Source organism: Aulostomus chinensis, chromosome 13 (genome assembly GCF_037954235.1).
Source record: "Aulostomus chinensis isolate RoL2024-O1b breed Wild chromosome 13, RoL_Achi_v1.0, whole genome shotgun sequence".
In the NCBI taxonomy this organism is placed as follows: domain Eukaryota; kingdom Metazoa; phylum Chordata; class Actinopteri; order Syngnathiformes; family Aulostomidae; genus Aulostomus; species Aulostomus chinensis.
The window spans coordinates 11835323-11978678 of NC_141332.1; the positions used below are offsets into that span (position 1 = coordinate 11835323).

The 143356-nt window shown below is 42.2% G+C and overlaps 8 protein-coding genes across 15 annotated transcripts; 3 read left to right on the plus strand and 5 right to left on the minus strand.

Annotated features, from left to right (window-relative positions):
• Positions 1 to 75600: 75600 nt before the first annotated feature.
• On the plus strand, positions 75601 to 76355 carry atoh1b (atonal bHLH transcription factor 1b). Its single transcript, XM_086222461.1, has one exon. The coding sequence runs from the start codon at positions 75601 to 75603 to the stop codon at positions 76324 to 76326; it is 726 nt and encodes a 241-aa protein (XP_086078587.1). The 3' UTR covers positions 76327 to 76355.
• A 479-nt stretch (positions 76356 to 76834) lies between these two features.
• dok3 (docking protein 3) lies at positions 76835 to 81721 on the minus strand. The gene is made up of 5 exons (XM_086221339.1): positions 81528 to 81721; positions 79962 to 80249; positions 79624 to 79714; positions 78682 to 78869; positions 76835 to 77747 (listed from the first exon to the last, which is right to left on the minus strand). Exons 1-5 carry the CDS (start codon positions 81582 to 81584, stop codon positions 76965 to 76967), a joined length of 1407 nt encoding a protein of 468 aa, XP_086077465.1. The 5' UTR covers positions 81585 to 81721; the 3' UTR covers positions 76835 to 76964.
• Positions 81722 to 81832: 111 nt separating this feature from the next.
• ddx41 (DEAD (Asp-Glu-Ala-Asp) box polypeptide 41) lies at positions 81833 to 88255 on the minus strand. Of its 4 annotated transcripts, none has more exons than XM_086221336.1 (17): positions 88065 to 88255; positions 87487 to 87582; positions 87233 to 87383; positions 86268 to 86342; positions 86119 to 86179; positions 85899 to 86035; positions 85701 to 85773; positions 84757 to 84910; positions 84451 to 84587; positions 83924 to 84086; positions 83516 to 83647; positions 83359 to 83430; positions 83179 to 83275; positions 82881 to 83030; positions 82726 to 82797; positions 82520 to 82630; positions 81833 to 82114 (listed from the first exon to the last, which is right to left on the minus strand). In XM_086221336.1, exons 1-17 carry the CDS (start codon positions 88089 to 88091, stop codon positions 81978 to 81980), a joined length of 1845 nt encoding a protein of 614 aa, XP_086077462.1. In that variant the 5' UTR covers positions 88092 to 88255; the 3' UTR covers positions 81833 to 81977. The 4 variants fall into 4 exon arrangements, with proteins under 4 accessions (XP_086077462.1, XP_086077461.1, XP_086077463.1 ...); XM_086221335.1 differs by lacking the exon at positions 88065 to 88255 and adding an exon at positions 87678 to 87779; XM_086221337.1 differs by lacking the exon at positions 88065 to 88255 and adding an exon at positions 87671 to 87758.
• Positions 88256 to 89488: 1233 nt separating this feature from the next.
• Positions 89489 to 102244, minus strand: fam193b (family with sequence similarity 193 member B). 2 transcript variants are annotated; one of them, XM_086221341.1, is made up of 10 exons: positions 101915 to 102244; positions 99813 to 100091; positions 99041 to 99242; positions 95134 to 95298; positions 92759 to 93167; positions 92473 to 92656; positions 92129 to 92362; positions 90176 to 91196; positions 90015 to 90090; positions 89489 to 89920 (listed from the first exon to the last, which is right to left on the minus strand). In XM_086221341.1, exons 1-10 carry the CDS (start codon positions 102071 to 102073, stop codon positions 89824 to 89826), a joined length of 2826 nt encoding a protein of 941 aa, XP_086077467.1. In that variant the 5' UTR covers positions 102074 to 102244; the 3' UTR covers positions 89489 to 89823. The 2 variants fall into 2 exon arrangements, with proteins under 2 accessions (XP_086077467.1, XP_086077466.1); XM_086221340.1 differs by having other exon boundaries at positions 95080 to 95298; positions 101915 to 102241.
• A 956-nt stretch (positions 102245 to 103200) lies between these two features.
• Positions 103201 to 108375, plus strand: mxd3 (MAX dimerization protein 3). Its single transcript, XM_086222577.1, has 6 exons — positions 103201 to 103396; positions 104011 to 104110; positions 104278 to 104307; positions 104432 to 104546; positions 106958 to 107123; positions 107208 to 108375. The coding sequence occupies exons 1-6, from the start codon at positions 103327 to 103329 to the stop codon at positions 107324 to 107326; spliced, it is 600 nt and encodes a 199-aa protein (XP_086078703.1). The 5' UTR covers positions 103201 to 103326; the 3' UTR covers positions 107327 to 108375.
• A 745-nt stretch (positions 108376 to 109120) lies between these two features.
• On the minus strand, positions 109121 to 112701 carry prelid1a (PRELI domain containing 1a). Of its 2 annotated transcripts, none has more exons than XM_086222580.1 (6): positions 112548 to 112697; positions 111826 to 111945; positions 110572 to 110797; positions 110364 to 110477; positions 110179 to 110257; positions 109121 to 109974 (listed from the first exon to the last, which is right to left on the minus strand). In XM_086222580.1, the coding sequence occupies exons 2-6, from the start codon at positions 111915 to 111917 to the stop codon at positions 109853 to 109855; spliced, it is 633 nt and encodes a 210-aa protein (XP_086078706.1). In that variant the 5' UTR covers positions 111918 to 111945; positions 112548 to 112697; the 3' UTR covers positions 109121 to 109852. The 2 variants fall into 2 exon arrangements, with proteins under 2 accessions (XP_086078706.1, XP_086078705.1); XM_086222579.1 differs by having other exon boundaries at positions 109122 to 109974; positions 111826 to 111948; positions 112548 to 112701.
• Positions 112702 to 113571: 870 nt separating this feature from the next.
• Positions 113572 to 118342, minus strand: npy7r (neuropeptide Y receptor Y7). Of its 3 annotated transcripts, none has more exons than XM_086222583.1 (3): positions 118284 to 118342; positions 115878 to 115987; positions 113572 to 115709 (listed from the first exon to the last, which is right to left on the minus strand). In XM_086222583.1, exon 3 carries the CDS (start codon positions 115670 to 115672, stop codon positions 114563 to 114565), a length of 1110 nt encoding a protein of 369 aa, XP_086078709.1. In that variant the 5' UTR covers positions 115673 to 115709; positions 115878 to 115987; positions 118284 to 118342; the 3' UTR covers positions 113572 to 114562. The 3 variants fall into 3 exon arrangements, with proteins under 3 accessions (XP_086078709.1, XP_086078707.1, XP_086078708.1); XM_086222581.1 differs by having other exon boundaries at positions 113572 to 115726; XM_086222582.1 differs by lacking the exon at positions 118284 to 118342 and having other exon boundaries at positions 113572 to 115726; positions 115878 to 116041.
• A 4069-nt stretch (positions 118343 to 122411) lies between these two features.
• Positions 122412 to 129708, plus strand: trim105 (tripartite motif containing 105). The gene is made up of 7 exons (XM_086221342.1): positions 122412 to 122514; positions 122963 to 123292; positions 125272 to 125367; positions 125998 to 126231; positions 127246 to 127259; positions 127451 to 127566; positions 127835 to 129708. The coding sequence occupies exons 2-7, from the start codon at positions 122993 to 122995 to the stop codon at positions 128389 to 128391; spliced, it is 1317 nt and encodes a 438-aa protein (XP_086077468.1). The 5' UTR covers positions 122412 to 122514; positions 122963 to 122992; the 3' UTR covers positions 128392 to 129708.
• The last annotated feature ends 13648 nt before the right edge of the window (positions 129709 to 143356 follow it).

The following is a 143356-nucleotide window of genomic DNA, read 5'->3' on the forward strand; positions in this document are numbered from 1 at the left end:
TGTGGGCTGGTGTTGTTATTACCAGTAATAGATGAGTTAACATGGTTGTCATGTTTGGATATTCAAATATCCTCCACAAGTCTGAAGAAAATCGGAGAGCAACCAGTTCCTACCCAGGGATACGGCCATCACGATCAAATCCAGACTTGAGGAGATGTGCACGTCGTGACCTTGAGGACCACAGACCTTATACAGGAGTAGAGTTTAAGAAAAATTCAAATAAATAGTAAATAAATAAGAGTTAGACTCTGACTCTGTATTGTGAGTTCTTTGAAGCCTTTGCAACAGTCTTGACTGTTTTAACCTGTTGATAATTTTGTTATTATGTTGCTCAAGTATCCAAACAAAATTATAGTACAACAAATGTACAAAGAAATAAAAGGATTGAACGATGGCATCAAAATATATTCCTCAGGTTATGACATGTAACGCAAGGAGTCACTGAATAAAACATGAAGAAAATGTACAATCTGTATTTATATGTGACATCGGTGTTCCTTATTGTAAAAAATGTATGTACTTAAACGTGATTGTGGGCTTCGGACACATCCATGTCACAAAAAAGTGTTTCTGACGTGTTGCGATTGCTAGGTGATAACAACATAGTTTTTTGTTTTTTGTTTTTTTTTACCTGTGCTGTTCAGTAGCTGAGGCAAGCAGCATCAGTGTTCCTGGTGCCTTGTTGTACTGAAGCAGTTTTATTCTGCACAGGAGGAATCTGACATAGATTTGAAAACATTGTGAAAAAAAATGTAGACATCAAGTTGATGCAAATCAATTCCACCTTTCACCACAGTGTTGGTTTGAAAAGGCAGAGTGACGCTGCTTTTAAAAGAAAAAGAGGATATTAAGTAATGAACGTCAACTACGTTAAAAAAAAAAATCCTGACGCACACAAAAACAGTAGTACGACAGCAAAATTATTTAGAGAGCAGTTACTCCCAAATGCAAGTGTCCCGCTGCGCAGCTAGCCGATAAGATGAAACGCTTTCTGGGATACTTGACAAAATTCTATCAAGTGAACTTTTGAATGGGAGCAGTCGTTAGGCTGCTAGTGGTGCCAGTTCAAGTCCACACCACAGAAAAGAGAACAGACGAGGATGTACATTGAGCATCAGCTCAGAGTTAGATCGATGACGCTGGCCTCAATCCATGGCCACGGGGACGCGTAAGTGTGATCGGCTGAAGAAGAGGGAGATATCAGATTGGCTAAAAACAACTATCTGTTTTTTTGTTTGTTTGTTTTTTTAAAGAGGCATTTTCAGATCCGTTCACGTCAGGAAAGTCTGAAAAGTCCCAAACACAAATGCAATGAGGTTCATGGACCACAAGCAGTTTGTAAAAGCAGATTCAACAGTTTGTATATAAATGTCACAACATGCATACGTGTGTTTTTGATGAAATTTGCACATTTTTATAAATTCATACATTGGTGTGGCCATTTATTAGTTATGAGACTGACCTGGCTGATCAGGGAGGATGGATGGCCACCGTGCTGCAGTTGTCCCCAGGGTGAACGTCAGGGTGAGCAGGTGATGAAGGATGTCGTGGCAGAGCCTGTGAATTCACTGGTATGGTGAACCAAGTCCACGGGGACTTGGACCTGGTGCTGGAACACAGAATACGTCGTATCCAAACGGCCTCTCAAGTGAATATTGTAAGCATAAGATTTTATGAAACAGACACGGAGATGAATTTTCTGTCCCCCAGAACGTAAATGCTCGAACTGCTGCATGAGTATTTACAGCATTATTTTGACCTTGCCAGACCCTTGAAATCTAAATATCTTTATTCATCTGAGAACTGCTTCACAACGCTTGCACAATTCAGCTCAAATTTAGATGTACATTTAATTCAAAGTCGTGCAAAACGTACTTGTTCACAAGCCACAGACAAAGCTGGAGCACACTTCAAATTAAGACGCCTCTGTGACAAAGAGTAGTAGAACGGAGCTGTAAAAGTCAAATCAGTTTGCTCTCGATGGCTGAAAAGTCCTCCTCGTGGTTTCTTGGTCAGTGCTGCAGGGATGACACATTTGTTTTAGGCCAACTCAGAAGTTAACATCTCTATGGCTTCCTTCCACGAATAAAAGACAGTGTTTTTACATCGGATTTCGGATTATTGCAGGAAATAAACTCCATATCAAGCAAAAGTTTGAGACTTCATGATTTCTTTGGCGAGATCATCTTTACAAATTACCACTCTCATGATTTTTGAAGTGTAAATGCAAACACTAAAAGTTACAGGCTAAACATAAACACATACATCACCGCTACAGCTTCATCTGCTTTCGTGGCTGGCTGTTGAGGAAATAACGTCTTTGTGAGCTCAGGACTTTGTCAAAACAACTTTTCGGGTGAAGTATTTCAACATGTGGCACCTCCATGGTCTTTTTTTTTTTATGTATCACAAGCGAAAAAAATACCTTGTTGATGTTGTGGGGTTTTTTTTTTCCCGGCTTGCAATAAATAAAATAAACTGCCAGTGTAGTCAGCAAAATATATAGTCTTCAAAAGCGCCTTGGGTACTTTAAAAGGCACTATGTGATATAAGTTATTATTATGATTATTTCAAAACAAACCCCTTTATCTTTCAAAGATGTTCAATTTTATATATGACGTGTTTCTTTCTTTTTTGATGTAAATTACACACAATAAACAGGACGAGACTTTTACTGTGTAATATTTTCATTCCTTCTCTGATCACCTGTAAAGATCTGTAACTGATGTTGAACTCGCTGTCCGATCTGTTGCTATTCAGCCTCATTGCTGTGGGAATGTCGGGTTCCTTTGGCCTGATACAGATAAGAGCCCATCACGTATCTGCTATCATCCACATACGTTCTTAAAGGTCCACCGTGTAGGATTTAGCAGCACCTAGCTGTGAGGCATATATGAGCGGCGGCGGTTTCTGGCATATAGGTGATATCGGCGATTGCCTAAGGCAGCAAATGTTTCGTGTTGTGCGTGCTCTCAGTGTTATTGATCACAGCGGCTCTAATGTCGGGGGAGCTGGTGCTAGTAAATGCAAACACACATATCTGTCTCAACCTGCGCGCGCCCACATTTCAGCGCTGCTCTCCCTCCTCCCACTTTGTTAGTGAGGGGGATGAGTGAGGCTGAGAAGCAACACCTCTCTGTATAGATGAGGTGAAAATCACATCAAAATAATAACATGTGACCACACAAGGATAAAGAATAGTAACTCAGCTGCTGTTGAAGAGTTTCAAAGCCTGAAAGTTTGTCTGATTTATTATGAAAACTGTAAATAACTTACCAGCTAATGAAAACTGCATTATGGCTGCAGCAGTGAGGCACTCTTCTAAACCTAAGCTTACCTCAGATGCACCATGACACCGGATCGCCTCAGTGGCCTTGTTGTCAGCAGCGTGTGGTCGTCGGGCAGATCTCAAGGGAATTAATCATGTGCATCCAGGAATTCAAGGGCTGGGCTGTAATGTGATGTTTGCAATACATGTGCAATTTTCAGTAAATTTATGGAAAACAATATTGTGACCAAATATTCTAATTTAGACGTTTATTGCGTCTTGCTGTTCTTGCTGCGATCGTGAGATTCTAGCACTCCAGAACAGATCGTGAAACACTGACAGTTTTAACCGACCAAAACTTTCACCTGTGTTTTTCTGGTGTTCTAAATGTGGCAGTGCAAAGTGCCCTATAGATGTTGAAGTCAATGCATGAGGAGTGTATTGCTGCCTCTGGTTGGATAAAAACACATTCGGTCTTTACTCTCCGAAATGATCAACGTCATCATTTGCATATAGAACGAGGAAGTGAGATCCAATCACAAGTGGTCACTTGAGATGCACATGGAGAAGCATTGTAATGCCAGATGTGAGCTGATGTACTTGGCCTAACTTTCACTCGCACATGCAGCAGAAGAAAGGCTGCTGGCTGGCTCACAAATGAGCAGCAAAACTAGCAAGATGAGGGGAAGGACAGATCCAGTTTTACCAGCTTCAATTTTAGTAAATATCCAGCGATCAATATTTGCCTCAAATTTCTTTGATGCTGCTGAACTATGAGCCCGATTCCAGGATTATCCAAAAAAAAGAGTGTTTGATGTGATCCAATCAATTTTCAAACTTAAAAAAAAGAGTAATATAACATGAAAAGACTCCATGCTACTCGTCTGAAGTTGTTCAATCTGAAGTTGTTCAAGTGTCCTGAAGCCTTGATATGTCAGGTTGAAAGGTTGAAAAATGTCACTGCCAGCCATGATGCCATGTTTTTAGTGAGAGTGCTTTAATAACTTTTTGCTGTGAAACTCAGGCAGGATTTAATGGACCAAAGAACTCCCCCCTCCATAAGCATAAGGCTTAATAGATAATGACTGAATTTTCATTTAAATTTCATCTCAACTATAACTTTCAGCACAAATTTCTTTTACCTAGAACATGTGTGTCGTTACCTGCACTTATAATGAAAGGGAAGCAGCTTAAGAAAGAGATTTTGTTGTTTCTGAAACATGTCATTACATACACAATGTTTAAATAAGGAAATCTTCATAGTATTTCGTAATTTAACAACACAACGGACGTCGTGCAGGTACACGTTCGTATTTTCATCGTTAATCTCATTTCACGTTTAAGAGTCAAACAAAAACCAGCGCTCATATCGCTCTGAAATGAATGGGGAAATCCCACCTCCTCTCAATGGACGAGTGTTCGAGAGCGATGCAAACTAGCATTATTAATGTCCTCAAAATACTGCATAATGTCAACTGTCCATCATATTTGGATCTCCATTTATGAAAATGTCAAGAAAAACAAACAAGAAAAAGTATGTGCACCGAAATTTAATTTCTGCACTCTCGTAAATTGATAACCAGAAACACTTATTATTTTGTTGTGCAAGTAGTGAAATTAAGGTGCGACACAACCGAAGAATGAAAAAAAAAATGACCCGTGCTATGTTGGCTTTTATAGTCTGGTTTTAGTGTAGACACAAGGGGTACCATAATCATAATTTTAAAGGTTTTTAAATGAAATAAAATGCCCCAAAACATCTCCGCAAAGCACAGAGACCTACGACAGCAGCATAAGGGGCCAAGAGAACTCATGAACTGAAGAGAGGCTACTGGGGAGGTCGCTGTCAGCTGCTGTTGCACCGCTGGATAGTAACTTCCCACTTTTTTGGATCCAGGCATTATTTTTCTGCTGCTTTTCCACTGCTCTGGGTTTAGATAACAGCATTTAAATGTGTTCTTTATGTCAGTATTACCACACACACACACACACACACACACACACACACACACACACACACACACACACACATTAATGAAATCCATTATCATGTAGCCTATCCTGCTATATTTAAGTACACTCATCAACACACACTGACCCCGCTGTGCGCTCACATAGGTGACTGTGACACTGAGTGCTCAAGTCTGTGATTATGAATTCCAAAGTGTAATTTATGTGTTCAAAGTCGGCACCAAAGTTTCATAGCTCAAGCGAGCAGCAGGTGGGCTATGCCTTAACCGCCATGACAGGTCTGCACCACTCATAGATTTTCTTTGTCTCTATGACAAAATCCTAAGCACATTAACTACTGGTGAATCTGGCAAATTCTTTTAACCCGTGTGCACAGGGGGTTCTTGCATGAAGCTTGTTTGTTTGTTTGTTTGTTTGTTTGTTTGTTTTTGACCTCTGCCCATCACAAAGTTTTAATTTTGGCCCTCCCAAGGAAAAACTTTGAGCCTCGGTCCAAATGTCACTCGGAATAAAGACTTCAGGTACATGTGAGAAAATGACACTCACAAAATCACTCTGCATGGTAAAACACACCTTTACACAGCTGAACTGATGTCTGTCAGAGCGTATATTGTCATACTCCAATCTCTCTATCCAAAAAAATGGGTTTCTCAAACTATATTCTATCACCATACCAACTCAGAAGTTTTCCATCCTCGCTCAGCTGCACACAGGACTTCATCTCTGTACGCCAGATTACCTGAGTCAGAAAACAATATCGGGTCAGTACACAAGTACTGATGTGGGCACGTTAAAAACTATTCCCAGATCCCAGAGAGAGCTTTACAGAGCAATAGAAATCTGTTTCTTTTTGGCAGCACCAGAAATGAGAAGCCTCTGGTATTCTGGATTATTACCAATAACCTTCAACTGGGTACCATGACACACAGTTGCGGGCAGTGAGCTTTGGGATGATCATCACAGTCTTATAACAAGAATGAAAATACACCGAACAGCCAAGCCAAGAAAACTGATAATCCTACGTCAAATTAATTCTCTAGTGCAACTTTCTCTACCGCCCCCATATCTGTATAAAAAAAAAGAGGTGCTTTTATTTTCATCACAGAGAGTTCTGCTGGATCATCCTCCATGATATAGTCTCATGATGAATCCTTAGCCGCTCTGACACATTTCAGAGGAAATTTTTTTCTCACAAATCAATATTAAGGTCATAAAAATGCAGACTTCAAAAGCCATTACTGTTGATCCAACATGTTCAAGAAAACGTGTGACAGCATGAATGTGTCTTGGCAACATCTTCACATGGTAATCACTTATTTTCTTAGAGCAGAGTGTTCTTAAAATCCTTGTTGTGCCGAGTCGAGAGCCAAAGATTATTTGCAGACAGGAGGTTAACGAGGTTTACATTTAAGCACATACGTCAAACATCACTTCACATGTGCAGCAGAAAGACAGAAACAGCCGAGCTATGCTGATAGTGCAGCCTTTTACTGTCGGTGTACAACAGCCAGGCTGGTTAAGATGCAAATTTTTGTGTATTTTGTGTATTCAGACAACATAACACTGCATACAAACAGTAACCTCAGATAAGACAACGTTAACCCTGTTTGGAATAAATGCAAATACATTCAATGTTACTTCAAAATTACCCCAAAATAACATTTTCAGTCATTTATTTCTAAAAAAAATACCTCATACAAACCACTAAAAACATGACATCACATGTACAATTAGTACGATTATATGATATTATGGATCTGTCCAGGGTGGAACCCGCCTCTTGCTCAATGTCAGCTGGTATAGGCTCCAGCCCCCCTTCCCGCGACCCTTAACAGATAAGCAGTATGGAAAATGGATGGATGGATGGATATAATCTTATATAATCATTAAAGTTATCATGATTGTTTACCAAAAATTCATAATTTACCTGCAGGTTAAATTTTGGCTTCGATTCATCCAAGTGCTGCTGAGGGTCCAGAAAACTGTTTTATCAGCCCAATATGCAGAAGAACTCAGAGACTCAATTTCAACAATGAGCTGAATAAAAATACATCTCTGAGGGGAGGTTTTCATGGCAAAATCTCAGTCAGCAGGATTCAGTTTTGGTGCAGGTCAGTCATAGCACCACTTCCTGTGACGAGACTGTAAGTTTTACTTAAAAAGAGTCACCTTGGTTACGGGGACAATTTTGATATTTAACCAAAGAACAGAAAACTGGGGGAACTGGACTCCACACTGTCAGAATTTTTCAAAACTTGTCACATTCAAGCCTATCCCAGCAGCCTTCAGGCGAGAGGCAGGGTTCATCCTGGACGGGTCGCCAGTCCATCACAGGGCCTGTGTTTCAGATTCTGTAGAGAAAGTGTTATTATTTCCATCCATCCATTCGTCCATTTTCTTCCGCTTATTCCTGTTAAGGGTCACGGGAGGGGGGCGGGGGGCAGGGGGGCTGGAGCCTATCCCAGCGGCTCCTGGCGAGAGGCGGGGTTCACCCTGGACAGGTAGTACTATTTCATTTTGGAATACACATCAATCATTAGTGATTCAACATACAAGTTCTGTTCAAACATTTCTTCGCTCACCAAAAGTGTAATCCAGTCATATATTTTCACGGATGTAGGTGTAAACTTCAAATTGTGATAAATACTTTTAAAAATGTTTGAAATTTTCTTCATGTCTTTTGTTGTATTTAGCTTAGACACCCCTCCAACATGTCATGCTGACCCAAACCTGCTGTAAAAGAAAAAAAAAGGTCTCTCTGTTGAACAGATTTGCCTCAAAATGTAATGGTTTCTTCCACAGCCCATGAAAGCAAGTTGGGTGTGACTGAACGTACAATTGTGGCATTTTCTTTTGTGCCTGCTGACAACAAGATCACCAACTAATTCATAATCAGCCACTTTCATAAAGCATTTCTTTAGTCCTGCTTGAAGGCAATTTCTGTAAATAAGCTGAATACATGTACACACACGTGGAGCACTGAGTTCTACTGCTGTCAGAAAGTAGCTGTGATGGCCCACCGGTGGAAGACGTGCACCCTTGTGAGTCCAAGGTCAATGATGATGATCAATGAGCTTAATGTGAGCATCCTCCTCCTGTTTTTCTGAACTTTTGACTTTTGCAGTTTAAACGTTTATCAAACATGTCAAACATCATACTGAGGTTGTGTTTATTTCCTCCCCAGGCGATATTTATCTTGATTATCTTAAAGCCTGCAGCACTTGTCTCATTGCATGTTATTTACCGTATAGAAGCAGCAGCGCACTCACACACACGCGCACACGCACGCGCACGCGCACACACACGCGCACACACACACTATTTAATCTAATCTCCACTTCCTCACTTTTATCATATCAACATACATCATCAAAACCACTTTATATTTGTCTGTTCCTTCTGCCTACTCTATGTTATTTCTCCTATATCACTCTTTCTCTGTCACACAATTTCACCCATAAAAAAGAAATAACATTTCCTTACAGGTCGCTGTCAAATAATCATTGTATTAGTTTGTGTATCCTGGAGAGTTATTTAAAATTTGATAGACTGGTTGTTTGTGTGAACTGTGAACCACCTTTCCCCTGTGCTAAATATTTTCTAGATATTATGTGGAAAACAACTATTTATTCTTTGTATGACCACCTTGATGGGAAACTATTACCGTACTGATAATACATATATTTTTATGAGCTAACTAAAGGACCCACAACGCAACAACAAGTTCATAGTTTGATTAGTTTACAAAATAAATGTCCTAACTATGTAATCATTTGCAATTAAAAAATATTGCTTGTAAAAATAATCAAAACCAAATGTCAACACGTTAAAACATTAAATTATGCTGCTCCTCGTGGACCAAGAGATTTGAGCTGATGTGCTTTTTCAACTAAATTCAATCATCAGGTTTCCGTTCAAATGTGATGCATATCGTAAATAAAATTTTCTAAAATGTGCCCAAGAAAAGCAAGTAGTTTATCCATTATGTTGTGCTTATATTAGAAGTTGGTCCGTCATGATGAGCAGTAGGTGGAGGTTTCTTCCGCAAGCCACTGTAGAACGCGAGGGCACAGTGAGCGGTCGAAGGAGCATCAGTCAAAGCTCAAATTATAAAAAGGAAAAAAAAACCCAACAACTACAGGAAGAATAAAAAAAAAACATATTAACTGACAAAAGAAATGGAGAATTTAAACATTTAATATTCCAGCAATCTGCATCAGCCCTGATGACTATGAGCCTTGATCGTCACGTGTTGGAAGCATGTCACCATTGATTCGTTGAATCTGTTTCCAGTACAGTGATACGTCAACCTCTTCCATCAGTCAAGCATAGAAACGTTCTTGTGAGGCTCATTTCAAATTTTCTGTGTTTCTTAGTGTTTTTCAATGCAATTTTGTAAATGTGGATACAGGGAGCTAAATAGAAATGCACCTATTGTAAAACGATTGGCCTCAGCAGATGCACTCTGTTTTTGATCAACATGTATAGCAAGACAGCGGATGTAATGACGTGGTGTTGGGGTGAATGCTGGACTGACAGGCAGGAGGCAGGCGTTGAGGAATCAAGGAAAGATCATGGTTAACCCAACACAAAGGAGGAGTTGCTAAGAGCATCTCATAGTGATGTGGAAGTCTTTACATTGGAGTTAATTGACAGCCCACTGCTTCTCTTGCAGACACAAAGGTGACTGGCCCCTTTGGTATCAGACGCTGAGGGCTGCTGACAATTAAAGCATCGCTAATTGACGTCCTGGGATGAGAGCGGGCTGAAAATGTCCTGCTTAAAATAGCAAAGTGCAGGATGAATAAACTACGCTGTCTATTATCCAGCTAAACTGCATGTCAGCCAGGAACTGTTGTGCTGTGTGGGTGGAGAAGCCGGCCGTGTGTCCTGACTTCCCCCTCAGCTCCCCTTGTGGTTGGAGGAAATCCCAGTTGGTTACCTCAATCAAAATATGTGTAGATAAACAACATATCTCACCTTGTTTTAAGATTAGTCTGAGATTGGCCTCGACTCTGTAGTCATGCACACACAGACGGACACACACAGCTTTGTAAACCCAGCAATCAAGGTACTAGGTAACCCTGTGCCAGCCAGTCAGCTAAATCAGCCAGGCGTGCGGAAAGGAAAGTGGTGCAGTGAGCCTGGTGATGTATCTCCTCTATTTTAGGCATCCTCCTAACAAGCATCCCCAGACAGGTCTGTAGGGGAGCATGGTATCTGCTGAGCCTGGCACCACTCAAAGCCCAAAACACAGCAGCCAGCAGGGCTAACAACCATCAGCCGCCCAACCAGCTTCTGCTAAGAATGCCCCAGTCCAGGCACCAACACCCCTGGGAGGACGACGATCAATAAAACCCACAGCCCTGGAAGATACACGGGAAGAAATGTGTTGAGGCAAAACAGGCTCATTTAAAGCTAAACTGTCTTATCAGTGGGGTTGGAGGAGCATGCTGAATATCTCTCCAGAGAGCAAGGGAAGGAGGGGATGTTACACTCACCATAAGAGACTTTTGGATGGTGTCTGCAATTTGGAACGTCAGTGTAATTGGCCAAATGAGGGTTCCGGCTAAAGTGTGTCTGCATGTGTTTGTGTGTGCATACGGGTCTGCATCACAGGAAGAACGACAGAAAGGGAGAGTGATGAAGGATTCAAGTAGGTGCAAACATCTGTTCAGTCACAGGGGCACTTTGGAAGTGAGAATGTTAAGTCTCAATCCCCGATGCCGTTACGCGTCGGGGGGTTTAAATGTTCCAACACGAATTGGACTTTCAGTGAGTACAATTTCATGTTTCAGACAAATTTTTGTTGTTCTTTTTTTGAAATTAAAGAAAACGTGTACATGTATTCAATACCCCAGATTCCCCTTGTCGCATTACAGTATTTTTTTTTTTATTATTCCCGCACAGATTCTGTAAAAAAAAATAAAATCAAACAGTGAAGACAGAAATATTACGAGGGCTTTCAGGGAGCATTTATACAACAGCATAAAATTAGCCCGAGCTTACAGTACAAAGAAATACAAATAATCCACCGTTAAAGAAGGTGATAAATTTTAAATTTACTGACACATACAATGTACAACCTTTGTGACCCAGCAAATATCATGAAAGCTGTTGAGGTCATTTTCAACTCTCACAGTGTTATTGCTCTTTACAAACTAGCGATAAATACAGTACAAAATGAGGAGGGTTCAAGAATCGATCTGTGTGGTGCATCAGTGAACTGTTTGAAGGTATTGAAAGTAGAAGTTCTTGTTAATACATGTTACTCTCTTTCATTTATGTTCTTAAATCATCACTTTGATTATGATGGTGTTTTAATATGGCGTCAAAAATAAACTCGAAAAAAAATGTCATAAATAAGGCAGCATTCTCCCTTAAACTTTAGTAAACAGACCAGTAGTTACATCAAACACGCTGCTTCAAAATGATCCACATTTAAAAAAAAAAAAAAAATAAATATATATATATATATATATATATATATATATATATATATAGTATGATTTGTATTATCTCAAATACAGTGTCTGGTCTAGGAAGAAAATAGAAATCTGAATAAATTAATAAATAGTGTCAAATACTTCAGAGCATTCTGAAACATTTATATTGGAGCTACAAACATTTTGTCACATGAAAGTGCATTTTTTACATATTGAGGCTACTGCAACAAATAATTAAAAGATTCATTGGGGGGGGGGGGAGCCAAATAAAACAGTACATTAATTTTTAAAATCGTTTTTGGCAGTGTTTTTGCTTTATAAGATCTTCAAGAATAACACCAGTTTTCATGTATCAGCATATGAGTCATAGTTACGCGATATTTCTTTCCTGTAGCGGACTAATTTCCTAATTTCTGGTGATTATGCAGCTAATTGAACATAAACAGTGGTGAGGAATCTGGCGTCTGCAATCTTATGATCATACACGTGTTGGTTAATTATGACCCAGGTGAAAAAATAACTGTGGGATTATTTTTTCAAAATTCTGGATTCTATCTGTTTCAGTCTTTTGGATATCTTAATGCTTAATAGGAAACAATTATTGAGTGGGAACTGTATGACAGATAATTGCATACCAGCTGTGAGGGGGCAAGGAAAGACTTTTTTGCCACTGAGAGACTCAGGTTGTTTTTGTATGTGTCTCACAATATTATAGCACAGATCCCTGCAGAGACAGATGCATTTTTTGCATGTAACAGAAGTGTCACAGGAGGTGAGTGGGTGAAAGAGAGAGAGAGAGAGAGTTGAGCGTGGAGGTGCGGTGTATAGTTGGAGAACAGAGCTTAAATTTAAAATGGCAAATTGACTGCAATGATGGTGCTTTTCTGATGTAGAGCACTTTACAACACATGCTGACCCTCCTTGATTGATGGTGAAGACATCAGGGGGAGTGAGGGGTTGACTGTTTTGTTTGAGGACACTTTGGCATTGTTTTGGAAGAGATTGGGATCGAATAAGGAATGCTTTTATCATTAGACACCTCACACTACTTCCTGAGCCACGGCTCTCTGGTACAAGTTAAGTTTGGGGAGAATGGCTCAGGAGGTAGAGTATAGACTAATCTGAAGGTTACTGGTTGGATCTCAGGGCTCTTATACAAACGATGCCAGACTGTCCTTCAGCGCTACTGAGATAGAGAAGGTTCTATAGTTGCAGCCCACGCACCATTTTTCCAGAAGTAGAGAGACCTGCTGCGTTGAGGAAATTCTTTTAAATTCTTGTGTTGACAGGGCACCTAACCAGAAATAATCTGGAAAAAGTGAGACGAAAACAAATGCTCCTATCTCTCCTTAATGTTTCACGCAGTTGTAGTAACAATGTGAGCCTGTCAGCGGCAAAACAAAACAAACGGTGGACGGATCCTGCGCTGCAGCCATTTCACCGTTGCTACAACGTTCAATGTTGGTCTAATACCACTATTTTTAGTCATCATTAAGCTTCAGACACCAAAAGATGGGAAAATAGGGATTAGGATTTTATAAAGTGTCACCATTGTCTTTTCTATAGAAATGCATGTATCATCCAATTTCTATAAATACATACTTTCACACAACCCAGGATTAATCTTACGTGCTCGTTGAATTTATTTCATTTCTGCAATAAAATGGAGATGAACTTAATCCAAATAACATTGCTTACAGTATTGAATAAATACTGAGCAAGATTATACTTTAATTCTGATTGACTAATCTCAGTTTCTTACCATTTGTCCTTGGAATATATCTCTACAAAAGAAATTCCAATGAACACTGTTGGGTATGTCAGAAGCGTATTCAATAACAGTTCAGGGAGTTGTTTGAGTGGTCGTTAGATAATTCTGCAAAATGCACATCTATTTTCAATGTATTTCAGACCAATGTCAAAGTTAAGTATTCACTTTACAACATTTCAAAGCTATTTGGAAAATGATCTAATCACTGTCATTAGACATACCATTCAATCACGCTGTTAAAAAAAAACAAAAAAAAAACGGCAGACAACTCACTGAAATTCACAGCCAGGTAGGACGGTTGCTGCAGTAGTTAAACATAAGATTTGCTGTAATTCATCATATAAGAAGCCAAAACTTAATTGAGTGATCAATCCCCGCTAGTGGGGGCCGCTAGCACTAGCCTACCTTGCTGCTAGCTAGCTTTTCAAGAGTTTACTGCAATTCTGACTGTCAATAACAGAATTAATTCCTTCTACTTTAGTAAAACCTGCATGTCTAAAGTGAAGAGTTTCACCCAGAGAACTGTCACATGGTTCGTTCGAAATGAGACTCATGACCCATGTCTTTATTCAGCCCAGCTCTTCAGTGGCCCATATTTGGCCCTGGGTGTCCTTGATTCAGGGAGTGGGACAAGTCAGACTAAGTCACAGGTCCACCTTACATTGTCCACATCTGGCCCAAGTCAATCCTGGCTCAGGGCCACATCTGGCCCGCACCACATTTGCTCTCTCTAAGACGTGTCCCAGATCAGGTGCAATCTGCTGCCTATCCTGGGAGCACAAGTGTTTTAATCTTTGAGTTTTTATTATTTTGGGTGAGCTAACCTTTTACTTGAATTGATTATTTTGATATTCCTACGACGCCAGAAGGAAAGTCAAGCAATTTGCTGAAACAACACCAAAAGAGTGAAGCATCCAATGCGTTGCGAGTATAATAAGAGGACACATATAGTTCACTCTGACTAAAATCTGTCTCTTCCTTTCCCCCCAAGTGTGAGCAGAGACTGAGCGTGTGTGCGTGCAAGGAATGGATGCGAGATGTGGTGCACTCGCGGCACGTCTGGCAGAACACGGACCTTGTGCTGTCATTCTCTGTAAAGGAGGCGCGACTGAGGTGACATTCACGTCCCCGGTAATTATCAGGACTATGATGTGGAAACATTAATGATGTATGAGGGCCCAGTGAGGGGTGAGAGCCCTGGCTTCACAGGCCCTCATTACTAAGAGATACCACCAGCAAGAGGGAGTGCGCTGCCACACCCTCCACATACTCAACGGAGCGTTCAGGCTTCACACGTTTGCCCAGTATTTTGTCTGTGTTTTTAGTGTTGTTGTCACACAGTAAATTAGCTTCCAAACACTGAATCTAACATGTTTCTGTGAACGCTTCCCACCTCTGCTTCTCCAAGAGTAATCATGTATAGTTTGCGAAAGCTGACTTATCTGCTCTGTGCAGGGAAAAAAATCCTGGATTAACAATGTTGTCAAATAAAAAAAAAAAATGGAGTCAGAATGTCAAATGGAGAACTTTGATCCTCACAGGCCACGGTTTTGCCCTCTTGTAACTAGAATGGGCAAGATGTCTGATTATCTCTAATTAAAAATGATTAAGCACCTACTTGCTGCAGTCAATGACCATTGATTGAGGGGAATGCTGATGTGGAGAGTGTGGCTCTGGTTTGGGCAAATTCCAACAGGACTTCAAATTTCTCATTTCAAATCAGAGAAGGTGCTCATTGACAAGATTTAAATCATTAAAGCCATCCACTTCTCTCCTGTAGGAGGATTATGGATCTCTGGGCTCCCTGTGCTGTCTGCGTCATGCATGCTAAACAGCAGGAATCAAGGAATGCTGCTTGTGAACGTGAAAATTGAAGAAAGGGTTTTAACAGAGGGACAGAGGGAGAAAAGTTGGATATATCTCGAGATATTCACACATTTTATTGTCAACCAAAGCGGAAGATCAACAGGAAAAAGAAGAAGTCAACATCTTTCTGCATCGTGTGCTTGAGAGAATTAAACAGGAGGCGATTACATGTTTTATTCTGTAGAACAGCACTATTCTGTTTGTTTTCTGAGCAGTACAGGCTCCTGGAGACATGTCATCCAGCTTGTCTTGCCGTCACAATCCAGAGGGCATGTGCATGACTTCATGTCTAATCAGGTGTGGTATCCATGGAAACTGAAGTAGCAGAATGTAATGCACAGCATCTCATTTTATGACAGTCTTGGAAGGCAGCGATGTCTATCTGTCCATCTATCTATCTTTTATATTTTAGTAGTTTTAATTGGATGGTTGAAGTTCAAATGAAATTAGACGGTTCAATCTCTCTCTGACGGCATTTTAATTTAGGAAGTGCAACAAATGTATTCTTCTCCTATGGCCAATATTATTGTTAAATGGTGTTCCGGGATGTTGTATTGACAACCTCTTTAAATGTGCACAAAACATTAAAATTATTATGAAATTAATTTTAAATGGATATTGTTCCACTCACCTTTTTGCACTCTCCAAGTTACAGTTTATATTTAGGGCGCACTCACACTTTGCCCGGTTCTCTTAGATCGTTCTGAACCTGAAAGTCACTTTGCTCCAAGTGTGGCCGGGCCACGGCGTGTCTACATCATCATCGCACACGCTGTAATACCCAGTGTACCAAAGTTGGTACATGTTGCACACCTGCGTCATCACTGTCAGTTCAAGGTAGCACAAGCTAACAATATTCAGTACTAAAAGGGGTCTCGGTCCTCATTAACGATCCCAAACAAAATTGTAGGTTTGCTACTTGGTTTAAGGCTGATTACTCTGTCGACAGCATCGTACCTGGAATGTATCCTTTTTCTCTACTGAGCTGATTACAACAGTGCCACGGTACGAAGGCCGGTTGACATGTTACTGAACAACATGACTTCACATTCAGTTGACTCTCATAAGTATGCAGAGTTGTACGGTAACAAGATGTACAATCCCTACAATAACAACAGTGCCTACCATAAATGTTACATCAGTTAAACTCTTTGACACTTAATCATTTTGTAGTCTTTTTCAAGGAGTCATATGCTAATGAGAAGTGCTTTGCATTGTCAAAAGTTAATGACCACGTGGCAAGAAGTAGCAATTGTTCCAAAAAACAGAAAGAAACAATGAAATGAACAATGAAAACAATAATTCTACTCTCAGCCCTCTACCAGTTCTTTTTGCAAAGCATTGCTTTCTGGTTGTTTTCTTGTGCTGAAGTGAGGCAAATTAAGGTGGGGACTGCTGCAGCGTTTCATCCACAAAAAAGGTAATTCATTCTTAAGACACGTAAACACACTCCTCTGGATATGGCAAACACACTAACACTTAGCAACACCAAAACTCTGCAGTACTACCAGAGAAATGACTGAAAGTGAAAGTTTCTGCCCAATTTGTTTGTGGACCAAAAGGCGGAGCAATAAATTAATAATAAAGTAAGCAGCTTCCTGCACTGATCTCCATTCTGCATTTTAGAGGGGTTGAAGAGGATACTTATTTTCATCAATTCTTTCATTTGAATCACAAATTGATGCAAGATTCTTGGAGCTAGCATGCAGAACAAGTCTCCATCCATGACTTTGGAGATTCTGGGGAGTTCATTTAAATGCAGTGCATGCTGGGAAATACGCCAGTGAGCATAATTAAGATGTTCTTTTAACTTATATGTTAAACTCGCTGGAGTGAAGCCGATGACAAGGAAGGTGAAACCGACAAAGCATGAATAAGAACCAAGCCACTGATGGGAGATGAATAATCGCATGATAGTTACTCAGCAGCACATGTTGGATAGTTTAATGGCTAAAAATGCAAGTTTGCCTGTTTGATCCTTGTTGGTCTCTGTAGCTCATGAAGTCCTTGTTCAAGCATGTAAGACATAAAAAGCAGCTTATCCTGCTGTTGACTTTGTCACATTGAGGTTTTCAGTGAGGCGACCCCACACTTTGACCAACAGAAGATTGACCGAGATGCTGTTGATTTATAGTTGGAGCAGGAATTCTGTTACGTTCAGGATTGATGGACTGTTATCTGACCTATCTGCTAAGCAGCAGACAGGCTAGCCAAGGCACATGGAATACAAACAAAGGAGAGAAATCTAGATTACACCGGACTGAGTGAGAATACGGATGCTGTGAATGTGGTGGAAGGGTTCACCAGCTTTATCAGACTGAGGAAAAAACAAGAGGATTAGCATTGGTAGATCCAGCTGTGAGATGAGTACACAGGGACCGTCTACTAAGTGCATGTTACGCCCCCGTATCTGATCGGGGAGGTGAACGTGAGTGATTTATTTAACTCGCAGTGGTAATTCAATATCTAATTTACAGTACCAGGGTGCTGTGCAAAAGCAAACTTCAGGGTAAATCCTGCACAACAAAACAACAAACAAAACCCAGTTCAGCCCCACGGTGAAAAAAGAAACAACCACTAACCTTCACTCCCTAATATAGAGGAAAACAAGAGAAAATAACAGAAAGCAGTTCACCCCTGTGCTAATGTACATACTATATATTAGCAAGAAGTATACAATAAAAGAACAAAATCAAACATACATACCAAGACCTACATTACAACAGAGTGCACTTTAATCTCAGTCAGGTTTTTGGAGGAGCTGGAGAGAGTGGTACGCTGGTGAGAGCTGTAGGATTCCCTTTCTTGATATCCAGCTGGATTTTAAAAGTTAGTCATGTTCAGGCATCAAATCGATGAACCCGTCTGTGGTCACCTGCACACAAAACACAAAGACCCTCCAAGGAGTTCCCTCTCCTGAACAGCAGCACAATCACACAATAAAGCAGACCTGAAGAGTCAGACGCAGAAGAGACTCACTTTCATTGTGTGTGGTGACACAAATGTGCTCCTGTTGGTTACACTGCAACACTTGGCAGAACTTACAGTATTTTGTTGTAATTCTATTTATTCCTCCTAGATCAAATCATGGCTGCATACTTCAGCGTATTTAAACCAGCCAAATGAAGAATGTAGAGGGTGACTCATACACTTGGTGCTCCTCACACAACAATGTACGTCCGCAATATCTGAGCATGATCATCACATAAGTGAAAACCTCTTACTGTAGCACTGCATAAAACTCTCATATATCATATAATATGGAATAATCTCGACTGTGTCTATAAATCATATGATGAAGCTTCATTATTATCATGACTGCTGCTCCTGTTACACCAATATTGTATCATCTAGTATCTAGTGTAGTGATACCGCCATCAGAGACCTCCACCTACTGAAGTATTATATTCTATACGCCAAGTAGTTGCTCAGTCAGAACGTCTCCTCAGTTTTGTCACTGACACGCCTTACTCGACATGTTGTTCATCCCCAGTAGTTCTCCACATGTAGCAGTTCAACAGAGAGAGAGCAGTTGTCCATCTCGCTCTCGTGTCCTAATGAATGATATCAACAAACACTGGAAGAGTCTTCATTGTTGAATGTAGCCAGGTCATCCCCCAGTGCATGTGTTGCCAGGACAACATGACTTAGATATACACATATATATATATGTGTTTGTGTCTGTGTGTGTGTGTGTGTGTGTGTGTTAACAGAAAAACGTGGACTTGTGGACTGTGACTCAAAGAGGCAACTAACTAGTTGTCTACCAGCTAGTTGAGCAGTGACTGACAGTCTTTAGTTTTTGGTTTGTTTGTTTTTTGGGGTTTGTTTGTTTTTTTTGGGGGGGGGGGTTGTTTTGGGGGGTTTTTTGCTTAAGTTTTTTTTCTTCTTCTCATATTTTGGTGTAAAAGTCTTCTTCGAAGTTGTCATGTCTGTTAGATTTTAATATTGTGATTGTCTGCTACTGCTGTCATAGCTTTATCTCGTGGCACTACTAATTGGACAGACTGACATACGCAAACCAAGAGAAAAACACTATCTGATATCAAGGATGAATAAGGATATTCACAGCCCCCCACCCCCACCCCCCGTGGTCATCACTGCTACCTGGCTGCTGCTGCTTCTGCAGGTAGAGATTTTGTGTTAAATATCTTACGCTTGAGCTCTAGGATATCAAATATAAATCAGTGAGACGTAACCATAGAGAGAAAAGATTGAACTAAATGAGTTTCAGCCCACGTTGCTTTTAATTGTGACTGTGTGGACAGTATGTAATGCCTATAGCTGCAAATGTGGCCGGGACTAATATCAATTAGCATGCAATATCAATTAGTTACCAATCACACACCACATTAGTATGGAAAATGGTTTGACCCATCGAGCTGATCTAGAATAGTCTCCATAAACACTGCTTGCTTAAAACGCTCGAACGGTTTCGCAATAACAGTGCATTAAAGGATATGAATTATTGAAATCCTCTTGTCCTGAGGTGAGACTTTTAAAATTTAGGTACATCCAAGCTGGAGAAGCAGCAGCAGCAGCAGCAGCAGCACGATGATGAGGAGTATTGCTATTCTTTTATCCCCTGCTTACTACAGAAGTTGGCCTGTATCGCAACTGAAGGGTCTATAAATGTTCTATGCTCTGCGTCCTGTGAGTTACAAGGCTCTGGGCAGGCAATAACTCACACCATTAAACATAACGAGGGCTTCGACAGGGCTGAGGCATCAGCAACAACGAAAAATAATGTCTAATCCTGCAATGATGTGCTATAATATTCCTTCCTTTAATGTTGACAACCAACGACAAACCCGGTTGAGCCCAGGAAATGTCCTGCGTTGACTGACAGGAGGATCCAGTTTACTGTTAATCTGCTTCAGATTGAAAACACACACGATTATTTAAAAGTGATTTCCTGTCTCATTACCGTGCCTCTTTTATCGAGGAAACTCCTGACATCACAAAGTAACAAAAAAAATTAATAAAAAAATAACGCTAGCAATTGCTTTTTTAAAAATCTCAAAATAAATGTGGCTTTGTTGGAACGTAAAATTGACAGTCTGAAGCACAATCATCCGTCTCGATGGTGAAGACTAGCGTGCAAAATCAAATTTAAGCAGAAAATAACAGGAAAAATTCTTTTGAGTTCCAACAGAAATAGTTCAAAACCTTTTAAAAGTAAAATAAATAAAGTTCGCCGGTAGATCGCCATATAATGCAGGCGTGTCTTCAATATTTTTTGGGCCTCAAAAGTCCTCAAGGTCAAATTCTTTGATGTATTGTAGCATACGGTCTGAATGCATTTTCTTTAAATCTCTGAGTCGTATTTTGGAGTGGGAGCTTTAAACCTCACAAGCTGAGGGACCCGGTTTAAATTTAACATCATGAAATGAGGACGGTGCAGTTCATTGACACACACTGTACATACAGGGTATTTGTTCAGCTGGAAGAAGTTCATCTAATATTGTTACTCATCCATGATATGTAGATTTATGTCATTACATACCTCTGTGATTAAAATTTTTTTTTCACTCTGACACCGCGATGACACACCAGAGTGCTGCGAGCATTAGATGGCAATCTGTTATCTATCTGTTAAAAGCTTTTTTCCACATTCATCTGTTAGCGCACGACAATCAAAATTCAGCAATTAACCTGCTCTGTCACCCCGCACAGAGAGCGACCGCTGGACTGAAGCTGAACTTCAGGGGTGGTAAATGAATTTAAAAGGGACATGGGGGTGGCGGGTATGGTTGGCAAATGAAAGCTGACATTCTGCGCTCAACTGCGACAAATACATATTTCATCAAGATATTTCAAAGGTGCACGCTGATTTCGTTTCCAATGCTAAGTGCCCCCCGTATGTGTCAAAACGGAAGATAATATGAATTTGAAGGGACAAACAAGACTTTTATTGGTTGCTGCATATTTAATTAAATGGCAGCTTCCTATTTTATTCATGCTTTTAATCACACAGACAGTAACTGCAGCAATGGCAACTCCTGCTTTGAACCGAAGCCAGAGAGTCCTGTGATCTCATCAGTATGCTTCTTAGGTGAACAAAACTACATCTAAAAGAATTTAAGAGCCTCATGGTGCTCTGCTGGTGCTTTGCTTTGCTCTAATCAGCTGGCAAATTAATAAGCCATCACACAGCTTTATGCCGACTGTCGTTTACCAACAATCAATAAGCCACTTACAGCTCAGATGCTCTCTTTGCTCATTTAAAGATGCATTTTTTTTCTCACTTGACAGTGGCAAAATAATCTAGAGATTGAACACCATCACCACAGCAAGTGTTTAAGTTGCATATTTACACACCCTGCCGACATGGAACATAACTCATTAGAAGTTGTATATCTATCACATGATCTGCCTCTACTCTAAGTTGACCGTAGGTGTGACTGTGAGTGTGAATGGTTGTCTGTCTCTATGTGTTGGCCCTGTGATGGACTGGTGACCTGTCCAGGGTGAACCCTGCCTCCCGCCCGAAAGCCGCTGTGATAGGCTCCAGCCCCCCCCCCCCGACCCTTAATAGGAAAAGCAGTAGCAAATGAATGGATGGATGGATGCTCTGCCTCTGTCCTTGTATACTTTTTCCACTGCGTATACCTGTGTACACGACTGTCTTAAAATCAGGTCCAAAAAAAAAAAAAAGACTTTTGACCCTTTTCTCGTTCCCTTTTCTGGCACATCAAATTCAATGCCAAAAACACGCTGTTAAACGGTGTAAAAAAAAACAATAAATACCCTTGTCAGTGGAGCCAATGCAGATGGAATCTTTTTCTCAATGCAGAGAAAAGAGTGTAAGACTGTTTTCTAGTCAGTGGAAAAGGGACTTTGGCTTCCATTCAATCTCAAGAACAATAATACATGGTTTACTCCTGAAAACAAGGTCAGTGAGAGAACAAAAAAATAGTATAAGATAAATCAGTCCACAATTATGGATTTTGATGCTTTTACATGTCTTAAAAACAGCGGTTAGACACATTAAACGTCATCAGGCTGACAGCAGAGGAAGCGCAAAGCTACCTGAGGTGCTGTTCAAGTGTCAGTGGTGTAGTTTGATCATAGCGTGACATCAGCTTTGTACCACTAACGCATTTATACTTTAAAATCATAAAAGCACAGTTCATTTGCTAATATCTTGCAAAACAAAATGCGTAACTCTCATAAATGTTTGGTCACAACTGAGTTGATCTTCAGCAATGATCCACTTTACAACACCCAGTAGCTTTTGGACCATCAGGGAAACCATGCCGATGCTGATTAAAAATACGTCATCCCTGTGTTAAAATGTTGGTTAGCGCAGGTTTAATAAGATTTGAACACCTTTTACTAATAAGTATAATTGCTTAACTCTTTTTTCACGCAGCAAGTGGATTTAGTCTATTCAGCCAAAAGCCTTGATGCTGGCAGCACACACCCTCGGTGCTGAAGCAGACTCAGCTTCTGTTTCAGTCGCAGGTTCTGCCGTGGCCTCTTGATAACCCTGCCTGCTGGAGAGGAGCAGGGAGGAACCTGAGACACCAGTTTGTTCTCCAAGCAGTGTTTGAATTACATAATGTGGGTGAAATCCAATTGTCCCCAATCATCTCCAGCTCCCATGTTATCCATCATTTTTATTAGTGCAGTGAGATAAGACTTTGTTATATTTCTCAGGGAATCAATTTCCACATGACAAAGAATATTTACAAGGTTCCATGGGGTTACTTGAAACCCAAAACTGGACTGGATCTCTGTCCAGATCTGCAGAGACAGATGACAAATAAATCCAGATGAGACTGGTTCACCAAAGTTTGTCTTTTCCAGTGAAACGTTTGAATTTGGGGAATTGCAATGAAATTAAGTGCAGAGTGGGTCTGGCAAAGCAGCTCTCATACAGCACAGGGGTTTATGAAATTGAATTTCAATGGCACATTGAGCAGTACATTGAGAGCTTGCCAATAGTGGGGATCCTGACGGATTGAGACAAATCACTGCCCAAATGAGCTGACAACAAGATGCCTGAGGCGTTGCATTACTATTCAATTAGCATTTAAGAGGACTTTTGGGAGAACTGTTTTGTTCTATTTTTGCAGATAAAATATGAGCATCTCCCGCAGACATCACATCAGCACCACTTTGAGGGAAACTCACCCTGAACTGCAAGAAGCGAGGAGAACCACGATTGAAATGTGCTCACTTAGCGGCCGTGTCAAGAGTGGACCTGCTGCTGAATACACGGTGGATAGCAACCTCCTTCCGTGTTCACTTTCTTTTTTCTTTGTTTTCTTCTTATGAGTAATCACTCTTTCCACTGAAAGTCTCTGCGACATCGCAGGCAGCACCTTCAATTTAGAGTACTATCTGATATTTAATAACACTGTTGTCTCACTGCACCATTTGGCCTTGAAACAAGAACACAAAATACCCACTTTTATATTATAAACCCTGTCTTATCTTAGACATCAGCCATGGTACTTTCATTTTGTTTTTCATAAATCTATTATGAAGACTAATAAGCGTGGGAAACCCTCCTTCAGTCTCATGGTGCATTAATCACTGACGCTGTAATATTCTTTTGTTCTGATGATGGCAGTGGTTCGCCCAGAGCTGATAAACACCTCTGACGTCTGGTGTGCGCCCCTGCAGGGCTTCTGTGACCAAGCAGCAGAAAGACAATCAACATAGTTAAAGATCACCACCAAGCTAAAGAGCAATCTACCTGCATGCACCTTTTTTTTCTCCTCCACAATCAATTTGATTTTCTCTTTTTAATTATGGCAGGATGATGATGTATGCTGCACTAATAAGACATGAATGGGAAATGAAAGGTCGGGGAGACCTAGATAAATGACTCCCATTATGTCACCAATTGGATAGAAGCCCCTCTATATGTTCTAATTTGAATGATAATAAAAAAAATTCTGAATTGCTTTGTCTTAGCAGGCCACTTTCTCCACGTTAAGCAGGAGCCCGGCAAGGTAACCTTGTCCTGTGGCCCAGACTCCAACTGGTTCACACAACTGTAATTGCGCTGAATCAAGGTACAGGAAATACAGTGATTTCAAGGCTGCATGCAGGCCACTGATGATTTAACCACAGACCTTTTTGACTTTTTGTGATTTTTCCCTCTCAAAAAGAAAGAAAATCAAGTGTTCTCAATCACACATTTCCAAAGGAATACTTATAAAAAAAAAGAAAAAAGTCCTTTGCATATTTTTACTCTTAAATAGTTGGTTGGGGCTCACAGAGGTTTTTCCGTACTGAATCACTTTTTTGTGACTCCAGAATGCAATTTAAGCTGATGAAAGATGGCTAACAAGAGTTACAGCAACAACAAAAGAAACACACACACACACACAAAAAAACAGCAAAACTGCCCCAAACAAACATTTACAAATTCTCAGGTTCATTATCTGGTGTCATCCATGGCTACTTAATCCAGCTTTATGCTCATGAATCCAGAAACTCTTTAAGTGAAAAAAAACAAACTATAACCCTTCCAGTTAGACGTTAGCCAGTGCACAAAGTTGATCCAGCTCACTTGTGCTCATTCGACTTAGCGATGAACTGGAGGAGTTGCTTATTGTTGTGGGTTACTGAGGATAAGGCTGGATAAAGAAAAGGAGTGGATTTTACCTAACGAGGCACTTGAGAAATTGTAAAAGGATATTTTTGATCAGTTTTGCTGTTGTTAGTAATCGGTGGCTATGGGGAGCAATTAGCTACAGGCTATATATATTTGTAGTCGGTACTTTATACATTCTGGGGTCATAAAAGAAGTGATGCAGGAGGGAAAGAAGTTTTAAGCACTCAAGACACCCATTTTTGAGTACTTGAAAGTCAAAAAAATTTTTTGGGTTGAAGTATCACTTTAATATAGTACACTTGATTTGGTTTATGTAATTTTATTAACTTTAAATACATTATCAAGGATGTCAGTGTCAGACTGAATAAAGCACCAAGCATCCATTATCTGAGCTTAGAAATCCTTAAATGAATTGTTTATTTTTAGCTCGTCCATTGGCAGAGAAGGATAAGGTGGCTTTGGGAGTATAAATAATAAATCACAATGTCCTTGTCTTGGAATGCGTTTGAAAAGCAATGAAATGTGATAAAGTGTCTCATCCGGGTTGTCTGATATTTGTGGCAGTCACTTGTGAGTTGACATGCACTGCTGTATAGGTTACTGATGGCACAGCAGAGCAAGTCTCAGAGGGTCTATATAGCACAGGAAAGACCAAGGCAAAACAAGTCGATCCTGCTGTGTAACTGTGGCGCAGCGTTGCTGATGCTGCGACTGTCTGGCTTTAATACATCACATAACATTTTCTATCAGATAGGAATGAAGTTATAAACAATAAAAAAAAAAATTCAATAAGCGTATGTTATTTCTGGAACTGGTCAAATCGCCTCAAGTGATCAAAAATATTCTATTTGTTTGCCTGATTTACATCTTCTGAATTTTGTTTTTCCCGAGGTGATTCAAATTGAGGACAAATAAAGCCGCTTTTAAAACAAAACTTTTACCTCTTCTACAACATGAAAAAAGAATTTCATCGCTGACTGAATTTCAGTTTTCTATTCTTAAAAGGAAAGGAACTACGCGTGCATATAAGAAGATAATATTCCATTTGTATATTGAAACAACAGAAAACTCAAAGAAAACATGAAAGAAACATTGTTTTGCCATCAATGTAATGTGTTGATAAAGTAAAGAAATGTATTTGCTGGTAGTATCTTACCTACTGATTATGTAAAGATAAATATTGCAAAATTGGAATAATTTAAAAAAAATTGTATGCCAGTTAATGCTGTACCCCTGACATGTCAGGCTTTGTAAATGGATCACACTGATGAAAGAAAAAGTCCCCAAAACAGGCAGAAACCTCCATCTGATGTTCTCTATTTATAAACCCTCACTTGTCCAATTTTACATTTTCCTATTCTGCCCTGGCTGGACTGTACCATTAGCGCCTCAGAGGAGTAGCATACTGTTAGCCGCTTACCCACTCACGCAGCCGTGTAAAATGAGCCATGATGTGACACTTAAATCATTCACCATCTGATGAATAAATCATGAACAAATGGAACTAATTATGCAACCACAGAGAAATCAAAATACAAATGAAACATATACTGAAATCACTGCATGACCTCGAAGTTTTGTGAACTGTTTTATTTTGTATTACTCAGTATTTTAATTATTAAAATGCAACGTATCAGCTAACATCTTGCTACTTCCACAATTTTTATGTCCTCTGCTGAGGTTTTCTTGTATAATGAGATCAAGGAACTTTACATTTTTCTTCTTCCTGGTTTGTTCATAAGCATTTTTTTTCTTTCCAAAGTCATTAGAGAGTAGCTCTCTGGAGGTGCTATAACTCAGTGAACAGGGCCAGCATTAGTGTGCAGGTGGCAGACGTCACCCCTGGTTAACCAGCTTTACCGGCTCAGAGTTGTGCATAACTGGGAATGTCTTTAATTAACTGGGAATAACAGGTAAGCTTATGGTTATCAGAAAGCATCATAGCAATTTGGAGAATGTGTTTTTATATTAAATAGCAATGATGTGGTATTGTGGATTCATTTATTTTGATTAGACTCAGTATTGTTCCACTTCATGAAATTAATTGAATTCCTTATGGCATGAGTAAACGAACAAACAAATTAATCAAGACTAGGCAAATAGGTTTCTATTGTGTGTGTGTGTGTGTGTGTGTGTGTGTGTGTGTGTGTGTGTGTGTGTGTGTGTCAAGTGTGCGTGTGTGAGTGTGAGTGTGCGTGTGTGTCCAGAACATGGATAGTTTTTGTAATGATGTTCATGGGTGGATGAGTCTGTCTGAGAGCATGAAATACTAAAATGAGTTTACTGACAAAACATTACTTAAAATATCACACATCAGGAAGTTTTTGGCTCACGTGTTTGTGTGTGTGTATGTGTGTGTGTGCGTGTGTGTGCGTGTGTGTGTGTGTGTGTATAAAATGTAAAATAAATGCTCACAAGTACCAAACATTGTTTGTTACTTCTGGGCTTTCATTCTGGTCTAAACTAAATTTATATATATATATATATATATATATATATATATATATATATATATATATATATATATATATATATATATATATATATATATATATATATACATATATCCATCCATCCATCGTCATCTTCCGCTTATTCCTACACATTAAGGGTCGCGGGGGGGCTGGAGCCTGTCCCAGCGTCAACGGGCGAGAGGCGGGGTTCACCCTGGACAGGTCACCAGTCCATCGCAGGGCCAACATAGAGAGACGAACAACCATTCACACTCACAGTCACACCTACGGTCAATTTAGAGTATCAATCAGCCTCATCCTCTCTTGATGTCTTTGGACTGTGGGAGGAAGCTGGAGTACCAGAGAGAACCCACGCAGACACGGGGAGAACATGCAAACTCCACACAGAAAGATCCCGTGCCCGAGCCGGGACTCGAACCCGGAACCTTCTTGCTGTGAGGCCACAGTATATATATATATATATATATATATATATATATATATATATATATATATATATATATATATATATATATATATATATATATATATATATATATATATATATATATAGTTTGTTACTTCTTAGCTTTCATTTTGGTGAGTATAAACTAAACTTTATGGATAATTTAATGGAATTCACAGATTCTGAACTAAACCAAACCTGATTTAACATTCCCCAAGTGTCACAATCTGCCATTACAAGGGAAAGAAAAGGAGGAAGTGCTGTCAGAGACATCAATGGATTTTTTTGCACATATCAAAGCACAGTTGCTCTGAGGACATGATAGGGTGGTACACCTGTTTTTATCTGCGAATGCGGCCCTGATGTTTTGTGAAACCTGCCTACCACTGACACTGCCTTCAAACCATTATCTCTCCGCTTCCTTTCTCCTCACACTCCTCCACCTTCTCCAATCCCCAGAGCAGAAAAACACTCCTCTAACACCCTATCTCAGCAGAAAAATATAAGATGATGTGCAGGGTTTTTAAAAATTTGTTTTTTAAAAATCTTAAACATGAAACAATGCGACCATCGCGGCTAAAGAAGAGAAAGCGAAGAGGAAGAGATACATTTTAATGGAGGCAAATTTAATCTGAGTAAAGTAGCGATTATGTAAATTCCCCCACACAACAATGGGATCATCAATAAGAGCGGGATGTTCATTAGGCTCAGCAAGCTTTAATATATGGATGTTTTGGCTAATACACAGAGCAGATTGGTAAGCAAGTGCACTCATGCATGAGTTCTCTGTTAATCGCTTGACTGTATTCAAATGTGTCAGCCACAATGGGATCTTCTAAATCATATTAGCGGCTACAGCTTATAGAAGCACAAGTGCAGGCGCTGCAAAATACACGTGAAACTTCTGTAACCTCAAAGTGAACACCGGCGTTTGTGTTTGAGGGTGGAAACACAGAACTAACACCTGTGAAGGAAACAAAGCACCTGCTAAGTATTGTGGCATTCAGGAAATAATTGGATTAAAATTGTACCTGGGTTTGTTGATGAATAAGTGATCACACAAAAGTAATCAAGAGTGGAATGGTAATTGAATTTGCAGGACGGGGTGGGGCAGCATGGTTTAGTGGTACAGTGTCCATCGAGCGACCAAAAGGTCACTGGTTCGATCCTCACTTCCCCCGGTGAACATGCCACAGTATCCTTGAGCAAGATACTGAACCCTCTTCCTGATCGCCCTGCGATGGACGGATGGATGGATGTAGTCATGGTTCAGGATTATTATTTTTCATAATTTTAATTCAAACTTGACTTCGAGGTACTCATTGTTATTATAGAAACGGTAGTGTGGTATTTGTCTGTTTCCTTGCACTTCATTTGTTTCTTGCACAAATTCATACACCCACTCACACATATACATTCAGATGAAATAGATGTAAAATAAATAAGTAAATAAATAACAGCAAGCGTTGGGTTTCACACGTAGGAGGAACACAAGAGAGTCAACCCCCAAAAAATAATGAAATCATCTCCTACTTCTGCGTATGACAACAAATACTAACTTTAAAAAAGAAAAAGGAAAGGCTGGTAAATGCACAGTTGAGGAAATGGCTCAGACTCCTGAGGTGTCTCTGCAGCATAGACGCTATGGAAACAGAGCTCTGTCACTGCCCATTTCCAATCTGGTGGAGGAGTTTAAGTGCGCCAAGGCAAGACTGGAGATGACACTAACCCTGTGGTGAGAGGAGTGCCTCCAACCCTTGCCACAGGGAGGAAGTTGATCCCAGCATCTGCTGCGGCACAGGCAAAAACTGCCCTCCAGCACCGAGACATCATGGGAGGAGGATTTGGCCTATCAGAAGTGGGACCAGCCTGGCACAAGGCTACTTCATCTGAATGGCTACTCTTGTTGGTGGAGGAGGTGCGACACCAGGAGGACGCCACGAGGAGAGCTACAGCCATATCTCAAGGCAAGCAAAGATGATGGATGGGATGGGACACCATCGAGAGGAGGAAGATTACATGGACCGATATGTGGAGCATGGAGTCCAACTTGCTGAGCTTCACCATCAGAGCCCTCTCCTGCCAACCTAAATCTCTGGATGGGAGAAAACCCTGCCTACCCTTTGTGTTCAGCCCATGGAACACTCAAGCACATCTTGGTTGGATGTAAGTCCAGCCTATCACACGGCAGATACACTTGGAGGCACAGCCAAGTGCTAAGATGCCTTGTGGGTGACGTTGAGAAACAGAGGGGGTTCACCAATGCCGTGCCTTTAAACATCCAGGCCAAAATCCCTCTGTACAGGTATTTTGTCCATGAGGGACAGAAACAGGCAAAAAGACCGTACCACAGACTGGGATATGCAGGCAGACTTGGGTCAGAGACTCTCATTCTAAACTGAGATCACAACGACCAACTTGAGGCCAGATTTGGTCCTCTGGTCAAAGTCCTGCCAGCGTGCTTTCCTCATCAAACTGACGATTCTGTGGGAAGCTGCTTTGGAAGAGGCATTCAAGCGTGAGGCTGCCCTATGCTGAGGATTCAGCGAGGGGCTGAGAAGTTGAGGTGCACCCAGTTGAAATGGGGTGCACAGGCTTCATCACCAGTTCTACCACAAGGCTCCTACTGGAACTCGGGATCAAGGCTATGTCTAACACAGCAGGGATGAACAGTCACTTGCTGTGGCTGAAGAGAAGGGATCCATGCTGGACCCCCTGAAGACCACAGCTAAAACCATCTCTTGGCACTCACCCAGGCCTGGCCAGCCTATGGTGGGCCCACCTTCATCGTTTACCACATTATCCAGTTGGTCAAGGTCACGCGGGCAGCAGCTTCAGCAAGGAAGCCCAGACTGTTCTCTCCCCAGCCACCTCTACCAGGCCACCCGAGAGATAAAATCCCTCCAGCATGTCCTGGGTCGGCCCCAAGGCCTCCTCCCGCTCAGACATGCCTGGAAAACCTCCAGAGGGAGGCGTCCAGGAGGCATCCTCACCAGATGCCCGAACCACCTCAACTGACTCCTCTCGACATGGAGGAGCAGCGGCTCTACTCTGAGTCCCTCTAGAATGACTGAGCTTCTCACCCTGTCTCTGAGGGAGAGCCCAGTCACCCTGTGGAGGAAACTCATTTCGTCCGCTTGTATTTGCGATCTTGTTCTTTCGGTCATTACCCAAAGCTCATGACCATAGGTGAGGGCTGGAACGTAGATTGACCGGTAAATCGAGAGCCTCGCCTTTTGGCTAAACTCCCTCTTCACCACAACTGACTGGTTTAGCACCCGCATCACTGTGGATGCCGCCCCAATCTGCCTGTCAATCTCCCGCTCCATCCTACCCTCACTCGTGAACAAGACCCCAAGATGCTTAAACTCCTCCTGAGGCAGGACCCCCCCCCCCCCCCCCCCGACCCAGAGTGAGCAGGCCACCCTTTTCCAGCTGAGGACCATGGCCTCAGACTTGGAGGTGCTGATTCTCATCCACCACCTTGGCCCACCTTGACAAGTGTGTATTGTGTTAAAGGGCCAAAACACCCGAGGACGACAAGGACCCCAACTGAGGATTTGTCAAGTTGGTAACAACGCCTGGAGGCCACAACAGGGACCATCAATGCGGGGGCCTTCTGCCTATCCCTCCATCTGGAAGGGAGGGATCTCAACGGCTTTTGTTTTGAAGGGCGAGCACTAAATCTTGAGGGATTATAACAACTAGTCCTACTTATTGAATATATTGTAAATAGGTTATTTAGCTCCTTGTAATAATTAAACAACATAGAGAGTTTCTTTTATGTTACTTACCCATTTATAAACCAATTGACTCCACTGTGATTGATTTTCTTTTTAAGTGAATATATACTTCACGAACAATAACAGCTTATTGTTAAAAACAATGTGTTTTTGTACCTGAAAACAGAGGGAACATTTTTTTTCTCTCTCAAGCTGCACATGGCTTTAACAATCTCCATCAATACAGAAAAAACTCTGAGGTGAAACGAGTCAGTTCTCTCAATTTAGATTTTCTTTTTTTTTTTTTTGAGAATGTCAGACTGAAACTCTTAAAGTCTCTTTTTCAGCATTTGATCCCCGCAGGAACAGAAAGCCAGAAATATCTTCATGAATCTCTCTTTTACACAAATGAACAAACAAGCCACAAAACACACCTGCATGTCCTCATGATGTATTTACCCCTCTGGATTGCTCCTGCAGCTGTCCAGAATTTCAAGTATGTGTAATATATGAATGTAATATTGTAAAACTTAACTTTTAAAAAAATGGTGATGATGGTGTGTGTTGCATATTGGGTTTATCTTTTCTTCAGTCAGGAGCCTTTATAAGAGCACAGGGAATGTACATTTTGTGTTGGAGACATTTCAGTGCTGCAGGTCATTTTTTCACCAGCGAGTTGATACACGCTGATGTTGATCCCGATACTTATAAAAACCTCAACAACACAATCCCAGCATGCAGTAGGTGTTATTAAACTCTGACTCCTTTAGTTAACAGACTGGCCCGTTGTCCCGCTGTCATCAGAAGTCATCTGTACTCATCCTGTCTGTCCCCGTCCTCAGTAACTCCCGTCTAATGAGACAGCTGACCCTGCTGGCATCAAGCAGCCCAGTTAGCTGTGCTCAAACAGTCATTCCAACCAGAGACAGTAATCAGCAAATGAGAGCAAATCAATGCAGACTATTTTAAAAGCTTTAGGGAAGAGAAGTATGAAGAAAATGTGTTTTCCTAAAAGTTTGACTGCAGAATTTTTTTCTGCGAGCTTCTGAATGGTAAGCAGTGTCATCATGAAACGACCCCGCTGCACTCTCTTCCCACCTGTCCTCTCTTTGCCTGCAAAGACAGTAAGTTACCTATTTATTTCTTGTCACAAGCTGCAACAGACCCTTCTCCTGCATTTGATGCAGCTCTTAAAGCAAAGAGGATAAAAGAGACAAGTGAATTCATCCAAGGGCCTTAAGCATCACTGCCGTCTCACTTCTGACCGTCTTCTGACGGCTGCATGAGCAAATAGACACCGAGGAAAAGGGAAGTACAGCGAGAGGTTGTGAACTTTCTCGCTCTGAGTTTGAGTGGCAGAAAGTTCCCCCTCCCATGAATACCAAGGGCAACCTGCCTCCATTATTCATAACCCAGCTGTTCTAAGGTGCCCATATTTACACTTATATTGCAGAACCAGCAAGTGGCTCTCCCTTTTTAATATTGCGGCTGCCAGCCCTCCTCGCCGTCTCCAGATGAAGGACCAGCCACAGTTGCTCTGGGGCAAAAAGTGAGCGCTGATGGGTGGCAGGCTTGCAAATTTATAAACAAGGCTTGGTAATATCATATTTGCTATTTGAATTATTGAACAGAGTTTTATGATGCTTTTTTTAACTCAATGAGAATTTGATTATAGTCTGATAATAACCCAGCTACAGTATAGTTCCCGAGGATGTCGACTTGATTAGCTTATTCATATGGCTTCAACCACGGCTCTGCTCCTCACGTTAGAGGAATAATGAACAGCAGAATTTTACCAGGGCAAAAATCTCAATCCAGCACACAACTGCAGTGATCAACAGTCATTACATGGCCACCCAGTAGCAGCACAGGCAAATGAATAACGCATGAATCCCTGTTGATGAAACATTGGAGAGTAGTTACCAGTGCCCAGCTGTCTCATTGAGCTCGCATACTGTACTTCGCCAAGTGGCGCAGTCCTGATCAGATTATAAGACAAGCAGGTGGTATTTTAGCCTCGTGACACCATGGGGCGACTGCTAACAGGTTTGAAAATGACCCGGTCCAGCAAACGCATGCAGATTGTGTCACTTTCTCCAATTCCCTAATAGTCCCTCAAAAGGACAGAGGCAGGTTGCCAGTGTCCCTTGCACACAGCGATCACAGAAACGAGTCAGATATGTTCTTCATTGACAGCTCAAGTAGATAGTGTTACAGATCTGTCCCTGATGGCTAAATTCATCCACAGCAGCTACGTTTGAGCATGTCTGTCCTGTGCACCGGTCAGCCTGATAGTGACTTGTGTTATACTCACCAATCCTGTCTGCCCGCCCCTCGGGATTCAAAATGGAAAGAGAGCGGTGTCAGGGTAGAGTTACAGAACAACACACATATCTTATTTATTGTATGTGTTCAGGGTGCATGTGACATTTGGGCTTAGCTGGAAGTAGCCATTTGTTGCTGTTGTTTTTCATCATTTTCCATCAGGGACATGTTCAAACTGACAACATCTGAGATGCTGTAAACACATTTGATGTGAATTGCACTCATGGTAGGGAGTCTGGACATCCTATTACGGTAGATCTATATGTTACATGGAAAAAATCCTTTTTTTGGGTCACAAACTGAAATTTGCCACGAAATGTGTGCAAAGAACCACCTCCTGCAGCAAACAGAGGTGGGATGTGAGTTATAACTGCGCATTTATTTATCAATCAGTTCCCAATGCCTTATACATTAATATATGCAGGCTCGGGTCGTTATTCATGGTAAAGGGCTACAGACAGTCCGGATCAAAAATCCATTTATTAGCATATTATTAACACCTAAAACTGCCAACATGATCATTAAAACCCAGAACCTCTTTATTTATTCATAACCACAGGCTTGGTGAGACAAATCAGTGAATTAAATCACACATATAAGTGTAATATATATTTCAAATATGGAACAAAAACGTTCCCCCCAATTATTTTTTTTCCTATTATCAACCGATCCATGAAGCATTACTCAAGTCATTTTGTGCAGGACCGCAGTTCAAATCAATACAGGATGAAAACAAAAATTTCCAAGTGTAACGTGATTTCAAATAGACGTTAGATGTACAGAGATGCCAGTCAAGCGCACGGTCAGGACGTTCTCGGTCAGTATTTTTACTTTGAGTCATGAGAAGCAATGCAGTACAACTGTATACAACTATGTAATCGTGAGCCGAGGGCTCAAAGCAGTGGTCCTGACTTTGCAGCCGCTATTTTATCATTATTTATTTATTTTATTTATTTTATTTTAACCCAATTGCTTGGTCTCCCTAAGACAGGGGTAGGGAACCATGTGCCATGGAGAGCCGTGTGAATGCAGGTTTTCCTTCCAACCAAACACTTAAACAGGTGATTCCACTGATTAACACACCTTCAGCCACAGAAGAGTGTTAATCAGTGGAATCACCTGTTAAAGTGTTTGGTTGGAAGGAAAACCTGCATTCACACGGCTCTCCATTGCACATGGTTCCCTGCCCCTGCCCTAAGACATGGACTCTGATGAGAGACAACAATGAAACCAAGCGAAGATTGTAACTGCAATGACAGGCATTTTTTTTTAGTCAGGGACAATTTTACCCAAATGCAGTAATAACCATTATTTATTATTATTTTTATCTTTATTTCTCATAAAAATGTGAAAGCATAAAAAGTCCTCCTTCTGGTTCCCTCCGAAAAACCCTGGTCTCACTTCACATCAGTGTCAGTGGGGCAGCTGGAGGTTACTCCTGTCACTTGGACCATCATGGAGCAAAATGCGTGAGACTTTTTGTATGGAAACTTTTATTGTGGCAAAATAGAACACATAGAATACCTCCTGCTGTGTGATGTCACCCAATCCAGCCTTTGCTTGTCAATTAAATATCTTCCACTGTTAACGAAAGCAAAAAAATCTAAACCCTTTCCAGGATTTAATGGTTTCTTTTTTCAATATTCCATTCTTCCTGTTCGTAGTTGTTGTTGTTGTTGTTGTTGTTGTGTGTGTGTGTGTGTGTGTGTGTGTGTGTGTTTTTGTTTTGTTTTTTACATAACCCTGCAAATATACAAAATAACCTCCTGTGTGGAAATAAAAAAAGTGTACGCTGCTTCACCACCACCACTCTTGTCAGCTGACATCAGGAGCGTAGGTTTCTACCTCCTCGGACAGGGGTGGGCAATCATGTGCCATGGAGGGCCGTGTGTATGCAGGTTTTCCTTCCAACCAAACACTTGAACAGGTGATTCCACTGATTAACACTCTTCTGTGGCTGAAGGTGTGTTAATCAGTGGAATCACCTGTTAAAGTGTTTGGTTGGAAGGAAAACCTGCATACACACGGCCCTCCATGGCACATGATTGCCCACCCCTGTCCTAGGATGACGTAAGTTTTAATTCAAGTGACAGATGCCCTCTAGCAGCTGTAGTAATAACGACTGCAGCAAAGCAGGAAATATGATGGCGTACTAAGAAGGAGGAAGGGCAGAGTCCTGCTCAGGTCCAGTTTTGCATCTAGTTCTTTTTTAACCCCTACCTGTGCCCATGAATTTATAAAAACAGGGGGGGGGGGGGGTTTACCCATGAAACAACATTTTGCAGGTAACCCGTTGGGTACCCGATTCACTGCAGGACTCTGAGGTGAGGTGGTAAACAAAACATTTGCCTTAGCAGACCCCAGTTCGATTTCTGTGTTAAAGCTATTATCGTGCATCAAGACCATGTGTTTACTTTTGTAACCATGACTCTGGTGTAACCTACTCTGGTGCTCCACGGGATAGAAAGTGATGAGCCATTTGGTGACACCCAGGGCAGATGCTGCAGTGCTCGTGTGAGCCTCTAAGAAGTAGATGGGCATGCATTTACATGTCAGCGCAGGTAAGACCAAGATGCTGCTATGTGAGCCTTAAATAGGTCACAGCTGCTCACGAGGTGACAGACAAGCAGATAAAAATGGCAGGGTGATGAAGAGGAGGTGCGGTGCATTGTGTGCATTGCTCCAGCTAAAGTTTTGTTGTTGTAATTGTTGTCATCGGTGTTGTTGAGTCTCAAGGGAGAGGCAGAGGTGATGATGTCACAGAGGCTGCCTGGCATGTAGGGCAGCAGCTGCCTCATTTCCAAACCGTTCCACATTTTTGCGCATCGTCGTGAAGGAGATGTCATCTGAGCAGAAACCTATCTGACAGCTGAGAGTGAAATGAGGTGAGAAATCAAAGTCACATTCTATTTGGGAACGTCTCCATGGTGCCAATCTCCAGGATGAGATCACCGACAGCCCTCCCTCTTCCTCCTCACCTCTTCGCCTCCTTTCCTACAGAACAGGCCTGGTCCCTGCTCTCTGAAATAAGATGTTATTATTGAGCTCAGAGGAGCACACATAGACAAATAAACAAGCACTTACATTCATATATATATATATATATATATATATATATATACACACACATACATACATACATACATATGAACTACCAGTCAAAAGCATTTTTATTGTAGATCCTCACTAAAGGCATCAAAACTATAAATGAACACATTTGGAATTATATGGTAAACAATAACTCAAAACGCGTTTTAAAGTCAGGTCCATAAATATTTGGACATTGACACAATTTTCAGCATTCCAGCTCTGTACAACACCACAATGGATTTGAAATGAAACAATCAAGATGTGCTTTAAGTGCAGAGTCTAAGCTTTAATTTGAGGGAATTTACATCCTAATCAGGTGAACGGTGTAGGAATTACAACACAATTAATCTGTGCCTTCCACTTTTTTAAGGGACCAAAAGTAATTGGACAAACTAACATAATCATAAATCAAATTGTCTCTCTTTAATACTTTGTTGCAAATCCTTTGCAGTCAATGACAGCCTGAAGTCTTGAACCCATGGACATCACCAGACACTGGGTTTCGTCTCTGGTGATGCTCTGCCAGGCCTCTGCTGCAGCTGTCTTCAGTTCCTGCTTGTTCTTTGGGCATTTTCCTTTCAGTTTTGTCTTCAGGAAGTGAAATGCATGTTCAGTCGGATTCAGATCAGGTGATTGACTTGGCCATTGCAGAACATTCCACGTCTTTGCCTTTATAAACTCTTTGGTTGCTTTCGCAGTATGCTTCGGGTCATTGTCCATCTGCATTGTGAAGGGCCGTCCAATGAGTTTTGAAGCATTTGGCTGAATGTGAGCAGATAATATTGCCCGAAACACTTTAGAATTCATTCTGCTGCTTTTCTCAGCAGTCACATCATCAATAAATATAAGAGATCCAGTTCCACTGGCAGCCATACTTGCCCATGCCATGACACTCCCACCACCATGCTTCACTGATGAGGTGGTATGCTATGGATCTTGAGCAGTTCCTTCCCTTCTCCATACTTTTCTCTTTCCATCATTCTGGTACAAGTTGATTTTTGTCTCATCTGTCCATAAAATGTTGTTCCAGAACTGTACAGGCTCTTTTAGATGTTTCTTGGCAAACTCTAATCTGGCCTTCCTGTTTTTGAGGCTCACCAATGGTTTACACCTTGTGGTGAAACCTCTGTATTTCCTCCAGGGAAGTCGTCTCTTAATTGTTGACTTGGATACAGATACACCCACCTCCTGGAGAGTACACCCACCTCCTGGAGAGTTTTCTTGATCTGGCCAACTGTTGTGAAGGGGATTTTCTTGATGAGGGAAAGGATTCGTCTGTCATCCACCACACTTGTTTTCCATGGTCTTCCAGGTCTTTTGGTGTTGCTGAGCTCACCAGCAACAGTGTCACCAGCAAAGCCCCTCCACACCATCACACCTCCTCCTCCATGCTTCACGGTGGGAACCATGAATGTAGAGACCATCCGTTCACCTTTTCTGTATCACACAAAGACACAGTGGAAGGAACCAAAGATCTCAGATGTGGACTCATCAGACCAAAGCCCAGATTTCCACTGGTCCAATGTCCATTCCTTGTGTTTCTTGGCCCAAACAAATCTCTTCTGCTTGTTGCTTTTCCTCAGCAGTGGTTTCTTGGCAGCTGTTTGACCATCAAGGCCTGGTTGGCGCAGTCTCCTCTGAACAGTTGATGTAGAGATGTGTCTGCTACCAGAACTCTGTGTGGCTTTTATCTGGGCTCTAATCTGAGGTGCTGTTAACTTGTGATGTCTGAGGCTGGTGACTCAGATGAACTCATGCTCAGCAGAGGAGACTCTTGGTCTTCTTTCCTGGGGAGGTCCTCATGTGAGCCTGTTTTGTTGTAGCACTTGATGGTTTTTGTGACTGCACTTTGGGACACATTCAAAGTTTTTTAATTTCCCAGACTGACTGACCTTCTTAAAGTAATGATGGACTGTCTTTCTCTTTATCAGCTGATTGGTTCTGGCCATGAACTCTAACAGTTGTCAAACAGGACTGTCAGCTGGGTACCAACCTGACTTCTACACAACACAACTGACTCTCCCAACCCTGTTAAGAAGGCAAGCAATTCCACAAATGAACCCTGACAAGGCCAACCTGAGAAGTGGAAACCATTTCAGGTGATGACATCATGAAGCTCTTTGAGAGAAGGCCAAGGGTTTGCAGCGCTGACAACAAAGCACGGGGTGGCAACTTTGAGGAATCGAAAATATAAAACATATTTACAGTTATTTAACATTTATTCTTTGCCACATAATTCCATATATCTTCATATTCATATATTTTTATGTCGTAAGTATATATATATATATATATATATATATATATATATATATATATATATATATATACAATGTAGAAAGTAGTAAAAATAAAGAAAAAACATTGAATGAGAAGGTGTGTGGTAGTGTAATATATATAGAAATGTATATATATAAACTGTATATTTATATATATAGTTTTATATATAATGTGTATATGTATATGTCTACATATACAAAATATATGTATGTATGTATTATAGGTAGATAGGTATATCTTTAAATCTATAGATAGATATATAGATACATCTATATATAAAATTCTCCAATTATTCTCCAATTCCTTGTGAGATCTGTGATTGAAATGCAGAAAAGCACAATCATCTGTTTTTAGAATTACTGAAGGACACAACTGAGTCAAAAAGTCTTATTTCCTTTCTCACAATTAAATGCATGACAACATAAATCTGATCTCGAACACAGACTGGGAGCTACAGTATATTTCAGTGACTTTAATATATAAACTTATTTTTTTTAACCTTTTTTTATTTTTACATTCCTCCTGATAACTTCCCCCTTGGAGGAGCTGGCATATAAACCCTTTAAAGCTTCACCTCACCACCAACTGGAAAGTAACCCGTTATTGGGCAGGGAAACTAGCAGGATGGATAGCTCCTTTCACAGTCTGTCTTTTAGTTTTCATTAAGCAGCCCAGAGAAACCTGGAGATTTATAGGGCACATTTGCTTTAAATTCAGCCCTGCCGGGTTCCACCTGATTGCTGCATGGGACAGACAATGATCTGCTCTCATCCGTCTCAACAGTCCGCTTCAATTTCCATAAATTCTTCCTGTCTGTGAGAGAACGGGAGCCTGTCATACTCTACAATGTCACCGCGAAGACATCCACCTCGGCTGGACTTATAGATGCTCCAATCCCCAGCTTATTCTGCCGAGGCTTTGGTGTGGATCACGCTGACAGATCCACACCTCAAGTTGTTCACGTCAGAAGACATGTCAATCTGAACTGTGCAGGGACGCTTGACATTTTACTCCCTTTAGTGGAAGCGATATCCGGAAAATGTTCCAGCTTGAATGTTGCAAGTCATTGATTTGCTGGATGACCCAGCAAAGCCGGTGGGTCAATCAAAGATGGTTTTTTTTGCGGGGGGGGGGGGGTATTTTCTCAGAATGAAAATAATCAAGGCACATACTGCTTTCGCTGGAAGACATTACACTTTATTCTAGCCACCACAGAGACAAATTACCCAGCAGATCGACAGTGAGATGAAACAGAGGCTGGAAACTTTTTAAAATCACTTGATAAATGTTCTCCACTTTCATTCACATTTTCAGCACAAATTTTCAGACTTTGAGTAATCATTCTCTGATCATTAATCCAAACTTCTCTCAGAGAGGGTGTGATCGCTCCCATTATGCAAAGCAATGTCATACAGCGCTTGCAATGATTAATATGAACTGGCAGGGTGATATAGGATTTCCTCCCCACCGAGGGATCAATAGCTTCTTCTTCTGCTGGTTAAAGTCTGAGATTTCATTAACCCATTTAGAAAGACTTGACCATCTGTTGTGAGTTATTATCACAGGGTAAAAAAGGCCAAACGCATTCTTTAGCCAAAACGACACCCACTCAGGTTGTGTTTTTTCATCTTTCTAGCTCTTAGCCTGCAGAAGAGAAATAATAATGATGATTTACATGCATTTCAGTCAATGGCAGATAAATCCCTGTATTTAACCAATCAATACAGCTGCAATCCATCAATTGTATTTCACTATTCCTGTCAGAGCCGCTCTCATCCTTTAAACAATATTTTGTATTCACTGCACTCATCATGAATAAATGTTTTGCTTAGATATTCCAAACCTCCCATTTGGTTGGCAGCCATGTTACTTCAGACCGTCCCCTATGTTTTATTCATATGTCTTCCATCCAGGCGGCCGAGCCTAAAAGCAGCCGACCTGATGTTTTTGATCCCTCTGATGTTTTGATGAGATCACATGTTTTCCACCTCCTTCTCGTCTACTGTTTCATTCTAGCCTGATGACGGAGTTCCATCTGTTTCCACAACATTAGCCTACAACACATTAACATTCGAGAAGTATATCGGCCGGCGCCCAGCAGCAGCGTTCTGTGGCGGCAGGCTGCAGCCATCAGCGTTCCAATGGCCCTGAGTCATTCTGCCCAGTGAGCTGCCTCTTACTGCCTGTTCTCAGGTTGAGCAGCTCTCCCTCTCTGCCTAATTGTTGTGCCTGTGGAGCTGAACCACCTGCTGTTACCAGGCCTTTTGTTCACCAGCAAAAACAGAGTGTGTGTGAGAGAGAGAGAGAGAGAGAGAGAGAGAGAGAGAGAGAGAGAGAGAAAGAGAGAGGAGAATGAGAGAGCAAGAGAGAGACAAAGAAAGGAGTGGAAAATCAATTCCTCTCATTAGACAAATTTGTAAAAGCTGCGTCAAAAAGGTGTTCAACATTTGCCTTGGCACGCCTGTCACTTTGACGTGACCTTGAGAAAGCGATGCGTCGCCTGACAAATAACGTGTCTCAACATGCCTGTCGAGGAAAAAGGTGTTGCTTTTGTCTTCACGTTGATTGATAGTTGGGTCATTGCTCCTTCCATTCGAACACGGCGAAACGACGACATGCAAACCTGAAGTCAATACGAGTGTATGTGCCCAATAATATGGATGTGAATGTTTGCAAATCAAAGAAAGGACAAACGAGGAAGAAGAGGAGGGAATGTCATCTCTTCCATCTCCTCTCTTGGCACAGGAGTGGAATTACCCGCCTTTATGTCCTCATACATCTTTTCTTTTACAGCTGACCAGCTTTCCCTTTTGGAATTGACACCTACAATTTATACTCATTTCACTTCTCTCCACAGGCCGTGCAGGGGTTCCTTGCTTAGGTGTCCTGCCACAGCTATCAATAGAGTGAGCCGTCATGGGCCAGCTCATGCAGCCCACTCCAACTGAGATAATCCTTCAGAGGCGTCCTGCGGCCTGAGAGAAATGTCAAAGCGTTGTTGCGAGGATCAGTCCATCCTTGCATACAGAGACGGGATGCATCTTATTATTTAAGCCTGATTTAATTTGTTTGGCACCGTGGGGAGGAAGTGTGTGTAAAAACAAGAGGATGCGAAAAGTCTGTCTGATTTAGAGAAACTGGCTTCGGTACAATACAGAGCAGATGTACTGCAAACTGATCGGACAGATGCAGTGGTCACAGATATTTCTCTGCTCAGATTACCACCAGTATGGCCAAATGAATGTTTACTGAGACGCTGGCTGTATTGGAGTTCCTTCATCAACTACCTTCTGACATGATCTGGCATGGCTGGAAACTATAACTGTGATAAGTCATTCAAAACTTCACAATAAAACTTCCTAAAACCTCACTTTCTGCCAGAGTCCTGACCAACACTAAGAAAATGGACCACATTACACCAGTCCTTAAACCACTGCACTGGCTCCCTGTGTGTCAAAGGACTGAGTTCAAAATCCTGTTCCTGGTCAACCCAGTCTAAGTCACTGCAGCCTTCTTGTAGTGTATTGATTTGGTATTGATGGATTGATTTAATATTGATTTGTCTGCAGTTTTATTGATTTTAACTGACTTTTGAATGTTTTAATTCACGTATTCGATTTTAAACTGATTCAAACTTTCAATTCTCTCTTCACCTCTGTAAAGCACTATGAATTGCCCTGTGTATGAATGGTGCTGCACAAATAAATTAGCCTTGCCTTTCACCTGATTTTTTCCACTTTTTGGATCCCTGATAAGGAGTTAACCGACTGACACTGATATTTATTTTTATTAGTCTATTATATATTTCAGTGTTTTAGGTTATCATCTGTGACATGAAAAGTGCTTTGTTTTGTTAAACTTTTTTCTTTCTTTTTTTTTGGTGTTGTCAAAAAGAGGTTGCTTCAGATTTAAACAGCCATTTGGTTGGCTGGTGCGAGCGGATAGCAGACACATTTGGGCCTGATCTGGGCCACGTTTGGCACTTCTAGCTCAGGCGTGGGCCACATTTGGTCCAAATGTTATTACTGCCATATTGCCACATTCTCGCAAAAGTTGGTCCATTTTCTGTGTGATATTATACAGTAAAGCAAACTGGGCCAGGAATCAGTTATCAGCTCCCAAAAACTACAAGATGGCAAGTTTCTGTACACATCAAGTTTTTCTGACAAACAAAGCACCTTCATTGTTCATAGACGGACATGAGTTAACCAGAGTGGAACACAAATGAGAATCTAAGCTTGAGAGGGGAAAAAAAAAACCAGTAGATCATGTTTTTTTTTTTCAGTAAAGCTATTAAGCTAAAATTAATTGTTTAACTATTTTGAATATATTTCAAATTTATTATTATAAAGGATTGAAAAGAGTGAATCTCAAAGTAAATCTCAAACATCAGGTATGTTTGGAAAGTGATGTAATTGGATTCGGTATATTTAGCTTTCAACATCTGACGGAGCAGAAAAATATTGTGTTTTTCACAATGAGAAAAATATGTCATTCATTATATTTACATGACTAAATCTGGACTTTTGAAATACATATAAGCACATTAGTTTTGACTTAAATCATCCATCCATCCATTTTCTTCTGCTTATCCTGTTTAGGGTCGGGGGGGGCTGGAGCCTATCCCAGCAGCTTTCAGGTGAGAGGCAGGGTTCACCCTGGACAGGTCTCCAGTCCATCACAGGACCAACACATAGAGACAGACAACCATTCACACTCACAGTCTCACCTACGGTCAATTTAGAGTATCAATCAGCCTCGTCCCCTCTTGATGTCTTTGGACTGTGGGAGGAAGCTGGAGTACCAGAGAGAACCCACACAGGAACAGGGAGAACATGGAGACTCCACACAGAAAGATCCCGTGCTGGAGCCGGGGCTTGAACCTGGAACCTTCTTGCTGTGAGGCGACAGTGCTGACCACTGCACCGCTGTGCCACCCGACTCATATTTTTCAAATTCAAAATAGCACACCTTGATAATGTGTTTTGGGAAATTGGCCTGGAGGTCTGAAGATGAACCACTGTCTTGTTTCAACCTGGAAGTTGAAGAGTCCACAGTTAAGGGGATTTTAACACGGCAGGTGACACTAGTTGCCATTTTGAATTTGCGATTGCTTTCAACAAATTTGAGTACAAACTTGTTTTGCATGTGTCATGCCCCTTCTATCCATTTAGAAGCCTACACACTTGGTTCCTAGAGTCTCTAAAAGTAGAACGGAAGCCTGAGCCTTCAGCTATCGGGCTCCTCTCCTGCTCCCGTCTCCCAGTTTCCATTTCAGAACACCCAGACCCTCTCTAAATTTAAGAGTAGACTTAAGACTTTCCTTTTTTTTTTTCTTTTTTTTCAAAGCTTATAGTTAGGGCTGCTTAGGCTAGCCCTTAGATATGCTGCCATAGGCTTAGATTGCCGGGAGAACTCCCATGATGCACTGGGCTTCTCTCTCCACCTCTCTGTCCTCCTGTACTCATGCATGTTACCAACTCGTCTTTGTGCGGTCTCACTTCCCAGATCCCTGACAGCTGCTGCTGCTGGAGGCTCCAGACCTGACGGGACTCAAGTTGCAACCCTTAGTATCAGTCGTAGTATTAGTACAAGTAGTGTTCATATGAGTATCTGTAGTACTGTACTAACGTCAGCTTTGTGTTTGTATTGTATCTGCTAGCGCTCTCTCTCCTATTATGCTGACGTTGGCAGGTTATCGGTGTTACAACTGGTGGCTCGTTTACTAGTCTTGGTGTCTTTTGCTATTGTTTGCTGTGTGTCTTTACTCTCCCGTCACCCCGTCTCTGTCTTTCCCTCCACTCGTCTCTCCCCTTCTGTCTTGTTCAAGTCCCCAATCTGTCTGTCACTTTCTCTCTCTCTCTTTCCTTTTCTGTCTCTGTCCCTTTCCTCTATCCATCTTTGTCTCTGCCCCGCTCTCCTGCTCTCTTTCCCCCCAACCGGTCAAAGCAGAAGGCCGTCCCCATTGAGCCTGGATCTGCTCGACGTTCCTGCCTGTTCAAAGGAAGGTTTTCATCGCCACTGTTGCAGGATGTGCTTGCTGATGGAGAATTGTTGGGTGTAAATTCACTGAAGGAGTGTGGTACTGACCTGCTCTACCTGTGAAGTGTCATCAGATAACTATTGCTCTGATGTGACGCTATACAAATAAAAGTGACAGCTTGTGTGTGATGCAAAAGGGGAGGGAGAAAAAGTCTGATTGCAACCAGCTGTAAGGGGGCATACCGCTATCTGTTTCTCTGGAGAAGTGAACAAATTAATTCTCCCCTGTTCGTGTGACAACTGGAGTTGTCCAATTAAATGGCCAGCTCTGCTCACCTCTGCATGTAAACCCGCTCAGTGTTTCATTTCTCAGTAAAATCATATATTATACTTCAGTGTTTCATTTCTCAGTAAAATCATATATTATACTTCAGTGTTTCATTTCAAAGTAAAATCATATATTATGCACTTTTTTGTCATTGTAGTAGCCGTCACAAGTATTTTTGTCTTTATACACCATTTGGGAAAATTTTCACCCATTATAGTAAAGTGAAACTTCCAAAGTTTAAAAAATGTATATGTGATCATAAACTACAATGTGTGAGGCTTTAGTTCCAGCTACCCAACATGACGACCGTTTCCATCTGACCCAGTTGAAGTTTAAATACACCAACATTAATCAGGAATACTCATTCATATTAAGAGTTTACTGGTTTCTAATTGCAAAAATATGAATTACTTTCTTTTAAAAAAGAAAATTTGATTTTTTTTTCACATTCTGTATTGCTACTTCTATTTTTTGGTGCCTCCCTGCCTTGTACGCAAACCCTATGGGTTGATAAATTGGGTCAAAATATTTGTCTTCACCGACTCTACAGTTGAATCCTTTGGAGGCCCTCGAACACGATGTGCTACTCAATTCCTGTATCAACACACACCTTGCTTGTCATTAAATATGTATAGCTAATATTGAAAATAACCTCCTATCTGGTGTATGCATGCATGGCTGCAGGTATTCCATGAGTTGGAAGCAATGTTGGAAGGTGTTTCTGAAGTTTTCTAGCTCACGTCTCTCTAATTCAGGCTGACAGAGGACGCTCGGTGGGAAGACAGTACAACAGCAGCTCAGCAACTCTGCTGGGAGAGCAAGGTGCCCCCCCCCCCCACATGTTTTTTTTATTATGCCTCAATAAAATGTGCCGTTATTTCCTCCAGAATGAAGAAATCAATAAAATGAATTCTGTTGACAAAGAAAACATTTTCCGCAATGATGCAAAGGCACTTGTACCTGATTTGATTATCTCCATTCAATTCTTTTCATCATTTTTCAATGCTTAGGAAAATCTAGTTTTTGTGTTTATAGAGGCCATGCGTACGGAGTTTGAGCTGTCTGTGTCTCCCGTCCTCTTAGGAAAATGCAAAGGCATTTGCGTCGCTCTTTAGTGGCCTGCATGTCTGGTGGATGGCTGCATCACTAGCACTTGTGTGTTTGGTGAGAAAATAGAGACGACGCATCAATGCAAACAATGCTCACAATCACACCATTAATAGCTGCTTCTCCATCCAGTCGGCCATAACGGTGATGCTTTGTAATAATAAGTACTTATACAGCCGAGTGAGCGGAGAGACGAGGACATTTTCAGCCAAACAAAGAGGCTGTCGACTGATGCAGTGAGGCTATGTCAATAACAGAAGGAGGGATGAATCGTTTTGGCCCTGTTAGCCGTGACTGGACCAGCATCCTCAGCGAGGGCTACATCTTCCAGGCCACATCGAGCAGCAAATAGTGTTTGTTTCACACAGAGGGTATTGTTTTAGCGATGAAAAGACTCTAGCTGGCATGCACTGGCATGTTCCTCCTCTTGGAAAGGATGGCGGGTTAACAGTTTAGAGTGAGCAGACTAAACAGATTATCCTATTATTCCCCTGCATCTCTATCGCTGTGTAATATATGTGCGGGCGCAGTAAATAGATCAATCAACACAACAGCAATGCAGACGGAAATGCAACACGGCCCCCCCAACCCCACCACCACCCCTTCTTCTTCTCTCACCTCTTTGCTCACAAACACATACTGAGATATTTGTGGTACTTTCAGACCTGTTGTCTGGGAGACCATTTTTGGTTTGGTTTGGATGTGTTGTCAAGGAAACAAAGATGGGGAAAAAAGCTGTTCGCTGAAATTTTTAGAAAATCCATCTGCTGTGTTGGAACAAGGAGAAAGTAATGTCGGGAACTGGTTGGAGGAGTGCTTCCAATAAAATATATCCTCCAAAGGGAAAGGGGGGTTATTGATTTTGCTACTGTTATTAATATAAAAATGGAGCTTGGTTGCTGTAAATTAGCCTGGTGAGTTCTTTTTATTGCAGCCCAGTTTGAAGCCTTTTTACCTATTGAGCTGGAAATAGTTTGCAGCAACAGAATCTCCCATATTAGTCAGATGACCCTCTGCAGTGTAATTAGCAGCTAACTGGCCCCTTTTCTCTATAATTCTGAATAACAAGATGTCCAAATGCTTATAATCACCTGTGATTACAGGTGAAAGGTTAAGCTGACTCAATTCCTCAGCTCAATCGCCGCAAAAACAAGGAAAACATTACAAAAGCCGCAGGAATTCTAATCTTGTTCATTAGGAAAGATCTGATTGTTGATTTTTTTGTTTTTGTTTTTGGAAATTAGAGGCCGCAGCATAGTTGTGTTGCAGTTCCAACAAAAAAAGAAAAGAAATAAACAGTGTGGCCTAAATATCCTCCCACAGCCTCCCTTTTCACACATCCCGATTCTGTCACTTCATTGTTCTACACTCCTGTTGCCCCTCCTTCGCTCCATATCTCCCACTCTCCCAGTGTATGTTCACAAATGTATCATACAGGCATTTAACAATCATATCCTCCACATGCTGATAAACACAGTCCTTCTCTGACAATCATAAGTTTTTCATGAATCATTTATTCAGCCTGTCTTATAAAATGTTTGGGGGGGGGGGGTCCCTGATGTCGACAGATGCTGTTCTGGGTTAATCAGGACCAGCAAAGAAGCAATCAGAAGTGGGGCAACCTACACACAAAGGACCCTAGATTTAACCTCAGTGCTGTGGCACAAACACATCATGAACACTGCAGCAATAATTGTTCTGAAGATCCACCCCCCTGTTTCTCTCTCTCTCTCTCTCTCTCTCTCTCTCTCTCTCTCTCTCACTCACACACTCACACACAAACACGCACACACTCTTGCTCTTTTCTTTTCTTTTTTCTTCACCTCACACATCAGGTACTCATGCAGCCTCTGTTAAGAGCAGAAGCTGAGGCGCCATCACATGCTGTGATGCTCCTGCACAGCCCAGGACACATCAGCTTCCCTCCGGTTGCATTCGAGTGAGAAAACCCTGTCAACACGTCCAACACAAGGGTCTCGTCTTAAGGAGCAGAGGGAGGAGGGGTGGTGGTGGGGGGTGGGGTGCAGGAAGCAGGAAAAGTCCAGGTCATCACGGGATCTGACAGCGGAGGGCAATGCCAGGCCTCATTTAGAATTCCCTTCCAGAGGAGCAGCTGTTACATCTTTTATTGGAGGGAACAAAAGAACGCCATGCTATTTTCATACGAGAGATGTTTTCTCAAAGAGGAAAAACAAAACTCTTCTTTCAGGAGTACAAAGACAGCCAACATGATGCTCATTACTTGCTGCTTGCTGCTCAGCGCTTGTTGTCTCCAGTAGGTTCTCACCCTGTCATTGTGTGGGTCAAAAGCCACCTCCGATGGATAGCCAGGGGAGTCGTCTCCAACACCCCAAGACAAATCGATACCTTAGATCCTATTTTATTCCTGCACTAGCCCGCTCCTCTTGAAAGTACACTTTAAGCTTCAGTTGCATTTAATTAAAACAAAGAATTGCTCAAGCATTAAGTCTAATTACTATAAAATATGCACAAAAATACACATTGCATATTAGCACAGCACAGAAGGCACTACTCTGACATTCTGGAAATGAGCAACTGTGATTCCAAAACTCATTATGATGTCCTTGCTTGGCATTTTAATACACTGCCAGGGGTAAATAACAGGATGGTCCTACTGGGCAAATACATGTTGTTAAAAAATTGGATGGACGCATGGAGAGAATGAAGTTTTTCAGGTGACAAGTGAGCATGAGAGAGCCAATGAAAAGGCTGCCTGCTTCCACATCCAGTAATGACTTATCACGTTCAAAACTCACAGCATTCACACTGAGCGTAATTAACCAAACACTGGCCGGCCTTGTGTCCTAGTTCTGTGGCTGGAGGACAGCCAGGCGGGCTGAAAGAAGTCAGTTAGATATTTTATTGTTCTTCTGTGAATGAGCCATCGAATAGAAGCTTTTTAATCTTGTTGTTGAGTCTTGGCAACGTACATTGTTTGGCTCACATCTGGTTGTTCACAATGAGTGTTTCATCCTTTCACCCAAGAGCACTGGTGTAATTACATGGCCACATATGTGTCTGGTTGTTTTTAAAAAAAAAAAGAAAAAAGAACTGCATTTCACACCTGCCTCTATCGATTGCAATGCATGAAAAAGGAGGACAAAAACAATTACAAAAGTCAAAAACGTTCGCTGTCTCTTAATTTTTGAAGTGAGGGAGTGAGACGCTCACTTTTTTTTTTTTCCCACCTGGATTTTTAAAATGATTGTTCATGTCAGCTAACTAACCTTTTTTGTCAGGAAGTGATGAAAATGACCATTTCTTGTTTTTAAAAACCCGCAGAGGGCTCTCGTCACAAATACATGGCATTTCCAGGGATTGCATCACAATAAGAGCCACTTGTGTCTCACCGACCGAGAACCTTTAATGAGATCTAGCATCGTTAGGAAATGTTAGCATTAATGCAAGACGTCTCTGGCGCAGCTGCGAGGGAGAGCAACAGCTGAGATATTTTCAAAAGACACAATATTACAAACAGTAACACCAGATTACACGCATGAATCATTTCCTGTGAGTCCCTCGTGCATCCAGTCTGCAAAGGTAATTTGGATCCCTCGCACGGATGGCAGTTCTGCTGTTAACAATGCAAACTACCATGTAAGCACAGAATGTAAACAAACCCAATGGTTATTGCTGATAAAATATGGCCTGCAAATTGCCTTTGCTGCATTGATTTTGACCATTTCCATTTAACTGTCTTTTGCAATGGAAGTGCAGCGCTGTTACACAACCCTCCATTAATTCAGTCATTGTCTACTCACTATCATGGAGGGTGAGGTGAAGTTTTTTTCTCCACAAAACACTGTTGGAGTTTCACAGGGAAAGTCAGTAATCTCCTATATGACTAAAGTAAATGCTGACCATTTTTTTAACAACATTAAAAAAAAAAAGAAACATAAAAAAAAGCCTCCGTACCGTTCGTCCGAAGCTTCTACATGCCAGGTTGTTTAGTTGAAACTTGCCTCGCTGTGCTTCACTGACAGAAGAACATACTAAACAGTTTCACTCGACGGGCTCGTTTGAGGTGAGCGAAGGCTGCATGGCTTTGATCAACGACTTGCTGAGCCTGTTGCCTGATGGTTAGAACGTTACGCTCTGAGAATCCATCCGCGTGAGTTGCGGAAGTCTCACGGGAGCAAGGCGACCGCTGTTTTTAGGAACCAGGCGCCACAGTCGCTCTCCATCAACCGCAGAACCTTGGAAACGACTTGCTGTGGTCCGTGTGATGGCTCAGAATGGCTGTCACCACCCACCAGGAAGTTATGAGACGTCTATCTTATGTTCAGTATTCCGAATCAACTTCATAAACGTCAGACGCGGAATTATTTTTGATCGGATTATTGACGTCCAGTGTTGAATGCTCTACAAATTCCTCACGTTCTTTCATTCTTTTGCTGACAAGTTTATAAATAACAAAAACGCCTGAATATCTGAAATTAATTTCAAGTAGCTGTTGGTAAACAAACTCAGTATGATAATAATCCCGACATACAGTGTGTTATTATCACTCACTCTTGGTAGATCTCCCCAAACCCATGAAGGAGCATGATTATTTCTGTGTAGCTCTTTTCCATGTGCTCCGTATGTGCAGTATCACCATGAACTGCTGCTCGTTTCTGTCAACCAACTTTTATTAAATGTGTGTCAGGTGTCATCGTTTTCTGTGTTTTATATTTTATTTCATACTTTACTTACAGTAAAAATGTGACCTTTAGATGCACTTACAGAAAGGACGTCAGGTACACCTGCACCTGACGTCACAAGACGAGGCAAGCAGGCCAGCCGAAACACAAATGTCCGACTTTCTGACTGAATTCAAACTCTCTTGGCGGCGTCCGAGATAAAATTCATCTCAAACAAGCCTCAAAACATCAGTGCACGGTATACTGTCGGAGAGCCTCCTAGCGCTATGTTAGGAGACCACTCTGAATACGCTGAAATAAGTCAGCGCTGTATTTCCTGTTTTGTACATATGTCGATGTAGCTGCACGTTCAAGCTCCGATGCCTTCATTTATTACAGTCACCAAGTGCCTTCATCAGCGTTCCAGTCAAATTCCTCCTCCAACATAATTTCTTCTCTCCACTCAAAAAATCAGTTAGACTCTCTCAAAAAAGACTGAGAAGAGTAACCGGGAGTTAATTTTGTATTTTCACAATTAAATGATTTTAAACCGTATGTGTATGTCCTGCTATGGAGCAAACACACACACTCGTTTAATGAGATGTTTTCCTGATGGCTCAGTGATTGGTGAAAGGCAAAGCCTGCACATATCCACAGGTTCAAAGAAGAGGCTAGTTAGCCTTTCCCATCAATCAGCCGCAGTAGGATGGCTAAGATCAATCAGAAGTAATCTAAGAAATGTCAACCCCCGTTTTGCCCCCCCCCCCAACACACACTCACACAAAAGCTAGGCTGTGGGGAGCAAAGTCATCACTATTAATTATAAAGCCCATTAAGTTCTGATCTGTGTGAAAGCCTCATCAATAGAAAGACGCTATTATCGCTCACCCATAACCTGTTTTCCTGGAGTTAATTTCTTGGAATCTGTTGTCGGATATCATAATACTGTGTGAATAACAACTAGGAAGATTTCCACATTGCAAAGCTGTCTCGCAGCACATACTGCGGCAAAATAAACAAATATTAAAGGACATCCAGCTCTTTGGACTGTTGTCACTGTTTGTGTTACGGCTGATGATAGAACAGAAATGGCTGCTTGTCAGGCTGTGTGATTGCAGTGGACTGCTGCTAAGAACGGTTCTCCGGGGCATATTTCAGATGTGTCTCATGTTACATTTCAACAGTAAATCATAATTTAGTGGTCACTTGCATTATATACTGTAGTTTTCCTAAGCTGTGCTGAAGGATGAAATATGCGCTAGAAAATTGAACAGAAAAGAGATTATTCATGGAAAATGGAAATCAAGTGTTAATGTGATAATATTTCTCTGCCTCTCACAACTAAAAGACATCAGTGATACATCATCCTCATCCACACTGCACCTGAGTCTCCTGCGAGGTCAGAAACGTGGAGGGGAGAGTGATTATTTTCTTTTGTTTGTGAGGCCGCTTTTTACATTCGTCAGAGTTTACATTTGTCAGCAAGCAGGATAACGAGATTATATCTTGTGATTTAATTATTTCTGAGTGATGTCAACGGCGTCCGTGCTCATGATGAGGTGTAACTGGATTAGTATATTGGGAGAGGTGGTGGGTTGGCCATTCACCAGAGCCGCGTGAGCTGCAGCTGCCCGCTAGTTACCCGAGGTTAGCTGGAGTTACGTCTGTACTTCCACTCACCATGTCATCATGTCTCTGAGCCAAGAACCAGACTCCTGATCCCCTTTGAAGCAGATTAAATGTTGCCAGGTAACTATAAGTGAGTCTGAGTGAGATATACAAGATGGGAGGAAATGATGTTGCAAAGCAAATAAACTATCTCCTGGAGCAAAATCCACAGTCTGAGGAAAAGCCCGCCTGAGCTCGAATCAAGTCAGAATTGTATCATTTAAATTTAGTATTTCTAATCTTGGATCAAAATGTGTTTCAGTGCATATGCTCAGGTAAGCTACGAGGTGCCCATGGTTACCTGATGTTTCCTTATCGTTCGTGTGGTGTGACACGGCTGTTACGCGCGCATACGTACTAAAAAGTTATAGTAGGAGCTCATGAAGGCTGGACACAAAACAAACACAAGAAGAAATGGCGACTACATGCGAAACAAAACAAAGTCAAACATTTAATAAAATGCAAATTCTGCTAACTGGTAATTTTCCCAGTTCTGGGTACGAGGCCACGCAGGACAACTATGTAGCAAGTGTGCATGAGGCCCACACACCCTCCTGTAAGAACATGTATTAATGTTTGACTGACAGGCGCCCTCTAGCTGCTGCCATGATCATGACCAGAAAAAAGGAGTCAATCAGATGGCGTCTACTCATAATAATGAAGCAGGTCAGCTGGTGAAGGAGTCAGCTAAACGCAAGACTGTTCCATCATCAAAAGGGAAAACTGTCTTTGTTTATTTGTTAAATCTAGTTGCTAACAGCTAGCGCTATGCTGACTAGGGTTCTGTTTTCTCTTCTTTGCTTCCCCTCAGAAACATCCTCTTCTGTCTTTGTTCTGATCTGAACTGAGAAGTGGAAGAAGTACCTCTAGTATTTGAAAGCAACACTACAAGCAAAGCAAGGGTTTCATGCACAGCCAACTCCAATAACGTTAAGCAGAAAAGGACGAACAGAACTTGAAGGAGGAACGAAGATGGCATCATTCTGTTCGTTTTGTTTCGCTGCTTTAAAGCCATGATTCCCAAACTGGGGTATGGGTAATTGCTACACTAAAAATATGTTGTATCCTCAAAATCCTCCATCAAAAATTAGCAAGTGTTGTATGTGTTCCCCACTCACGTTCTGCAAAGCCCCTTTCCTCCTACTCCTCTGACTGGTTGTAACCCTGTGCCATCTCTCTCCATACACCTCATTTGAAACATACCACCCCATTTTCCTTCTTGGGCAGAATAATAAGGCTTTTTATCACCTGATACGTTTGCTCAAATATGGATAAATGATTTAAACAGCCTCGACTAGCCTAGCCTAGCCATCTGGCTTGCAGTTTACTCCATCTGAAGCTTTGTATTGTTAGGGAAATATTATACCAGCCCTTTAAAATATTTTTTAAAGTTAAAATAATTTTAATACACACCTCTCTCTCTCTCTCTCTCTCTCTCTCTCTCTCTCTCTCTCTCTATTTCCATCTACCTACTGCTTCTGTGTATTAGAGACAAATCTCCCAATAAAACTCAAAATATTAGTCTCACTAGAGCTGCTGCAACCTAGTCGGGCAGGAAGGGAGCAGCACACTGACTTGTCACAACTTTACTGATAATTGTTGTCTCCTGCTGATAAGCTGTGGCTTATGGCAGAGCTTTATTTTCACTCAAATCCTGTGGTCGGGGGTCTGTGGCACACCTGACTGCTCAGTCTCATCCCAAATGAGCAGATGACAGCAGCTGGAGTCTGATGGCAAAGAAAAGCTCGGATGACAAATACAAAAGTAGAACAGACACACGCGCGCGCGTGCGCACACACACGCACACACACACACACACACACACACACACGCAACAGAGGTTATTAAAGTAAAAACCCATCAATGACCAACAAGACAGTCGGCCCTCTCTCTCTCTCTCTCGTTAAACTGATAACAGCACTGACATGCGTTAAAAAGAATCACTTTCACAGACAGGTATAATACTGTGTAACTACTCTGCCCAATGACACACTATTTTCAGAGTGTTGAGAAGCATAAACATTGTTTATGGTTCAAAGCACACGGAAATAGAAAGGGAGGCAGTTGTTGTTTAAGTGCGTAACTCAAAGCTGCTCTGATGAAAGCTTCTTCTGTTTACTTTTGCTGAGTACAAAGAGACAAAACAGCAAATCTTATCTTTCCTAGACGATGAAAAACTCATCAATGTAATCGTGATTATAACTTCTTACAAGCAGAAATGATAAAACTGTTCAGCTTATTCCCGTCAAACTCAACCCTTTTCATGTTTCTGAGTCACGTCACATCATTTTGACCTTAATTCCAAGTCATCAGGAATTCCAGAGCGCGACATCGTAGATCTCTCTCGGAGAAAGGAGAACGGTCACAGACTGACGGCGGAGCAGCTGCAAAGCCACCATCACTTTGTGGCTGTTTGCTTTAAACGAAATCCAATATGGACACTAATAAAAGCGATTCAGCTGCTTTAAAAGGAGCTATAGGCTACACTGTTTAGTCGTATGTGTCTTTAGTCGTTAACCAACTACTGCAAACACACAACTCCACAAAAAGAGCAAATTTAGGCGAGTTAATGTTGTGACAAGCAGAGATTTTTCACAGCAGAGTGGAAAGAATATGCAGAGTTGTCTTCCATGTTTTGCAGTTGTGTGGGCTTCCTTGTCCTCTCCTCACACACACACACACACACACACACACACACACGAAAGCGGTCCCTTCTCTCCGCGAGCCGTACCTGCAGGCAGTGAATCACAGCTGCAGCAGCAGCAGGATAAGAGTATGGACAAGATAAAATCCTAATGATACCCAGTCCGACCACAGGTTAGTGGCTGAACCTCGCCTTTTTTTGGGGGGGGCAATCATGGTTGAAATCCCTCCACTGTAAGCCTTGTCTAACGGTGTTATTTTGTGATTATTGTTTTTCGTGGCACAGTCACTCACCAGAATGTTAAAGATCACTTCAGGACATGGAGCTTACCTCACTCCTTGTTGCTAGGGGGGTTTTTTTGGTTTTGTTTTGTTTTTGATTTTTTTTGGCCAGTCTGTAAATTTAGTTTGAAAAATAAAACCTGTGAGTGTTTTTATAAATATTATAATTATATAAAAATAATATATCAGATTGTTCACCTCCACGGGCCTGGGGACCACCCCCTGGATGTGATTAGCTTTCCTAGCTCGCCAACAATGTGATGAGATGTTGCTGCTTGGTCGGGGATCAAAATTCAATATCTGGACGACTACTGTCAATATAAAATTTAATAAAATACTGATGACAGCTGGTGTTGATACTTTTGTTGGCTGCAAGCGGAGCTGGACTGGAAACTATGTTCCAGCTGGGAAACACAACCCAAAACAACCCACTGGGCCATTTTTTAAGCAGGGGGGCTCAGAGTCCCCCAACAGGAAAATGTTTCTTTTGAAAACTTGACGTTTGTTTAAAGAACAAAGAACTCGACAGACACAGACTTCCTATTGGAAGTGCGAAAGCAGCTGTTTTATACCATTTTCCATGATCAAGACCAAACTGTTCAGATTTTTCTAAAATACATGTAAAAAAAAAAGCACCTGCAATTTGTTCGGAATTAGTGAACACCTCATTGTTAAGGTTTTTCTGAGAACATCATCTTTGACCAATACAAACAGAGAGAAAACCCAGAGAACAAACAGTGAAGTGAACCAGCATCACATGACTAATGTGAATTCTGCTTTTTATTTTTGATATGTGTTGAAGCAACAGAGATTTATTAAGATGAGAAACAAGAAAATGGTTGAACTTACAGAAAGCAGGGTGGCTGGTCCAGGTCAGTCAGAGTCAGGCGAAGAGAAAGCCTGCAATGAAGTGCTGCTAATGTTGCCGCCACATGTTTAGCTTGAAGCTAACGACGAATTCTGCTACCAGCTCTTCACAGTTTCTAAAACAGCTGTCCGAAATAATGCACACCTTCTTTATCCATCCATGTGGTCCTTAATCCACAAAAACTGTGATTCGATTTACAAATAAAATCTACAAACCATATAAAGCCAAAAGGAAGAGAAACAGTGGTATACGAGGTCAAGGTACCAGTTTGTGAGCACTTTTTGTGTGAAAAGCCTGTCAAGAAAAAAGAGTCTAGCTGATTTCTTTCCAAAAAAAAAAAAATTGTAAACTAATGCCAGCTAGTTAGCTTAGCATCAAGTCAACAAGCAGCAGCTTACTGTTAGCTTGGTTCAAAATCTGAACTCCTGTACCCACGGAGCTCAGTATGCATCACACTGTGTCCCACAATTATGTAAAAATTACTATTTTTGGTTTTACAGGTACTTAATTGTTGTAGTATTTCTTGTAGAACCACAGCCACGAGCAGTGACTATGTAAGTCCCTCTAAAAGCACCAATGGTAATTTCTACATTTCTTTTTGTATGAATTAAACAAATTAAAGTGTTAATTAGTGAGCTTCAGAAGTGCTGGTAGACATGTTTTTGTACTTCGGAAGCTAATTACCTCCAAGCTCCAGCTCTGTTTATAACACACTGATATGAGAGGAGAGTGGGAACTCTTGGCAAGGAAGTGAATGAGCATATTTCCCTGAGTATTAAAGTATTCCTTTAAATATCCACGCTTCGTTCTTGAAAGTGTCTGTTTCCTGAAGAAAGTTTAGATTTGATGGGAACTCAGAGGTAATGAATGTTGCACACAGTGTTTATGCCTGTCACTTAAACGCCATGTTGACGTGGATTATTTATACCTTGAACAGTTCATTTGCGTGTGGATGTGTTTGAGAATGAGAGCTAGGCTAGCATGATGACAGCCAATTAATCCAGCTCTTGGGCGATCTGGGAGGAGAAACAGTGACTCGCCGGCTGCATTAGTCATACAACGGCATCAGGCAGCTCTCATACTCTCTAAAGGTGACTCTCTATGTCTTTCCACATTTGTTCTCTGCCTCCGCTGCTATGCTGTCATCCCTCCCTCACCCATGGAGGCCGGCATGAAACAGCCTCATGACTTAAAGATACTGTTGGCGGCAGTGGCGGCGTGGAGTTTAGCCTTAGACGCTGAGTGTCAAATATCCGACAAAGCATTTAACAAGAACAACGGTGCAGAGGGCTCGCAGCGTGTTCAAAAAGTATCACAGCTTCCACCCCCTACAAGCACACTAACAAACAACTTTATTATATTTAATTTAATGCTGAGAGCAAAGGGGGGCACACACAAAAAGAAGAGGTTCTATGCCATGAATAAGGTGCAGTGATATAATGATCACAGTGGAATGGAGCTGCGTTCAAGTAACTAGAGGCTCAAACGTAGGCTCGCTGTGACTGAATCAGATCCACGCAGAGAAAGGAGAAAACATACAGGAGTGTGTAGATGTTCAGGAGACACACTGTCCTCTGCTCCTTTTATGTGTTTCCGTCCATCAGTACTGACATGAGCAACCTTTGTAACACCTTCTATTTTCATGTCACCACCAATCACAGGCTCCACTCCTAATCATTCTAGAACACCTTCATCCTCTAGTTTTTTTATTCAAACGCTGGCCGTGTCGTGTTTCTGTGTGTCTCTTTTTCTGCTGCTGCCATTTAACCAGCGTCTCCTTTTGCTGCCACTCGACCCGTCGCACCTGCAGCTGCCAGTGTCCTAGTCACGGGTGAAACCGATTCTTGTTGACTGAAATCCAGCACACAGCTGCTGTTGACCCTCAGAAACTGGTCTTGTTATTTAATAGTGGCTTCGAGTTTCCCCGAATCCTTCCAGTCAACGTTCGCTCCAGTTTCCGAACTTTTATTGGAGGATATTGTTCTCTATGAACACTTTTCAGTCGTTTCTCTGAAGGAGACCTTCACTTAGAAGGTTATGATGATACAACATGTACGACTTGAGTGTAATAATGTTCACATAGCGCCTCAAGCGTTGCATGAACGCTTTGTGACGTCACTGCTATTATCAAGTCAGACCTCCACAAAGCTGGGGAGAGCAGTAGGAAGTGTCTGCATCAATATTCCAAGTGTCATTTACTTCCATTGCTGCAGAAACCCTCTGGCAAATTTGGCACATGACAAATCCTGTTTCCGTACTGCTGGAATGAATTCCATTTTTCAGGTTTCACAAGATCTCGACAGGCTTCAAGTTATGTGTATGAACAATCAGTGGTTTTGACCGTGAGGAGATTATTGTTTGACCGTGAGACTGTTGGTTCAAAACAACAATGGACAAGGAAAAGGTTTGTGTCAATGTAGCTACAGAGCAGAAGAAGAGAAGTGAAAACGCCATTCATCTTCTCCATAGAGGAGTTGGATATCAGCCATTCAAGGTCATCTCACAACCAGTGAGAAGGTAGTGAAATGATGATGTGTTCTCCTGTAGGAGTCTAAGTTTTTCTGATTCTTTTTTTTTTTTTTAAGGTTTACTTTGCAGTCTCACAGGGAAATACTCAACCACCCACAATCCTGCGGCGCATCAGCAACGTCTCTGATTGGTAGAACTCGCTGTTACCATGTGGAAATGTAGGCTGAGCCCAAAACATTCTTCCCTTTCTGGTGGGAGTCATTAAATATTTTGATATTATATGTTTTCAGACATCAGTTGCAAATGAGCCAGCAACAACTAAATCGGCTGTGAAATGTCGTGATCTTAAGCAACGCTGGGTCGACGTCATTGTTTGCAGTGCCTTCTGGGGTGAGTAGTTCCTTGGCTTTCAAGCTAATTATGTTGACATATTTGCCTTTTTCTTCATTTTCCTGTCATTTAAAGCAAAATCGGGTGTTGTTGTTTTTTTACTCTTGTGCTTGCTGTTTGTCTTGTTCCAAGCAACTCTTTAAATGCAGTATTTACTGAAAGGTCATTGGAGGAACTGAATGGGAAATTTTATTCAACCAATCAAATGCTAACATTATGTTTGAAAAGTAGCTTTTTCGAAACAGTTGCTACAGACGACTCCTCAGTCACATGTCAGATTTGCAGTGTTACTGGTGACCTAAACTTGATTTTTTTTTCCTTTTGTATTGCATTGTTGACCTTCAATGTTCCATTTAACTCAATTATGTTGTCAAGAATTAATTAGACCTGAATGAAATTGGGAAAATTGGGGTGCTCCAGTGTTACATTTGTAGCAGATGTAAAAGAAAAATTTGCTTTTGTTGTTGAGCGCCAGACAAGCGAATAAGACCAGTCTCGTTAGATTTCCTTACATCATTTATGTATATTAAAACCATATTCAACTCGTTCTGACTGCAGTCATCAAACTGAGGCTGATTTTGTGTGTAGATACTCAAAGTTGGAGGACTTCTAGTGACATAAGAATTCCATACATTTTTTGTTAGGTTCATCTGTTAAATGCTGACATTTAAGGGTTACTAAAGGTTCGATTAACAGTTAGGTATAGCCTTCTTTTAGCTGCATGACAAATAATGTTTATTTTATAGATGGTTTTCTAAGTCCCGCTGGTTGTGTCAGTCAGAATTATGTAAGTAAAAGGTGACACAATTAGATTTGGCTTCTCTTTGATTAGCTCTCATAACACCAGAGCAGCTGGAGGAATGACTCACCTTTAATAAAAATACAGGAACAAGATATCGGATTAAATTAGACTAAATTAAATTGACAACAGTGGAAATATAATACATGAAGAGAAGGTTGTGTTGGAGGGAGCTGCAGCAAACGCTGCTTAAGATCATAAAGACAGTGTTTCACTGCGGTGCTGGTTAACTCTGACTCTCGGGTCTTTCTCACCACCGATGACTCGAAAAACGTTCATTTGATACTATAATCGATACTATTCTAACAGACATGTTGGTACTTTTTTATGGTGAAAAATGAATTAAATGTTATAAACTACAATTTCCTTTTTTCCTTTGACTTAATGGTACTATATCTCTTTATTATGAGATGTCATTACAGCAGCGTGCATATTCAAATAGCCTAAGCTGTTCTGAATAAATGATATCAGTTAAATCTCCATCTTCCAGAAGTGAATGGTTTTGATCAAGAGATTCCAGGGAAGAAAACGTTTTTTTTTTTTTTTTTTTACATTGACTATTTTGATCTTTCAATAAATTCTCTGTTTTCTTCCAAGCAATCACATCTCTCATCTTAGCCTGGACCTGTTAAAGAGTGAACTCAAGCTCATTTGTTGGGAAAGTCTATTTTCTATTTCTATACATATTTCCTGTGACACAATTTCCCCTGATGGCACAGTTAGTCTTCTGTCTCATGAAACCCATTATTATATTTTCCCTCTTCCCCATCACACTCGTGCTATGCTTCAGTAATGTAATATATTATACTATAGATGACAACTTCATCATGTTTCCATATTTTGTTCCTTTTTTGTAGTATTTGATAAGGAAAGTTGTCTCAAACTGCAAAACATGAGAAAAAAAATCCCTCTATCAGGTAAAAAATAAATGCACACTTTAGATATTTTATTTTGTTTTTGTCTTTTTCCAAACTGAATAAATGTACAAAATAGGAGATGCAACATTCAAGCAAATCTTTATCTTCGGACAGATGGACTCCACCCACACATTCCCAAACTCTGTCTCCAGGCAGAATACAGCCGATACGACTGATAACTAGCTAGCAAAAAGAGCTACTACATCTAGCTGCAAGTAATTTTTCCTTGCCATTTTTCGCTAGTAAGTGGCTGTAGCCGCACATGACAACTCTTTTGCCCTTGCAGCCACGTGTAACATCGCCTATTGCGCCCTCTCCTGACTAAAATATACATCACATTCAGTCTTGTTTATTCGCTTCATTCCTTTATTTGCTTAATTCCCATTTCCTTTTTTTTTTTGCAATATTTTCTACATTTGTTCAAGATTTTTGTACTAATTGAACAAAGATGCAACTGAGGATAAACAAGACGGCAAAGAGTGAGAAAATAAAGCAAGCAAAAAGAGGATAGTTGCTAACTCGTTTAAAAGCTTTATAAATTTGGTTTCTCTCACTCCAGGATGCTACCAAGGAATCGTGAGTGTGGTGTTCGTTGGTAATCATAGTTGAAAACAAGTCTTTCTGCCTGCAGGTTGATGATTCTTTACTCTGCAAGGAGCAGGCAGGACTCCATGAGTCTCCATGAGAAACAAATGATGAGGAGGCCAAGGAGGTGGCGGCTGTGCTGCCTCAGCCAGCGCTCTGCTTACAAAGGGCCATTAGCCAAGGTCTGCAGCTGACAGATGAAGGCCCCCTAATGGTGCAGGATCATGCTGTGATTTACAAGCTTTATATTTAACCAGAGAGAGATTAATTATTGCCAGCAAATTGACAGGTCCAAGGAGGTGAGGGCGGTCTCTGACTGACATTGCCATCCCTCACGTCGCTTCCTACCAGAGGGCAGTGCTCCTGACCTTGGGATGCCAGGCATGTCGGGCACGCCGCCTCCTTTAAGCTTACACCTTCCTGATATTTTGTGCGTCCTTGCTTCTTACCCCCGACTGAGCTTACAGTCCGGCAAATGTTGTCAAAGTGAAGTGAAAATGCCTTGAAAAACAGACATCAGTTATGTTTTCACACTCCTGCCGACGTGTGTGAGTGCAAGCATGTGTGTGTGAGGAAACAAGACTCGCCTGGAGCAAGGAAACAAAGGAGCCATGATTGCACTCTGTGGTTCCACCCCCCTGGTTTACTGATGCCCTGCAGATGTCATCGGCCACTCATTTATATCTAAACTAGTGCATCTAGTGTAAAGATTTTGGTCTCAGTGTTTCTATGTAGCGGCTCATGTGGGTGACAGGCTCGGCCCAGACGCTCCTTGTAGTTTATATTTAACAGTAACATGTAAAATCAATTTTCAGCAGTGGGAACAATGAAGAGCTGTTATATGCTCAGGCTGTAAAAAAAATAAAAATAAATAAATAAAATGAAATAAAAGCCTGAACAACTGACAATGTGGGATACCAGATAACCATAACAGCAAAGTGGAAAACTGAGGCCGTAAAGTTTTACTGCTTTCATTTACAATCAAATCCTTTTTGCCATAAATATCTTATTTAATTTCAAATGTTCAAATTATTCCAAGAAATTTTCCACATTATACGTCTTTTTCACTTCCCGGCTGTTAAAGAACCATTTTCATGTCTGTTTAGCATCAAATTTGAAGCAATAGCCAGTAGCTAGTAAGTTATAGCTTAGCATAGACACAAATAAAACCCACCTACCAGCACTTCTAAGCTCACTAATTAATGTATACCTTGTTTGTTTAATTAGCAGTAAAAACCAACACGTTTCACTGGTTTTACTGCTGGATGGTCAGACTCTTTGTTTAGGCTTGTGAATGCACCTCTTTCAACAGGATGGGGGGGGGGGGGCAAACTTACATGGATGTCATGAGTAGAGTTTTTACAAAATAAAGACTGACCCTTCAAAAAAAGACAAACTTTCTATTTGCTATGACAGTGAACTGTTAGCAGCTTCTGTCGAAAAAAAAAGGCCGAAACACAGACCAAGTACCACCGCTGTGACGCAGGCTCAGAACAGCTGCCAACATTTTCTATTGACCTCCATTATTTTCTATATATTTCCACTTGATCAATGCTATATCAAAAGCCACCACCAGAATTTGAAAAGGCCAGCAAATGGGCTGAGGGCAACTGTTAGTCTATGTCTTAGGCTGAGCCTCGGTCTGACATTTTCAAAATAAGAGCTTCTATTGCTGACTTGATGATCTGGAGAGAGTCCCCTTCATTAAAGACGTATTTCCCTCACAATACATTGTCATTATCAGTAACGATAAGAAAATGCTGACCTTTTTATTCCTTTCATCCAACAGGCACTGCGACAGAAGGTTGTCACAAGCAGTCCGTTGTCCTTTAATGTTCCAGAATCTAAACCAGATGTCAGAAAAGGTAGCAAGGTATTTTGATGCAGCTTAAAGGCCCTAGATGTGTGTTTGGTTATTTAAATAAGTTTGCCTTCTTCAACATATGTGCATCAGATGTTTGATATGTGTTTGGAACTAAATAAGCTATCAGCAGCAAGCTAACTTTCCTTTCAGTCTTTCTGCACATCTAAACTGACCTGCTGCTCTCTCCAGCTACACGGACACGAGGAGCGGGAACTCTCAAACCTTCAGGATAACTGGTTTAAGGACAAAACCTATGTTAGTTAACCCGTCTAGTCAGTGTTCTATTTTGAAAAATCCCTGATAGACTATCTCTAGTCCAACATGTGGATTGTTTTCCACCATGGAACTGAGCACAACGGTCAAGAAAATTCATTTATTAATTCCATACACATGGAAGCACCACTTAAGTACAAGAGTTGGTGGTCTGAGAGTTCACCGTCTGTCTCCGGCTGAATAAATGATGAAGTTGGCTGTCTAATACATGTGGATGCAGCAGGACTCTTTTGTCCCCTTTGAAGATGAATAAAAGAAACAATGCTGTCTCCCTTGACAGCACTTCGAGTAACAGCATGATGTAACACACTGGAAAAGGAGCGCTTTCACAACTGGCTGCGTTTCAAAACAGATGTTTCAATTCAAAGGTTGTTCAAAATTTGTAAATGATTAAACTATCAAAGAAATACAAACCCAAACACTGCTATTATTCCTAAATTTCTGCAGTATTTCAAGACCACCTGGCTGCACCTACCTGTTTGGGGTTTTTTTCTCTCTCGAAAAGACCCTCCATTTCAAGGCCCTTATTTCTTTGACCGGCCCTGCCTTTCTACACAAGTACAAACGCAAGGGCCAAGAAAAGAAGTCCCTCTACTTCAATTCTGGAGCGGGTCTTAAACACATGACAGATCATTTTATCCTTCAAGCAACCTGAGCAACATAACCCCACAAACTCCAGTTGTAAGAGAGACCAGGATCTGTCGAAGGAGCTCTGTATTTCCTACATTTTTGACACAACGGGCTGGATTCCATTCCTCACGGAAACTAGAATGGCTTCTTTTGTGAGATTGTCAGTGTACATCTTAAGGACATTTGATACTTTATATGTAAAAATCATGTTGAATGACACAGGTTGCCTTTTCGCTCCTATCACAGTGACCAAGTAAACCAAGAATCTGTAAACCGCTGTGAGCCTGTTAACATGTAAAATTACATCTAACCAGAAAACTCATGGCGACTAATGGCTCCGGCACTGCTTTTCCTTTTACCTCTATTGCTTATGGAGGCATTACAGTCAAACTATAAACACTTTACATGTAAAGGCAGCTTTTATTCCCTTACCCAGACGGCTCTGGACTCAACTCACTGAGTGAACTCAATTCTGCACCAATCATCTTCTTTATATTTGATACTAAAAATATGTCGCACTGGAGACTCAATTATCTCTTTTCATCATGTAAGCTTGTGACGGTTACACCTTCATCCACAGCTGCGTTTTATATTTGAAGTATTTACACCTGACTGTCAATGCGTACGACATTCACCTGTTTATGTCATTAATTTATGCATCTTTCTGGTGTTGTTGTGTATTTTCCCGTGACATAAAAGCGTCAAGCTCTTGCCCTCCAGTTCGCCGATAGTTTGCACATCTGAAATGAATTTTAACAGCATAGTCAAATATGAATGATGCTTTAGAAATCAACCTTTCAGGCCATATATAGTAATTAAACCATGAAGGGACACGTTTTTAGTGGTTTTATTGAATTGCAATGCTTATTTAGGTGAGCAAAACAACTGTCACCAGAAAACAGCAGCCCCATTAGAGCGTCTTTTAAGACAATTTTCTTGATAAATATGAAATACCAGGAAAAGGTCGCAACTAAGACCAAAATCGAAATGCTCCAAAACAAGTTGGCAGCTATGCTCAAGGTCCCTCCATCCTGATTTGACTTGTCAATCACAGAGCAGCCACGCCCTAAAACATACCCTTCTTGATCATCAATTTTATTCCAAAATGTACCGAAATGAACATCATTCTATATTGAAAAACGCATAAAACCAGAAATATAGACAATAAACAGATTTAGTAACAAACCAAGTTTGCGTGTCCTCGCAATACAGAATTTATGAGCCGCTAAGCCAATGCCGATCAGCTGATTTGACTCATCTCTGGTGGCTGTGGTATTTAGCAAACACAGCTTTATTTCTGTCGAGCTAACTTTAATCCTTAACTCATGTTATTGTTTAACATGGTTGCCTCAACGTGCACTAGTTGGGTTCATGAGCTGGAGTCAAAGATGCGATCAGTCTGTAATTTACGATTTTAAATGACGTGCAGTTTTCACAATTCTTCCTGACGACAGCAGGAAGGGTTGTGCCTCTCACGACTGGTCGCCAAGTGTCAAGTAGAGCTCAAACAGTGTGCATCTAACAGTAAGATTACCTCAACAGTTGCGACACTCACTGTGGTGTGTTTATTGCTGAGTTTTCAACCTCGGCCTAAGGGGGTCTGGAGTTTGAAGGTCAAGGGTCGGAAAGGCGTGGATCAAAATCAGAGATTTAAGTCAGATTGTCAAAGAACTTTGGCGATATCGCACACACCCCTGGCCCCGCCCCCTCAAACAACAGGTATTACCCACCTGTTCTGCTAAGATATGCAATAACTCGTCTGTTGACATTTTCGTGAGGGAAATGTGAAGTGGTACTGAATGGAGGTGTGCGCTCTTTGTGTGCACTTTTAGATAATATTATGTTCATGATAAATGTTAATTGCTGTGTTTTGTAGCACAAACTGCAGTGTTTATGTGATACTCTGATTGTTTGTTATGCATAAATAGATCTATGTTGATTCGATCATTTATTTACTTACCCTTTGAAAGAAGCTCCCCAGTTTAGAAACCCAAATGTTGCCAAGTAAGGATATAACACCGCTAATTCCAGAACAACAGCTTCCTCCAGCTACAACCAGTTCCCCTTCCCTCTCAACCCTGACCTTTGCCTCGCCGGTCTCATCCATCTCTGTTCACCACCTCCCTTAGCCAAGAGTTTCACCCACAGCACCCTCCCCTGGCACGCTCACTTGCACTTTGCCAGCTGAGGATCACAATGAAGGACAAGGTGCTAATGATTTCCATTCAGGATAAGCAGTATAGAAAATGGATGGATGGATTTCCATTCAGTTTAGCTGCAGTCTCGGGAATATACGTCTCGGGTAAATCTGAGATTTGTGAAACCAACATTTTATCTTCCTCTTAAGTGCAGCGCGACTAAGAAGTGGGCAGCTAGGATGGGCAGGCAGCGCCATGCAGGAACCATGGCTACCTTCACTAATCCTTTGGTGCCCCTTCCAGCTCACATTACAGGTGGAATTATAGGAGTGAATCAGCTCTGCTCAGTTTAAGATGCGGTTCACCCTCAGCAGTCTCGCTCTATGCTTAGCATCCACACACTCACACACACACACACCTCCCCTTATCATAGGTTAGTGCTTTAAAAGGAGCGATCACACCAATCTGAAGTGTTAGCATGGGAACAATTAGCAAGCAGGTGCAGAAAACTGTTCTTTTCATAATAAAGGTTATGTATACGTGCTCCCTCACACAGCCGGACACGCTGATTCCCTCCCTTTCTTGCCTCGTCTTCTTCACACACTTTGACACCCATAGTTAAGACCCACAAAACCAAAGATAAAGCCTGTTGATGTGAAATCTGACATCAGCTCAGACTGAGACATTTTCAATCCAATTACAGTAATCGAGCATAGAAAATCCATACTGAAGGTTGATGAACAATCTTTACAGACAAATTACAGGGATTGCGTGATTATAATTGGAGTTGGATGTGGCTGTCAATGTCTGTCTAATGAAATCATCTTGTTGAATGAACCCTGTGACCACAATCGTGATGGACGTCATCGTCATCGTCATCATCATCATCATCATCATGAATCTGTTTTTATTTTTATTTTCTTATTCCTTTGAAGACTGTCAGTGAACGTCAACACCCTTACAACAGACAAGGGGAGAGGTCGAGTCAAAAGGGATGACTAAAAGAAGATGTGAGGCGTCTACCATCGCTTCTCCGGCATTTTACTGACTTCACAGGTACTAAAGACACTGAAGGTCACGCACTTTTCAAAGGCTGGCTTATTGAAAACAGCCACACATGATAGGGTGATGTTCACATGACTTCATAACAGCTCATACTTAGAGCAGCACATTTAATTCAGCTCGCAAGGTCAAAGAGGTCAGTGGACAAAGTGTTGCTCATCTTGACTGACTAACAGCTGCTCAGGCTGGCTCGACGCGGAGAGCACTACTGCTCCCTACTGACAGCTGAGCGAAATTAACCAGCTGAAATCTGTTCTCAAGGTTTTGCTTCTTCACTGGTAATGACAGGAAATGACCAATGGAACCACGATTCCTTCTTTGAAACACACCAGACTGGAGAACCTTCTGATGGGTCTTGTTTTTCCAAGACAGGAGGTTTAGATTAGCAGCTGCTCTGCAGAGGATCTGATCATATCTACACGTCTCGGTCTGTATCTTGTGGGATGTAATCCCCAATAAACTGAGCAGGGCTTTATTATGATAAGATACGCATCTTTATCCTCACAGTAAATAGCTTTCTGATTGTTGACCATGGCTGCAGGCTCAGGAGACACTCACCCCCCCAACACGCGCACACACACACACACACACACACACACACACACACACATCCCAAATGACTTGAGGATTTATGTCTAAGATGTGACATATAAAAGCCTTACAGGATCTTTCAGCAGTGTAAAATGCTTTTCCTGTAATCATTATATTTGATTGGTCTGGCAAATGAAACCGCTCTTCATATTCGATTGAAGACACACGCAGCTGTGTTGTGTTGTCTCCATCTAGTGGTGATTGGTGAAACTACATGATTTCACACTCGAGTGTTTGGCGTCATCTCTGACTTCACACGATAATTTTTTTGTTGTTGTTGGTAAGTACAAACAAGAGAGAATTAAAAAAGATATATATTTCCAATCCAAGTATCTTCAAATTATTTTTTTTATTACACGGGATTTTTTTCAGTTTATTCCGGAAATTTGTGTTTCTCATCGATGTTTAATTGTGGACAACAAAGTTGATGTAATATAATCTAATAAATACTGTCTTTATTAAAAATACTTTCTCTACAAAATGCTTTCTCTTCATTATTTCTTGATTTTTTATTGTATCTTACTGTTTACTGTCTTTATTACTGTTCTTCTAGTTTATCCTGTCATGTGACGTTTTTAGTAGATTTTGTCGCCTGGGGTAAAAAGGATTTTGTTGATACATTTCTTCATATCATTTTCTCTTAAACATTTCATGAGACGCATTTACAGTTTCTACAGAACTGTAATGTTTATATCCATTCAAATACAGTATTACAGTAAACTCTTCAAAATCATCTCGTTGACATCAGAGTGGACAAACTACTACAATACGTTTTAATGAATGCAATTAATAATTTGTGCTGCTGTTGAACTGTACCGTGTTATAATCTTTTGATTCATACTTTATATTTGAGATTATTTATATCTCTGGTCACGCCGATTTGAGAATTGTAGGTTTATTTTGGATCCACATATGACTGCAGCTTTACGAGTCTGTCCCTCCTGGTGAAGATGGCTCCATATTATGGGACTGTAGCATAAAAACATCCTACATTATTATTACAAGCACAATGGGCTGAGCAGCCATTACACATTGTGAGTGTTTCTCCACCATTGACAGCTCTCAGAGTCCCTGGTGCTGAAGTGTCTGAGAGCCTTTCTTCTTTTGATGGACTGGGTCTTTACTGCCACTCTGCGTTTGCCTATCTACCATATGGTGCGCTGGTACAAGAAAAGAGCTGACTGAAAACAGCGTTTTTAGCCTGTCATACATGAAGGAAAACCCACCGACGGTCCATTAAACAAACCCTCACACTTTTGACATTAATTAAGCATCTGAAATCTTGACTACGCAGCTTCACCAGCAATGAGCAGTGAAGCAGTTTTACCTGGAAAAATGAGCAGTATGTTTGTGCAGATGGGATCTATAGATCATTTACAGCAGTAGGGGGGAGTTCAGAAGCTTTACTGAAGTACAAGCAAATGCACTCTTGTTAGAACAGACATAATTCAAAAAGTAAGTAAAAATGCCCAGCGTGTCTATTTGATAATTAATGATTAAATCTGCTCACGTTATTTTGGTAAAATCAAATTGGTATCTCTAATTCAACAACGGAAGAAAATAACCTTTGTATAAAAATCAAATGCCTAAAACGGGTCTTCTGCTGATAGTGTTGCTCGTGTCTAAAGTAAAAAAAAAAAAAAAAATTTTAAATTCCAAAATAAATGACAAGAGTAACATTCAAAGGAAATCCTGCATCTGCCAAAAAAAAAAAATTGTAATCTTAAATCTCCGGTTCTCCTCTTTCTCCTCTCCACCAGCTCCCATGAAAGTCAGCCCAGTAGATTTTACCTATTCTAATACACCAATAAAAAATAGAACCTTCTTAGCATCCATTTTTAGTAGCCTGAAGTTGTTTTAAAGAATTTTTTTGCTCCAGGACAAAAAGATCAACACAACACTATGAATACTTTTTTCTTACATTGTCCACATCACCATGTTTTGTAAGACACGTGTCTTAACAAAAGGTACCTGTGATCAGTCGTGCGGGCCAGACTCCAAGACCTGCTTTATTGTTTCCCGTCATGCTGAGTAACCTGTTGACCCCCGGGGGCTCCGTCTATCGCCTGAATCATGGGTGAAAAGACGGCCCCCTGCAGAGACTTGATTTCAAGCATCGCGACGTTCCCTTCCACTTCGTTGGTGCGCAGTGCAGCTGTTGTGTCATGGTCTGTTGTTTACTGTAAAACCGTCTGAAAGGTGCAGCGACACATTAGAACCGAAGCGGCGCATTCAAGAGCCATTTCCGGTAGCTGTGTCACTCTGCCCCTCGTAAAAGGTTATCCTTTATTTCACATGCTTCATTTCTTCAGGATTTCCTAACAACAGAATGGCATATTTTAGCCAGAAAAATCAAGGGAGAATTAACTTTGTCTCGGCTGTTGCATCGCTAATCTCGCGAGATCTGGCAGGAGCGCGAGTGAGGGTTCACTCACGACTGTGTTTCGTTTTCCAGGCGCGAAACAGAAACTGCGTGATGTCTAAACGCGAAACCATGACTGAGGCAAACATTTCCAACACAGTGTTGCAGAACAAGTGCAGCATCCTGCACTACGGCACAGTTTAGAGTTAACATTCTTCTATTATGTAACGTCTTTGGCTGCTGTTACTGTTCCCGAGTCAGCCCTCCGTCTCTCAGCTCATCAATTAGCCCTCCACCGCAGATATCTGCACTTAATGAACCGTTACTTTAACTAGAATATTACTTCCCTTTCCACAAATTAATGAGGCCACTAATTGTCCTAATTGGAGTCTGAAACCCCGGCATTAAGATTACTCACTGCCCACCAGCACCACCTCCGTGACTTCGGCAGTGTGACGGTAATTACAGACTAGATTGTCTCCAACATCAAGAGCTTTACTGTTCCAGGTGCATGATAGTGTGAAAACAAAATGGAGGCCCTTTTGTCACGAAATAAGAGGTCTTTAATTAAAAACAACTAGAGATGCACACGGGTAGTGTACTCTCGACCACTCTGGGGGGGGGGGGGGGGGGGGCATTTAAAATATGGAACATATGTTACAGATGACCCGGAGCCTACTGCAGTTGGTTTGGTGTATGTTTTTTTATTATAATTATTTCTGATTGAAACTTGCTGTTAGTTTGGTTAAGGATTAATCCCACTCTTTCATTAAATTGTTGCCACAAGACCCAGGCTTTTTAGTCTTATAAATGAAAAGTGTGTACACTGTTCAGTTGTTGTGTAGTGTTTTAAAGTATATTTTATATTCCATTTTTGGTCCCACATAATTTATCATAATTTCTATTTTATTCGTCTATTCGTCACTCGCTTCTTTCCCTAAATGCACTTCTGAGCAAGTATGAATTTCTCTGTTGCGAGCGCAATAAAATTTTATCTTATCCGGTACGAATAAGTTACATCTCACGGCTGGAAAATAATTAAATAAAAATAAACTTATCTCTATGTCTCTGGCCACTGCTGGGCTCCATGACTTAACTTACAAGTAACTTCCACCAAAATGATAACCAACTAGACCTGTTTGGGTCTTTAATTGTTCCTATAAGCTGGTGTGATATAGCCTGGGCGGATGGATGAGAAAACTGAGACCTTAAAAATGATGTTGAATTAATTATAGATTGCTTGGGGCCAGAGCTCCTTATCTGTGGTTCCCCAGAGACGACTGAGGAGGTTGCAGGGATCCCCAAGAGAAGAATTCAACATTCAGGCCACTTTACTAGAAATGAGAGCAAAGACACAGTGTGTTAACTACTTTCACTCTGTCTGATCCGCTCACAACTGTGAGGAGAAAAGTAAGGAATCGTATATATTTAGGAGCAATGTAGGCTCAGTGATTGAGGTCAGCAGGTACAACAACTTAGATTATCGGTTCATTTGCAGCCCCTGAAAAACCCTGAACACAGGCGGGCACTGCTCTGTGTGTGTGTGTGTGTGTGTGTGTGTGTGTGTGTGTGTGTGTGCGTGTGTGTGTGTGTGTGTGTGTGTGCGCGCCATGTAAATAAAAAGATGAAACTGTTGGTCCCATCACCAACATTATCAGGCAGCTGCACCCTGGCTGCCAAGTTTGTGACATATTGTAAAACCATAAATCGTGTGTTCTGATTTGAACAGTTGTTAAGGCATTTTGTGCGAGTCCCCCCCAACATTCTCTTGCATTATTTATGTAATCTCTCCGGCCCATCGCCGTCCAGAGAACAGAAATGTCCTCCTTAACCTGTCGCTACTTATAAACAGCCTACACATTTCTACAAGTAAAGGACAGGGCCTCATCTGCTGCCTGCCTGTACAGGGATGTGCAGTGAGAGATGACGTGAATTTAAAGTTTGACAAACCGCATTTGTGCAAGACTACAGGGGTTGTTGCATGTGTCAGTGAGATGAATTTTAGACAAACACACAACTTGAGGGGGAAATCTTTAGCCTTTTGTCACTCGTGTTCAACGTAGTGCACGCAATTATATTCCTGAACTTCGGGAGTTAAATTAACCTCACACATTTAGATTGAAGCTCCTGTAACTAGACAACACAAACCTCCACCCAGGCAAAGGTTTGGCCTCTGACACTTTTATGCTTAGGTCCCAATTAAAGGAGCAAGCAGCAGTGAGAGGGCTGTCACACCTGTACACACACCGGAGTGTGTGGCTGTTCTGTGGACTGAGAACATCTGATGGCATAAAAGAGCAGACGAATGCTGCACTGTCCCGAGTCGCTCTGTCACGTGAGACTACCAGGTTTAATTCTGATGCCTGTCCAATGATCTCTGTTACATCAAACTTCTCCTCGAACGAGAAGTTTGGAAGGGAACTGACCGTGTGGAGTCCAGTTCCGATAGATTCTTCTTCTATGCTGAAATATCAAACTCGTCCTCTTCGGCACAGAAACGCTGCTGAATGAAAACTTACTGCTTACCTGTTGACAGACAAATAAATATCTCTAAAAGCATGGCTTCCTGTGTGGAGGCATAAATGAGAGCTGTGGTGTTACAGATTCCCAACAGTAGAACAAGTAGCACCAAATTATCCCCACCCACCCAAACGTTGACGCTTACACTTTCACGCATACCAGTCTGACTCTATTTGAGACTGTTTACCATTTGTATTCTTGTTGATGACACTCTTATAATTGTCTTTGAGCCCCTGCACAAACATCCTCTCGGCTGGCTCCTAACCTGAGTCGAGGCATAAATCCAAATGCAGGATTTGTGACATCTAGTATGGAGCCACTCATGGGCCAGTATCCAGCATGTGGAAAACTGAATTTCTGCTGCACAAACAAAATGAAGACACCCTTTAAACCTTTGGAATTGAAATTATTTGGATATTCTAAATATTTTTGATGAGAATGATGTCTCACTCAAAATATTATTCAAGTTACTGGACTTTTTGTGCTCAGCGGAGGTACTTTACAAGTCTGTGGACACGTACGATTTTGGATGCAGACTTACTTTTAATGTAGTACTGCTACTTTTAGTTCAAGGAGTTCCATCACTCCTAGTCTCACTCTTTTAGTCATGAAGTGGAGTTTAATTTTTGCATGTGGCCCCCAACCAGGTTTGGAACACGACTGAAAGTTGCCAAAGCTTGCCAGTTGACCCACCCCCCGCCTGGCGGGGCGCATCAGTGTTCTCTCCTGCAGGAGGCTGGTAAAGTTGACCTTAGAAATGTTCCTCACGCCTCCCCTCTCAAGCCCCGCACCAGATGGGAAGTGTAGCCGCATTTTTAAAGCCTCCACGCAGGGTTACAGGCTGTTGCGCTAGCAGTGGGGCTGAAGGAATGAAATATTCATGTAGCCCAAAAAAAAAAAAAAAATGAATGGACACCCCGGGATGAAGAGTGTGCCAATTTATTCAACTAAGACCAGGCCTCATTAAACTGCTGGCAGCTAAGCAGGTCACGGTGATTTTCTTTATCAGTGCTCGGCCATGCCTGTCACACACACAAACACACAAACACACACGCACGCACACACTCTTAAAGCTGAAGTCGCTATCATCACAACATCCCTAATGTCCCAGCGGACGGGTCGGTGGTGATCCTGATGTGGTTCCTGGCTTGTAATTGATGACCTAATGAGTCATTAGCTCTGGTGTCAGACCAGTGAGAGGCCGAGTGGCGGTGGTGGTGCGCAGCATATGGGAGATGTGAGTGACGCTGCTGACGGAGGTGTTTAGTTTGTGTGAGGTGCCAGGGGACAGCAGGTGATAGGCACAGAGCCAGAGGAGCAAACTTACCTTTCATGTGGCTTTTTTTTTTACTTTTAAAAAATATAATGTAACAATAATCGTAACGATAACAAGATGGAGGACGTGCATGTAGCATTTTTGTAGCAGTTACTGGATGTTTTGATCCTAAATGATGGAGACAACTTATCAGTTATCGTGCTTCTGCTACAGACAGGTGTGTCTCAACTCTTGCCTCCCACCTGTTCTTTTATTATTCCTCTGCAAATAATTTTTACCATTTGTTTGCCTGACAAGTCCTGTAAGGGTCGGAGTAAGAAGTCATGATAAATAAATTTTAGGTGCACCAGCGCAAGTGGATGACGTGAAAAAACGGGATACATTTAATGTGCTTTAGTAAAATATATCTATGAACATTACTGATGTTGATAATAAAGGAAAATACTGAATATTAAAGCAATTATAGTTTCGTTAATAACGAGCAATTAATCATTTAATTTCATGTTCGTCGAACAACTTAAATAACTCCTTTGAAATGTTTAAGAGTTGATCACAATTTCGTCATTTGTTTTCTACTTTACGAGGAACTTTAACGGTTAAGTCAACAAACTTGTTAACGCTAAAAAGATCCTCCTTCTTCCTCTTTGGCTAACAGGAGACGCTCTTAAATGATTAACACTTTCGGCTACCTTCTGTGTGAAGATAATAACAAGGTCGTGATTGAGTTACAAAGCACAATGGCTGACAATAAGTCGAGCTTTTGTCTGGAGTCTCTGACAGGGTCAGAGGGGTTGTGCGAGTGGCTGCTGTCTGGGAGGTGAGGGGCTTCTGTCAGGGTGGGCTGGCCGGGTTGGGAGTGACACCAAGGTGACTGCAGGGAGCTGCTATAAATATCTGCATGGCTCCCTGCAAACACCTCAGAGACCATCAGGGCATCTTCCGTGTGACCTGCACCTCCACGGACAGGAGAAATGACCGCTAAAGCAGAGCTGAGCTGGCCGGAGTACCCAGAGGAGCTGGCTCTGCTGCAGCAGCACAACCTGGCCCACATCAGCTCCAAAAGCTGGATTTCCTCGAATTCTCTCCGTGCGCTCTCACGCAGGGACGCCCCAGTAGACTGCGGCCTCTCCCGGGAGCAACTTGTGCCAGTGAGCAAACTACAGGACTGCGTGTCTGCTAATGGGATCATCCCGGGGTCCGACTGTGATAAGGCAGCAGAGGGAGTCAGGACGAGCCACTGTGGCCCCCAGAGACACCGGCGCGTCGCCGCCAACGCCCGTGAGAGAAGGAGGATGCACGGGCTGAACAAGGCGTTTGACGAGCTGAGGAGCGTCATCCCGTCTCTGGAAAACGAGAGGAAGCTCTCCAAGTATGACACTCTTCAAATGGCGCAGATTTACATCACGGAGTTGTCTGAGCTGCTGGCCGGCGTGGTTCACCAGGACTGCAGGAGTCCCCACTCTGACAAGACGTCCAGGAGGACTCTGATCCACACGCTCCGGCCTGGCTCCATCACGCAAGAACCAAACCCTCTGAGCGGTGAACAGAGGGACCCTGCGAACACCGTCGGTCACTTGATCATACTGGGACCTAAAACTGACACAGGAACCATCAATATAACCACGTCTTGCCACAGCAGTGATGGAGAATCCTCTCACCTCAGTGACGGGGAGGAACACCAGAATGGAAGACACTAAATCCAGATGTTTACAAGCACCAGGATCCAAATATGACGAAATATTTTTAGAGTATTTTAGAAGTATTCTCCTGTCATGATTGATAGCTTAGATGTTGCTCAGCCGAATGACTTAAATACTTAGGAGGATCTTGAATGTATCACCACAAAGAACTCTTAGTGGTCCTTTTTGCACTTTACATGAACTGAAGCATCTTTGACTGTCATTAGTAAAATTTGTCTAAGTTAAAAAAAACAATTATTTTGGTATTTATGGGGGGATTTTTTTTTTAATTGTTGTTTTTCTACAATAAAGATATAATTACATCATAACTGTGTGATGTAGTTTTTGTGCATTTCAATATTCACGCAGAGCGAGCCGCCCCACATTGCACTGTAAAATACTCTCTATCGTCTCCATCATGGAACATCGACATGAGTAAGATTCAGGCATGTTCAGTAATAAAACTTCTTTTTTTTAATGTAACAAGAGAACACATTGCTCCAGATGCATCTTTCATCACGTACAATAGATCTAGCCTAACCAGGTCCCAGCGGTGAGGTGTTGAAAGAAAGCAAAGAGAATCCGATAAAGCTAATTAGGCACGATGAGTATCTGTCATGCTTAAGCTGCTCATTCTAGTCCGTCTCGCTAACAGCCTACTGACAGTCAGTGGGGCTGCCGGCTCCAGAGGGGAGGTGGAACTTTGCCAGGTCCTTAGAAATGATTTCTGCCAGCCTGTGTTTAAAAGTGCCGGGGGCCTCTGAGGGGGTAACGCCAGTAGAAGAGCTGATGACCTCCTCCATCTCTGTCATGTCATCCGCGGGCTGCGCTTGTGCATGGATGTAGTTATTCACAGGGGGCTGGCGCTGGAGCCGGGGCTTCATGGGTGGAGGATGGGAAATAGATGGGAGTGGGGTATAGAACTCCTCCTCAGCTCCTTTCACATCTGGGTAGATGCATCCCACGCGATCTATTTCAGGAAATAACTGACCTTTTTTATTCATAGGTGTCGGGGCTCGCCTCAGGTTGTAATAAATGTTATCACCCGTGACATTATCTAGATTTAAATGACACCGTTCACACTCCTCATCATCTCCCTCTCCTGCTGCCTGCTCCTTGCTGTTTGTAATAGGAGGTTTAATAAGAGGGAGCTGTTCTACATGTACCACAGAGATGTTAGTAATAGTTGAATAGCAATCAGCATCCTCAGAGTCTGCGGGGCTGCAGCGAGGCGGGCGGGTGTGTTGGTGTGTTGCAGTGGGCAGGTGGGCAGGAAATTGGTCAGATAATGATCTGCTGTGTGGCTCCATGGAAGACGTCCCCTCCATGAGGCAGTGCCTGGATATAGCCTGGAAGATCTGTGGAGCTCTCGCCGACAGGAAGACGAACACTCCTTGTCCCGTCTCACAGCGGTGGCCTGCTTCAATACTGAAGCCTCCCTGCAGTCCATTAATACAAATCTTAAGGGAACCATTTTTGGAAGAAAAAAAAAAAAAAGGCACTCATTCATTTTCTTGCTGAGAGTAAGAGAGGATCGATACCACTCTCATGTCTGTAGTGAATATCAGTCTAGTGCTCAAATCGTGACTGCTGCACCACTTCAAGCAATTGTTCCTCAATGTCTGGAGATACAGAGACAGAGGTGTGTGTGTGTGTGTGTGTGTGTGTGTGTGTGTGTGTGTGTGTGTGTGTGTGTGTGTGTGTGAGTGTGTATATATATATAAATAATATATATAATATGTATAAATGATCATATATATAAATTAGTCAAATTTTTGGAACAAATATTTGGTGGCAATGAAATGATCCCATTGTGGGATTAAGCACATTGTAGGAGCAAGTTATATCTTATGGTCCCAAATTAATCAAATGTTGTGAACAATAAGATGTATTCCGTGACCACAATTGAATTGAATCGCGGGAACAAAGAAGTGGCGGCCATGATTCGACTCAATGGTGGGAACAAGTTATATCCTGAGTCCAGAAATTAACCAAATTTTGCAAACAATTTTCAGAACAAGTTCTATTTTTTTTGCCACAAACTAAACAAACTGTGGGAAGAAGTAAAATCTCACAATCGTAGCGGGAATGACTCTCATCATCCAACCACTGAGTAGTTTGGGTGTTTGTGAGCTTCAAGTGTGCAGGCCAACATGCTCTCTTACATCTGAACAGGCTAACTGCTGGCGCTCATCTAGGCTGTGCAGCATCTTAACCATGACAGTGGAATCTATTTCCTCGCCATGGGGGGAGTTTCGTGATGTAGTCTGCGAAATTGTAAGCCATTTGGCTTGATTCCTCTACAGATCTGTGACTGACCTCAGCCGAGGGCGTTTGTCAAGAATAGTTTGAATGTCTCTGTGTATTATTTACCTTAACTTTTCCAAACTTGCGTATGAGTATGTATGGCCACTGGTGGATCACGTGACCCGTGTGGATGTCCAGCAGAACCACCGCCTCTGTGTTGGGGGAGATGAGATATTCTCCAGCTAGCTGGCACCTCACCGACGCCTGCGTATCCCGGACAGTCACTTGAAACTGGTTTGGCGGAGGCTTCACATCTAAACGTGAGAATATTTACCTCTTGAACATCACGGCACAATAAAGCCAGAAAGTGCCTGAACTGCAATAAATCAACAAAGGGAAGAAATGAATCAGTTCTCATTCATAAAGAGGCTGATTTAAAACTGCTTGCATTGTACTAATCGGCCTCGTGTAACTGTGCTGTCTGGATTTTAGGGGAGGAAGTGTAATCCATTAGGAAATAAAGAAGGAATAAATGAGTATAAGCCCGAGCGTGCTGACGCTAATGCACTCTGGCATTCATGTTTGAATAAATTAGTGGCTGCAGCCGACGCTCACAAATATTCAGGGTTTCTGCTGATGTCATGAATTTATGATACAAGGACATTCAAACTGCTTGCTTTCCTCTTTTTTTCTCCTCCTTTAAAATAATCCATTCACCAATTTATACTTTCTTATTAAAGGTTTCAATATTCTTTTTTTTTTTTTGGACCATAATTTATTAGACAGACACTGCAGTAAACACTCTCCAGAAAACAAACAAGCCAAGTTTTTGAAAGTAGAAGCGGTCCTTCGCCACTAAGGAAGTTAGTCTGTGTAGGCTGGTGGATCTTTTTTTTCTCTCCTCCAAATCCTGATTTTATCTGTTTATCTTTTTTTTTTTTTTTTTAGCAATCTTTCAGCGTCCCAAAGGAGGAGAAAACTATGGAAATAATATCTGTTATAAAGCCCCCGAACAGATCAATGATTTTTTTTTTTAAACTGTTGTCCTCTAAAACCTGGCAACATTACCAGCTTTCCACGACGCGTAAAGATCATTGTCCTTCACGGTCAAGTCATTTCCTCTCTCGAAACCCCCTTCGAGCGATCCTCCAGGATCCTTCTGTAAACGCAGTGGCACGGTAAACATTAGCTGGAGTGTACACCCCCCTCTTATCAGAGTTTTATGGCTTCAAAGATGCAAGACAGAGCATAGCTTGTGCAAGCAAAAGAATTAGAGAAGTGACAATACAATTTATGAACTTCCTCAACCTGCTATCTACGTCTGAGTGTGGGTACAGCTTATCCCCACCTTTCCCAAAGTAGAACAGCATCCTTGGTAGGGACAGGAGAGGAGGTAAGATCTGTACCTGGAATGCTAGTAGAGAGAGGGCGCTCATCCAGGCCTGGCTCTCTGTAGATGCCAGGGTGTAGGTTGACTGAAAGGTGTTCAGGTAGAAGGCTGTGCACCCCTGGGGGCAGGACTTCCTCAGAGCAGGGGCGACACTGACGCAGTCCCTGAGTTGTACCACAGTTTTTGGACGTCCGACCCTCGGCTCAGTCGTGGCAGCTTTACCGCCAGCAGTAAAGAGCTCCAGCTGGCCCACCCCAGCGGGGCCGGGGTCAAAGAGCACCATCCACATTTTCTGCCATGTTCTCTATTGCGGGGGGGGGGGGGGGGGGGGGGGGGTGACATGGAAACGTGCTCACGACAGTTTCACCTCATACAGTTCTTGGTAAATGCTTTAGTCCTCACCTCCAAGAAAAAGATTACAATTTTAGCAACCATTTGGACTACAGTTCTGCTGTACGTAGTACTGCACTCTGGTGGCAACATTGTTAATTTCATCAGCTCAGAAGTCACAGCACATTGTACAATCACATATCAGTGTCATCGATAACCACGTATCCGGTATCCATGGTCGTCAGTGATATAGTGACAGTGCACCTCCACAGTGGCTTTGTGGAGATTTTATGGGGATGTTTAGAAGAAATGTTAAGCGTATGGTCCACATATGAATTGTTGTCACAAGTGTCATTTGAATTGGATTAAGGAAAGACGATTTCTGCCAGAATGTTCTTTTTTAAGCTCTGAAATCAAGCAGCTATCTTGCAGCTACTGGAGCTAAAACTTCACTTTATCAGTTCCCCCTCCCACTCCAGATCATCTTGATTCTCTTTATCTCTCATTTGAATCCCTAAATTTGATTTTAGGTGTTACTACCAAAGCAGACGCTAACCCTCAATTTTTTTTCCAACAGCAGAATAAATGTATATATAAAATTTGCCTCAATTCTTATTTGAAATGAACATTTAAATTTCACAATTAGTTGTTCTGCAGATGAAACCCATCATAAATGAAACAATAAACCTTTCATGAGAGAAAACATTCAGTCTGAATTATAGCAATGATGAGGTTAGAATCAGGTTATTGGATATTGGCCATATTGATGATCAATTTCCATATTATAAATACACAGCTTTTCGTCTAATTTTGGTTGTGAGTGAAACCTCCTAAACCAGGTCAATATCTCTAGCAGTGCTGCCAAGACCAGATTTACTGTAACAAATATTGATACACACTTGGAATAAATATGTAAAAGACTCTTTTTACTAAAAAAAAAACAAAAAACAACAAAACTGTACGAAAGCTGAGAATGGATGTTTGTAATAACTTTCATGCTGTTATTGAGGGAGAAAAAGGCGAATCTCTGGTGCGGTGCATTCAATCCAAATGAAAGCGAACCCCCCCCCCCCCCCCCCCCCAACAGCGAGGATTCACTCTTCTCCTTTTGAAGAGAAAGTAGCTTTGCACATACTTGATCCCTATTGCCAGCTGATTCTTCTTCAACACTGCATTTCTCAAAAGTGGACATTTGCCCGACAACATGAGGCACCACTTAGCTTTAACAGTTTTAAGGGAAATAAAGTCTTACTTTTCCCAGCTTGACCCTCTGCTGATACATCGCTCCCTCCTTGAAGACGCCATCCATGCTTGTCGGCTTAGTAAAACATTCACATGCTTGTGCTGCTGTCACACTCCTCCCACCCGCGGAATTAAAATTAAAATGTTATTTCCGCTTCATCATCAGTGGGTTTCAGGTTGTGGTATAGTTGCGAAATAACCACTCAAGATATATTTAATCTCTCGCACTTCCCCCTTGAAATAGTCTAGCCTTTTTTGCAACTTCCTGAACATACACACAACGGCCTTAGTGCATGTAGGAAGAGTAAAAGTGAAAACAGGTCATAAAGGGGTTTTATTTACAATCAGAGTAGAAAAAAATGTTACAAAGACTAAACACTCTTCTTTCTTTGAACTATCGTCACTCCCAATGTCTCAACTGAATTTCCTCAGAAATGTCTTCCATGTCACAAAGAGGACCTTAGAAGTCCATGGAGCTGTGAGCCAGGTAGTCCTTCCGCCCGATGTTGGTAACCTGCTTGGTCTGCATGGCCTCCAGTTTAGGACAGTCTGTGATACGATGACCGAGTCCACCGCAGAACGTGCAGCCCCTCTCGCCTGTGAGAACACGAGAGTTAGTGAAGATGAGCCAAATGCAGAGGGACACGATCAGGATCGGGGAAATGGCTACGCCTGTTTAGCGCTCTGCTAACAAATATGGATTAATATTGCAACCCTGTGCCCCAACACACTTTCCAGATCAAATGTGACATTGAATCAAGTCTTTTCAGGCCGTCGTATGGTGCAAAAACAATTTGTTCAGTTTTATAGCCTCACAAATTGAAGTCTGACTGGAAATTTCTTTTACAACACTGCATCACGTGATGAATAGAAATGGCATTTTCTCTGGATGCAAAATTCGATTGGCTAGACGTGTTTTTAGTTCGGCGTTCAGAATTCTTTAAATTGCTTAGATGATGAGGAACATTTCTAAGTCTATAATGAAGCATGTGAATGTCTCACCCCCGATATCTAACATGGTCTCGTCTCCCGTCTGGAGAACCTGGAGGACTGGAGGAACCTTTTGCTTGGCTTCAATCAGAAGGGCCTTGAGATCCATCAGTACCGACTCATCTGAGAGGGGGAAACATTAATTTAGACAACAAATCCAGACTTTCAGCAGACATAAAAACGAGATGTACTGTGTTACTGGTCTCGGTATTCCTTACCGCAGCCTTTGTTGATGAACGTCGTGGCGATTCCAGTCTTTCCAGATCGTCCTGTTCTTCCAATTCTGTGGACTAAAATTTAAAAAAAAGATGTCACACAGAGGTTAATCTCACATAATGTATTGATTTAAAGCAGGTCAGACATTTCCCCTCACCGTAATTTTCTATCTCCTCAGGCATGTCGTAATTCACCACATGCTGGATTGCTGGGAAATCCAGACCCTTGGAGGCCACGTCTGTGGCGACTAAGACATCTTTCTTTCCTTCCTTGAATGCTTCTATGGCTTTTGTTCGTTCCTCCTGATCTGCAAATAATCCACAAATGTTATGTTTACATAATATTTGAAGTAATATAACCTGCAACTTCTATGATGGTTGTGGAGCTTCAGATTCGCAGGAAGGGTGGCATCTAGTGGTGACAACGTGCAACTACAGTGCAGAGTGACGCTGAACCTTTTCCTCCATGGATGGCAACAGCCTCCACTCCTTTTAACAGCAGGTACTCGTGGATGGCGTCCACATCTGCCTTCTTCTCAGCAAATATCAGCACCTGAGAACAGGAGCGTGGAAGAATTCAGAATTAGTTCGATATAAGCACTGAAGCTGTATGTCCATGTGAGACCGCATACTGACAGGAGGCGGGGTTTTCTGCAGACACTCCAGCAGATAAACCATCTTCGCTTCCTCTTTGACATATTCAACTTCCTGTTCACATAAAAAGCATTGAGGTCACACAGTTTCCAACGATGGGGTTTTGATAACAGGCTAAGATGGTGAAAGATGATGAAACCTGAATAACGTCCAAGCTGGCAGCACCTGCCCTGCCCACGTTAATAGTGATGGGTTTGACCAGAGCGCTCTTGGCAAAGTTCTGGATCTTCTTGGGCATGGTGGCACTGAAGAGCAGGGTTTGCCTTTGACCCTTGATAAAGAAACAACACGATGAGAATACTCGGTAGGTACATGCTCCAAGCTCAGTTTACTGTGTGAGTCCATCAGATAAAAATGCAGGGCTTTTAAATGTTGGATAGATTTACTTCCTGTTAATATTATCCTGGATCTGCTTAAAAGCTGTTCTGTGCAGTGCACAGTTTTTTTCCCCAAATGTATCCAAGCTGCGTCCTGGGCAGACACGGGGCCGTATGAGGAAAACTATTTGGCCTACTGGGTGCTGTTGACTTGCAGTAAACCGCCTTACCTTGAAATAGGAGAAAATGGTTCTGATGTCCTCCTCAAAGCCCATGTCAATCATCCTGTCTGCTTCATCCAGAGCCAAGTAGCGACAGATATCCAGACTCACCATCTTCTTCTGCAACAAGTCCATCAGACGGCCAGGGGTGGCGACCATCATGTGGACGCCGCTTCAACCAGGAAGATCCAAGAATTCAGTTGAAAAAACAAAAGGGCTCAAAAACCCTGAACACCAAGACACTGCTTCAATGCCAATAGTCTTTGTCATTCTTTCTGTCAGCAACAGAGTTGAGTTTTGCAGTGATGGTGCACTTGTTAGCGTCCGCTGTTTTCAAGACATTCATCAAAAGCCTATGAAATCATCCCATTGGCTTTGAGATGAAGGAACTGGAGGTTAAACAATGCTCAGTTATTTCCAGGTTTGAGGACTCATTTCTGCACCTCACTATGTACTTACCCAGCACCGCTACCTGTAACCCCAGTAAAATCTACTACAAATGCATAAAAGACTCATAAACCTTCAATTTCACTTACTGTTTTACTACCTCCATCTGCTCCTTCACGGACATCCCTCCGATGCAGAGGGCCGAGCGCAGCTGAGGGGCTCCCTCCTCCTCCAGCAGTTTGCAGTAATATTCTATGATGCCATGTGTCTGTCTTGCCAGCTCTCTCTGGGGTAAATACAGATATAATCAGAGCTGAGGAAAACCATGCTCAAGTGCTTCCATGCATGTAATTGTCCCTGTCAGGTTCAAAAGTGATTGGCACATTTTGACAGAATGTGCAACTTTAATGAAACAGGTTGTTTTTTTTGTTTTTTTTAGGTGTTTGGTGCCTTACTGAAGGACAGATGATGAGGCCATATGGTCCCTCCCTTTTGAAGAAAGGCAGTCTCTTCTCCTGCTCCAGGGCAAACATGATGATGGGCAGAGTGAAGACCAGCGTTTTTCCAGAGCCAGTGAAGGCGATGCCAATCATGTCCCGACCTGACAGGCTACACACAATCGGTTGTATTTCACTGACAGGCAGTTTGAATGTGTCTAACATGCACTTCAAAGTCGTCTGATCAAGGCCTTTATGACGGGGGGGTCATGGGCAGTAATTATGAAATATTCATAACTATATCTGAATTGTTGTATTATCACCGCAACAACGAACTGTTGTGTTGTTGTTAGTTTAGAATGGGTCCTTTATGTCTGTAATAAGGAGTGGAAAGAGATGATCATCTAAACTGCATCCTCACACCAAACTCCATTCAGATAACCAGCAGTTTAATGATTGTTTTCTTGTCACTTTGTGGATAGACACAACAGATGCAACACAGCATGAATCCACAGGTGGTGCAATCAGTATCTTGACGTAGTCATTTCTGCGTCACTTTTAAAAGCGTTCTCCTTAAGGGTGAATTGGGGGGCTGCAAACAACCCATTTAAAAACACTTGACGGCACTACACCCTGGACCTTTTAAAGGCAGTATTCGCCAAAATAAGATAACCAGATCATTTAGCGTCTGCAGCTGATGCTACTTGTTCAAAGGTAATTTGATCTGCTGTTTCTTTAGTACCAATTTTAATAATTTAACAGAGTGGTACATCTTCTCTCTTGGGGATCTCGTCAAATCCAGTGGTTGCCATCCTGTTCCAAGCGAATTCAGATGACGAAAGTAGTTAAATCTACCCGAGGGAAACCCCAGTATTACACAGTATCAAAGTCACCAGCAGTTGCTGAATACTTAGAGACTCAAAACAGGTTCATGTCAAAACATAAAAGTCATTCATTCTTACACTGTTGGGATTCCTTGAATCTGAATCGGTGTTGGGTGCACAATGCCCTTCTTCTTCAAACCTTTCAGAATGGCTGGAAACACAGTAACATAGATTTGTCACCAGTTGGTAATCACATGGTGTTGTGGTCATCAGAGACCTCACACAGACAGTTCAAGTGTTTTCATGTGTAGGACAGCCAGGGGAGTGTTGACTAACCTGGGGGGAACTTCATCTCTCTGAAGCTTTTGATGGGAGGGGGGATGCCGTCTCCATCGACCAGGATGTGAAACTTCTTCCTGACACGCTCGTTCCTGGTCTCTGGCATATTCAGGATATATCGTGGAGCCTTCCAGCTAGAGAGAAAATTCAGGTTACAGGAGAATTAACATGCCTTTCAAAAAAATACTGCTATTAATATTAATGACAAAGATCTAACCTTGTTTTTATGGGATCATCATATATGATACCTTTCGCCATTTCTTTCACAGACATCAAGGCTGACAGAGACATGAAAACATTGTTAGTATGAATCATTTTGTATGTTCAACGTGTTCTGATGGCAAATGGAAAGAACAGTTATCTAACCTCGGCCCTCTGCCACACTCTCAAGAATCTTCTCCTCCTCCTTCAGTTGCTTCTCCTTAGCTGACTCCTTACGGGCTGCAGATTAAAAACACAGTAAAAACAGTGGAAATGTTATAGAGGAGGAGTTATGGGACTAGGGGCAAGTTCTTTAGGGTTGATTCAGCATCCACGATGGGTGTCGGTCAGGACACAGGAAGGAGGGAAAAACTGGTTGCTCTTGCAGTGTGTTTTTATTAAATTTCCTTGTTCTCAATCAGTTCTGAAATAGTAACAACAATAAACACATTAACTCCATAGTACTTTTGTATTTTAATACAAATCTGAATTATATACGACTAATATTAATTAGCTAGCTCTACAAAGAATACTTCGTTAATATAATAAGGGTACCACAGCCCGCCATAACTGCGCAGGTGTAAAACAAGCGGCTCCTGACAGAGCGAATGTCCTATGTGAAATATCCGATGGAAATGGGAAACAGGTGTTTCTGAATGGGACACTAAACACATAAACACTGAACAGCTACTCTCGAACAACTTAACTGCAACAGGAAGGAACACCTAGTATCTCTTACTAAACAAGGACGGCTGACATGGCACCTAGAAACACGCATATCACGGCGCGAGAAAGGGAAAAAAAAAATACGTCGCGTTATGACGGCACTTACGGTCGTCATTCACTATGAACACGGAGCGTCAACAAAAACACACATCTACTTGGGAAAGGGGAAGGCAGAAAAAGGACAAAGAATTCCAGACTACACATTAAATGACACAGCACAAGGGGAGGGAAGCTCCGCGAGCCGTTACTCCCGCTGACATTCTCACGCGCTACAACAGTTACGTGTGGCGCGTGGGTTTAGTCATTTTGGTGGCAGGGAAACTACCCAGATACTCCCCAAACATATATACAGGAAATAATTAAAAAAAAAAAATTTATTATTCAAGCTTGTTTGAGACAGTTACCTTCGGCTTTCTCCTTGAGGTGCTGATGCTGGTCGAGGAGACTGACATTGGAGCGTGGACCGAGACCCTCATCCTCATCCCTCTGTTCCTCCCCGCTGTCCTTCTGCTCCTCGTCCACCGCCTTTCCTCGCAGACGCAACATCTTCTGAAGCTGTAAATGAAACATAAGTCCAACACTCATTCTGACTGTTTATGTGATAAATGTGTTATTTTGAATTAAAATGGTAATAATTATGTTATTACCAAAAACTTACCATTTGTTGTTTTCTTATTTTGACGGGAACGTATGGAACATAGTCCCCATCCTCTGACCCCTCAGAGCCGGATCCTCCATCCTCCCCATGAAGTCTCTGGACAAAAATAAAAATCAAAAATTCAAAAACAGATAATTCAATGGTGTCATGATGATTTACATATCGTATAAAGAAAACGAAGCACCAATAACCAATAATCTGATAAGGCCGATGGTTGTTTCTATTTTAATAACGTAACACGTCATCTTTGTTCGGGTGATGTCGAACCACAAAAACAGTTATGTTACTTTGCCTTCAGTCCTGGTGAAGTTTTGTTTTCGTTAGTAACACACGTCACTGCTTCGTAGTGATCGCTCACGCTTTGGCAGTGGGGTCAAGCTAACATTAACTACTATTATTGACCTTCACTAAAAACTGCTTACAATAAAATCCAGCAAAAAAAAAGTCACATCATATTAAAGAATTTTATTTAACAATCGGAGACACCGTTGCACTTAGCGTTAGGTATTAATCCTGGCTATTGTTAGCTAGCTAATATGGGTTAGCTAAAGTAGCCTGTTCAATACGCTCAAACTTACCCTTTTTATTCGATTTTCGGTCTCCATTTTGTCCAAAGATGTGCCTACGGTCTTGTGTAATAAACAACAGCGATTTTTTTGATGAACCGGTTCAGCCACAATTCAATAAATATACGTATTAACGCTACACATGTTTACACTCCACAGGAAGCAGGGACATTCTTCTACGGAAAGCTGGAGAAGTCAAACCTGACGGAGGCGATGCGGAAAGTCGAATTACAAAGCGCTTGCACACATATTCCGTATTACGTCGCAGAGACAATCCAGCAAACGGCATATCAATGAAACCAAGAACATAAAGATAGAAAACAAACACCACACTATTTTTTGTCAAAACTGTATTTTTTTAATCTTTCTGAACGAAAGATTTTTCACAGTATCAAAAAGTGTTTTTTGTTTTTTTTAAAAAGAAACAAACCAGCCAACATACACTTGGCGATTATTGGTATAGTATAAATCTACATTCAAAACATTAAGATAATCTTTTCTAATTGAACAGAACCTGGAGAGCATCAGAGATGATAAATGAAAACAAAAATCTCAGCACAAATTCGGGAAAGAAATCATCCAACTAAAACATGGTTATTGGTGAAAAATGCCACGGCCTTTTGTCCTACAAGTGTCTTCTACGAGATTTATCCAGACTTCATATAGGCTAACTGAGGAGGAGGATGCCATAAGATACAGGAGTGAAATGTATGCTAAGGTTACACACGGCCTCCAGAAATGCATGACACAGGCTCAAAAGGGCCCAAAATAATAACTCAGTATGTACAAGCATTTGAATTAATGGCGCCAAATTCTGTGTGATGGTTCCAATGTTAAAACAAACATTGCACGCTGTTGTATTTATCTGTGATATAGCAGATGTAGTGTAAACCGGGATCATGGACTCTCTTCTACTGGACAAGTGTTGACAAGGCATTGAGTAACAGACCAAGACTGAGTTACAGCATATAACAAGAGTATTGTTTAAATTAATACTACAGAAGTACTGACAGTGAAGGACTCAAGGGCAGTGTGTGTTGTTTTTTTTTACACTTCATGACTGGAGACATATTGTATTCATTAAATTCTATCGTTATGGTACGTTTCACACAGAAAATTAATCTTCTCATTGTAACTGTTGGGAGTACACTGATGTATTTTTTTAAATCCAATTCCATTTCACTGTTTCATACAAAAAAGTGGTTGTCATGTCACGTTTCTTAAGAGAAGTTAACATACCAAATCAAACTACCGTTGACCGGAGCGCACTGGCGTTTCTGCTCGTGGGGAACCATTGAGAATACATGACGTTTCTAGTGAAGCCGATGTGGTGGGCGAGAAACGACCAATGCAGAATGTGATGGCTGATGAGCAACAACATCTTTCCAGAACCATTTTAAAACCATTCAGAAGTTTAACAACGTTAAAATGTCAGATTTGTGATAAAAACATTTATTTGATGTAAGGTAATTTATACATACTACATATGTAAGCACATGGATGTAGTGGATTCAACACTTTTTTCCCATTTTTGCATCTCTCATTTAGTGAACATTGCAATCATAGTAAAAAGGTAGAGTTGGCCGTATCGATTACACCCCCCGGCTTGTTTGCCAAAAGTCTTCTGAATGGATAGAGTGATTTTTGAACCAGGGTCCCTTAGCGAACTTGGGAAGAGAAGAAAACAGGGAATGAGAGAAGGCCTCGAGCCAACAGGGCTCTGCTGAAAGAGTTTGTGGTGTGAAGCCGGATTTTCTGGCACTCGTCCAAGTTATTGAGCAGCGTTGGAAGGAACCTTTTTGAGGCTGAAGTTGGACCAATTCACTGCTACCTTCTGACGTGTTTGTTTTGCAGAATCGAGGCAAAACCTGAAGGGAGCAGAAGCAAATGGGCAAAATACCACGTTTTAGTGACAGTTGATACCCATCAATGTAATCTCATACACTGCTGTGCTGACTCTACCTTTTGAAGTATTCCACTTCCCGATCAATCTCATCCATTTCTGTTGGATCCACATCTTTGGGAAGAAATACGTCATCTAAGGAATAAAAATTAGATGCTTAATGTTTAAGGTCAATTCCAATCACCCATGTTATCCTACAGATGGCAATATTCTCTCGTACCGATAGCGCTGCTGGATTTTTCCCCCTTGTTCTTGTTCTTCTTGTTCTTCCCCTTCGACTGCATCTGCTGCTGTACATTTGCTGGAATGGTGGGCAGAGCTTTGCTTTCTGAATCCTGCTCGCATCGCAACCCTCGTATCTCTGTGTCACTTTTCGCTTTTTGTGCATTCAAGAGGCTGCCGTTTGCTACGGTAGCTGCATTTCTGGATGATTTCCCCTCCTCAGCTTTCTTAGGCCCATTTCTCTGGCTGTCTGTTGAGTTCTGCAGAGGCTGTTTGCTCCCAACTTTTGAGCCAATTTCAGGTGTCTTCGACTCATTGTTTTTAGAACAGTGCTCTGAAACGGGCTGCTCCTGTTTTTGCTGTTGCTTTTTATTCTTCTTTGACTTTGTACCACCATTTCCAATGGCGGCGTTCTTAGGATCGGGGATGTCCTCGTTTGATTTAGCTGTTGCTTGGGCTGGCACCTGTGGTGAACTGTCGGATCCTGTAGAAGTGCTTCTTTCTGGGGAGCGGACCCTTATGAGCTTTGAGAGACTAGGCGTAGTGTGCAACCGCTGGATGTCCTTGGATCCACCTGTCACCCCTGTTGCCGTGGTGGTGGCATTAGGGGATGAGACAGTGGTTGTGTCCACCCATCCATTAACCAGGTCCAGACGGGTCTTAAAGGTTCCCAGTGAAAGAGGGGAGAGGTCAAGGTCTATCTGTGGCAGGTCCGAGGAGCCATTGAGATGAGACAGTAAATGGTTGCCCTCCAATGTGGCTGCCTTTTTTGGGAAGTCATTGACATCCAGGTTGAGGTCGTACATGCTAAATGAGGCCCGGATTGAGTCTTTGATGGTGTTCTTAATCTCCTCCAGCCGACTTGTGAGAAAACTATTGACGCGTTCCAGCTCTAGCTGAGGCCAGTCCAGCAAACGACTGGCTTCAGAACCATCAGGGATGGGTTCGTCATTGGGCTCTGATGAATTGGAGTGGGGGTCACTGCCTGCAGCACCCATGATGCCCTGCTGAGCTTTTTCCTGAAAAAGACATCACAAGGACAATCACAACATGTGATGGTGATGATGATGACAACTGGTATTTCTGGACTCAAACCTCATTCAGTTTCTAAGGATGAAATGTGTCCAAGTGTCAGGTACTTCAAGTCAGTGTCAAATGTTTATTCAGATGCATGATCTTGTAGTGAGCTGTGGCTGCATATATGCAGCATTTTGTGCTCTTTTGAGGTTGTTTTGCCAAATTCTAAAAAGAATAAATCAGAAAAATAGGAGATTAAAAAAAAAATCACCATTTTTCAATAACTCTGATGACGTGAATTTCAAACACCTCTGAATGAGAAGATATTTGTGTGGAAGACGACTGCATACAATTTCCAAAAATGTGTCTTTGTCTCCACACAGCATGCAATATGGCTAATACTCACTGGCGTAAAATAACTACTAACTGGCCAACAGAGTAATTCCTTAAGACTTCATGTTTCTCTGGTAGGTGGCTGTAGAGGGCCAAGACCGCCTCTCCCCCTTCTACTCTTAGTTACAGCCACGTGCAACGTCTGTTATACCATTTTCAGGTGAAAATACGTATTTGTATCCTTGTTAATTTGTTCCAAACCAGTAAATGGAAATATACTTGATTCCTTAACATGTGAATGACAACTGAGTAGAAAAATGATAGAGACATTTACTGTAGCACAAACTACCCCAGGGGCAGAGGTGGAGGGTCACAGCTTGTGTAATCCCTGTGAAGTTCTTGCGTTTATACAGTAGAGAGACAAAAAATCCAAAAGGGAATGTTGACTTATTAAGGCATTGCTTAGTTATTGATACCAATACTCAAGAATCAAGCAGGCAAGATGTTCCATGATACCACACTCCAAAACACACACAAATGAAAAATATTCAGAAAGAAAGGGGAAAAAATAACAAGTAGTACTGTTTTAAAGTTAGCATACCTTCTTCTTTTGTTTGTGTCGAGCCCGTTTGGCAGCCTTGGCACTGTTCACAGGTTTGGGCTCAGAACTGTTGATGAAGTCCAGCAACTCATCCACGTCTCGGTTGTCAATGGCGCCGGTCACCGTTAGTTCTGAGTCCTGACGCTGGGGTAGCTCCTCTTTACGTCGGGTCAGGCGTGACCGGAGTTTCTCTCGAATCTCAGCATAGTTCCGGCTAGTTGGTGCAGCTGGAGGCTAAGACCAAATTATCCATCAATAGTTAATGGACATATGACAGTACTGATAACTTTTTGTTTTAAATGAAAAAAATCAGAATCAAGAGAGACAAAGAAGTTCCAAAATACCGCATTGTGCCCAAAGAACTCGCAGTAGCAGCAGTCACAGTACTTCCCATCCTTCTGGTTGGTGGAAGAGGAGGCACATGAGCTCCTCTCAGAGCTGCTGTCTTCGTCCTCCCCCTCCTCCAGCTCTGATGACGGGTGGCACAACGCCCCATTTGTCATTTTGTGCCCCTTACATGCCTGGTCCCTACAGGGAAAAAAAGGATTGAAGGTCTCAGGAGGCCTTTGTATACTGAACTAACACATGCACAGAAGTAAACTTTCACTACTACATTGTATGGGTACTGACCTGCAGGCCCCAGGTGTCAGATGGCCTACGTTTGAGGGAGCCACTGTTCCTGCACTGTGACCGTTACAGGGGTGGTTGCAGCCCATAGACGTGCCAAGTTTGCTGTGTTGTGTGTTCACGGCGGGAATGTGGGAGTTTTTGCACGGGCTGGCCTTGTGAACAGATGTTGGGCTGTCTGGACTGGGAGAAGAGAGTTTAGCTGTTGGGCCATGCAGGTTTGGTACCATTGGAGAGAAGGGGGCATGGTTTGCAACACCAGTGGCAGAGGAAGAGGTTACATGGCTGTGCTGCCCAGAGCTCGGCTTTGGGGGCAGGAGGGAGGAATGCTGGGAAGACAGACCGGTGGGACTATTGGGGGGTACCGACAAGTCCGTGTGCTGATGATGGTCGCTGGGGTGGAAGGCTTCACCTGGATGAAGGAGAACACGCGTCAGAGGTTTTTATACAACGTATACTGTCAGAGACTCCCTGAACTGTGTTGCTTCGTTTGTTTGCTATTGTGCGGGTAGAAGTTAAACACACTGAGGTGAACCGAGGCCGTGATGACACAGAAATTCACTTCTGTTCCACTGCAAAGTGGACTGAACTCTAAGACAGAGGCACAAGCCACACATGCATGCACACAAACGCATACATGCGCACGCACACGCGCGCACACACACACACCTTTAAACAGCCCTTTAGGGGTCGACCAAAATGTCCTCACAGCGCTGGTGTTTCGTCAAGGGTTGTTTCACACAGGAACCCCAAGTCATTGCCACAGCATCACTACCAGGCACCACCATGTACAACAAGACTAAATCATTTTCTCTTCAGTTGAGTATCCACATCTCAGTCCTACATCCTCATGGGGGTCCCTGTATGACTGAGATGATGATGGAATGGAACGCTAACATTTTTTGCCAAGTTTCTAGCATAAAAGGATTTACTCCCAGCACCACATGCGTGAGGGGGAGCATGTTGTCTCCTACATCTCAGTTGTTACTTTGCCTTTTATTAGATCTTCAAGTCTTACATTTTCTTTCAAAATGTGTCTTTTAGTCTTAATCGTATGTGACACATCAGTTGAGCAGGTGAAACAGACAATGCACAACTAGTTTAAAAACACAAACAAACATTTAGGGTTTGACGACAAGTGGCTAAATCTGTTCACGGAAACATTTTTAAAGCATATATATGGGTTTGAATACGACTGAGTTAGTGAAGTAGCTGTAATGCGTTGAGGCTTTTCAGTTTAAAAATGCCACTACTGCTAAAGAACATAAGCTCAAATTGGCTAGCCGACTAAACTGGGACTAGATGACAGCCTTGTGACAATTGTTTCACTGACAAAAAGTTGTTTTTTTCCCACTTTGTAAGCATATTGCCCCACAATATATTTTTCTTGTCTTTGTTTTGCTCGGAACCATTGTAGAATCCACACCTACACTTCTATGTCTATTGCACATGAGGGTTTGCCTTTCCGTCATCACCGTCACAATAGCAGACACAAGCATGCCCTGAAGTGGAATGTCGCATCATTGTTTCATGGGATTTCTTACTGGATTTGTCTAAATACTAAGTTTGTTTTGTTCCAATGGCATTTTTTGTCTTTAAATGCTAACATTTTGACTGAATGGTAGGATTTTGGCAATATGTTGAATTTTTTTTCTGTTATTTTGGCTTCCGACATTTGTGAAAGCAAGTTATCAATGTCATTCTGCACTCCTGTTCTTGTTTTGGATCAGAAATCTGGTGCTTTCTGTCAGTAGTGCGCTTTCCCACTTTCCTAAGAGCACACATCTCCACCAGAAGGAAATACAATGTTAATGAAAATACCAATTATGGGGATGGGCACACTTAATCAATGATGGATAATTCACCGTGAAGTGGTTTGTCAATCACTTGAAATTTCATCGATCGAAGGGGGCTGCGTTGCCCGATTTCTATTAGTTGGAGCAACCACACATCTTACCATCAGGGGGCGATATTTAACCTGTTTTAAGAGACAGAAGAAGAAATGGAGCTACTCTGCTCCCTATTGCTGCTGCTGTGACCTCTTCATGTTTATGTTAGCAGCAGCCGCAGCTAACATAAACATGAAGAGGTCACAGCGAAGTTGGGTTTATTGTAAACACTACAAAGTCGTGTATGAGTATAATATGAGTATATATGTATGACAATGACTCCAATGATGTACTGCTTGAACAACGTACACCCGTGCGTGGTTAACGTCGATGTTTGCCCCCCGTCTCAACCTAGCATCACCCAGGTGTCAGCACGAATCTACAAATGTACTGAGACTGGATTCCCAAGAGTAGTCAAAATCAGACTCTCCGCACCTGGTGGCGTTGGTCGACGGCACATGGTCTTGAAATGCTTGGGAGTGGTCTTACAGAGGTCTGCTGAGGTAGACAGGGGGTTCCCAGCAGAGGATCCACTGGAATTCTGGATAGAAGGGTGACTGTAGGGACACACTTTGGCTCCCGACGTTTTAGCGGATTTCCCAGGTGCTTCGTGGAGCCCTCTTTTCTCATGACAGGCGGATCCTGATGAAATACCTGCATGAGGACAATGAAACACTAAATGAGTGTGTGGAGCCAGACTGTTGTCTCGCAGATCTTGTTCACGAGTTGTACATATTCAGAGAAACACTCCAGTTTATGTGACTTTGAATTGACGTTTATGTGCAATCAAAATCAAGAAAAAACATTGGCAATATTTAAAACTGAGTTTGCCAACCAGACCTCTTTGCCGGTCAAATGTACGAGAATAAGAAGGCAGAGAGGAGAAATCTGGAGTTTATTTATATGAGTTGTACTTTTTGCCTTTTATATACTGACATTTTGTACCCCCAGAAGCAGATAAGCATGTGACTCACTTCCTATAAATTACAAAATCTTCTTGAGTTGAACTTTCAGGGATTTGTTTTTTTTAACTGAACAATAAAAAAACAACAAATTAATTTTTCTCCCAACTCCCTGTGATTAGTAATATTTACCGTTAACTTTCTACCCCTCTGTAGCCCCATTGCCAGAACAGATGACTTTGATTTTACTTCACTTAAAATTGTTCTGTGATGTCTAATGTAGTTTTCTCATTGTTCATCCCGCTGGAGACAGTCTGCGCTGCACCAAACGTAACAGATTTGAGTTAAATTCTAAAATTAATGTTGCCTGGTGTGGAAGGCCATAGCTCCCCTGAACTACTAAGACGTCGCAAGTTAAGCATCGAGTAACTGGTAAAGTGAGAAATGACAAGAGACCAGAAGCGAACAGGAAGACAGAAGCACAGCTGTCTGACCGAGCGGTGCGTCTCTCGGTCTCATTTTCAGATTCAAGTCTCCCCTCAACAATAAAGTTTTATAGCATTTCTCTGCGATTAGCCAAAAGCCAAAAGTAATGACCAATAATAAAGTAAATGGTAAATATGTCAAAAACACTGGGCTGTACTAACTCCTGTTTCTAATGCAATACGATATGATTCAATTATGGAGGAAATAAGTTTTGATGCAACAAGTAAAGCCACCTCAATGTTTGAATTCCAGAATGTTCTTACTATAAGATATTAATGAGGATAAACAATAGCTGCTTCAATTTACTTTCTATCCAAATATAGGAGGGTTGGGGTGGTACTGTGGGGGGGGGGGGGGTGGAGCCTATCCCCGCTGACATTGGGTGAGGGGCAGGGGTTCACCCAAGACGGGTCGCCAGTCCATCACAGGGCCATCAGAAGCAATTAGGGGTTCAGTATCTTGCTCAAGGATACGTAAACGGTCACCGGAGGAAGTGAGGATCAAACCAGCGACCCCACGGTTGCTAGACGACCACTCTGCCTCTGAGCCATGCCGCCCCCTCCAGCTCAGTTCAAGCCTGCTATTACAGCGTCCTGATCACTAGCAGACAGCTGTAAATACACAAGTTCACGCCTGCTATCACAACACCAGCTCACATCAGATCTCACTTCCCTGATACAGACGTAAATTAAATCAACATCATTTGTCTTTGCAGATCAAAAATATTGCTGTCTTCATGACTGTCTTATTAACCCACAAAAGTTTGTATCTGAGTAGATTTGCTCAAATTGTGTAAAAGAAAAAAATAACATGTCAATTCCACATGCATTCATTTGGAGTGATGACATTTCCAATCCCATCGAAGAAAATAAGATCTTGTTCATTGTTTATAGAGAGAGAGAGAGACGGAGAGAGAGAGACGGAGAGAGAGGAGAGAGAGACAGGGAGAGAGAGAGACGGAGAGAGAGAGACAGGGAGAGAGAGAGACAGGGAGAAAGGAGAGAGAAAGACAGAGAGAGAGACAGGGAGAGAGGAGAGAGAGAGACAGGGAGAGAGAGAGAGAGGAGAGAGAGACAGAGAGAGGAGAGAGGGAGGAGAGACAGAGAGAGAGAGACAGAGAGAGAGAGGAGAGAGAGAGACAGGGAGAGAGAGAGAGACGGAGAGAGAGAGACAGGGAGAGAGAGAGACAGGGAGAAAGGAGAGAGAAAGACAGAGAGAGAGACAGGGAGAGAGGAGAGAGAGAGACAGGGAGACAGAGAGAGAGGAGAGAGAGACAGAGAGAGAGGAGAGAGGGAGGAGAGACAGAGAGAGAGAGACAGAGAGAGAGACAGAGAGAGAGAGACAGAGAGAGGAGAGAGGGAGAGAGACAGAGAGAGAGAGGAGAGAGAGAGGAGAGAGAGAGGAGAGAGAGAGGAGAGAGAGACAGAGAGATGTAGCAGCAATGCTCTTCAAGTGCCACATCAGACAGATAATAAAATCAAATTAAAACACAGACGGAGTACATTTCTAAGCAGATTCCTGGAAAACCAAACCAAGCAAGTTTTTGACCCACTCGTTATATATCTCCATGGGCTTTTCTCAATCATCACACATCATAAAATAATACTACAAACAATAATAACACAGAGCCACTGTTGGCATGCAAAACACTGGCTGGCCCTGGAGCCACGTCAGTCCCACACCATCTACGCATGTAGTCCCAGTGATCGGTCCCAGTGGGTTCACACCTGTTCTTACAGTGTAATCAATAACTCAGGACCAATGTTGCTGCGGTGATAAAACTCAGAATAAGTTAATTTGTCCTTAAAAAAAATGATGGTGTTTTAAATATATGTTAACTAGATTGCAGAAATGTTTCATCCCAGCAATCGCGATGTTGATCTGTGTGGGTTCACAACAGTTAAAAAAAAAAAAGCATGCGATTTAAATTAGGTATATGTGTGTGCACACCAGTGCGACAGCCTGTCCTCCGAGTGTGTGAGAACACAGCGATGCGTTTGCGAGTATTACGCCACGAGACAAGATCTCAAGGAGACCTCGAGAAATGGCCTCCATGACAGAGGACTGGGACCTGGTGCCTGGACGGATGCGATCACCTATGTTCACGTTTATCCCCGAGCTGTACAAAAAAGACGCCCAAGGGAAGCCATGGCTGCGTTAGCGTGTGTGAGGAGCATCAGGTTGCCATGACTACTGCCAATGCTAGTAAGTTTACAGGAGTGCCACGCTGTAACTGTCTCTGCAAGACCGCCTTTATTTTCATGAGGAATTGCTGTTTTTTTTCTCTACTAAACCCAGTTAAATGGACTCCGTTTCATATAGCAGTGAACAAGTTTGACATGAAATTAATGGTCGTTTGTATTTGATCTTGTTTTAATTGCAGCTCATTGTCAATATTGCGCAGACACTTGTGATGAAAATGTGCCTATTCACATTACAAACTTGTGTCTGGATTAAATATTCATAGGAGCATCACGCAGAATCTAAGAGTCAATTCCTTTTCACAGAAGACAGGAAAGCTTTCAAGAGTCAATTCATTTTTCCAGAACCACACACAAACAGCTTAATGCACATCAACAGTCTATACGAATGGATCTGAATTCTCTTTTCTAAATGCCATTAAAATGATGCAAACCTATCAATTTTCCAAATGGTCGCAACGTTTCCTAGCATGTACTTTTTAAGTGATGGACCAAGCCGTAGTATTGAATTGGAGGCATATCTTCTAATTTCGTTCTGGAAAAATCTGTCACTTTGAAATATACATCTCCACAAACTGAACCCCAAGCATGGACTGTATTATAACACTTCTGTGTCAGAGAAGTAGAACATTTGAAGCTTTTACAACTGTCTTAGTTTATCTTAGCCAAGGAAGACTGACACACAAACAAAGTGGACAAAAATGGATCGCAAATGTAAGCGAGTGAGCTAGCAGCCCACCGCGGAGCACTGATTGTAACCAAAATTTGTGGTTGAAACTGTAAATAACTTCAGCAGCCATCACTTACCTTGGGATGACAGACCTTGTTGTGAGTGCGGAGAAATGTTGTGGTTACAGTGTTCCCCCCCATTGGAGTGGGCTGAGTTCCAGAGCCCTGACAGTTTGTGGGCCGACAGGAAGGAACTTGGATCCCAATCCACAGTACTTTGCTCCGGGTAACCGTTCCCACAGCTCTGGGACTTAAAGGAGGAAGAGTGTGACAATGGTACCTGCATAAAACAACACACACACAATTAGTTAATCGGGAGCCCGGGGGACATCTAGATTTTGGCACCCAAGTAATCACATCATGTGCTCGGTAAAACCACTAAAAGAGTGTGAATAAGTGAGTGATAACACCTTGGAAAAGCATTAATTGGTTTAAAGTGAAAAATGAATAATATTAAAAGACTGCTGGGGAGTCTGCAGCAATACCTCCCTTTGTTGCTGCTATTTTTAGCATTTGCAAGAGTGAAGCATATGAACAAAAGATCTTGTCTTTCTTTACGTGATGATAACCAGCGTCTTCAAGATTTGCATCACATGTAAAGTGGTTATGTGCAAACTAGAAAACAAATGCACAAGTTGACTGTGTGCCCCACCAACACAAACTAAATCATCTGTGAAGAGACACAAAGTTTCAACTTGTGAACTCCAATGTGACAGATTTATTTAGTGAGTATGCACATGCAAATGCAACGACCTCAGGTGACAGACACAAACATGTTTGAATTCAAAAAGTAAAAAGAAGTTGTGAAAAGGATCGAGCCATATGACCCAATTCAGTCCTCCTTATTTACCGGAGTGGGCTGCTCCTGGGTGCTTCGTCTCTCCTCCTCTTCCACGCTCTTGCAGCAGCTCTGACAGATCCACAGAGGCACCTCTCCCAGCAGGGACTGAGACAGCGAGGGCACCGAATCGGCAAGCTTTCGCCCCGGTGCCTCCCTCAATAAGGCCTGGGAGAGTGCGGGCACGGCATCAGCCAGCTTGGTCCCGTGGCCCCCGGGGAGTCCATTCATGGCGTTCGCCCCCCAGTCCTTAAATTCGCGGTGGCACAGGAGGCAGCAGGTGTGCATTGGCTGAGGGGGGGAACAAAAGGACGAAGAGGTCAAGTAAAGTCAATGAGTGGAAACCAAACTGTGATGCATAATTTTGCTGCTTAAATAACAAAACCGAGTAAAGTGGATCTGCGGGGTGAGATCCAGTTCTGAAAACTCTGACACCAAAAGTCCCAGTTCAACATCAAGTGACAATTGAATTACTTATTTTTAATCTAATGAGGCTGTGTTAGTATATACAATTAGTTTTTAGTTTAATGCAAGCACTTAGTTGCAAATAACAGTTTAATACTGCAACACATCAATGAGGGTTGAGACCACGGCTGGGCAATATGGACAAAATCCTGTATACTTTTTACAGAATACAGGGATTCTGTGGCACTGACGTAGTGATGAAGGTAACTTCTTATTAACACAATTAGATTTCTGATTAAAAAAGTGAACCTTACCGTCACACAACCTTTAAAACTCAGATTAGATTGATTACCAATTTTCTCCATTACATTTCCCAAAATCCAAGATAATATCTCGAAAAATATTGTGATAAAGTATCGATATAATGTCCAGCCCTCGGTTAACAGCTTCGACAAACTCTTACAGGAGGTGCAGCCAAAATACTCTTTTTATTAGAGCTTTGTTAAAAAATATCTCTCAGGTAAATCAATTCTAAATGTTGATGACAGTATTCTCTGCAACACAAAAAACAGCTGCCTCACATCAGTACACTCTAACAAGAGAGAAAACTGTGTATTAGTATGTCATTAAAAAAAACCTCCACAGATGCAGTATTATTACAGGGCTGTTGACTGTCATCAGCCTCGCTTTGTTGTATGTTCATGATAAAGGAAGACAGATGCATGTCTCCCAGTTTGGCTTTGTGACACGAAATATGACATATAAGTAGATATTACTTTTTAAATGACAGAAATCAAAAGATTTAAGCAAAGCACCACTCCAACTAAAAAGTAAATATTATGACACGTGTCAAGGCACGCAAACACACGTGGAATAAAATGTAATTACCGACTACAAGCAGCCGCCAGACTGGTAGAGAGGTTATCTGGGTGCAGAGGCTACACCTTCTTGTAGCATGCCATCTTCACTTTTGTTAGAGTAAAAGATTCTCCTCGGCTAGGCGTTACTTTGCCCGGCATCACTAACTGAACTGCATGCAGTGACGCGATTCATATTTGACACCTTCAGCTCGCACAGTGTGGAAGAGCAACACATTTTTCCAGCTATAAAGAGTTAAATTAAATAGTAACGTTACGATACAAGTTGAAAGTTAAACTATGTATGAACCGGCAATCTATCTGAGCTCAGTAGCAGATTAGCTCATAGCTGCTGTGAGTGTGGTTCTGTGGATGGGTAGAAGTCAAGGTAGTAAGCACGTTTGCACCACGCTAGCAGAGGATGGTAGCCCGGCTAGCCTCCAGGCTAGCATTAGCTGGGCGGATGAACAGTTGTAGACGCTGGATATGGGACGATCTGTCCGAGGCACAATGTCACCTGTCCGGCAGAGGAGATGGGCTGCTATGGCACACTGTCTCAAAGCCGCCCACCGGGCACCATTCTTCTGACGTTAGCTAAGTTGGATGTAATTATTTAATTAACATTAAGGTTGCATGTCAAACGACGTGGGAGCTCTACATGTACTACTATTAGTACCAATATCTATTTTAAACAGCCATGGGTTCCGTATGACTTTGCCTCTGTCGATCTAATATTAGCCACATAAAATTAAAGCACAATGGAGGATGCTTGGCGTAGCAGGGAGATGCTAGCTCAGATGCTAGCTAGCCAATTTCAGAGACAGCAGCTGCCTTGCTGCTAGCTAACATTACCTGATTCGCCCTGGTAGTGGCCAGCCTATCCAGCCCAGCATCCCCGCCGCCACCGCCAGCTGCATCGATGGGAGAGACTGGGCTCTTCGGTACGGTCTGCTGTCCAGGCAAAAGCTCCTTCTGGGCGACGCTTTGCTGCTTGCTTTTCTTCCTTGCCATTGCCACGGTGTTCGTAAAACGCTTTGGCCAAGTTTGCACCAGTTTAGATTATTTCAAGAGCACACTTTCGTTTCTTCTCGGACCTCAAAATGTTCTCTATCTCCTCCAGTCAAGACAACAGTCAATATGGCGGAGGGCTGGCACACATAGGAGTTCATAGGTTAAAGATACTACTGGCAAGGAGGCTTCACATTCGAGGACGAATACAACCGCTGCTTAGTCAAATTGCGAAGCTGGCGTCGCCATCTTTAGTGAGGGCAGTCCTCTCCTCCCACTATATAATAATGGAAAAACGATTAAAAGGCTTTTCTGCTTCTGAGATCCGCGATTCAGTGTTCTAGCACATTGAGTTGTATCTAGTCCATGAAATATGTATCTTATGCTTTGATTTTTTTCAACACAAAAATTAAGATTTGCTGTCCCAAGTTAATGAACAAATATTAGAACAAAAACAGTGATGGAGACAGAACTGAGTTCATGGAAAGACCCCCCCCCCAAACATCTGTCAAAAGTGATAGTTTGAGAAAGATTTTTAGCTAAAAATGCAAATACAGCAGTTAAAATATATACACATTTAAAAATGGAGTATTATATCAATTAAGGCCATCTTGCACTCTGCATATTTTTATATTTTTATAAAACTTGGACAAATATATATAAATAATTGTCAGTTCATAGGCTTAATAAAAACAATAAAAGTGCCGTAAGTGGGGAGGGCCTGGGAGGGGGCTTGCCGATGACGTTATACGTTGTCCTTCGATGCTGCTTTATTGAATATTGTAATTTTCAATTTTATTGCAATAAAAAAGACATACCACACCATGTCTAGCTTATTATGTTCAGGACAGTTTATGTTGTAATTAAGATGTTTCCTCAATCGCTATTTGGGTAGTTGTTGTTTTTTTTCGTGACAATTGTAGACAACTGCATACGCTAGTTGTGCACAATCTGTAGTCGTAATTATTACACTTTCAAATTGGGAAAAAAGGTTTGACCAATGAATAAAAACACTAGATCAAACATTTAACAAGTAGCTGCCTATATTTTGTTGATGTATGTCACATTTTAGTAAAAAATGCAAAATATTGTAAAATAAATCTCAGATGTCCGACGTAATACAGTTCCTTGAAGGCATCATCGGTGTTGGGATCTGTGGATTGAGGACGTAGCAGTCAGTGAGACACTGCTTCACCCACTTCAGCCTACTGGCGCTCGGACTACATTAGCTTGTTTATTCCAACAAAAACACAAAAATGGAAGGGACTGTTTGTAACATCCAGGTGCTTCTTCGGGCAGCTGAGTTTCTGGAAAGACGAGAGCGGGGTAAGTTCATGTCGGTTTGTAGGTGACGAAGTTGGTTATCGCTAAAACAACAAAATGCACAATGAAGAAAATTTAACTATGAGTGCAAAACATAATAAAGACGAACAGTGCAAAAGGATTCAGGGAAAATCCTCGATATATCCCTTTTAAGGTTATTTTAAGCGGTCATTCGTGTTTGACTCAGTGACCTACATATCGCTCACATCATTGTACTCAAAGGCGCCAATCTGGTCTCATTTCAAAATGAATCCGAGCGCCGACTGCGGTCAAGGAAGGTGGGGCTGGAAGAGCCTTTAATACGAGTTTCATTCATTGCTAACGTACTGCTAATATAATATTGAGTGTTTCTACGTGTGAGGCGTCAGGTGTTAGGTTTATAACAGCGAATATGCTGTACGTAATGGCGCCAAAAACAAAACGCCCAGCTGATGATAATGACAGGCAGCTCTTTTTTAGTCCCTGTCGATATCTCTTCCCTAAGATATTACCTTTGTAGAACTACTTTGACTCATGCTAATATTCGGAGTGACACAGCTGCTCATTAATACACAGCGACCTGTCCTGTTAATGATTCATTTTAGCGTCTTTATGGTGTTTTTATGTGTCTGGAGCAGAAGCAGAACATGGGTACGCTTCAGTCCTGCCTCCCAGCCCAGGTCACTCTGATAAGAGGAACAAACAGAGGAGCAAGAAGATATCTGCTGGTGGCAATAGGTGAAGACATTACATAATGTACAACTGACACCAGGGTGGGGTTTTGAAGTTTTGACTCTCATGCCTGATAAAGCGCCCCCCCCCCCCCCACACACACACACACACCCCTGCATGCCAGCTATGCATATCACCATTAATGCATTTACAATCTCTGTCTTTAAATGCAGGTCAGTTCACAATGAGCTGGAAAAAAACAGGTAATGCATACTTGTTATAGCAAAGTTATGGAATAATCAGGCTATTTTTGGAGCTGGAATCTTGCTTGTGGATTAACAGTGGTTGATGATGTTGTTGTTGTTGTTGTTGTTGTTACGTGTGCAGACGAGCTCAGCTGAGGCGCTGCCTGGAGCAGCTCAAGAAACAAGTTCCTCTGTCATCCGACTCCATGAGGAACACCACCCTCAACCTGCTGAGACGAGCCCAGCTCCACATAAAGGTACTACTCACAACATTGCAGCAACTCAGTGGTGGACAGCAATGACCTGAGCATAGTATACTAGTAGCTGTAAGTTATGTCATAAAAGCTCCAGCAAAATTTACGGTTTCCTGTATCCAAGCATGAACTCCAGCTAATGAAACTGCACAGGCAGGACTGGCTGTATTTCATGGGGGGGGGGGGGCCATAATATATTGGTAGTTTTTTAAAAGTACAAATTGAAACAGAAAAAATAGACAAAGTCATTTGGAATGAAATGATGTCATGAAAAACTAGTATGATAGAATAAATCTCTCTATGAGATATCACTTAACATCACTCACTGCTCCGTGCACTCAAAAGGTAAAAAGGGATAAAACCTGAACTGAGTTATTTAAAAAAAAAAAAAAAAAAAAGCCAAACTTTACCCAAAAGATGAGTAAGAGTCAATACTCAATGTGAAGAACTGTGTGAGAATGAAAAAGTATTTCGAGTGGAAATATAAGCTGGTTTGAGCACCAGAGACTCCTGAGTAAAAACTCTTTAAAAGAGGCGTTTCATATTTAGGTGATTTTTTTAACACTTTCTCCTGATAGAATTCACTAATTCAGAACATATTAAGAGCACAAAATCCACCGAGTTAGTTTTTGTTGATATTAGTGAGAGTTCAATCCTCATTCTTACAGCCTGTAATTTGTTTTTGCTCTTCAAAGCGTAACCCTAAGCTAGTTAATGTACTGCATCTGCTACTCTTAAAGGAACTCTCCAACAGTTTTGGAAATGTGCTTCTTCACCACCCTCCCCAGAGTCAGGCAGGAATGTAGATACTCGTCTCTTCTCTGTGTTCATTAGTGATCCTCACAGACACCTGACTGCTAGTTAGCTTAGCACAATGAATGGTGACAGGTGTGAAGTGCTAGCATAGCTCCATCAAAAGTCATCAAACATACTTTTCTCTAAAACATGTCTTCACTTGCATTAATATAACAAGGGTTGTGTTAAATGTCCACTTTGAAATAATTAAAAATGCTGAGATATAGGAGGTTTAGAATCATCATGGTCAGGGCTTCCCCAGGGCTCTGTCCTTGGTCCTCTCCTGTTCATAAACTGTCTCTTCCCCCTTGGTCATCTATTCCATTGATATTACATCCATTTCCATTGTTAGGCAGACGATACCCAGCTCTGCCTTTCCACCAAGCCCACCTCCACCTTCCTGTCCTCCACCCTCTCTGAGTGTTTATAGAAAATCAAATCCTGGTTCTCCTAATCGGCTCCAAATCCATCCTCACTAAAACTCCCAGTTTCACCATCACCATCAACAACTCCTGTTTCCCCCTCCTGTCGTTCCAAACCCCTATCACTAATATTACACTGTCTGCCTATTTCCATCTGCATAACATCAACCGCCTCTGTCCCTCACCCCCAACAGCACCACCAGCTCAGTCCTCACACTGGTTACAGTACTGCAACTCTCTTCTCTTTGGTCTAACTCCCTTCATAAGTTCCAACTGGTCCAGAAGGCTGCTGCCCGTATCATCACTAAAACACCATCCATCAGTCACACCACACCTGTTCTCCAGCACTGGCTTCCCATCAAATACTGCACTGCCTACAAAAGTCTCACTCCCCCATACCTCCCTGACCTCCCCCACATCAACACTCCCATCCAGACTCTCAGGTCTGTCTCATCATCCGCCTCATGGTGCCTCCAGTCCTTCTGTCCAACATGAGGTCCAGAACCCTCTCCCTCCTGACACCAGGAACATTGAAACTATCACTATTGAAATCCCACCTGAAAACCCACCTTTTTATACAGGTGTTAGACTGCTGCAAATTTTAGATTTTTAATTTTGTCTATGGTTTTGATGCGTTATGTCCTTTCCCATTTGTAACTGTCTTTTTAATTTTCTATACGGTGGCCTTCAGTGTCCTGACAGGCGCCTTTAAATGAAATGTACTGTTGTTATAATAACTACTTTCCAGGCCAGGTGCAGTGATTTAATGCATCACCTAAAATGTTCAGCTTGAATTTTGGCCAAGAAAACAATTTTTGATGACGAGAAGAGCAACTTCTGCTGCTGATAGCTTTGTTAGAGGGGTTGAAGAGAATTACTTCTGGACAGAGCAAGATCCTGAGCCTGATCTATTCGATGTTTGATGGAGGTATCCTAATCCTTCCCAGCCACTACCATTCAGTGTGCTAAGCCAACTAGCTGGTAGCTGTGGGTCTCAGCTTCCTAATGCAGCCTGGAGGAGAGGGGTGTCAATGTGAAGATGGCAGAGAGGTTGAATCAGCGACTTCCTTTATGGTTGCAGTGTTTTTTTTTTAAGACTTCTCACATTCCTGATGCTTCTCCTAGATTTCCTGTGTCCCAAGATTTTGTGCACGTCTTACGGGTTTCTGTCTCCCCTTTCCTGCTTACTGTGTTCAGAAGCTGCAGGAGCAGGACGAGCGTGCGGAGCAGCTGAAGGGCCGCCTGCGCTGGGAGCAGAGGGAGCTGCAGGTTCGGCTGGAGCAGCTACAGAGAGGCACGGAGAGGATGAGAAACGACAGTCAGGGGTCGACCATGTCTTCAGAGAGGTCCGACTCCGAAAGAGGTGAGTTGCTCTGACTGCTCTCTTAAGTCTCAAACAAGATTCCCTGCGATCGTTGGTGATGAATTTGATCTTTTGTGGTTACAGAGGATGTGGAGGTTGACGTGGAGAGCATCGTGTTCGACTGTGTGGACTCTGAAGGACTGCGTATTACTCACAGTGATGCAGATCACTGTTACTCCAGTATGGACAAAGCCTGGCTATGACAGCAGCAGTAAAACTACCAGAGGTCCTGAGATATGGCCTGATGGGGAGGAAGAGGAGGAAGCATTCCAAAAAAAAGAAAAAGACAAAAAAAAAGCCATGCAGGACAAGGGAGGTGGAGGAAGATGTTACTGTACAACTCAACCCCAGATCTGACAGGAGCTCTCACAACATTGACTACAAGCTCAATGATGATGTTGTGTCCATTTGCACTGAGTAGCAGTTAAAATCACTGGGCTAGAACGTGAGGACATTTTCCAGCAGCAACCATTGATGGAAAGAATTTCCAAAGCCATGACATGTCTGTACCTTCCAATCATTAATTCATTTTTAAGGGCTTTAAAAAAAAAAAAAAATCAAAAACATACTCTCTTCTACAGTATGCCTATACTGAATTCTGCCTTAAATTAGATATGGTCTAGTGTCCTATACAGCTTCTCTTTAGCACTAGGTTTATATTTTGATAAGGTCATGTGTAGCATGCACTTACACATTAATCTGTTTTTGTATACACGTCGCGTTATGTGATTTCGTTGTTTTCTCCTGTTGCACAACACATCCACACGTTGCACTTGCTCTGTAACTCAAGGGTTACAAGTACATCAAAATGATCTCAGCCATATTTGCGTGTGCGTATCTGGCAAATAAGTAACAGGCTAAGGTTCATTCGGTGTGTTTGTACACATTTGTTTGTAATTAAGTGCGAGATTTTGTTGTTGTTTTTTATGCCTGTGTAGATGAATGACGGGGAGCATTGAGGTGGCTTGTTGCACATCTTTTATTCACTAATATCATCTTTTGGAAGTGTTCAGTATCATAAAAGCACTTCTGTCCTTGCAGCAAATTCTCCAATCAGACAGGTAATGTTTACTTGTAATGATTATGCAATTCATGCTGTATTACAAGTATGTATCTTATTGCTATATATTTAATAACTGAAGGCGCATTTTGCCCTCTCTTGTATATGCAAGATGCCTTATTACCTTTTTAATAGTATGTTTGCCTTCATCTGTCTCTCCGCCCAGTAATATTATGTAGCATTTTTGTACTGGTGTAAGCTTTTTTTTATGAATAAATATTTTCTATATTTATATAGTTTCTATTGTGTTTACACTGATAAGGTTTTCCTGAGAAGTAGAAGAAAAGGTGCAGCTTAAGACTGGAGTTGAAGGATGTACGATAACATCGGCACGCCGTCAGTACCATCAGATATTGGTCATTTTATAAAATATTAGTATGACCTGGTGGCAGGTATTCGTATCGACAGGTCTCAATTTTTGCAGATCTGATGATGAATTAATGCAATAAATGTGATTCAAACAATTTTTCAAATTTGTAGATGGGGAAAAAAACTTGAGGAAATTCCGGTTATTTACATGTTTTTTTTTAAGTATGTACAAAGTATCAATATAAACTAGTTTTGGAACAGACTATTTAAAAAAAAAGGTAAATATTGGTTTAGTCAGTTGTGAAAACAAATCCAATACAGGAAATACAGTTCATTTATTTACAGTGCAGTTAACTCGAGCAAAACTACTGCAATCAAAAAGATTAATTGCAACTTAAATTCATGAATAATATATTTAATACTAATCCAAAAAATGTGTTTACCAACTTGTGGGCGGGACTTTATGTCAACCCTTTGCTGGTCTCCAAATTATGGATTGGTTTTGGATTTACGCGGGAAACATTTGGATTCACGTGAAATCCCCCATTTGTAAGAACTACTTGTCAAAAGTTTCGCTCTCAAATGTTTCGATGACACCAAAAGGATACAAAAGTAACATTGATTCAGTAATGATTGAAGACATCGGTAAGCTGTTACTAAGAAAATGTCTTATTTATTGACAAATACACACCACTGATAGACACGAGTGCACTGCTGCAGGTCTGTCGACCGTATGAACTCTGGTGTTGAACTCTGCTTGCTGTCCGTCAACAATGTAGACCCCTCCCCACTCAAAGAACTTCAGCTTGAAGCAATGATATGGTAAGTCTGGGCAGGAGCATTAAGGTGTGTTAGGTGAACTGATCAAACAACGAGATGAAAACAAATACAAATGAAATAAACACAAACGAACAGTAATCAAGTATTTTGTATCAATGAGGATCTTCGCGCGTGAAATAGAACACATATTACAAATTAGTACGACAAACGAACAGAGTTGAGAGGGAAGGGGCACAGAGGCTGAGCAAAGGTCAGAGGACCAATGTTAAGGTTGGCAATCATCTTGTAGCACCCAGGACTGTTCCTCTCTACGATCTCTCTAAATACTGAGATGATTTGGTATCTAAGGTTCGGTGTGACGAGGGAACAGGGAGGCTGGAATGGGCTCTCGACCTCAGCCTAGGCCTTACGTGGTCCACCCACCATATAAGCTGGATGCTTCCTCACAGAGGTGTCCACCCACAGCCAGGACCGGCTTGTCTCACCCAGGTGCATAGCTGGACCGTGAATGGGGGGGTGAAGACAAATCAGTCCTAGACTGTGTCAGCGGCAAGAGAACCGCTGATTCATGCACAACTCATCACACATACTGCTTCTTCTGAGCGTGTGAGGCCAGGTCTTTGGCTTTCTCCTTAGCTGCTAGCGCTGTCTCGCGTGCCCGCTCAGTCGCCGTCTCCGCCAAGCTTCTTGACAGTGTTTCACCTACAAAACAGGCAGAAAATTCAAATGTATTAAATATATGACTTCTGAAGGTATAAGGCATTCGTCAGTATATGTATGTAGTTCATAAAAAGCACTTCATCACTTTCTAATTTGCACCGACTGTAAGCTTCCTGGTTCATATCACCAAAGCTAACAGTGTCTGACATATCTATCTAATCTAAAACGTCTTAAAAGAAACCATACCTTGAATTTTCGCCAGCACATATTCAAAACCTTTCATGGTCTTTGTAACACTCGTCTTAAACCTGGCGAGACCAAACTCCTGAAAAGAAGCAGACATGCGAATGTCAGAAAACATTCACCATCATTCATCCGAACACGACCCCGCTCTGTTACGTAGTGAGGCTGGCTCACTCTGCTCTACTGACCTGAATAGCTCGAGAGAGCCCATAAATGTTGGAAGAGATCCAGGCCTCTCTTTTTATCTCAGTCCAGCTGCCATTCTCAGGGTTAATTCTGTACTCGCATCGCTCTTCCACAGACTGGGGGAGAGAAGAGATAAACAGAAGCAGCATGACACCACGTTAGAACTAGAACTGCCATGTGGAGTTCCGATGGGAAGCAGGGTTTTAGTACCATGAGACGAGCGTGGCTGATGTTCCATGTCAGTGTGGTCATAGTTCTTTTCTGAGGGTCCACAACAGAGTCCTCGATGATGTACGCCGAGCTGGCCATGTGCTTTGGAAGGTAGCGCTCCATCCAGCGTGGCGCACGGCTAGTTTTGGTCAACAGACGTCTGGAAATGAGGCAGTTGGCTGGAGTAACCTCTCGGAAAATGATGTCCTCGGTCAAGACATGGTTACTGGATTAGAGGAGGGAATATAGCCCTGTCAGCTTTAACGGCGCAGAATCAGCTCAACACCACAGTTGTGGGTTTCTATCACTCGAGGTTCTGAGGTCACTAAAAGGTAACTTCAGGTTATGACTTTGAATTAATACATGAGAAAAAACAACAAACAATTAGGTTAATTTAGGGTGTTTCTATATATTGCACACGCCCAACAATAATAACAATGTTAATACTGAAAACGAAAAAGGAGGTCTGGTATTCATATCGTTATCTGCAGATGTGTATCAGGATCCAATTGGAAATGTTAAATCAGTACTGGAATCGGACTGGAACTGAAACATGGATCATTGCATCTCAATGAAATGATTAGAATCTGCCAGAACTGCCCTATCTGGACAAATATAAAGTACTGAAATATCAATATCATCTTTATGCTGAACAGTAAATTACTGAAAAAAAAACAACTGATTTAATCAGGCAGGGATGTTTGTGGTCCATCTCCCTGGAGACGGCACAAGTCTCCTACCTACCACAGTGATGCATCAACACCAGATTTTAAAATGATCGCAATGTTGAGGTATTTAGCAACTGAAAAACTACGACAGTGCAGCAACGATGACTTCATGTTTATGAAAAGCAACTCATCAGTCCCAGCTAGCGGGTCAACTGTGTGCCTTCTGCAAGAGTTTCTGTCTCGTCTTGCGCAGAAAATATTCATTGAAACCTCCGAGGCTGCGACTCCTCGTTTGATACATTTAGGCAGAGTTAATGTAGGAGCTCACAGAATCTTTTGATGGTGGAGAGAAGAGCTGTTTAGGAATTGCTGATTTTGAATGACGTGTTAAAAATATCAGATGTAATCTTAGTCCATGTCTGACAGTCCATACTGTTGTCATAGGAGATATGAGTTCTAAAAAGGCTCTTTGCTGCTTGATCCAGTCATTTTCCTCTTACCTTGGTGTATTTGTGGTATGCTATTTGGACAAAGCAGATTAAAAACAAGGTGAAAGGAGACTCCTACCTGTAATTCCTACACTCACCTGTAGGGGTTGGGATAGCGTTGCCAGAAAGCAACGCAAACTTGGTCCCAGGTGCTTTTAAGCAATCCTGCACAGCAGAAATACTTCACCATTGCTCCCTCTATTTACTCCGGCTGGACTCTACTGCATCAGGTAACACATACAAACAGTGTCAACATGGTCGAGGTCAAAACACCCTCGAGTAACGGAGTAGCTTGAGACACAAACGAGCTGACATTTTAAGGAGCAAAACAGTGATTTTAAGAAGACAAATAATACAAGTCATTTTCGAAAAAATAAAGGATTTGCATCTACGTAGGTTAACTTCTACAACTAAAATAAGTCAAAAGGGGGGCCATTTCCCATATAGCTCCAGTTAATAGTAACTAACGGTGCGCTACTTGACAGCTGTCAGTCAAAACGACACTCGCATCGTATTAGTATCTACACAACCTAATCCGTTTCTGCACGTTTGAAAATGTGCTATATGTATAGTTAATGATGAGCTATGTGTCTATCATCATGCACACAAACCGAAACAAACACGTTGAATCCCAAACCCGCACGCTCTCACATATGTCACGTCCGCACGCCATTAGCTTCCTCGTTAGCATCGGCTAGTTATGCTAGCACACAGCTAAATCCATGAATGAACGAGACTGCCTGGTCCACAAACGCATCCTTCATCGACTCATATTCAAAAGGCCCATTTATAAGTTCATATCGGGAAGAAAGACGGTTACCTGTATGGCGACAACATTCATAAAATAAGTATTAGCATCCTATCCTGCTGTCGGGTTGAACTTCGCTGTTAAGGCTCCTAGAAATCATGTCAAAAGTGACGGCACAGCGTGAAGGAAGGTCAAACAACGACGACATATCCGGTATGTGGCGGAAACGCAATGTCAAGTTCGAACACTAGAGAGAGGCAGAGGACAGCGAGATGTCACACTACGTCAGCGCCTTGCCAAAACAGTACACGTACACTTGATTGCTAACTTATTAATTAGGTACTCCCAGACGTCCCACATTACAGATCACGATGATAACAGCATGAATTAAATCCTCATAACTGACGATTAAAATTAAACCAAACCTTTCAAAAGATGTCTTTAAACACATTCCCACCTTGCTGGACCATTATCACCGACAACCCGGAGGACAACACTGATCTATTTGGACCCATTCATACTTGTTTTTAGTCAAGATTCACGTCATAATTTGGCAAGTGGGTGTGAAAGCTTGCATTCTGGGGTCATATGCAATCATGTCATAATAATGTAAGGCTTACTGAAGAGCGTGTGACTCAGGAAACATATTCTTGAGGATAAAACAGCATTTTAACTGTTAATCTGACATTGATTTGCTGTTTCTGTTTGTATATTTACCCTTTCAAACACTATGCTTTGGAGTGGATGTAAAATCAATTCCAAATGGCGGAAATGATCCCTGAAGACATATCCAGTCTGCAGGGGAAAAAAATTCACACTCACGCAAACAGGTCAAAAGCCTTGCGTCCATGCTCACTGTGTATCTCTAAGGTTTAAGTCTGCTTCTATATTAATCTATAGTGCAAAGGAATATAGGCTAAGCCATGAAATTGGTCATGTGGGTGTGAAGAACCAGCAATAACAACCCAACAGGCAAGTTCTCTGCTGTAAAATGAATCTCACAGCAGCCACATGTATCCATTTTTTCATTAAATGCTTTATTTGATTTTTTTTTCTACCGCTTCCTTTATGGTGCTGCTGTAAACTTTATCTGCAGGACTTTTATCACCTCATTTTTGTTGAAAAAAAAGACCTTATTTCTGTTTCTCAACTGCACCGAGTCATCAATGGAAGGATTTGCCAGCTGTTGGGTCCTGGAGGGTTATATTTCCTGTAATACCCCAGATATGCAACATATATTATTACTCTAAACCCCTGGCATTTTAAGCACAATATGTTTTTGCTATTTTTCAAGTTGTACTGGTACACACCCAGCTAACACACATTTATATTTGTGCCTTGAAACAGTTTCAAGCCAAGGCTTCTTTATTTGACATGCCGGCACGATGGTGGTCAGTGTTATTTGTCCTGTTTCCAGACGTCACTGTGGCTGATAAATGCTCTCACATTACTAAAACACCAGCAGCGCAGAACAACTCAGCAGCTGAATGTTATGGATATAGATCCCGATGTCCTGATTTCATCCCGATGCGCAATCATCGACGAAGACACGGAGAACATGTTGCTCCCATGAGATCCATGTGATCTGGCACAGCTTGTTGGTTGGACAGAAAAAAAAAAAACAGCGATAACCTCCTCTGGGTTCCTTTGGCAAAGATTAAACTTTGAATGTTTAAAGCATCAGATGGACTAATGATAATAATAAAAAAAAACATTAAAAAAATCACCTTCTTCCTTCAAGCACGAACACAAGACCAGCTTCAAACGGAGCATAATCAATAGGACAATACTTACCAACAAGAGCTCTGAATCTACAGGAAACACGTTACACAGAGTACTGAGATAACAAACATCCAAGTAAACATCTTAAACACATATTTGAATACGGTCCACAACTACATTTCACTAGTACCACTCACAAAGGAAAGAAGAGCTTTACTTAAAGCGATACGCATGCAAAGCTTTGAGTCCTCTCCAGTGACACAGTAGATACGCGAGCCTTCAAGTCCAAATGTGACTTTTCAACCACATGCACCACAAACCAGAGGTGCATTTCATGTCTTCAGGATTTAAAAAAAAAATTAATCTCATACAGCAGTTGGAGGGTGTCCACCACTGCGTCCATTCCGAATCAAGCCTCTAATGGAGCGTGTCCTGAACGAGCCCTCAGGGTGGAAAGAATCTGGCTTATCCTCACAACGAAAGACCATGATGAAGCCATTCCTGTAGTTTTTATTCATCCACCCATACAGGAGGGGGTTGGTAAAAGTTGAACACATAGCCACAATATGGAATAAGGTGTACATCAGTTTGTACTCATCGTACTTGAGCACCAGGTCCAGATCGCTGGCCAGCTGAAACACGTGGAAGGGCAGCCAGCAGATAGCGAACACCACCACCACCAGGGCCAACATCTTGGTGGTCTTTTTGCGGCGGTTGATGCTGTCGTTGCGGCTGGATGGGCTGATGTGATTCTTCAGCTTGACCCAGATGCAGATATAAGCATAACTGATGATGGCTAAGGGAAGAATGTACTGCAGGAGGAGCATTGAGAGGCTGTAGATGACTCCGTCCCTGCTGGTCCCGTGAGGCCACTTCTCAGAGCACACGGCAATGTGCAGGTTGATGGAAGGGATCTCCTCATGGCGGAATTCTCTGAAGATGGCCAGGGGTGCTGCCAGGACAGCTGACATAGTCCAGGTGAGCGCCATGATGAGGAAGCTGGAGTGCCACGTGAGGCGCCGGCCAAGGTGGAAGACGATGCAGCGGTAACGCTCCAGAGCTATGACAGTGAGAGTCAGGATGGACACGTGCACACTCAGGGCCTGGGCAAAGGGTACCATGTGGCACAGCACAGCCCCAAACTTCCACTCATCTAGCAGTGTGTAGACCAGCGTGAAGGGCAGGCAGAGTGTGTCCACCAGGAGGTCGGCCAGAGCCAAATTAGCTATGAAGAAGTTGGTCACAGTTCGCATGTTTCTGTAACGGATGATCATGTAAATGACAAGAGCGTTCCCCAGCAGGCCCAGGAGGATGATGAGGGAGTAGGCTGTGATCAGGGTGATCTGCACCCAAAGGTGCTTGGTGATGTCAGTGGTGAAACCGTGTAGGTTTGAGTCCATGGTCTCATTAAGCCAGGCATCGGTGTCAGCAGGATCTCCTTCTCCTGTACTGTTGGATGAGTCTGGAGGGCTCATTTTTTCTGAGAGTGCCAGATCCAGACCGTGCCGACACCTGAGAAGAGTAAATCTCTGAAATATAACCAAATTCCGAAACAGGTCATCTCTAAGAACAACAAAGTCAGTGGAAAACATATTTGTGCCTCACATGTTCATTTATTTTCCCTATTTGGTCTCCAACATGGAACCTCATCACTGAGCCGCCTCATTTCTCATTATTTACCTCCATCTCGACGGAAATCCCCGGTCTTGTCCCTGCTGGAAACTGAACTTTTGATCTCTTAGATCATGGGTCAGTTTCGTTTGTTTCTATCCTCCTCCATGGATACCTTTCTATCGAGAGGAACCACAACAACCGTGTCATTAATTGCTTGTTTCTACCACATACCTTCCTCCATCCATACCTCCCTCCCTCCATACCTCTCTCTTGGTCTTCTCAAGGCACTCTACCACCCAACACTCCCATTGTTGTTGCAAACATCCCTGATTTATCTCCAGGTCGACCTGCTTCAGGTAAACCTTGGATCTCAATCAACATGGGCCAGGTTTGTTTGTTTTCTTAACCTCCTCCACCTTTACATTCATATTGTTTTTCTAGTGGAATAACTTTTATGATGCCATCTGTTATTCAAAATAAAGAAATGAGATGTTCCTTACAAAATGTGTTAAGAAAGAAAAACATACCTGTATACTAAAAAAAAAAACCACAACATTTCTCTTTCCTAACAATGACAGAATCCAAATCCAAATCCAAATCCATAAACAAGACAAGGAAAAACAAGGCAGTACTTATTGCAGTATTTTCGTCAAACTATATGAAAAGCATCTCATGTGTGGAACAATTATTTTATTAAAGCTATCTACTAGTGAGCTTGTGCCTATAAAACATTACAATTTCAAAGATAAGAGATTTCTCTCATGCGCCAACTAATTATTGGAATAATTAGCCGAGATTGCATTGAGGATGTGAGTGTTCTGGAAAGCTTTGAAAATGAAATACACACCCCAGTAACGCATGATACTCCATTGAAATCGGCTCTCTTTGAATGTACTTGTTACAAACCCTCCCAAAAAAAGCAGGTTGCCACAATTTAGATTTACTTTGCCATGCGGTTTGAATGTGCTTGCAGTTTTTCCAAGAGAGAGGAACACTTGTGTCATTACAAAAGCTAAAGGAAAATATGAGGGAAGGCAATCTGATTAGAAGGAATCAGCCAATTCAAAGCTGCATCATTAGAGCAGCAGACAGCTCTCATACCCAGGCTGCATCTCATAAAAGGAATATTTCCTAACAGATACACCAGCGTTGGCTTGGGTGCTGCACAGTGTAAAAATATCCTCAGCTTTCAATCTATTTGTGCAGTGCATTATTGCATCATTTCAGTCAGTTTTTACCATGCCAGGCTGAGACCACCTGCTGATACAAAGAAAACATGTCATTAAATGTGCACCATTGATTGATTCTTGCCTATTACACAATACTCAGGTATGTGTGCTAATTAAGTGACGGGAACTTTCAGAAAATCCACAGTATTTGAGAAAACAAAACAAAAAAGCCATTTTAGGGGGGAAATGTGGAATTCCTGCAGATTGCTGAGCCACAGCCTTTATCCTGCTTGGGCATCTTGTATTCTTTTTTATATGTTGAAAAAGATCAGACAAGTTTGGTTCACAAGCAATGTTGCTCTTTCATTTTTGGGACGGAGGAAAACGTAGTTTGATGTTCACTACACGGCAAAACCAGCAAACAGCTTACAGAAAAGTGTGTGTGTGTGTGTGTGTGTGTGTGTGTGTGTGTGTGTGTGTGTGTGTGTGTGTGTGTGTGTGTGTGCGCGCGTATACACAGCAGCCTTTGGGTTTAGCCAGTGTGTGTGGTGTGAGGTCTCCTGGAGAGAGAGGGAAGTATCAATCACCCCGTCACGAAATGACTTGCCAGGATACCTCCGAATCTACAAGGGACACCATAACAACTACAGCGGTGACTAACAAGAAAAAGCATGCGTGTGCAGCCTGCCACGCAGGGGCACGCACTCAGGATTTATGAGGTAGCCCGCAGGCGACACGTGCACTTTTTTTTTTTTTTACGCATTGGTAATTTGTCAAAACCTCCCCTTTCTGATCAGCCTTGGTAATGCTTGACATGAGGCAATTAAATGTGTGCCACTAAGGCATGTGATACCACACACATACACACACACACGCACCTGCCGGAGCAAAAGGCACAATACCACCGTGAGTCTGGTGAAGTCTGTGCGCTGCCATCAAACGAGTCCCCTCATTCCTCATCAAACACGCATTGATGCTGTGTTCGTTCGTAATTTGATGCCATTTGTTTCACTTACTGAATGATGCGCATTCAAATATCTCCACTTCAGCTCGCAAAGCACATTCAGCCGGCTCGACAGGTGCAAATCTTACACGTTATTATGACTCCTCGTTCCGCTTTTCACCATCCAAATTACGCACCTAAAATTGCTTCAGGAACTACAGGTTTGACGGTGACAATAAAGCAGAGTAATTAATATTGCGCGTTTATTGGCGCACCTAAACCACACGAATAATCATTTAAAGTAAAACAAAAAAACAAAACAAAAACTGCAGAAAGATCTCCATATATTAGTAGACTCACCTTTCCCCTTATATCTCCTTTTGAAAACGAGCCTTCACCAGAGAGTGGCGTGAAACAAGGGGGGGGGGGGGGGGGGGGAATCTAAAGCTCCTCCCAAGCAGGAGCGCTCAGTCCGCATCCTGTGGCTCGGCTGTGCGTTCCCCAGTAAGGTCTACAGAATTCAGCACGGGCGTCCATATCAGGGTTGGGGGCTACTCCTGGGAGATCTGCGCAGGGTTAACACACTTTTCTATCATATTTTAAAGTTTCCGTAGCAGTAAGCTGCAAATCAGTTAAAAGCTCTTATGCGCCTTTGCTTTTTTATTTTAATTTATCATTAACTGTGTTTTACAGGTTGTATTATTTTCATTTTTTATGTGTACAATAAATGTGGAAGAACTTTGGAATGGTTGTAAAACCCGTCTTCATTGCGTTTATGGCTGCATACCAGCTAATCCCTGTAATTAAACCTGCAGTATCGACACACTTCCTCACTGTTGAGTTACATGGCAAAACTCCATGGAATTGTATTATATTTGATTCAATATTCAGACATTACAGACACAAATCTCTCCTAAGCACATTTCTGCCTGAATGAATTCCATATACCGTCCTTTTTTGAGGCTAATTAGACAATTTAAAGGTATATTTCACAAGTTTTGTCTTCACAGCCTCATTCCACATTTTGGTATTCTGATAGCATCATGACCAGATCTATATGGTTTTTCAAGAAGTCTGAATTTTAATGAGGATGTGATGTGCCTGGGGCCATTTCCTTCATGTATAGCAAAGCCCTGAGAGGATCAGAGTTTGATTATCTTCAGGACTTTTCAGCCAAAAGACTTTCAGACTTCTGCAGAGCTGTAGGCAGTCACAGTACTGGACAAGTTCAGAAATGGTGAAAAAGAAAATAAGATGCCGAACATACTTGAAAACATTCCAAACAGACATTGAAATAAATGGGATCCTTCAAATATCACAACTTTAATCAATAAAAAGGACTTTTTTATTTTTTGTTTACCCCCCCTCTGCTTGAATTTACCATTTCAAACCTTTGGAGTGTTATTAACTAGACTCCCTGGGAAAATGTAGTGAGGGACACTTGATTACTTCAAATTAGACAGAAATAAGGGAGCTTCAGCCACATCAGCCGGTGAGCAAATGGTCTGTGAACACAATAAAACAAAACCAAACAAAACAAACAAACAAACAGCTGCTTCCCTGGAGCCTCTTTTTTTTTTTTTTTTTCCCTCTGAAGCTGATAAGCCTTTCACCATCCGGAGCCAGTCTGATTGTTCAGGTTGAAACACTGTACGAAATCTTAAAATCATCCGTGTGGGATTAGATGTCATAATGCAATAATTATTGCACTGATTGACTCAGCGACAGAGATTAGCCTGTATTGATTGAAGAGGGCTGCCTCGCCATCTCAATTTATTCTTTCAATTATGAGAGCCATCCCCCAACCTCCGATGTGCGCGAGGTTACTCTGCAGTCAAGGTTGACAGTTCTGCCTGCCTGACTTGCATGCAGCACTGATAGAGGAATTCTGTCCTTGCCAAAAAAAAAAAACAACAAAAAACTTGCTTATCTCCAACAGGGCTCTGGATGGTGGTGAGAAGGTTTTAGTGTTGCAGAACAATTTTTGCATCTTTTCAAAATGTACCAGTGGTAATATGGCGTATGTAGGCAGTTACTGCAACATTTATTACCTGGGCTGATAGGAATCGACATACACTAATAAGTGAGGTCTGAATGACTCCTTTCTATACGTCTGGGGATGCTGTATTTATGCTCCACTGTCCTCTGTCTCATCGCTGTTTGTGTCCAGCTCCTCTGAGAGCTCTGGTGCAACTGATCTGCTGACATGATCGCAGACGCTGGTGTCCCTACATCGCAAAGCCACAAAACCCTCACTGCTCACACTGCTGTGGTTCCCATCTGTCTCAAAACATGTTTCTGTTACATGGAGACTTTTTTGATTTAATGACCAAGAGAGTAGAAAACCACACAGGTTGAAAGCTCAATTAGATCCGCTCCCTTTGCCTTTGGCTCTGGGTTTCTCACAGAGGTAAAACTTGACAGACCATAGCTGTACACCGATGAGAGCCTTCAGTTGTCTAGTGTGATGAGGCAGTTTGAGGTCTGCAAACTGGATGTCTCATATTTATGTGGGATCATTATAGAGGTATCATGTTGTGCTTCCTTTTAATTCTAAGAAACGGGGGCAAGGTCACTCGATAAAGGAAGTTAATCCAGCAGTACAATGGAGGCATATTAGATACAGAAATAACTTGAGTTGTGCAGCAACTCTCACAACTTGACAAAGGGCCCTGATAAAGGACAGAGATAAATAACACATGAAATTGATAATATACAATACAATATATCTGATATTGTCTACGAGATATAAAATGCTACAATCATGACTATTAAGGCGTTAAATCTCAGGGGACACCTTCTGTGTCATTCTGAGTTCCCTCAACATGGGGGCAGATATGATGTTCACAGTTGTTCTGCTGCAGCACCCCCCAGGACGCGGCTCAAATGATATGGCAGCGGTTCAGGCAGCCAGTGGTCCATCTGTTCTCAAGTAGAATGCCAGGAGTTCTCTCAGAGGGATCCCAAGTCAGCTCCAGATCCCCCATGGCCCTTCAGCAGCCAGGGAGTGCAATCCAGACCAGTCCTGGGAAGCCCCCCTCCCAATTGTTTGGAGGTTAAAGGGTGACACTGAGTGATCTAGGGCTTCCCGACCTGGTAGTCACAAGGATACAGAATGCTTACATCCCTTTCACTTTTAAGCACTTCCTGTTGGAGGCTGATACCTTCCGCACTTTGGTTCTCAGTAGGACCTACAGACGTCGTTATGCAGTCAACTGCACCCGTCTTTTGGACTGTTGGACCAGTCGTTGACTGAAATTGTGCTCTTCTTGGTCCTGGTGCCAGCTAAAATGGGAGTTTGTGGTACCACGGCTCAATCTGTTGTTAATCCCTAGTAGTCCAAGCTCATTACCTCTTTGTTTAGGTGCAGGTACGAACCCTGGACGTTCCTGTAGCTCCCTGAGCATGTGGACTCAAGAATGCAGAGAATGAACATCGTGCTCATGTTTCGCTCTTCCTTTTTTTCAGGGATTTTATTTCTCATGGTAATGGACTTGTTTCAATATTGCAATTCACATTTTTATATCCCATTTCACAACAAGTACACTCATATTCTGTAAATAGATTCCAATACAAATTTAAATGAACCCTACATTGCCAGGGAATGGTGCACATCATACACCCCCTCTTTCTCTGCAATATGAAAATAAAAGGGAGAAAACACAGGCACATCATGGTGGTTTTATGATATCTATAATAGTTATATACATAAATGTTGACACATGCCGGCATGGTTCGGCGGTAGAGTGGCCGTCTAGCAACTGTAGGGTCGCTGGTTTGATCCTCACTTCCCCTGGTGACCATGTTGAAGTATCCTTGAGCAAGCCTGCAGCCTTCAGGTGAGAGGCTCACACCCCCAGGTGAGAGGCGGGGTTCACCCTGGACAGGTCACCAGTCCATCACAGGACCAACACATAGAGACAGACAACCATTCACACTCACAGTCACACCTACGGTCAATTTAGAGTATCAATCAGCCTCGTCCCCTCTTGATGTCTTTGGACTGTGGGAGGAAGCTGGAGTACCAGAGAGAACCCACACAGGAACAGGGAGAACATGCAGACTCACACAGAAAGATCCTGCGCTGGAGCCGGGACTCAAACCTGGAACCTTCTTGCTGTGAGGTGACAGTGCAAACCACTGCACCACCGTGCCACCCAGATGTTGACACACCTATGTAAATGAAAATTAAACTAAATGAAAAAACTCTCGTGAAAATCTGTGCAAATAGTGTTTATCTTCCTGTTGAGTCACACGTCCATCCCTTAAGTTATTTTGATCTTTGAGTTCTGTGCTCTCTGTAACTCCATGTTTTGATGTCATATTTTTCCTGGAGAGATGCCTCAATGAGATTGAAAAGATGAAAAAAATAAAAGTGATGTAACGTGAAGAAAAAGACATTTTTGAGCTTTACGGTCTTCTCGGGGGAGAAAACAGTTTGACATGTGGACCAATGGAACGGCGGGGCTGTACTTCGCGCATGCGTAGTACGATATGTTCTTTCGGCGTTCCGAACAGCAGCGATCAAAGATCAATTGTTGGAGGAACTTTGAACTCTTCGGCTGTGTTTTTTCCCCGAAGAGCGGACAAAGTAAGTTCACTAAAACGTTGACAATAATATGGATGTATCTTTTATGTCACATGGGATTGATTATTTGTTTTTTTGACACGGCTAAAGCTGGCGGTTTTACAGCTGTCGCTGCTAGCATGCTTCAGGGGCTGGAAACAAAACAAACGGTGCTCACAGTACAAATCACAAGTTGAGTTTCAAAGCCCCGTGATGTATATCACCTGATCTACTGTCCAGCTGGCTGTTGTTAATACTAGAGGAAGGTGTTATATGGATTTATGAAGAAAGTGGTGCTTGTTGGATCCAGATTTGGTGAATGAGTAACTTAATTTGATGTGAGGAACAAGAAGGAGCTGCTGCTGCTGTAATATGAATTTATTTCTCATGACCGAGCAAATAAATCTGTCCTAAAATGAGTGATAATCCCTCTCTGGCTGTCTCTATCTTCAGGCTTTCATTTCCTCAACAGGACAGATTCTGGAGCAAGTTCCCCCTCATAATGGCTGCTGCCGCCACCGCTGCTGCTGCTGCTGCCACCCCCACCAAAGGCAGCCTCCGGGAGGATCTGACATGTGCCATCTGCTGCGACCTTTTCCGAGATCCGGTTATGTTGGCCTGTATGCACCACTTTTGTAAACCCTGCATTTCCAGATACTGGAGGGGAACTCAGGGCCCTGTGACCTGCCCGCAGTGCCGTAAGGAGTTCAGCAGCAAGCAGTTTCAAACCAACTACTTGGTTACAGCCATGGTGGAGAAGGTCAGGGCCACCACTTCGGACTCCTACATCAAGAACCTAGAGGTGAGCTAACACGGAGATCATCTTGCAGGTTGAAGATGAGTATTCTGATAAGTATGATCCAAAGTTTACTGCTCAGTTACGAATCAAAGCTCCATAACTTTTGATGACATGAAGGCACGTACAGCTGTTTTTCTATGTTTTGGTCCACATCTGTTTTTACTCCTCTCTCTCTCTCTCTCCCGCTCTCTCTCTCTCCTGCTCTCTCTCTCTCTCTCTCTCTCCCGCTCTCTCGCTCTCTCTCTCCCGCTCTCTCTCTCCCCCCCCCCCCCCCCCATTCTGAGCATATCTGACTTTAACAGCTCTGAGCAGAGTTCAGTCTCCACTCCCTTTTTATGCCACTTCTTGTGACAGGACATAAGATGTATGATGTAGGGACACTCATTAATACACACTGAGAGGTCAGAAATGAAAACTTAATGCAACTGAGTACAAACTCCCCGAAGCTTTGATCCATGTTCACGGTTGGCATCAGGCTGTCTTATCACAGAAGTGGACTGAATTTCATTGCAAAAGTGTTTTTTACCTGTTGACATGTGTGTTCCAGCTCTCAGTCTGACAGCAGATTAATACGTCACCATAAAGCACACCCTCTCCACTGGCAGCAGGGGTGTGTCAGCAAACACCGATATTTAAGTGAAGGAATTATATATTGCAGAGAAGTGTAGTGGTTTCTGTTTCCTGTTCATTAAGATCTTGAGTGTGACGAAACCACCAGACATCAAACAGACCCGATTTATCTCTCCCTCACCCAGGGAACCTGAAACTTTAAAAACATTGCAGTGTCATTGTCAGTCTGTGTTGTTCAAATATTTATCGTGCTTCTACCGCCAAAAACTATTTTATGTTCAGTCTTATCAACTGCAAACCCATTTTCTTTCATCTCCATAAGAATGAAATGCTTTTGAAACGCTATTGAAAGCATCCATAATTCTTACCATTCCAGCCGTATAATTTGTTTGTCAGTAAGGTAGATGTGTGGAAGATGCTGCACTGCATACAGAGTTAAGGTACTCAGGGAAAACTTGTTGTATATAAACTACAGCTCTGCATTTAAATACCATAGTACCATTGTCAAGTGTCGTTGAAGCTCAGGGACTTTGCTGTGTGTCATTTGATCGGAGTGTAATTGTATATAACCCCCCAACGTGGAGACATCAGAGGAGATACCATCTTACAGTCTTTCTCTATGGAGACTTGATGGTCTTGGTGCATTTACTCTCTTCAATCAAGGTTGGTGCTGCATGGCTCGTTGGTCTGACAGCTGAAACACTCTGAGCATCTATGCAAAGCGCCTCCATTGAAATCCACCGAAGCTGCTAACCTTGAGAACCACGTGCACCCGTGCAGGCTTTGTATGACAGATTTTTTTTTGTTTTTTTGAGGAGCTTGTTTTTCTTGCAAGAACCGATACATCCGTATTAAATCGATTTCAAAGTTCTGTAAAAGTGACTGCACCTGCAACGATTCGCTGGCACAGGTACGTGTCTGCTAGTGGCTCTGTGGAGGGACAGACACCTGAGTCCTGTGTGCAGATAGCAGGTTATCTGTTGTGTTCTGTGAGTGTGCGATAAGTCGGTGAGCATTTCTGAAGCGTGTGTGCATGCTGCTGGAGTCTGCCTGAGACGCAGACTTGTTTGTGTGGAGTTTAGGTTGATGTTCCAAACTAAAGAAAATCACATAGACCCAGAAAAAACTCCATATAAACGCAACTAAGGAGAAACAAATCCTTATTTACCACCAGATTAAACCGAGGGAAGATGGCAGCAATTTTACCACAGGCTCACTTGAAGCAGAAGAGAAAAAAAAATCTCTTTTGTAAATGTAAAGGCAGAGAGAGCAAGGGCACGTGCACCTCATTTGTTCTGAATGTTACTTTTTGGCTGTGTGGGACTCTTAAGCTTGAACCTTGTCTACCCGCTGTACAGTAGTTCTTCATTTTGTCCTCCTCGCTTTGATTTGATTTGAATATTTCTGTGCAGAAACAGCTGACGGAGGCTCTGAAGAGTCATCAGCTGAGAAAGCAGGACTTCCTCAACAGAATTCGCAGAAACAAAGACAAGATAGAAACCATAAAGGTAAACTCCCGGGGACCTCGACCAAGGGCAGCACTTAACTGATAACAACACGCGTCCCTCTTCAATGGTTGTTTGCAGTACATCTTTGTGTATACGTAGAGATGTTTACAGATGCTGTAAGTGACACTTAATGCTTTGAAAAGTAAAGTGATTGCACAGAGATGCATATATTACTTCATTTAATGGCGCCTATAGACAGGGAACACCTGCTGCCATACAAATCACATTCTTACTGGAAAACTCTCCTCCTCTGTCGATTAGAAGGGAGAACTTGCCTCAAATGATCAATTCTAATTTAAGTTGCATGGATGACGGACAAATCTGCATTACGCCGCCTGACAAACTGGAAACTGGGAAAGATGATGGAAACAAAAACACGTCTTATGTGTGCGAGACGGAGGGAAGATAAGAGCTCAGGCTAAAATGGAGACCAGGAAGTTCCCTCCCTGTGTAAACATTCTAAAGTTGTTTGAGACATGTAGGCTGGATATGCTTCACCCTTTGCTTCTCTCTATCTACAGATGTGTAGAAGTATTCATTTTTGAGAGGACAAACCACACAGACAACGATGTGTTGCCCTCTGCATTATGTCCTCATTATCTAACATCCTTGATTCCTTCCTGCCTGCAGAGAGTAGGGGCAGATTTGCAGGCTCATGTCATCAGGGAATTCAGAGCTCTCCATCAGATCCTACAGGAGGAAGAGACATGCATGCTGGAGCAGCTGAGGAGGGAGCAGCAGGAGGAGGTGGAGAAGATCCAGCGCCACCTGGAGGTTATTGAGCACGCTGCGAGAGAGCTGGAGGAAAACATAACAGTGCTCCAGCAGACTTGTGGTTCCACCGAGTCCTCGTCACTGATTGAGGTACAGTACTCCTGATGATGACTGGGATTAAGCAAAACATCACTCAGAAAGTGTATTCCTCCTTTCAAGGACTCACAAACGAGTGTCTTGGGTTGACAGAAACATGAAGTACATCCCCCTGTTGTGACTCTAAAATGCAGCCATGTACAATTAGCTTGTGGCTAATGGCTACTGATGGTTAACAACTGCAACAAACAACAGCAAAACTGCCGGAAAAGCCCTGTTTAAACTCTTAAGCAGATCATCTGGGATAACCTACGTCTCCTTTATCCAGCCGTATGATCTGTAATCCCTAAACACTTCGATTTGGGCCTTAAACAAACAAACACTGTATGTTCAGCGCTCCTGTGTGAGCGCGGCGGTTAAACTGAATGCGCCAAGTAGTCGTGAGTTTGTCTTTAGCCAGCATCAAAGTGTTAGCGGATTACTGACCATACAGCTGGATAAAGAAGATGTGGATTATATCGGAGGATGAGCCGAAGAGTTTTTGGGCAGGTTTGTTGTTTGTAGCTGGTGACCACGCCGTTATCTTCAAGCTAAACGCAGGCTGGCTCTTTCTGCCAGCTGAAGGGCAGAATACACTTCAAGTGAAGTAAAAATAAACATTCTAATCATATCGTCATTAAAGTGATACATCATTACTCTCCTCCAATTAAAATAATGATGGTGTGATTTGTTTTTTTTGTTTGAGAGGGGGGGGGCTGTTTTCTAAATTGATTTGTCGACAGGATGTCCCTGCAGCACCACAATATTTAATTTGAATTGGGCGTTTAACACACTGATAGCCTTTAACAAATATTGCACCTCCCTCTCATTTGAAAATTGCGGTGGGCTGTTTTGCAATTGCGATTACATTACACACTGATTAAATGCACGGCCCCATTTTAAATGAAGAGAAAAAACAAAGATGCCTCAAAATACCTGTCAAGATTGCTCAGTGTCCCTCTTCTGTAGTGACTTATTGCATCCGTGTGTAACTACTATTAATGTGTGTTTTAATTTTCTCCCCTCCAGCTCCCTCAGCTGCGGTAAGTGCTCATTTCAACATGATGACTGATTGAATGCTTTCAGCAGGTGTGTTTCTGTCCCATGCTCTTTTGATTGCCACCTCATTTATGGTCTGACAGTGCTGTTTGTGGGGAGATAAACGAGCCGGCGCGTAACGGACTGCCTGTTTTTTGTGTGTGTGTGTGTGTGTGTGTGTTTTTTTACCAAACAGAGAGTGGGTGCAGGTGGACACCGCTGCAGAGTTTGACAAAAATGCTTTCAGCAACAAATACACGGGTCCTTTGCAGTACGTCACGTGGAGAAAGATGTTCAAGTCTCTGAAACCAGGTAATTTTCTTTGTCGTGATATTCATTGGAATTGGAATGCAAAGAACGAGCTGAAAGCTGTCCCCGTCTCAACAATGGGAGCAATTACCGGGGAAAAAAACACACCGGCATCTAACTGTAGGAAGTTGAAGTGGCAGGTAAATTATATTAATAGCAGTATTGTTCTGCTAATTGGATGTTATTTCCAATTTAAAGGATGACACTTGTTGAATTCCATTTCAGAAAATGTTCTCACTGTTTCAGTTTAATGAATTGTGTCACCCCAAAGGTCCTTCTCAATTAACGTTCGATGTCGACACGGCACACCCGAGCATTTTCATCTCCAGAGATAAAACCCTGGCAGTCGAATGCGACGGCGTGATCTCACACAGCGACCACAGCAAGCGCTTCCTACAGTGCGTTAACATTCTGGCCACCCAGGGCTTCCAGTCAGGCCGCCACTACTGGGAGGTGGACGTTGGCCCCAAACCCAAGTGGGACCTGGGTGTGGCGTCCGAGTCTGTAGACAGACACGCTCGGATCAAGCTGAGCCCTGAAAATGGCTACTGGACACTGCGGCTGCGAAATAAAAACGAGTACTCAGCCGGAACGCAGCCGTGGACAAGACTCCAGCTCAGGTCTTCCCCGAGGAGGGTCGGCGTCTTCCTGGACTGCGAGGAGAGGAGGGTGTCCTTCTTCAACGCCGATGACATGAGCCTGCTCTTCTCTTTTACCGACGGCCCGAGAGGAAAGGTTTTCCCTTTCTTCAGCCCGTGCATCAGCAGCAGCCAGAGGTCTTGGCCCATGCTGCTCCTCCACTACCCTCCTGCACCTCTGTCAGTCTAACACAAGCTGCTGCCTCTCGTGCCACTTATTGACCAAAGATTATTGTTCATCAGCGATCATGAGAAACTGCTTCACATCGCAGTCCTACAGGACTCCTCTCATGCTCCAAGTTTAAGTGAGACGATGCCGTCAGATGACTGGAGATGCTACAAAATCAGCCACATTAACCGCACAAGAGCCCCTCCTGCAGTAATCGCACTGAGGAGGCTCGTTCATTTCGCGCTTAGACAAGACGTGATCACGCATAAGAACTGCGTCCTCAGACGTTTCGATGAGAGTGTGTGTCTGTGCGTGAGGTTTAGACGCATCACGTTACATTTCACGATACATCACTACTTTGTTCCACCGAGTACGTTGATGATCTCCTAGATGATGATGATGATGAGAATAATGATCTCATCAAGTCAAGCTGTCCTCATGCTCATTTGTCAGATGGGTTGTTAATCATCATTATGTTTCATCAGCTAGAAGGTTAGTGCACTTTACTGTCAGATTGCTCTTTTTTTGCCCTCATACCGTACATTTATCTGCAGTGAAACATGTTTTACGACTCTGCGGCACCTCACGAGTTCTTCTTCGGCGACTTGTATCATCTCACAAGATTTGTTTCGCCTTATTTGCGTTTATATGGATTCACTTTTTAAGATTTAGTAGGTACAGCCTGATAAAACTAATGAAGTATAACACAATGGCCCTGCAGTACTTATTGTATTCATGAGGACTATCATCAGTTTTTATTGAATCTGGTCTGAGGTCTTGATTACCAGCTGCGACTGTTGTTTCCTCTGTTTGTGTGTGTTATCAGTGAATGCTGCCCTTCAGGGGTGTCTAATATAACAAGAACTACCACTGGGAAGTATTTTGCCAAGTACTGAAACGTCTGAGGACTAAACTTTGTATTTTGTCGGTCAATAAATGAGATGGAAAAAAAATATGAAGACCTCCTCTGTTGTAACCAGTTGAGCCTCAACAAAAATTGCATTCAAATGAGTACCGTAGTCAAATAGTTCTCTGTCAGATTAAATAAAAATGGACCATTAGAATCTTCATGAAGGGACCTACTTTTGCAGGGTTCCTTTGTTCTACTACATTAATTTTGTCTCAGTTTACCTATAAATTAGTAAAACTGTGTAATTTATGTGCCTCAGTGTAAACAAAATTAGGGTTACATGCGTATTGCTTCTGAAGAAAATACTCAAACATTATTTTAGGAAGGATTTGTATGGCGTGTATTATACTCTACTGTCCTTGCGATGCAATCATATCCTGATTAAAACCCAGACAATTATTGTCTTAGATGCTGGTGCAAATAATAAATCAGTGATTCTTAAATAAATACTGTCTTTGATTCTTGTCTGCAGCTGTGACATTGCACACTTGCATAAACTCACTTGAAATAATGAAGGATGTTATTAAGAATCATCAAAGAGAAATGCACAGATATGAACGCCGAGATTGATGGGAACCTAAAGAGTGACGGCGGAGAGGAGAGCGACCATCCTGCACCTGGACTGGAGCGCTTGAATTCACGAACCGTCTCTGCAACTCGCACTACAAGAATAGGCGGATTCTTGGTTATCTTTGCGAACACTGATGTCCTGTTTCCTCTTGACAGGTGAAAGGTCAGATAAACTGGATGACAGTGAGGATGCCTGCCTGCTCCACAGGCCTCGGGCGTTTTGAGGCAGGATATTGTTGCCTCCTCTGTGGAGTGGCACAATGATTTGAACAAAAATGGGTTCCGTGTTTTTCTCACACAACATTCACACAGATCACTCACAAATCTGTCACTTGTCACTCCCTTTGACCTTTAAATACAAACTCAAATCAGTCTCCTGAGTTGAGGGGGAGGCAGCGCCTTTTTTAAAAAATTTTCTCAGATCCTGCGTCTTCTTTCAGCTCTATTTGAAAATGCTACTTATTTAAAGCAGCGTCAGTTCTGCGGAGCAGCGGCAACTTCTCCTGACACAAGTGACGAAATGCAGGAAGTTGCCACATTCATATCTGTTGGATAAATGTGATAAAAGGACTGGGACACAGAGAAAACTGTGTGCATGGCGGCTGATTGTAGTGACTTGAGTACATCAGAAACTCCAGCATGATGCCCATTTGGTAAAACGCAGGAGCTAACAACTGGCAATAAATGGACTGAGTGACCCACTGGAAGTGAAGGTCTGGTTTTTCCAATCACATAAATGTCCTCTTCTTCCTTTTTCCCTTTGAGATGGATTTTTGTACTGAGAGTCTGAAGATATTTTTCGGACATGAAAGCTCGCCACAAAGCTAGTTGCTTGTACAATGCGGAAGCAAAGGAGATTTAGCATACTCAAATTCAATAGTACATTAACAGATGTTCTCTATTCGGAGGAGCAATATAAAGACCCCATTCTGTTAATTGAGTCTTCAAAATATAAGGAAGCTGTTTACCCTGAGCTACAAATGCTGTGTAATATTCTGTAAATATGTCTCTTGAATACCACTGGTATCAATGTATGCTAACGTGAGCCGTGAGCAGCAGAACATTTTTTTTTTCGTATGGACGAATAAAAACATAAACATATGTTGTGTGAGGTTACTTTTGTCAGGCTGCTAGCTCTTTCCCCCTGTTTCCAGCCTTAAAGATAAGCAAAGCTAACAACTCCGTCTGTTGAATCAATCTTGGCAAATTTAATTTACATCCTCACCAGTCCTATTTTTATCAGCCCCCAGGATGATGGGACTTCCTAAAACTGGAGCCCTTAAAGAGGCTGTTGAAACAGTGAAACTGAAAAATGGAATTGAACAGCGGCAGCAGGAGGAAGAGACAGGCGGTTATTACAGGACATTAGGTGAGGCTACCCGGTCCTGAGAGGCTTTAAGAGCTCGTTTCAGCAGGTGGAAAGAGAATATGAATTAACCGAACTCATATCTTCCTCGCTGCAGGAACAGAAAGCTGATATTGAGCAGAGGGGAGATAACACTAATGGAACAGGCTTCCAACCACACACCTTTCCTTCTTCTTCCTCCACACAACGTGCTGAAGGGGGTTCCTCTACGGTCAGACAGCTCTCCCGCCACATGGAGAGTGGGTGCTGTCTGTGGGGGACATTCATCCACATCTGCGGAGAAGTACAGAAGAACCCTTGTTTCAGTAAGTATTCGCTCCAGTGCTTGCTGCTCCTCATGCACGCAAAAAGAATTATTGATTGTTTTCCTACAGTTTTATTTCTGTCCAACTGAATTGAGCCTGGGCCAACTTTGTCCTAAACTCTGGAAACACAGAGCCTATTTGCAGAAAATAACCCTAAACTAAAGGTCTGTGTGTGTTGGTGGAACCACTGTTTCATCATTAGCAGTTTCATATTTCACTGTAGACCAGGGTCAAGCCAGAGATGGGGTGAGGAGTTTCAACTGGCCGGTTCATGAACGCACCATTGATTCAGAAGGGTAATCGAATGCGTTGATGAATTGCAGAAACCAAGAAATACACTTCATTCTTCCTTTGATCAGGAATCCCTGGATATTTCTCATCATGGCACCTTGTCGAATATCTTCACCACAGCTGTTGATCTGCTGGCCAGATTCTCAGATGTTACTCAAGCTGTAGTGATTAGTCTTCGAAGCAGAGCCCCGATGACAGATATCCAGCTGATCTTGCAGCCTTATGATCAAGCAAGAGTACTTCATCCTTCAGCAAGTTATGGTCTCTAGGTCAAGAGTTTGACCTCTTGGAGGAAGGCTACGGATCTCATTCTAATCTGAAGGTTATCCATCCCATAGTCCTGGACACCAACAACAACGTCTCAACTTCTCATCACGGATCACAATGAAAATCGACCCCAGGCGTGATAGAATAGAGCCTGCATGGATGCCACAAACACATATTTACTGTCCAAATTTGTCCTCCGCGCTGCTTCAGACCACAGGGGAACAGTTCAGTCTGAGCTGTTTAGCTTTTATACTCATTTATACTAAATATATGGAAATATATGTACCTTGCCTTCCACTCCCAAAACCCCTGTGACTGAATACACAACGTAGCGTTCAATGACTTGTTTATCCGTGTTTATGAGCTTAGGGCACAATTTGAAAAAAAGAAACCCACCACAACCACCCACTCCCGCCTCCTCTCCCGCTCTCCTCACCTTCTCACACCTGTGTGTCAGAGACAATTGACTTCACGGTTTTTATTTCGCTTTCCTTATTTGGTCCATTTCCTTTCACACTGCAAACGAGCTGCACCAAGATCCTCTTTTGAGTGTACGGGACCGAGACCTCGTTGTGGTCTTGGTCCGCTTTTGGTGCGCATCGAGGGGGAAATCTTGAAAATCTGATGCCTCTTGCAGCCTCCTTTTTCTTTCTTATCTGAAAACGTCAGTCCTCATTAGTTGATTGAGGGATTAATTAACATCATTTTCTTTCCAGCGTGCAGATATCCCGTACATCACATGTCGACACAAGCTACTTTAAACGTGGTGAGGTTGTGTTCACCCTCAACTTCCCCGCTGTAGTACATCAGAAAAGTTTCAAATAGTCCCCACATCAGCAGAAGCACAGGTCAAAACATACCCCAGACCAGCTGCTTCCACTGCTGAACCTCAAAGATAACAATATTTAATTCAAAACAGTTTTGTGGGCAGCAGTGTGAGCAGTGAAAGTCCTCTCTAAGAACTCTCAGCTCTGAGAGGAGTTTATACTTGGCTTTACTTTACCAGGAACTGGGCTGGGACCAGCTCCTCAACAGGTCTTGGTGCACACACTCCAATTTGATTGCTCTGCTCACACCTATACAGTACTCCAGAGTTCAAAACCGACTGAATAGCTCTGAAGAAGCAGATGCATTGCCCTGTTTGCTCTGCCACCTATCAGACCTGTGTTCCCTTGCTAAGTGTTAGGTGTTTAAACGTTTATCAGTTTGATAATGCCACATACAGTATTTGTCTCGTTGTAAACATGATGAAATGTGTGACCTAAGTGTGAGAACACATCCTCCTAGGTTTGTGTATTTAATGTAGATCCCCTCCTCGATGAAGTGAAAGGGAAAAATGTGTGTTTGAATTAAAGTCCTTAATGTGGAACATGCTGCCTTGCGCTCGTTACAGCATGTCTGATACCTTCAGCCCTCTGCAATTAAGTAACATGCTCCGATAAACTCACACTTGCTGGTAAAAATAGTGGAGCACTTTTGAAGCTACCAAAGCAGAGAAACCCTGAGGAATTGTTGAAGAGCGAAACAGAGTTAAAGGAGGTGTGGATAGTTGTCTTCCTTTGTCAGGTAGACAGGTACCCAACTCCCAATGAATGCTAATGTTGTTCCAGTTCCTGTGGTGGTGTCATTGATCAATTGTGTGCTCACACATATCAAGTACATCAGATGATAGTGTCTCAGTATTTTTATTTTTTTTTTAAAAGTGTTTCTTTCTCTCAAGGTTCAAATAAATACAAGAAAGCAATATTGTGAAACTGGACGGCACTCATACAGCGGAGCTCTATACCATAGAGCTCCGAGAGATCAGAGTGTAAAGACCTGTATCATTTTCTGTTGCTACCTGGCAAATCAGCCTCAAAGTGTAATGGATTCTTCCTTGGCCCAATCTACACCCCTGCACCAAGTTCGGTGAAGACTGGTTTCATAGAATTTGTGTATTCCTGCCAGGACCCCCTTGGCGGAGGTACTGAGGAGAGGATTGTGAAATGCTGTATTTTAAGGAGGTGCAACAGTTCAGCCTCATCGAGGAGTTTAGTTTGACCAGGGATCACAATGCCTCCAGTTAGTTGTTGGACGTTAACTGCTAAATATACGCTCTCGAAAAACTTCAAAGTGTCCCGTTGAAGTGCAGAGATGTGGACGCAGACCTGTGGGCTTGAACTTGAGTGAGGGAGCGAGCATGTGGGCTCTGTATCCTTCCGATGATAGTAACCGTGAGCCATAATGTGTTTCCTGACCTGAAGATGGGCCGGATGAAGTGCTGGCACTTCAAGGACGTGTCCTTGGGTCCTCAGTTGTCTCTCAGGAGCCCGCAGCACTAAAACTCAACTCTTTTCATCTGACGCAGCATGCTGTCCTGCAAGCCTATTGTTTATTGTCACTGCCGCATGAATGGCTCGTCTGAAAGAATATGTGTGTGCAGTTTATTATTGCATTAGCAAATCATGTGTTATCATGACTTTATGACATTATCTGGATTTGTATTTATGATGAGGTTCGGTAACTCCCTGGATGAGGGTCTGTAAAACTCTCAACATGATTTTAGTGTGTTTATTTTCCTCTGAAGCCATGGGCGCTGCAGGACTCAAACCGGGGGAACATTTTAATTACAACCATTCAATCTCAACATTGTGTTTTAAGGTCACAGAGGTGGATCGCCGAAGGGATCTGAGGGGGAACATATTACCACAATAACACACAATGATCCTTTGACTCCCTGTTATTCCTCACACCCCCGATGGTAGTTGCTTCATCCCCTTGGTCTACTTTAAGTCTTTCCTCTAAATCAATGAGAATAACGACATAATCATATTGACATTTTTGTTCTTCCCCCAAACATCTCATCAACTCTGATGATTGATAGCTGCACCGGTGTTAAGTGACTGCGTTTCCAGTTAAGATGCAGGGGGCGGTAAAACTGTATTGATTTGAACCCATTCATTGGGCTGAAAAGAAAATCCATTATGCTTTACAGCACGTACTGTACACCTGTATTTATGTACTGTACGTGTGGACAGCAAGTGTTACTCAGGCACACTTTTTATTTCTGGGTCTATACAAGCGACGTGTGCATTTAGCGCATGACTCCCATTCACACTCCGAACACTCCCCAAGGAGGATGGCTGGGTACGTGGAAGGGATTTAACACAACTTGGAAAAGGCTCAGAGTGTCATTGGAAGACTCTTAACGCCTGATGCTGTGTGAGAATTCTAAGACTGAGAGGGGACTGTTCCCAAGGAAGGTCCAGATAGATATTATGTGAATAAGAACAAAACACCAAGTTTTTTTTCTTCTTTAAATTAATGGCTGAGCATGTGATAACAGTCGAGTGCGATATCTTGGAATAATATTATTCAGTGGATAAAAACAGCTGGACAGACGGAACAAATATTCCTCCAGTGTGTGTGTGTGTGTGTGTGGGTGGGTGACTTGTTGCTTTGCTCACCTTCTATGGTGTATTCCTGTGGTGACCTCACAACAGTGTCTGGTAGAATTAGTGTCGGGACGCCTGCTGAGCTCTTAGAATGTCAAGAGGCATTTAGGTTCCTCAGAAAGCATCAAGCAGTATTTCACAGTTCAGTAAACCAGCAGCTGACAACTAATTAGGAAGTATAAGAGTAGTTTAATATAATTACATCTGCCGAGGAGGTCGTGATTTATCCGTGTTTGTTTATACGCAAGGTGGAAGAAGTCACTTCAGTAAAAATACACAGATAAAACAATATTTGGGTAAAAGTCTCCGTTTAAAATCCTTCGTGGATAAAAGTGGCATTTGCTATTGATTTTACTGAAGTAAAAGTACACATTCTATACGGTACTTGTGTATTTGCAGTGGTTGGGAGCGTTCAGTCCTTGAACGACTGACTTTTAAAGATAAGTCACGATGCTCTAATTGTTTCCTGGTGAACTTTGCGTCTTTAAAAGTGAAAGTACACATTTGTTCTCCTTAGGTTTTGCCGTGTTTATTACGAAATCTTTCACGTTAATGGAACTTCCTCAGATGGGTTCAGGTGAATTCAGTGGAGTTTGAAGTACAATATTCCCTTTGAAATGTTGCGAATTAAAAAGTACAAAGCTACCCGTATGTATCAGCGCTCAAATATGGTACAGATTTCTCAACAGTAGGCGTAATATGTTCCACCAATGTAAAGTACTACCAGGCTCATTGCTGTCATACTCGGTGGAGGGGTGTCGCATTTTAGGGCGGGTCAATTTGATTTTGCACAAAATGGCTTTTTTTTTTTTCTTCTAAAGTTGAATTTACTCCAGCAGAGGTCCACACTCTCTGAGTAGTTAGTTGACCTGTTGGCAGGATTACACAACTATGAAGTTGATTTTCACCAAACTTGGTGGAGAGTTGAAGCCACGGAAGAGTCCATTACATTTTTTTGGGGGGGGGGGGGTGTCTGTTTAAACTGGAGAATTTTTTTTTTTCAAACTGGGTTTTCCTGAGGTCTCAATATCCTCAACTCTAAACAGCTTGGAAGGGATTTGTCACTTTAGCCGTAAATCTTTGGGATTCTCATTTATCCTCATGAGCAAAGTTGCCACTCCTGCACTTCTTTAACTTTTCCATGTATATAAATAAGTTTGGCGGGTTTGAATATTCTTGTTGTACTTAAGTTTTGGCAGTGGTGGAGGTATCAAATGTGCCATTCTGCTTACTTATGTATGAAGCTGAGGATGAGGAGGACACACACACACACACACACACACACACACACACACACACACACACACACACACATCTGAGCTTGTAATTTTGTTTTCCGACTTGTCTTAAGTATGTCAATTGGTCTTTAGACTAGTGCGTGTCCACGCGTTTAGTCCGCCGCAACACACACACACACGCGCGCGCGCGCGCCGTCAGTCCAGCGTGTTTATGAACTAGTGTATGTGGGTGTGCATGCATGCGCTCCAGTCACGAGCAAAGGAAAGGGAAATCATTGTAAATCCCACTGAGAGCCTGATGCATCCTTTCGACAAACCGGAAAAAAGACGTGTTTTTTCCCCCCTTTTCCTCAGCATTTTGGCTGCGTCCTCAGTGCAGAACACACACGCACATACACACACGCAGACACGCAGGCAGGAGGGCGGACGGGCAGACACGTTCACCTGAGTTTTCCCATCCACGGACATTCATTCAACGCGTCTCTCCGACGCCTTGCAAACTACCGACTTTTAGAGGAACATCGCTCAAGCTGGAGCACTTCTGGAGTAGATCTGGAGATGAAGACAGACTTTACGTTTTTCTGTCGGACTTGGATTGGAATCGCGTATGCCTCAGGTGAGAAGAGCAAGAGATGGAAGTTTGGAGCGCACTACTTTTTTATGATAGTGATCTGCATTACTTGAAGAAGCTCAAACTTTGACTCGTTAGTCAGACCGAGTTTCTGAATTAATTATATTTAATCCGTGTTCTTTCTCTACTTTGACTTGAGCTTTTATTTTACTCTTTAAAACTTTGACTGTCATCGCATGCAGCCACACACACACACACACACACACACGCATGTTTGTGTATAAAATGACTGCAAAGGTCGATTCTCCTAATCATGAATCCAGTGATCCAGTGGGCGTGTCCACGTCTACATGTAAATTGGCAGCAGAGGGAGGTTTACTGTTGTTGGGTGTGTGATGAAGATGCGCGTCATGATGCTCTCGAAAGGAAAGGCTCGAGGAAAAATTGTTAGATTGAAATCATCACAAGATTAAAGCCTGCTGCACGTGGGTCAGATCAAATGGGAGTGTTTGTGTGTGTGTGTGTGTGTGATCTTTATTTTTAAATGATTTAAAAAAAATGAAATTACAAACTTAGAAAGTTTTAAGTCAAACAGGAAGCAGGCCCCTGTGATTGATGATTGATTGTGGGACAGCTGAGGTAGTGTGTGTGTGTGTGTGTGTGCGTGCGCGCGTGTGTGTGTGTGTGTGTGTGTGTGTGTGTGTGTGTGTGTGTGTGTGACACAAATGTGAGTTGTTTGTCACTGACTGTTGTTGAGAAGAACAGAGAATACTTTTTTAAGGGGCAGTGACCATATGACTTCCCAAATCGTGGCTCCAGGGTGGAGGGATGACTCTCACTGCTTTGGTAAATGTCCCTGAGCCTGAGCAGGGCGGGTCTCATTCATAGGAATAGATCAACACGCGCATGCACGCGCACACGCACGCACACACAGAGGTCTAATGGTGTCAGTTTTAAGCATCACTGTATGCTGATGGCAGATTTTGCAGTGTGTGAGGATTCTTGTGAAAGGTGTCATAGATTCTTGGTCCATGTGGTCTTTTGAGGCCATATCCAAACATTTGTGGTATCCAAAATAAAGAGTAATGATTTCAGAATGTGTACCTTTCTTTCTGTCATCACACCAACCTGACACTCCTGCTAACGAGTGTGTGTGGTGTCACATGTTGAAAGACTCATTTGTAACCCTGTAATTTCTCCTCACTTTGTTGACTTTACGCTGCACAGGATGTCAGAGCTGCAGCAGAAAGAATGTCATCCAATCACAGACGCACAGTTTAATCTTCATGTTAGAGACGTGCCTGACATTACAGATTATCATCCACCACGTCAAACATTATTAGTTTGATTGCATTAATATGCTTTTTTTTTTAAATCTAAAGGAAGGTTCAAAGGGAATTCGTGGAAAATTCTTAGGGAATCCAGATTAGAGAGACCTTGAATGTCTTTATTTACCTTTGTCTGACTTTAGAAATGTCCTATTAAATAACCGCTTTGGAAGAAAACATATTTAATCTCTTAAACACACTGTAAAATTCTCAGATTTTACTTGAGGGGTTTATTTAACCATCTTAATACCTAGGTTTTCTTTCAACCGCGTAATGGAAAGAGCGTCTCTAGGTGTTCCAACTTCACTCTTCTGGTGTGAAAGAGTCTTCAGCAATCCAGCTTCTTGCAGAACAGGACAATAAAAGCTAATGATAATACTGATAGCCAGAATAACTGCTGTTGTATGGTCTTTGGTTTGGTCATTCTGAAGTGATCCGTCGAACCATTTTGGAGTTCTTTTTGATACTTCACTTACTCTCTACCAGATATATCAATTGAGTTGTAACAAAAGAAAAATCGTAGATGTTCTTCATCGCGACGCATGATATTCTGTTGCTTTGGTTTTGAAATGATTAGAAACAGTGGAGCTATAGTTTTAAATACATTTTGAGTTTCAGCAAGTGTTTCTATGGAAGCCACTGCGAACTCTGTGTTATACATGACATTCTATACTGCAGACAGCAAGTTGACATCAAGTTTTGAAAACACTCTCTCTCTCCCTCTCTCTCTCCCTCTCTCTCTCTCTCTCTCTCTCCCCTCTCTCTCTCTCTCTCTCTCTCTCTCTCTCAACTGACTGAATCAACCCTTACTTTCAATTCTTTCTCTCTGCAAAGAAATGTGGACTTGGCCCCGGACCCTCGTGGCTCCACATTATGATTAGAAGGGAAGTTTGAGGGTGAGATGATATTAAACCTGACAGAGAAAAAGACTGTCATTTTAAGATGGGTTAGTTAGGGGTTGGTGGGGGGGGCAGGTGATACGTGCTCATTTACACGGCAGATTTTGGAGGTTTAAAATGTCACCTTGATCCATTTTTTTAAAATTTCTCTATCTTCCTGTAATATCCTTCCATTCATATGAATAATTGTGCCTCCAATATCTGATATTCTATCCTACAAAAAAAGACATCTTAAAAATTCGATTTGAACCCCCGTTTCAGTCTCCTCCTCCCATCTTCCCTGTTGCATAATTTACCATAAAAAGATTCTGATCTTCCATTAAAAAAAAGCTCTTTTTTTATTTTATTTTTTTAGCTAAAGCTGCAGTAGAAGGATCTTTGGCTTACACTGTGTCTTGGGTGCTCAGTGTTGATGTTAGCTGAGTGTTTTCTGTACGCATACCTCCGCTTGATCAGATCATCCCAGAAATCGGACTCCCAAGTCGGGGTATTATTTTAGTCATCCTCTTATAGAACCTGAGTTGTTTTAGCCAGCAGTTTTCTCACCACCAAGCTCAGGCTTCAACCTCAGGACCCTCGGCGTCTGTCCCTGAATATCTTGTTCTATCAGCTGGACAGCAGCTCGGATGAGAGAGGAATGCTGCTGCTGCTCCATGTGGGAAGCGCTTTGCAGTAAAGTCCAAATAAATATGGAGTCGGGTGATTCTCTCATCAATGGCATGTAGCAGCGAGGCCCCCGTGGGCATTTGGATGTCTGGTCACTCACTTTCTCAAAATATGACTCGAGCTGAGAGATAAGCTCTTTTGACACCAGGAATCTGCAGTAAAAGCCAAATAAGTGTCAAAGTTGGTGTAAGATATCTGATGAAAACCATCTGTGGCATATTTGTTTTCATATTTTCTGACCCCTCCATGTTTTATGTGCCCAGTTTTTAGTCCAGTCTGCTGGCTGGTCCACCATTTCAGTCCAGGCTGAAATATCTGACGATGTGGCTGAAAGGATTTTTCATCTTTTAATTGGCTTCCTCTGTGGTCAGCTTTTCAAGGAATTGCCATGAAAAAGGTAGCCACTATGACATTAAATTATGCTGATCCACACTGCTACACCTTAAATCTGAATAGTGGGTTTCCATCAGCGTATTTTGATGAACAGCTTGAGGTACCGCATTAGAAACGCCACTTTTGCAGGATAACAACGGTTATGCTGGTTTGAGGTGGTTTTCATGTTTTTACAGAGAGTAGAGTGGATATTTTAAAAAGCTCTGACAGGGAATCTTTGTCACAGGACTGACCAGCTGTTTCTGCCACTGCTGTATTCACGCAGCAATGTTTCCAAAACTGGTTAAGATAATTCTTCAAGGCCTTCCTCCATTTTCTGCCGGTAAATGACTCTCCGGCATCCGTTTTCCTGCCCACAGCCGTGTGCGGCATTACCTTCACGGCCATCTTCTTGCGGCATTAGATCGCCCTTTTTTATTCAGTCCAAACCAGTTGAAAAACACCTGAATTGATAAAAATAATTGCATACCATTCAGCAAACATTGCCTTTAATTCACCATGTTTCTGCACAAATGATGTCCACTCTGCAGCTCATTATCTCTGATGCGCTGACTTGTCATGAGAAGCCGGGGAAGTGAATTTTCCCAGTCAGAAACTCATTATTCCAATTAGTCCAGCATCACGTGGACACAGCACAAGCTTAGGTGTGTGATGTTCACATCAGTTTCAACAGTTAGAAAACAACTCTTAATCAACTGGAAATTAAAGCTAATTAATAGCACTGTTGCATCATTAGCAAGAGGAATTCTACTCCATTTTGGACAGAGGATCTTAGGAGACAAATGGACAAATATGCAGTAAATTGTCAAAGAATTTGACGGCGTCACTTTTGACTCCAAACTGTCACTTTGCTCCTCTCATCTGTCGTTCCGTCAACGTCACTCTGTGTTATTTCCATTAATGTATTCAGTCCAAAATGGCAGCAGTGCTGGTTTTAAAGAAGTATTGGAGTTTCCCCTCAGGTTTCTTTTGTCTTTGCATAAAAGGAAGTGTTAGCATGCAAACGCACTGAAACGTAATGCTGAATCCAGTAAACTCTTCATCGTGCTTAGCGTAGTGCATGTTCGTGTTCCAGTGTTAGCACGCCACACAAATGGTCTTCTTCAGTGTTGTAATGAGGCTCGTTCAGACTCGGCTCACAGCAGCTCTTCTGGCTGGTTAAACACAGGTGTAATTGATCAAATGAATTAGAATCCTCTTCCATTTAGTGGCTACAGCCGTGCCACACCACCAGGGCCTTGGCCCAACTAAGTACAACATGGCCATAGTTAATGTGATGAATTCCATCTGTGTTTACCTTGCGCCCAGGTTTCAAATTAGATGCTGCGAAAAATGCAAATTGCTTGCCTGCCATCACAAAAGGTAAACATATATTTGTACATTTGTTTTTTTTTAAATAGAGATCTTTGTGAGGGTTCTCTTGCATGTTTTTTCCCCTCTGAGAAACGTTTATTGTGTCCTTGTACGCTCCTGACATTTCTCTCAAAGTGTGATTTCCCAGTAACGTTAAATCATGAATATACACAATAACATTAAATTAGTATTTTTAACCTTTTATAGCTGCTGAGGGTGATCTAGCGTATAATAGAAATTTCTTTTTCCGGATGTTGGCTTGAATACTCGTGAGATGTGAAACCACAGATTAACCTCTCGAGTGGGAGGAAAGTCGGTCGCTTGACTTGAATTCCATACAAAACTCTTTTGAAAAGTTGTTCAAAAGGACTTGTCTCAAAAGAACGTCCTTCCACTGTCCCAGTCTTGGAAAAACTCCCTCTTGAAGGGTTTCTTGTCAGAACCAATTTTCCAAGGTCCTTTTTCAGCATCCCTGCTGTGCTAATGTGTTAGCTGTAGCGAGCAGCCATTTTACGCAAGCAGGGCCAACACCTGCCTTGCATCTATCCATTCATTCACCGTAGCTCTTATTTCATCCTCCCGCAGTGGGTTTGTAATCTTCAGTTTTGTTATCAGATTTAAAACGACCATAGAATAGCTATTATGAAATATGTCATGGTAATATTGGGTCAGATATTGTGAATTTTAACCTCGGCTCTTAGCTCATATCTGAGCAAGGACACGGTGTAGCGTCTCACAACTGACCCTCATCCTCTTTTTTGATTTACAGCAGTGAGGACGTGGATCTCCATTCTCACAAACATTAGAGACTCATATGTTTATCATACATAATACATATTCTGTTTATACCTGCTGATGTTTTTTTTTGTTTTTTTTTCACTAGTGCTGTTTGATCTGTTCACATTCATGGGTCTTTGTGGGAGTCTTTTCTCATGTGGTTTATTGTCCACATGACTGGACTTTTCACTCACTCTGTTGTTTTAGATATTCACTTGATGGTATGTGCTTTTTGCTAACTGTGTGTGTACAATTACTTGTGTACTGCTCTTGCAAACCTGAAGAGGACCGGACAGGATTGGTTTTTCGTTCAAGACTTTGAATATGAGAGGAAATTCTGAGCCTGGTGTTTGTTTAGTGTTGTGATAAATTGGGGACCTTTCAGATTTCAAATTGCCCTTCTGCATACTTAAGTATGGGAATTGGAGGCGCTGAACAAACACATTCACAGGTACAGCCAGTTTAAAGTGTCAAATCATTTATAATGCATCTCATTTGGTATATAATCTCCCACACTCAAAATAACGGGCCTACAAAAGAATGTCAGCCTTTATTTTCTGTCTTTCTCCTCGGTCCCTTCCATGACATTATCTCTGGCCTGACTTTCCTTTTGGAGTC

Excerpts from the sequence above, each read along its gene's own strand:
- atoh1b (XM_086222461.1), top strand. The coding sequence starts at position 75,601 with ATGACCGCTAAAGCAGAGCTGAGCTGGCCGGAGTACCCAGAGGAGCTG.
- dok3 (XM_086221339.1), bottom strand. The coding sequence starts at position 81,584 with ATGGATGGCGTCTTCAAGGAGGGAGCGATGTATCAGCAGAGGGTCAAG. Across the intron at positions 79,715-79,961 it reads TCTCTCTACTAGCATTCCAG|AAGGATCCTGGAGGATCGCT; the intron begins GTACAGATCTTA and ends CTGCGTTTACAG. Across the intron at positions 78,870-79,623 it reads TTACGCGTCGTGGAAAGCTG|ATGTGAAGCCTCCGCCAAAC; the intron begins GTAATGTTGCCA and ends TCTCACGTTTAG.
- ddx41 (XM_086221335.1), bottom strand. The coding sequence starts at position 87,731 with ATGACGTGTTACGTTATTAAAATAGAAACAACCATCGGCCTTATCAGA. Across the intron at positions 84,911-85,700 it reads ATTCAAGGAATCCCAACAGT|CCTGTCAGGTCGGGACATGA; the intron begins GTAAGAATGAAT and ends GATTGTGTGTAG. Across the intron at positions 83,431-83,515 it reads CCAGCTTGGACGTTATTCAG|GAAGTTGAATATGTCAAAGA; the intron begins GTTTCATCATCT and ends TTATGTGAACAG.
- fam193b (XM_086221340.1), bottom strand. The coding sequence starts at position 102,073 with ATGGCAAGGAAGAAAAGCAAGCAGCAAAGCGTCGCCCAGAAGGAGCTT. Across the intron at positions 93,168-95,079 it reads CCGTCGACCAACGCCACCAG|GTGAAGCCTTCCACCCCAGC; the intron begins GTGCGGAGAGTC and ends TCCTTCATCCAG. Across the intron at positions 89,921-90,014 it reads GAAGTGGAATACTTCAAAAG|GTTTTGCCTCGATTCTGCAA; the intron begins GTAGAGTCAGCA and ends TGCTCCCTTCAG.
- mxd3 (XM_086222577.1), top strand. The coding sequence starts at position 103,327 with ATGGAAGGGACTGTTTGTAACATCCAGGTGCTTCTTCGGGCAGCTGAG. Across the intron at positions 103,397-104,010 it reads TCTGGAAAGACGAGAGCGGG|AAGCAGAACATGGGTACGCT; the intron begins GTAAGTTCATGT and ends TGTCTGGAGCAG. Across the intron at positions 104,547-106,957 it reads GAGCCCAGCTCCACATAAAG|AAGCTGCAGGAGCAGGACGA; the intron begins GTACTACTCACA and ends TACTGTGTTCAG.
- prelid1a (XM_086222580.1), bottom strand. The coding sequence starts at position 111,917 with ATGGTGAAGTATTTCTGCTGTGCAGGATTGCTTAAAAGCACCTGGGAC. Across the intron at positions 110,798-111,825 it reads CGCTATCCCAACCCCTACAG|TAACCATGTCTTGACCGAGG; the intron begins GTGAGTGTAGGA and ends CCTCTAATCCAG. Across the intron at positions 109,975-110,178 it reads TGTGCTGGCGAAAATTCAAG|GTGAAACACTGTCAAGAAGC; the intron begins GTATGGTTTCTT and ends CCTGTTTTGTAG.
- trim105 (XM_086221342.1), top strand. The coding sequence starts at position 122,993 with ATGGCTGCTGCCGCCACCGCTGCTGCTGCTGCTGCCACCCCCACCAAA. Across the intron at positions 123,293-125,271 it reads CCTACATCAAGAACCTAGAG|AAACAGCTGACGGAGGCTCT; the intron begins GTGAGCTAACAC and ends ATTTCTGTGCAG. Across the intron at positions 125,368-125,997 it reads ACAAGATAGAAACCATAAAG|AGAGTAGGGGCAGATTTGCA; the intron begins GTAAACTCCCGG and ends TCCTGCCTGCAG.